Source organism: Salvelinus namaycush, chromosome 31 (genome assembly GCF_016432855.1).
Source record: "Salvelinus namaycush isolate Seneca chromosome 31, SaNama_1.0, whole genome shotgun sequence".
In the NCBI taxonomy this organism is placed as follows: domain Eukaryota; kingdom Metazoa; phylum Chordata; class Actinopteri; order Salmoniformes; family Salmonidae; genus Salvelinus; species Salvelinus namaycush.
This window is the reverse complement of record NC_052337.1, coordinates 864516-991386: the sequence shown is the minus strand read 5'-3', so window position 1 is coordinate 991386 and position 126871 is coordinate 864516. Positions and strand designations below refer to the sequence as shown.

The 126871-nt window shown below is 43.2% G+C and overlaps 3 protein-coding genes across 8 annotated transcripts; 1 reads left to right on the top strand and 2 right to left on the bottom strand.

Moving 5' to 3' along the window:
- Positions 1 to 11123: 11123 nt before the first annotated feature.
- Positions 11124 to 57478, top strand: LOC120026436 (one cut domain family member 2-like). Of its 3 annotated transcripts, XM_038971295.1 has the most exons (3): positions 11124 to 12428; positions 16470 to 16556; positions 57189 to 57478. In XM_038971295.1, the coding sequence occupies exons 1-3, from the start codon at positions 11312 to 11314 to the stop codon at positions 57473 to 57475; spliced, it is 1491 nt and encodes a 496-aa protein (XP_038827223.1). In that variant the 5' UTR covers positions 11124 to 11311; the 3' UTR covers positions 57476 to 57478. The 3 variants fall into 3 exon arrangements, with proteins under 3 accessions (XP_038827223.1, XP_038827224.1, XP_038827225.1); XM_038971296.1 differs by lacking the exon at positions 16470 to 16556; XM_038971297.1 differs by lacking the exon at positions 16470 to 16556 and having other exon boundaries at positions 11124 to 12438; positions 57189 to 57389.
- A 23710-nt stretch (positions 57479 to 81188) lies between these two features.
- Positions 81189 to 109895, bottom strand: fech (ferrochelatase). 4 transcript variants are annotated; one of them, XM_038971299.1, is made up of 12 exons: positions 109662 to 109893; positions 108639 to 108765; positions 107789 to 107908; positions 106724 to 106872; positions 103739 to 103873; positions 100945 to 101051; positions 98286 to 98384; positions 97741 to 97848; positions 88074 to 88238; positions 87116 to 87175; positions 84414 to 84590; positions 81189 to 84249 (listed from the first exon to the last, which is right to left on the bottom strand). In XM_038971299.1, exons 1-11 carry the CDS (start codon positions 109699 to 109701, stop codon positions 84459 to 84461), a joined length of 1242 nt encoding a protein of 413 aa, XP_038827227.1. In that variant the 5' UTR covers positions 109702 to 109893; the 3' UTR covers positions 81189 to 84249; positions 84414 to 84458. The 4 variants fall into 4 exon arrangements, with proteins under 4 accessions (XP_038827227.1, XP_038827226.1, XP_038827229.1 ...); XM_038971298.1 differs by having other exon boundaries at positions 81189 to 84590; positions 109662 to 109892; XM_038971301.1 differs by lacking the exons at positions 97741 to 97848; positions 98286 to 98384 and having other exon boundaries at positions 81189 to 84590.
- A 1979-nt stretch (positions 109896 to 111874) lies between these two features.
- Positions 111875 to 125530, bottom strand: LOC120025835 (asparagine--tRNA ligase, cytoplasmic-like). The gene is made up of 13 exons (XM_038970529.1): positions 125360 to 125530; positions 123023 to 123105; positions 122144 to 122233; positions 121888 to 121966; positions 117924 to 117994; positions 117696 to 117782; positions 117280 to 117501; positions 116173 to 116372; positions 115807 to 115942; positions 114015 to 114128; positions 113524 to 113655; positions 113125 to 113256; positions 111875 to 112329 (listed from the first exon to the last, which is right to left on the bottom strand). The coding sequence occupies exons 1-13, from the start codon at positions 125400 to 125402 to the stop codon at positions 112198 to 112200; spliced, it is 1521 nt and encodes a 506-aa protein (XP_038826457.1). The 5' UTR covers positions 125403 to 125530; the 3' UTR covers positions 111875 to 112197.
- Positions 125531 to 126871: the final 1341 nt, after the last annotated feature.

The window sequence follows — 126871 nt, the reverse complement described above, 5'->3', positions numbered from 1 at the left end:
ATTTAACCCATACTGAACGACTTTGAACCCATACTGAAGGGCATTGAACCCATACTGAAGAACATTGAACCCAAACTGGATAACATTGAACCCATACTGAAGACATTGAACCCATACTGAATGACTTTGAACCCATACTGAATAACATTGAACCCATACTGAAGGACATTTAACCCATACTGAACGACTTTGAACCCATACTGAAGGGCATTGAACCCATACTGAAGGACTTTGAACCCATACTGAAGGACATTGAACCCATACTGAAGACATTGAACCCATACTGAAGGACTTTGAACCCATACTGAAGGACTTTGAACCCATACTGAAGGGCATTGAACCCATACTGAATGACTTTGAACCCATACTGAAGGACTTTGAACCCATACTGAAGGACATTGAACCCATACTGAAGGACTTTGAACCCACACTGAAGGACATTGAACCCATACTTAAGGACATTGAACCCATACTGAAGGACTTTGAACCCATACTGAAGGGCTTTGAACCCATACTGAAGGGCATTGAACCCATACTGAAGGGCATTGAACCCATACTGAAGGACTTTGAACCCATACTGAAGGGCATTGAACCCATACTGAAGGACTTTGAACCCATACTGAAGGACAGTGAACCCATACTGAAGGGCATTGAACCCATACTGAAGGACTTTGAACCCATACTGAAGGACTTTGAACCCATACTGAAGGACAGTGAACCCATACTGAAGGACAGTGAACCCATACTGAAGGGCATTGAACCCACACTGAAGGACTTTGAACCCATACTGAAGGACATTGAACCCATACTGAAGGGCATTGAACCCATACTGAAGGACTTTGAACCCATACTGAAGGGCATTGAACCCATACTGAAGGACTTTGAACCCATACTGAAGGGCATTGAACCCATACTGAAGGACTTTGAACCCATACTGAAGGACTTTGAACCCATACTGAAGGACTTTGAACCCATACTGAAGGACATTGAACCCATACTGAAGACATTGGACCCATACTGAAGGACATTGAACCCATACTGAAGGACTTTGAACCCATACTGAAGGGCATTGAACCCATACTGAAGGACTTTGAACCCATACTGAAGGACTTTGAACCCATACTGAAGGACATTGAACCCATACTGAAGGACTTTGAGCCCACACTGAAGGACATTGAACCCATACTGAAGGACATTGAACCCATACTGAAGGACTTTGAACCCATACTGAAGGGCTTTGAACCCATACTGAAGGGCATTGAACCCATACTGAAGGGCATTGAACCCATACTGAAGGACTTTGAACCCATACTGAAGGACTTTGAACCCATACTGAAGGACTTTGAACCCATACTGAAGGACTTTGAACCCATACTGAAGGACATTGAACCCATACTGAAGGATATTGAACCCATACTGAAGGACTTTGAACCCATACTGAAGGACATTGAACCCATACTGAAGGACATTGAACCCATACTGAAGGACTTTGAACCCATACTGAATGACATTGAACTCACACTGTATGATAAAATTAGCACACACACTTATTTTAATTTCAAGCCTGAAGATTTGACATTATTTCTGGTTCATATACCAATTCTAAGAGGATCTGGTTTCAAAATGAACATGATATCTGTAGGCTATTTGTAAAACATATGATATTGTCTATAATTCATTCTGTAATTGTCGTCAATGAGAAGTCCACTAAGAGTAAATTAGTAAAATACTGATAATGATATCTTACTGAATAATAATATGACTACAATAACAATCCCCATTTATATAGGTAGGTTTAATACATATAAATGGTATGTAGTTTAATAAACATAACTGTTGATGTGGATGTACTATGTCTTCTATGTTCTATGTTTTGTATGTGTTCTATGTTGTAACGGTCGTCTTTCGGTGAGAGAGTGGACCAAGGCGCAGCGGGTGATGAATACATAATGATTTATTTGACAAGACGAACACTGACACGAAATACACTTGATAATTACAAAATAACAAACGCACGTAGACAGACCTGAACTAACGAACTTACATAAACACGAAGAACGCATGAACAGGAACAGACTACATAAAACGAACGAACAAACCGAAACAGTCCCGTGTGGTGCACGTACACAGACATGGAAGACAACCACCCACAACAAACAATGTGAAACAACCTACCTTAATATGGCTCTCAATCAGAGGAAACGCCAAACACCTGCCTCTAATTGAGAGCCATACCAGGCAACCCATTAACCCAACATAGAAAACACATAACATAGACTACCCACCCAAACTCACGCCCTGACCAATTAAACACATACCAAACAACAGAAAACAGGTCAGGAACGTGACATATGTCTTCTATGTTCTATGTTCTATGTCTTCTATGTTCTATGTTCTAATGTATTCTGTCTTCTGTGTTTCATGTTCTATGTCTTCTGTGTTCTATGTTCTATGAATGCTATGTGTTCTATGTTCTATGTATTCTGTCTTCTGTGTTTTACGTTCTATGTCTTCTGTGTTCTATGTTCTATGCATTCTATGTTCTATGTATTATATATGTTCTATGTTCTATGTCTTCTATGTTCTATGTGTTCTATGTTCTATGTTTTCTATGTTCTATATCTTCTATGTTCTATGTGTTCTATGTTCTCTATGTTCTATGTCTTCTATGTTCTACGTCTTCTATGTTCTATGTCTTCTATGTGTTCTATGTTCTATGTCTTCTACATTCTATGTATTGTATGTTCAATGCATTCTATGTGTTCTATGTTCTATGTTCTATGTATTCTATGTTCTATGTATTCTATGTTCTATGTCTTCTATGTTCTTTGTATTCTATGTTCTATGTCTTCTATGTTCTATGTATTCTATGTTCTATGTTCTATGTCTTCTATGTTCTATGTCTTCTATGCCTTCTATGTTCTATATTCTATGTTCTATGTCTTCTATGTTCTATGTCTTCTATGTCTTCTATGTTCTATATTCTATGTTCTATGTCTTCTATGTTCTATGTATTATATGTTCTATGTCTTCTATGTTCTATGTGTTACATAAGAGGCCTGAGTGGTCATCCTGTCCTGTTGTGTGGCTATGCCAGGTCAGGAGGCAACTTGGTGGTCTGTGTGATAGAGGGGGTTAAATATCAAAGGTCAGGAGTCACGAGGAGAGTGTTTATATTTGCCTGCTGAGACTAGGTGCAACAACCCTGGGAGAAGTTAGGTACAACACTGTGAACCTACAGAGTGAGAGGCCCTTTTGCACACAGCTAGTTTAAAACTTAAAAAGAAGGAAACATTGATGAATAGAGTAGTTGAATAAATAACAAAATTATAGATGTTTCTATACAAGGGAAGCTAAATCTATGTATAGCGTTGTAGAGGAAACACCACAGAATTAAACAGAACTTCAGTATTATACCGTATCGCAATGAAAACACGTCGATGGGGTGTTGAAAAGGCTAGATAACACAATTGTAAATATGTCTATGCAAGGCAAAACAATGTATACAAAATTGAGTGAGAGAGGATTGTCAGAATACACTGCATTCAGAAGAGACACATACATCCGGTGACAACTAGCAGTGGTAATAGTTTACCCAAACTTCTGGACAAAGGCTTCTCCACTCAAAATTGTTTGACTCAAAATTGTAGCTTTAAACTAATGTAGATAGATACACAGTTGTCTTTAAAGCTGTTGAATGGATAACATTTCTATCATATAATAATAATAATAAGGACAATATTTGTTTTACTTCCCAAAGTGTTTCTTGATTTCTGAAATAAAATAATAATTCATACATTCATGTAAATCATTTTTTAATTCCTAGTCTTTATAAAGTACCACAATAATTTGTTATTTGCTAGTTTATTTTTTATATTAAATCCAATAATGTATTATATTATTCTAGTAGAAATGTCGACTAGATCTAAATATTTACAATTAGAATATTAATTCACTTCGAATGTTTTGTTGCTATATATAAAAATTAACAAAAATCTTCCTTCGAAAAAGCGAGTCATCTCAACAGGATATAATATGCAAATGAGAGGGGTCAGATGGCTCGAGCTGAGGTCCTGACCTCTGATCTCTGATGACCGCTCATTCTTGTCTCCTAATGTCCCGTGCTTGTAAAGAGGCCCTTCAAAAGCATCATGCTGAAAACAACCGGTCATTGAGGATGGAAATTCTAAATGTTGAGGAGAAGATTTTGTAAAGCCAGCATTTTATATATATATATATATATATATATATAGGCTGTACTTTACTCGTGACCTGTTGGCGGTAAACTAGTATAACTAAGACGCATATATTTAGACGTTAACGTTATTAGTCAGACTTGTATGAAATATAATAGTTGATCATTACTGAAGTTGACTACAAAGAAGGTGCTGATAATAAAAAATAATAAAAAACGTATATATTTTTTCCTAAAGTTATTCTACTGGCGCAACTACTTATAGGCTATAGTGTTCTATTCGTTTTATATTAGTTGTCATTATAACCTAATTGTATAGGCGTCATGTTGCACACGTTTAGGACAGTCACATAACCTGAGTGTGAAGGTTAAATATATAATGGATAATATTACATGCATAATAAGCTCCAAAGGGAAGAAGTGTACATATGTTGTTCTAATTGTTGCTGTCTTACTACACGTGAATCAATAATTCAATCAAATGTTGTGATTAAAAGACCGCGCGCGCCTGAGGACATTAAATAATCATGGCGTTGAGATAGAAGACTCCTTCTTTCATCTCATATAAAACGACTCCTGTCCTACTGTGTGTATCTGTGTGTATCTGTGTGTATCTGTGTCTATCTGTGTCTATCTGTGTGTATCTGTGTATATCTGTGTATATCTGTGTCTATCTGTGTTTATCTGTGTTTTTCTGTTGCGTTTCAAGTGCCGGACTTTCCTGTATTAAATTATTCACAATCACCATACCGGGATGTTAATTAAAATCATCGTTTATATTACACGAAAGGGTCAACAACAAAATACCACAATTATGGACATTTCTGAATCGTTAATGTTTTCAATCTGACTGACTGTAAATTGACCAATGAAAGTATTTCTGCAACTAACAACTAATTACTCCGTATCCTATGTATTGCCTTTCCTGCCTTAGCAGTCACGTTCTACTTTTAAATATTGGAGTAAATTAATTTGTAATGTGTGTATTGTCAATAAATAAATATATGCAACATGTAAAGTTATTAAGACTACGTGTCACAGAAACAAGAGTGATAAACTATAATTCATTAACTATATACCATGTTCGAAAATAAAACGGTCAGAAAAATATCCGAGTGTAAGATAGTCTGAAACTCTGCTATATAGTATCTCCTCCTTGACAACAGGGATGTGAATGGAGATGGCATGTGGCCACGCTCTGCGGTCAAAAAACCTTGAGTTGTGTTCATCTCTCCTTATTGACGAGTAAAACATCTTCTATTGTGCCCTTATTAAAACAGCTTTCACGCATAACATAACACGAACAATGAGGCCGCGTGTCAAAGTTTGGACAGAGAGAAAGAGAAGAAGAATGGGGGGGGGGGGGGGGGGGGGGGGGGGGGGGGGTGCATTTCCTTTCAGTACCTAGAAACGAATAAAGTGTCGGAAAGTTGTTGTTAGTGTGTAACTATCTAAAATGGCAGATCTGTATGCCGACGTGTAGGCTACAATATATAAAAGATGGGTGAAGGATGAGGCCCACGTGTATTCTGTTGAAAATAGAGGTTATTTGCGTTTTTTTATTTTTTTTATTAGCAGTAATAAAGACAATTCAAGAATTTCACTAACCGGATGTAGGCCTATCAGATGTTAGGTGTTATTGGTAGCCTATGCATACCCTAACATGTCTGGTTGATTAACGCAATGTAAATCGTAGGCCTAATAATAATAATAATAATAGCAATAAATGCATAATAACAGGCATCGTAATGATAATATTATTATAATGAATTACAATTATAATGGTAATAATAACATTAAGACATAAATCAAATATTTATCATCTATTTTAGGACTTCAAGTAGAATAAATCATAAAGTAGTATTAATGCATATTAATTCATGGTTCAAGCTATGAATGGACACACACTTTAAGAGTAGCCTATTTGTGATTGAATGGACATAACTGTGGACTACTAAAGTTCAACCAAGCCATTCTAATGATTCTCTCATTTTCTTTGGGGTTCAATTTACCAAAGACTTTAAATTGAAACAAATATATTTTGAGTAACAACCTGGTTTCTTCACACACATTAGGATACGGCACATATTTCAGAGGGCTGAGTGTGTGTCTCCCGGCCAGTCAGTCAGCACCATCTGTAGAAAAAATCCCGGCCTACCTATCGCCCTCTCCCCTTCTCTCTCTCTCCCCCCCCCCTCTCTCTCTTCCCCCCCCCCCCCCCCCCCCCCCCCCCCCCCTCCTCTCTCTCTCCCGTCACTAGTCTAGTGAAGCTTTCCTTTTCTGAACCCTTTCTTTAAGAGCTGCTCATTAAATGTTTAGTCCACGAATCCAATGACAGCAACAATCATAAGCAACAACCCAGGCTGGTAACAAAGGAATGTGGGCCACTTACCTAACGCCTTCTGAAACAGGGAACAAGGCATGTTGGGCGCTGGGTTATGGACTCACATCGCGGCTAGCTATAGCAGCGTAGGGACAGATGAAAAGCGCCAACTGATTGCCAGTAACGGTATAGATTAGCATGTGCTCTGCAGCACAATGATTCTAATCAATACTAGCCTACTGCACTTGCTAAGCAGATGGCAGGAGAGACCAGGACGAACATAAAAGAAGAAAATAAATACAAAATGTCGCAATCTCAACCCGGAATTATTTATACTTTCTCTTTGCGTTTTGGTTAAGAAAATACCATACTTAGAGGGACTTTCACATTATGTTTTATTAGCTGTAGGCCACCGTGTCTTCCTGATTTGAGATGTTAACGTTCATTTGTGAGGGGGATTGGATTTTAATTTGTGGCCGACGATATTTGCACATATCTTGTTTTCTGACAGATTTTAGTGTGTCTCTGCATAAGGCATCTAATGTTAGCCTACTTTATAGGCTACTCGTAATCATTATTCGTGTGTTTGGAAACTTGTGACTTTACTACAGATTGCTAAAAAATGTAATCTTTCGCTTCTTAAATTGATATAGACTCAGACTACAAATTAGAAGAAAAAAGTTTTCACAGACAATGTTACAAGACATGTCAGTTAGTTCACTATTGTGATTTGTATATTAGCTATAAATTACTGTACAGAGTAGTCAACACACAACCTATTTTTTTGTCTCCATACATTGTATGGGGGAAATGTAGGCTACTCGGTCATATAAAATATACTTAATAAGGCCCATATATAGAATAGCTTAGAAATCATGTTGATTCGGTCTCATTTTAGAATAACCTACATTGATTTGTTGACTACTGTAAACAATTTCCAGCAGCAAGTATTTTGACGCATAGTCTAGGTTAGAGTCCCAACATGGAAAATTATACAAAACGCCTCTCAAAAGATGTGAAAGCAAAGCGAGCCTAAACGTTTGTTGATCATTCAATCATAATATCCGCGGAAGGTAATTGTGTCGGTGGAGTGCGCCACGCGCTGTCCAAACGACCAACAAAGGGGGAAAGGCCCCACAGGTACAATACTGTTGTTTCCCCCCAATTTGCGGTCTCGTCTGCTGCTAGCTGGAAGTTTTAGAATAGACCCGTGCTTGAAGGAACCCCCTGCGTCTCCTTTGACAGCTGATCAAAAGAAAAATAGGACACGCTTTTTCAGACTTCTGTCCTTCTTCCTTAATTACAGTGTCTTCAAACCAAAGCAACATCTGCGCGATTTCCAAACAAAATAGTCCGCTTCCCAAACCAAAGCAACCGTGGCTTCCGATAAATCTGTTACTTTTAAAGATGTTCTGTTCAAACCAAATGTGACCAATGCTGTTTCTCTGTGTCATCTCTCAGTGCTCTCAAAATACGTTTTTGTGTCACCCAATTATAATGGTGAATTTCGACATCATACTGAGTGTACAACTTGGCTGCCTGCCTTGAAAGACCAACGAGACAAAGATGTGGAGAATATATAAGGGTAATCTTGAATAGGGTAAGATGGAGAAGAGAGAACGTATAAAGGTGATATGGTAAACTATCACATGATAGGGTGTATGTGTTTCAAGTTTCAAGTTGTATTTGTGTGTGAGTGTGTATGTGCGTGTGTGTGTGTGTGCGTGTGTGCGTGTGTTTGTGTGAGAGTGGGGAAAAACAGAGAGAGAGAGAGAGAAAAAGAGAGTAATGTTTACTGTAAAAAAAAAAAAAATCACATATGTTTTTTATCTACTTCACTTGCTTTGGCAACATTAACATGACAATAAAGCCCTTCAATTGAGTTGAATTGAGAGAGTTTGTTCTAACTGATCTTGGAAATGTGATGAAAAGTAACCAGAAGGCTATCTGCACTTTGTTTTAGCCAGTGGTGTAAAGTACTTAAGTACAAATACATTTAAGTACTACTTAAGTAGTTTTTGAGGGTATCTGTACTTTACTTTACTATTTATATTTTTGACAACTTTTACTTTTACTCCACTACGTTCCGTAAGAAAATAATGTACTTTTTTACTACTTACATTTACCCTGACACCCAAAAGTACATTTAGAATGTAAAGACATTCTAAATACAAGACAGAATTATGGCACCTATCAGTGTAATGCTGATCTGGCCGACTCACTAAACACAACTACTATGTTTGTAAATTATGTCTAAGTGTTGGAGTGTGGCCCCTGTCTGTCTGTAATTACAATTCAAATGTTGGAGTGTGGCCCCTGTCTGTCTGTAATTACAATTAAAATGTTGGAGTGTGGCCCCTGTCTGTCTGTAATTACAATTAAAATGTTGGAGTGTGGCCCCTGTCTGTCTGTAATTACAATTAAAATGTTGGAGTGTGGCCCCTGTCTGTCTGTAATTACAATTAAAATGTTGGAGTGTGGCCCCTTTCTGTCTGTAATTACAATTAAAATGTTGGAGTGTGGCCCCTGTCTGTCTGTAATTACAATTAAAATGTTGGAGTGTGGCCCCTGTCTGTCTGTAATTACAATTAAAATGTTGGAGTGTGGCCCCTGTCTGTCTGTAATTACAATTAAAATACCAAAAAGTGCCGTCTAGTTTGCTTAAATATAAGGAATTTGATTTATAGCATTTACTTTTACTTTGTACTTTTACTTTGTATCACTATTTAGTACTTTTTCTACCACTGTACTTAAGTACACGTAAAACCAGATACTTTTAGACTTTAACTCAAGTAGTATTTTACAGGGTAACTTTAATTTGAGTTATTTTCTGTTAAGGTATCTTTACTTTTACTCAAGTATGACAATTTAGTACTTTTTCCCTCACTGGTCTTAGGATGCTACTCTTTATTACGTCATAACATGACCATTCCCATTACAGCTCATAATTCTACGTTGTATTTCTCTATATCTTTTGTCAAATGACCAAAGCAGTAGAAATGTGTACATTATGACCATAGCTCAATAAGGTTATGACTTTCTTAACATAACCTAAACTAAATCCCCGATGTAAGCTAGAACTGGTTTATTATTACAACATAAACCATAACATGAATAATGAAAGTGCGATTTATTAATCTAAATATGCACCCACTGGTCATCCTGAGTAGCCGATTCTAAATTATGTTTGTTATTGTAGGCCTATACGCAAAATTATTTCAAATATATCTATACACGGACCAATGTTGACCGTATGCCTATTTAACCAATGTTATCAATAAAGTCTCTCACTGTTCATGAGTGACACTAAGAGGAGTTTTTTATTTTATTTAACCTTTATTTAAATAGGCAAGTCAGTTTTCAATGACAGCCTAGGAACAGTGGGTTAACTGCCTTGTTCAGGGGCAGAACGACAGATTTTTACCTTGTCAGCTAAGGGATTCGATTTTGCAACCTTTCGGTTACTAGTCCAACGCTCTAACCACTAGGCTACCCTGCCGCCCCAGTTACAGAGTGGAGATACAGAGAGGAGGTACAGAGAGGAGTTACAGAGAGGAGTTACAGAGAGGAGATACAGAGAGGAGTTACAGAGAGGAGATACAGAGAGGAGTTACAGAGAGGAGTTACAGAGAGGAAGGGGTTACAGAGAGGAGTTACAGAGAGGAGTTACAGAGAAGAGTTACAGAGAGGAGTTACAGAGAGGAGTTACAGAGAGGAGATACAGAGAGGAGTTACAGAGAGGAGATACAGAGAGGAGTTACAGAGAGGAGATACAGAGAGGAGATACAGAGAGGAGTTACAGAGAGGAGATACAGAGAGGAGTTACAGAGAGGAGATACAGAGAGGAGTTACAGAGAGGAGTTACAGAGAGGAGTTACAGAGAGGAGATACAGAGAGGAGATACAGAGAGGAGATACAGAGAGGAGATACAGAGAGGAGTTACAGAGAGGAGATAAAGAGAGGAGATACAGAGAGGAGATACAGAGATGAGTTACAGAGAGGAAGGGGTTACAGAGAGGAGTTACAGAGAGGAGATACAGAGAGGAGATACAGAGAGGAGTTACAGAGAGGAGATACAGAGAGGAGTTACAGAGAGGAGTTACAGAGAGGAGGTACAGAGAGGAGTTACAGAGAGGAGGTACAGAGAGGAGGTACAGAGAGGAGATACAGAGAGGAGATACAGAGAGGAGATACAGAGAGGAGTTACAGAGAGGAGATACAGAGAGGAGTTACAGAGAGGAGTTACAGATAGGAGATACAGAGAGGAGATACAGAGAGGAGTTACAGAGAGGAGATACAGAGAGGAGTTACAGAGAGGAGTTGAGAAGACATTTAGACATTCTGACATTCTGACATTACACTCCAAATGCAAGAGATGCGTCTAAATCTCTAACAACCCTTATTTCTGACGGGCACTCTACCCAGTAAACATGGATATGAGAGAGGCAGCCAATGAAAAGCCTTTGTTTAAACCAAAGAGCGACTGCGGGTGGTCAGATCAGCCGTCCTTAACAAAGAACCCTCCCCCGCCAGCGTGTTAGGCTGTCCGTTCAGCAAGCCCATCCTGGACAGCTACAGTGTCCTAAACAGAATATGTAGGAGGAGGAGAGGGCTCGGACATGGATCTAGGAAGACTCAGCACTGGCCCGTCTGATAGAGATCGGTAATTTTTTTAAATTTATATTTAAAAATAAAAAAAACCGAGAGGCCTTAGAGAAAAGAAACCGAAGGAATTAGCAAAACCCATCCCGGCACAAAATATTAAATAGATCAATGGACTGAATGAGGGCTGAATGAAGACTGCCTATAACGCCTATCGATGCCTGTCCAAGGATCTGGATGCCTACGCCATGAACCCAGAGATGACAATGGACAGCATTGGCAATCTGCATGGCGGACTGAGCCATGACCAGGACTTGATGAACAGCCACAGCCCCCATCACACCCGGAACCCGGGGGCTTCTTTGCGGTTACATCAGGATCTGGCTGCTGCATCGTCGCGGTCCGCCATGGTGTCCAGCATGGCAACGATTCTGGACGGAGCCGGAGAGTACCGACCAGAATTGTCTCTCCCGCTCCATCACGCTATGAGCATGCAGTGTGATACATCCCCACCGGGGATGGGGATGAACGGCACATACACCACGTTAACTCCACTTCAACCTTTACCCCCAATTTCAACCGTTTCGGACAAATTCCACCATCCGCATCACCATCACCACCACCACCAGCGTCTCTCTGGGAACGTAAGCGGGAGTTTCACGCTGATGCGGGACGAGAGATGTTTACCAGCAGTGAACAACCTCTACAGTCCCTATCATAAGGACATGACCGGGATGGGTCAGAGTTTATCCCCCCTGGCCAGCAGCCCTCTTGGCAATGGCTTGGGTTCTCTTCATAACACACAGCAAAACCTCCATAACTATGGCACTCATGGGCACGACAAGATGCTAAGCTCAAACTTCGATGCCCACACTGCCATGCTGGCCAGGGGGGACCAACACCTCTCACGAGGCCTCGGTGGCCCCACGGCAGGTATGATGCCGCATTTGAACGGGATGCACCACACCGGGCACCCGGGCCACCCTCAATCCCACGGGCCTGTGTTGGCTTCCAACCGGGACAGACCGCCCTCCTCCTCGGGACAACAAGGTAACAACTCGGGGCAGCTTGAAGAGATCAACACGAAAGAAGTGGCACAAAGGATCACAGCCGAACTGAAGCGGTATAGCATCCCCCAGGCTATATTCGCTCAGAGGGTGCTGTGTCGCTCGCAAGGCACCCTTTCAGACCTCTTAAGGAACCCCAAACCTTGGAGTAAACTTAAATCTGGAAGGGAGACCTTTCGAAGGATGTGGAAGTGGCTGCAGGAACCCGAGTTTCAGAGGATGTCAGCCCTACGGCTTGCAGGTAAGACAAGGTATCCTCAAATAAAACATAAAACCGTCTCTGCTGCTGTTTGTTGCCTGTCCGCCTGCCTGCCTTTCTGCTAGTAGTCAGGCTATAGCCCTGCACTAAAATACAGCTCAGTATCTATCTATCTATCTATCTACCTCACTGCTGACAAGCCTAGATGAATGAATTTCGTCCAAATTACAGTAGTAGTATTGTTATCATTGATTCATAATAACAATCGATATCAATGACAAGGTCAATTTATTTATCTGTCTATAATTATTTCTCTATTTAATAATGAGCTATTTATGGTATTAATATTCTGTGTTTAGTGTAGCCTGACCCTTTTTGGGGGGGAATTCTATTTTTAGTGACGAGCAAGTTCTTCTGATGAAATATCACTTGTGGTAACAATTTAATTTTGATATTATTATAGATAGATACCAGCGCTTTTCAACATGTGCAACGCTGAGAACAGCACCAGTCCCTTCATTTGAAATACCCCTGAAAATTGTATTTTGATGTTTGATTTTAATGGGGGAGGCATATTATTATTATTTTTAAATGTTATTGTATTTTTTATTTTATTAAATAGACATATTTACACCTGGAGTAAGCAGCTTAAGGAATATTGTGTAAATGTATTGCTTGGACTTTTTCTGTGGGTGTTCCGTCAAGGAGAGGGAGAGAAAGAGAGAGAAAAGAGACAGGGGACCGTTTCAGACAGAGAATGCCAAAATGCTGTTGAGTGTGATGAGCTTTTTTTTCTCCAATCAAAGCCAGAGATGCGTTGAAAACAGGACAAATATATCTAAGGCTGGTCTATAGTAAGGCTGGTGCCCCCTCTAGCGAGAACGCGTAGAACGACTTAGACCGGTTTTCTTTTGTTCGGGCAATGCGAAAAAAACGAACCGTTGGTTTCCTTTCAGAATTGATTGTGGATTGTATTTACTAAGGTTTCTCGTTTTATTTTAGTTCACTGTTCTCACGATCCTCAAAAAAAATATTGTTTAAATATGTAGTAGACTATATTGACGCAAACAAACATTTGCTATTATTTCAGTAAATGCTATATATTTATTCTTCACTGATTAATAACTCGATATAGCTACGTAATCCTAAATGTACACTATTACAGGCGTATAGGCTGTATATTGATGTTTACAAGTATAGTGTGGAAAGTTGACTGTTTTGACTAAAACCGAAGGGGATACCGTCTAATTGAGATGAGATTTAGAGAGGAAGACAGACCAGCGGCGAATAGTGGATCAATATTTCAAAAATTGTGCGCATTTTCTAACAAGACATTATCAACAACAAAAAATGCAGCCTGCTATACTGTAAGACCAAAACAACCACAACATTAGAATTAATTTATATATACATTCTTAATGTATTGGTGATAATGACATTTGACGAAGCTATAGTGCAATAACAGAGCACATTTGAGTCATTTAAGAGATGCTCTTATCCAGAGCGAATTACACTACTAAGTATATATATTTTCATTCGTGCTTGTCCCCGATGGGAATCGAACCCAAAAGCCTGGCGTCCTAAAAGCCATGCTCTACCGTCTGAGCCACACGGGAAAACATACTGTTTAGATGGAAAGATATTAGGTTGCTCCATATGCTATCTGTCCTATATATATATGTGTCCTTTCTATGAGCAGTAAAATGCCTGGACCGGAATCCGGTGAACATTGAATCAGGCCTTTTAAAAAAATATATATATATATCCGTATTAGTTATGGAACGATTGTAAAATAATTGGCACCATTAAATTATCACCAAATATAACCTATCTCACTGGTAGCCTATTTGACGGAGGAAATGCCTTCCCTTCTTCCCCGCAGCAGAATACTATAGTTTACAGATGGCCGTAACTCTGCGGCCATGCAGCTCAGGGCTTTGGGGGAAGGTATTATGTGATCGGCTCGCGAGGCAGCAGCCAGGGAATTGAATAGAAGAACAGAAGCTGCAGCACGCGGGGCTCAATGAATTATTGATAGAAATCTCTGCGTGACCAACAGCTTGAGCACAAAAAAAAACGTTAGCTTGTCGCGGGTTAACCAGCTAGGCAAAATGTGGAGACAGGGCGCCCAGGCTTTTTGTTCGTTGTTCGTTGTGCTGCAGGTGTAATGACGTAAATAAATATCACGGATTGAAAATGCTGAATCATAGAATTATGTGAAAGTTGTGGTTGTAAATGCAATTGGAAATGTGGCATGTTTTTACTGTCCAATTAATCACCTTATATAAAATAAATGTATATAGTATGCGTACAGGCGTATCAATAGGCATATAAGCATTAACAACCATTACAGTAGCTGTTGGTCGTATACTAATTATTTGATACCACAGTTTCTACTGACTAAATATAAAATCTCCAGGTGTCCTTTTCACTGCAGGGTCTCAGCCCAGGGAAAATGGACTCGTCGCGGCTTTATTAGTCTGGTCAAATCAAACGTGACACTCGACTCAAGCTTATTCCACGCGCACTCACATTGCCGCATGCAATCAGACTGTCCTGGTCCTGCCGGACACCTCGAGGTGCCTGCCACGGACCCGACAACATTCCCTGTTACAGCTAGCCTAGCCTACATCATTGACATGCAACTCACAAGTCCAGCTGAACTAACTTTACCAAATAAAGAATCACACGGGATAGGCGTCATGATATAATTATGGACGGTTGAGATCGACCAGGTGGGCCTTATAGCCTACTTAAGAATTAAGGAACGATTGGATATATATAGGCACAATAAACAAATTAATAGGCCTATAGAGACATAAGAAAACCAACGTTTTATAATAATGCACCTATAAACTATCGAACATTTCAATGTTTACATTTATATGGCTAGGCTAAGGCTTTTATTTAGGTGTTTAAATAAAATGTCAGATTTATGGAGATTTAGTGAACATTAGCTATGTTATAACACTAGAACAATTCTTACAATAGAAAGATGATCAGCAGGTTAATACCTTACCAAACGTCGTGAAATCAAAAGCGCCAGTAGGCTACGTTTCATAATGTTTCACAATATTCCTCTGGCGTCATTGTGAAATTAGACACAAACTAAAAATAGTTTTTCAAAATCACATGTAACATTAATTTACATAGTTACATCTTTACTGAAGGAAAATGATGTTAATGTTATATAATATATATGGACGCAGAAAACAAAATGGAAACATGATTAACGAACAAAAACACAAGACCAAGCTCAGAATTAAGACAACACACATTTCTGTTTATTGTCACTCATGTCTTTCAGTTAAATCATGCGGTTATGTCACTTTTTCAAACAAATCTGTTAGGCAGTGGATCAATGGCGATAATCCCCACAAGATTAAAAGGGCATTAATGCTGACAACAATAACATAAACGTGTGGACCCAGATCGCATTGATCTACAGAACCTGATCCGGAGCCGTTCCAGTAATGCTGACGAATCAGGCGGGGTGATACCCTCTTCCCATCACTGGAGCTATCTCTGCAGCGTCTCCTCTCATCACACCCACATCAACCTATTCTCAGACCAAAGACTTGTCTTGTTGGATTGACAGTGCACTTTGAGAAAGACTGCATTTTAAACGTGTGTGTAAAGACTATTATTGCAGCCTAAAATGACATGTTTTAAATGTGATTTTCCTTGTATTTGATGCATACATTCAGAGTGAGAGTGTGTGGGGTTTCCAGCTCGGGCCTGTCAGTTAGGCTTGATGTTTGCATATTTGCATATATTCGTATAAGGTGCTCTCATCCATAAATGGGGACATTATTAATCAATTAATATTCAACATGATCTCTTACTTTATTGATTTAAAAAAATATATTTTAAAATCTACATTGAAGAGTGAAGTACAGTATATATGTGTCGTTTCTATCTCATGTACACGGAAGCGGGAAATCCGTAATAATGGCATTTCAAATGCAGTGTAATAATAAATTAGTGTGTATTTATCCAAATGTTGTAGTCGGCTAAACATACAGCGGCTAGAGAACAGATCACCACACCAAGCCTTTTCCCTGTGTGCCTCCTCCCTTACAGGTACCAGTAGAGAGCACGCCATGATTGGGTCAAATGGGATGCTCTGTCAGACACTGACAACATTGTGCACAGGGACTCAAAACTATGGTATGTCAAAAAACAATAAAGTAAATATGTAGTAATGCTCAACAGATACACATATACCTACTATTATATACCTAGTATTATATACCTCGTATTATGTGTAGATGGTAGATTGTGTATTTAGAATGAAATCCCACTTGAATTGATTGAATAGGATTATTGGATTCATATTAAAAAGAATATATCTGGTATTGGAATAAATGCTGGATTGGAAAGATCCAATTGTGGATCATAGTCTTTAATCTGTGGTTTAAGGCCCTTTTAAGGTAAAGTAGGTCTACTTAGGGTCGTAGTTAGTTACATTGTGATGAAAACACAACCATTAACTCAGACATTTATCAGTTTAAAAATGATGAGGGGGTTGTTTAGAAAAGTAAAGAAATTATTTCGGTTTTTTTTTGTCAGTAGGTAATGTGTGCATGGGTTCTTTGACAGTGCTACATTATCCAGTGAGTTGATGACTTCACAGCTGCTTTGAGATGAGCCAATTTTATAAACTACAATATAAAGATCTGTTTCACTGAGCAACATGTGTCCCACTATCACAGATCAGTTTCCCTGAGCAACATGTGTCCCACTATCACAGATCAGTTTCCCTGAGCAACATGTGTCCCACTATCACAGATCAGTTTCACTGAACAACATGTGTCCCACTATCACAGATCAGTTTCCCTGAGCAACATGTGTCCCACTATCACAGATCAGTTTTACTGAGCAACATGTGTCCCACTATCACAGATCAGTTTCACTGAGCAACATGTGTCCCACTATCACAGATCAGTTTCCCTGAGCAACATGTGTCCCACTATCACAGATCAGTTCCCCTGAGCAACATGTGTCCCACTATCACAGATCAGTTTCACTGAGGAACATGTGTCCAACTATCACAGATCAGTTTCCCTGAGCAACATGTGTCCCACTATCACAGATCTGTTTCACTGAACAACATGTGTCCCACTATCACAGATCAGTTTCACAGAGGAACATGTGTCCCACTATCACAGATCTGTTTCACTGAGCAACATGTGTCCCACTATCACAGATCAGTTTCACTGAACAACATGTGTCCCACTATCACAGATCAGTTTCCCTGAGCAACATGTGTCCCACTATCACAGATCAGTTTCACTGAACAACATGTGTCCAACTATCACAGATCAGTTTCACTGAGCAACATGTGTCCCACTATCACAGATCAGTTTCCCTGAGCAACATGTGTCCCACTATCACAGATCAGTTTTACTGAGCAACATGTGTCCCACTATCACAGATCAGTTTCCCTGAGCAACATGTGTCCCACTATCACAGATCAGTTTCACTGAGCAACATGTGTCCCACTATCACAGATCTGTTTCACTGAACAACATGTGTCCCACTATCACAGATCAGTTTCACTGAGCAACATGTGTCCCACTATCACAGATCAGTTTTACTGAGCAACATGTGTCCCACTATCACAGATCAGTTTCACTGAGCAACATGTGTCCCACTATCACAGATCAGTTTCACGGAGGAACATGTGTCCCACTATCACAGATCAGTTTCACTGAGCAACATGTGTCCCACTATCACAGTGTGTTTCACTGAACAACATGTGTCCCACTATCACAGATCAGTTTCACTCAGCAACATGTGTCCCACTATCACAGATCAGTTTCACAGAGGAACATGTGTCCCACTATCACAGATCAGTTCCCCTGAGCAACATGTGTCCCACTATCACAGATCAGTTTCCCTGAGCAACATGTGTCCCACTATCACAGATCAGTTTCACGGAGGAACATGTGTCCCACTATCACAGATCAGTTTCACTGAGCAACATGTGTCCCACTATCACAGATCAGTTTCACGGAGGAACATGTGTCCCACTATCACAGATCAGTTTCACTGAGCAACATGTGTCCCACTATCACAGTGTGTTTCACTGAACAACATGTGTCCCACTATCACAGATCAGTTTCACTCAGCAACATGTGTCCCACTATCACAGATCAGTTTCACAGAGGAACATGTGTCCCACTATCACAGATCAGTTCCCCTGAGCAACATGTGTCCCACTATCACAGATCAGTTTCCCTGAGCAACATGTGTCCCACTATCACAGATCAGTTTCACGGAGGAACATGTGTCCCACTATCACAGATCAGTTTCCCTGAGCAACATGTGTCCCACTATCACAGATCAGTTTCACTGAGCAACATGTGTCCCACTATCACAGATCTGTTTCACTGAACAACATGTGTCCCACTATCACAGATCAGTTTCCCTGAGCAACATGTGTCCCACTATCACAGATCAGTTTCACTGAGCAACATGTGTCCCACTATCACAGATCAGTTTTACTGAGCAACATGTGTCCCACTATCACAGATCAGTTTCACTGAGAAACATGTGTCCCACTATCACAGATCAGTTTCCCTGAGCAACATGTGTCCCACTATCACAGATCAGTTTCACTGAGCAACATGTGTCCCACTATCACAGATCTGTTTCACTGAACAACATGTGTCCCACTATCACAGATCAGTTTCACTGAGCAACATGTGTCCCACTATCACAGATCAGTTTCACTGAGCAACATGTGTCCCACTATCACAGATCAGTTTCCCTGAGCAACATGTGTCCCACTATCACAGATCAGTTTCCCTGAGCAACATAAGTCCCACTATCACAGATCAATTTCACTGAACAACATGTGTCCCACTATCACAGATCAGTTTCACTGGGCAACATGTGTCCCACTATCACAGATCAGTTTCCCTGAGCAACATGTGTCCCACTATCACAGATCAGTTTCACGGAGGAACATGTGTCCCACTATCACAGATCAGTTTCCCTGAGCAACATGTGTCCCACTATCACAGATCAGTTTCACTGAGCAACATGTGTCCCACTATCACAGATCAGTTTCACGGAGGAACATGTGTCCCACTATCACAGATCAGTTTCACTGAGCAACATGTGTCCCACTATCACAGTGTGTTTCACTGAACAACATGTGTCCCACTATCACAGATCAGTTTCACTGAGCAACATGTGTCCCACTATCACAGATCAGTTTCACAGAGGAACATGTGTCCCACTATCACAGATCAGTTCCCCTGAGCAACATGTGTCCCACTATCACAGATCAGTTTCCCTGAGCAACATGTGTCCCACTATCACAGATCAGTTTCACGGAGGAACATGTGTCCCATTATCACAGATCAGTTTCACTGAGCAACATGTGTCCCACTATCACAGATCAGTTTTACTGAGCAACATGTGTCCCACTATCACAGATCAGTTTCACTGAGCAACATGTGTCCCACTATCACAGATCTGTTTCACTGAACAACATGTGTCCCACTATCACAGATCAGTTTCCCTGAGCAACATGTGTCCCACTATCACAGATCAGTTTCACTGAGCAACATGTGTCCCACTATCACAGATCAGTTTTACTGAGCAACATGTGTCCCACTATCACAGATCAGTTTCACTGAGAAACATGTGTCCCACTATCACAGATCAGTTTCCCTGAGCAACATGTGTCCCACTATCACAGATCAGTTTCACTGAGCAACATGTGTCCCACTATCACAGATCTGTTTCACTGAACAACATGTGTCCCACTATCACAGATCAGTTTCACTGAGCAACATGTGTCCCACTATCACAGATCAGTTTCACTGAGCAACATGTGTCCCACTATCACAGATCAGTTTCCCTGAGCAACATGTGTCCCACTATCACAGATCAGTTTCCCTGAGCAACATAAGTCCCACTATCACAGATCAATTTCACTGAACAACATGTGTCCCACTATCACAGATCAGTTTCACTGAGCAACATGTGTCCCACTATCACAGATCAGTTTCCCTGAGCAACATGTGTCCCACTATCACAGATCAGTTTCACTGAGCAACATGTGTCCCACTATCACAGATCAGTTTCACGGAGGAACATGTGTCCCACTATCACAGATCAGTTTCACTGAGCAACATGTGTCCCACTATCACAGTGTGTTTCACTGAACAACATGTGTCCCACTATCACAGATCAGTTTCACTGAGCAACATGTGTCCCACTATCACAGATCAGTTTCACAGAGGAACATGTGTCCCACTATCACAGATCAGTTCCCCTGAGCAACATGTGTCCCACTATCACAGATCAGTTTCCCTGAGCAACATGTGTCCCACTATCACAGATCTGTTTCACTGAACAACATGTGTCCCACTATCACAGTGTGTTTCACTGAGCAACATGTGTCCCACTATCACAGATCAGTTTCACGGAGGAACATGTGTCCCACTATCACAGATCAGTTTCCCTGAGCAACATGTGTCCCACTATCACAGATCAGTTTCACTGAGCAACATGTGTCCCACTATCACAGATCAGTTTCACTGAGCAACATGTGTCCCACTATCACAGATCAGTTTTACTGAGCAACATGTGTCCCACTATCACAGATCAGTTTCACTGAGCAACATGTGTCCCACTATCACAGATCAGTTTCACGGAGGAACATGTGTCCCACTATCACAGATCAGTTTCCCTGAGCAACATGTGTCCCACTATCACAGATCAGTTTCACTGAGCAACATGTGTCCCACTATCACAGATCTGTTTCACTGAACAACATGTGTCCCACTATCACAGATCAGTTTCCCTGAGCAACATGTGTCCCACTATCACAGATCAGTTTCACTGAGCAACATGTGTCCCACTATCACAGATCAGTTTTACTGAGCAACATGTGTCCCACTATCACAGATCAGTTTCACTGAGAAACATGTGTCCCACTATCACAGATCAGTTTCCCTGAGCAACATGTGTCCCACTATCACAGATCAGTTTCACTGAGCAACATGTGTCCCACTATCACAGATCTGTTTCACTGAACAACATGTGTCCCACTATCACAGATCAGTTTCACTGAGCAACATGTGTCCCACTATCACAGATCAGTTTCACTGAGCAACATGTGTCCCACTATCACAGATCAGTTTCCCTGAGCAACATGTGTCCCACTATCACAGATCAGTTTCCCTGAGCAACATAAGTCCCACTATCACAGATCAATTTCACTGAACAACATGTGTCCCACTATCACAGATCAGTTTCACTGAGCAACATGTGTCCCACTATCACAGATCAGTTTCCCTGAGCAACATGTGTCCCACTATCACAGATCTGTTTCACTGAACAACATGTGTCCCACTATCACAGATCCGTTTCCCTGAGCAACATGTGTCCCACTATCACAGATCAGTTTTACTGAGCAACATGTGTCCCACTATCACAGATCAGTTTCACGGAGGAACATGTGTCCCACTATCACAGATCAGTTTCCCTGAGCAACATAAGTCCCACTATCACAGATCAGTTTTACTGAGCAACATGTGTCCCACTATCACAGATCAGTTTCACAGAGGAACATGTGTCCCACTATCACAGATCAGTTCCCCTGAGCAACATGTGTCCCACTATCACAGATCAGTTTCCCTGAGCAACATGTGTCCCACTATCACAGATCAGTTTCACTGAGGAACATGTGTCCCATTATCACAGTGTGTTTCCCTGAACAACATGTGTCCCACTATCACAGATCAGTTTCACTGAGGAACATGTGTACCACTATCACAGATCAGTTTCACGGAGGAACATGTGTCCCACTATCACAGTGTGTTTCACTGAGCAACATGTGTCCCACTATCACAGATCAGTTTCACTGAGCAACATGTGTCCCACTATCACAGATCAGTTTCACTGAGCAACATGTGTCCCACTATCACAGATCAGTTTCACTGAGGAACATGTGTCCAACTATCACAGATCAGTTTCCCTGAGCAACATGTGTCCCACTATCACAGATCTGTTTCACTGAACAACATGTGTCCCACTATCACAGATCAGTTTCACAGAGGAACATGTGTCCCACTATCACAGATCAGTTTCACTGAGCAACATGTGTCCCACTATCACAGATCAGTTTCCCTGAGCAACATGTGTCCCACTATCACAGATCAGTTTCACTGAGCAACATGTGTCCCACTATCACAGATCAGTTTCACGGAGGAACATGTGTCCCACTATCACAGATCAGTTTCCCTGAGCAACATGTGTCCCACTATCACAGATCAATTTCACTGAACAACATGTGTCCCACTATCACAGATCAGTTTCACTGGGCAACATGTGTCCCACTATCACAGATCAGTTTCCCTGAGCAACATGTGTCCCACTATCACAGATCAGTTTCACGGAGGAACATGTGTCCCACTATCACAGATCAGTTTCCCTGAGCAACATGTGTCCCACTATCACAGATCAGTTTCACTGAGCAACATGTGTCCCACTATCACAGATCAGTTTCACGGAGGAACATGTGTCCCACTATCACAGATCAGTTTCACTGAGCAACATGTGTCCCACTATCACAGTGTGTTTCACTGAACAACATGTGTCCCACTATCACAGATCAGTTTCACTGAGCAACATGTGTCCCACTATCACAGATCAGTTTCACAGAGGAACATGTGTCCCACTATCACAGATCAGTTCCCCTGAGCAACATGTGTCCCACTATCACAGATCAGTTTCCCTGAGCAACATGTGTCCCACTATCACAGATCAGTTTCACGGAGGAACATGTGTCCCATTATCACAGATCAGTTTCACTGAGCAACATGTGTCCCACTATCACAGATCAGTTTTACTGAGCAACATGTGTCCCACTATCACAGATCAGTTTCACTGAGCAACATGTGTCCCACTATCACAGATCTGTTTCACTGAACAACATGTGTCCCACTATCACAGATCAGTTTCCCTGAGCAACATGTGTCCCACTATCACAGATCAGTTTCACTGAGCAACATGTGTCCCACTATCACAGATCAGTTTTACTGAGCAACATGTGTCCCACTATCACAGATCAGTTTCACTGAGAAACATGTGTCCCACTATCACAGATCAGTTTCCCTGAGCAACATGTGTCCCACTATCACAGATCAGTTTCACTGAGCAACATGTGTCCCACTATCACAGATCTGTTTCACTGAACAACATGTGTCCCACTATCACAGATCAGTTTCACTGAGCAACATGTGTCCCACTATCACAGATCAGTTTCACTGAGCAACATGTGTCCCACTATCACAGATCAGTTTCCCTGAGCAACATGTGTCCCACTATCACAGATCAGTTTCCCTGAGCAACATAAGTCCCACTATCACAGATCAATTTCACTGAACAACATGTGTCCCACTATCACAGATCAGTTTCACTGAGCAACATGTGTCCCACTATCACAGATCAGTTTCCCTGAGCAACATGTGTCCCACTATCACAGATCAGTTTCACTGAGCAACATGTGTCCCACTATCACAGATCAGTTTCACGGAGGAACATGTGTCCCACTATCACAGATCAGTTTCACTGAGCAACATGTGTCCCACTATCACAGTGTGTTTCACTGAACAACATGTGTCCCACTATCACAGATCAGTTTCACTGAGCAACATGTGTCCCACTATCACAGATCAGTTTCACAGAGGAACATGTGTCCCACTATCACAGATCAGTTCCCCTGAGCAACATGTGTCCCACTATCACAGATCAGTTTCCCTGAGCAACATGTGTCCCACTATCACAGATCTGTTTCACTGAACAACATGTGTCCCACTATCACAGTGTGTTTCACTGAGCAACATGTGTCCCACTATCACAGATCAGTTTCACGGAGGAACATGTGTCCCACTATCACAGATCAGTTTCCCTGAGCAACATGTGTCCCACTATCACAGATCAGTTTCACTGAGCAACATGTGTCCCACTATCACAGATCAGTTTCACTGAGCAACATGTGTCCCACTATCACAGATCAGTTTTACTGAGCAACATGTGTCCCACTATCACAGATCAGTTTCACTGAGCAACATGTGTCCCACTATCACAGATCAGTTTCACGGAGGAACATGTGTCCCACTATCACAGATCAGTTTCCCTGAGCAACATGTGTCCCACTATCACAGATCAGTTTCACTGAGCAACATGTGTCCCACTATCACAGATCTGTTTCACTGAACAACATGTGTCCCACTATCACAGATCAGTTTCCCTGAGCAACATGTGTCCCACTATCACAGATCAGTTTCACTGAGCAACATGTGTCCCACTATCACAGATCAGTTTTACTGAGCAACATGTGTCCCACTATCACAGATCAGTTTCACTGAGAAACATGTGTCCCACTATCACAGATCAGTTTCCCTGAGCAACATGTGTCCCACTATCACAGATCAGTTTCACTGAGCAACATGTGTCCCACTATCACAGATCTGTTTCACTGAACAACATGTGTCCCACTATCACAGATCAGTTTCACTGAGCAACATGTGTCCCACTATCACAGATCAGTTTCACTGAGCAACATGTGTCCCACTATCACAGATCAGTTTCCCTGAGCAACATGTGTCCCACTATCACAGATCAGTTTCCCTGAGCAACATAAGTCCCACTATCACAGATCAATTTCACTGAACAACATGTGTCCCACTATCACAGATCAGTTTCACTGAGCAACATGTGTCCCACTATCACAGATCAGTTTCCCTGAGCAACATGTGTCCCACTATCACAGATCTGTTTCACTGAACAACATGTGTCCCACTATCACAGATCCGTTTCCCTGAGCAACATGTGTCCCACTATCACAGATCAGTTTTACTGAGCAACATGTGTCCCACTATCACAGATCAGTTTCACGGAGGAACATGTGTCCCACTATCACAGATCAGTTTCCCTGAGCAACATAAGTCCCACTATCACAGATCAGTTTTACTGAGCAACATGTGTCCCACTATCACAGATCAGTTTCACAGAGGAACATGTGTCCCACTATCACAGATCAGTTCCCCTGAGCAACATGTGTCCCACTATCACAGATCAGTTTCCCTGAGCAACATGTGTCCCACTATCACAGATCAGTTTCACTGAGGAACATGTGTCCCATTATCACAGTGTGTTTCCCTGAACAACATGTGTCCCACTATCACAGATCAGTTTCACTGAGGAACATGTGTACCACTATCACAGATCAGTTTCACGGAGGAACATGTGTCCCACTATCACAGTGTGTTTCACTGAGCAACATGTGTCCCACTATCACAGATCAGTTTCACTGAGCAACATGTGTCCCACTATCACAGATCAGTTTCACTGAGCAACATGTGTCCCACTATCACAGATCAGTTTCACTGAGGAACATGTGTCCAACTATCACAGATCAGTTTCCCTGAGCAACATGTGTCCCACTATCACAGATCTGTTTCACTGAACAACATGTGTCCCACTATCACAGATCAGTTTCACAGAGGAACATGTGTCCCACTATCACAGATCAGTTTCACTGAGCAACATGTGTCCCACTATCACAGATCAGTTTCCCTGAGCAACATGTGTCCCACTATCACAGATCAGTTTCACTGAGCAACATGTGTCCCACTATCACAGATCAGTTTCACGGAGGAACATGTGTCCCACTATCACAGATCAGTTTCCCTGAGCAACATGTGTCCCACTATCACAGATCAGTTTCACTGAGCAACATGTGTCCCACTATCACAGATCTGTTTCACTGAACAACATGTGTCCCACTATCACAGATCAGTTTCCCTGAGCAACATGTGTCCCACTATCACAGATCAGTTTCACTGAGCAACATGTGTCCCACTATCACAGATCAGTTTACTGAGCAACATGTGTCCCACTATCACAGATCAGTTTCACAGAGGAACATGTGTCCCACTATCACAGATCAGTTTCCCTGAGCAACATGTGTCCCACTATCACAGATCAGTTTCACTGAGAAACATGTGTCCCACTATCACAGATCAGTTTCCCTGAGCAACATGTGTCCCACTATCACAGATCAGTTTCCCTGAGCAACATGTGTCCCACTATCACAGATCAGTTTCCCTGAGCAACATGTGTCCCACTATCACAGTGTGTTTCACTGAGCAACATGTGTCCCACTATCACAGATCAGTTTCACTGAGAAACATGTGTCCCACTATCACAGATCAGTTTCCCTGAGCAACATGTGTCCCACTATCACAGTGTGTTTCACTGAGCAACATGTGTCCCACTATCACAGATCAGTTTCACTGAGAAACATGTGTCCCACTATCACAGATCAGTTTCCCTGAGCAACATGTGTCCCACTATCACAGATCAGTTTCACTGAGCAACATGTGTCCCACTATCACAGATCTGTTTCACTGAACAACATGTGTCCCACTATCACAGATCAGTTTCACTGAGCAACATGTGTCCCACTATCACAGATCAGTTTCACTGAGCAACATGTGTCCCACTATCACAGATCAGTTTCCCTGAGCAACATGTGTCCCACTATCACAGATCAGTTTCCCTGAGCAACATAAGTCCCACTATCACAGATCAATTTCACTGAACAACATGTGTCCCACTATCACAGATCAGTTTCACTGAGCAACATGTGTCCCACTATCACAGATCAGTTTCACTGAGCAACATGTGTCCAACTATCACAGATCAGTTTCACTGAGCAACATGTGTCCCACTATCACAGATCAGTTTCACGGAGGAACATGTGTCCCACTATCACAGATCAGTTTCCCTGAGCAACATGTGTCCCACTATCACAGATCAGTTTCACTGAGCAACATGTGTCCCACTATCACAGATCAGTTTCACTGAGCAACATGTGTCCCACTATCACAGATCAGTTTCACGGAGGAACATGTGTCCCACTATCACAGATCAGTTTCCCTGAGCAACATGTGTCCCACTATCACAGATCAGTTTCACTGAGCAACATGTGTCCCACTATCACAGATCAGTTTCACTGAGCAACATGTGTCCCACTATCACAGATCTGTTTCACTGAACAACATGTGTCCCACTATCACAGATCAGTTTCACTGAGCAACATGTGTCCCACTATCACAGATCAGTTTCCCTGAGCAACATGTGTCCCACTATCACAGATCTGTTTCACTGAACAACATGTGTCCCACTATCACAGATCAATTTCACTGAGCAACATGTGTCCCACTATCACAGATCAGTTTTACTGAGCAACATGTGTCCCACTATCACAGATCAGTTTCACAGAGGAACATGTGTCCCACTATCACAGATCAGTTCCCCTGAGCAACATGTGTTCCACTATCACAGATCAGTTTCCCTGAGCAACATGTGTCCCACTATCACAGATCAGTTTCACTGAGGAACATGTGTCCCATTATCACAGTGTGTTTCCCTGAACAACATGTGTCCCACTATCACAGATCAGTTTCACTGAGCAACATGTGTCCCACTATCACAATGTGTTTTCCAACCCCAGTCTAGATAACAGCAGGCTGAGTGGCAGTATTTCTCCTCTCCAGTTAAAGCATTAGCTATTAGATAATCTGCTAGCCTGGTCTGACTGACCACACAGTCCAACAGTGACTCTCTGTATCACCTTGTCATCTTCCTGCTGTCAACACACAGCTTGTGTAAAAGGGCAAAGTTGATCCCCCCCCCCTCCCTGCTATCTTCTAAAACCAAAAGTGCACTGACTCACTCACTCCTGGTCACATGCAACCCCTGTCTGCCTATAGACAAAAGCACTGAACCAAAACCATGCTTGGATATGTGAATTATGTAGTAATCAAACAAATTATACTTTTCAGAATCTTACTGGTTTTGTGATTTTTATTAGGATATATTTGTCGGTCGTGTTCGACTTTGAAGCAACCGAAATGCTGGACACTAATATATGGTTGATACAGGGCTATAATGTGTCTGAAATTGTATTATAATTAGTATTATAAGGTGTGTTATAAGGAGTAGTATAATTAGTATTATAAGGAGTGTTATGAGGAGTGTTATAAGGAGTAGTATAATTAGTATTATGAGGAGTGTTATGAGGAGTATTATAAGGAGTGTTATGAGGAGTAATATAATTCGTTTTATAAGGAGTGTTATAAGGAGTGTTATAAGGAGTATTATAATTAGTGTTATAAGGAGTGTTATGAGGAGTATTATAATTAGTGTTATAAGGAGTGTTATAAGGAGTGTTATAAGGAGTGTTATAAGGAGTGTTATAAGGAGTAGTATAAGGAGTGTTATAAGGAGTATTATAATTAGTGTTATAAGGAGTGTTATAAGGAGTGTTATAAGGAGTAGTATAATTAGTATTATGAGGATTATTTGTCATAGAAAAGCACAAAACACTGTTGCATCTTCTGGGTCTGAGTTTATCCTGATGTGTGTGTGTGTGTGTGTGTGTGTGTGTGTGTGTGTGTGTGTGTGTGTGTGTGTGTGTGTGTGTGTGTGTGTGTGTGTGTGTGTGTGTGTGTGTGTGTGTGTGTGTGTGTGTGTGTGTGTGTGTGTGTGTGTGTGTGTGTGTGTGTGTGTGTGTGCGTGCGCGTGTGTGTGTGTGTGCGTGTGTGTGTGTGTGTGTGTGTGTGCGTGTGTGTGTGTGTATAAACCCTGACGGTAGATAAGGGGAACAGGATTTTATTCCCCCAAATCCCTCTGAGACTATTTCCTTATCAGTACAGTGACATCACTAAAAGTCAATGAGAGGGAGCTGTGATTGGTTGTTTCACAGAGCTAATAAATAAGTCTGGTTACGAACCTTTGGACTGCTGGCTGTGTGGACACTGTGATTCCTAGATAGGCTGCCGGGCTCCAACCAGCATCCTGTTGATTAGAGAAAGAGGAGACACTGTGTGTGTGTGTGTGTGTGTGTGTGTGTGTGTGTGTCCATCCTTTGTGCAGTCTTTGATATGGTTGAATGCAGTGAAATGATGTCAGTTAGACTCTCAATGCAAATGTAAAAACTGAGTATGAAGTGTCTGCCTGTCTGTTGTTAGCAGGAAGTGTCTGCCTGTCTGTTGTTAGCAGGAAGTGTTTGCCTGTCTGTTGTTAGCAGGAAGTGTCTGCCTGTCTGTTGTTAGCAGGAAGTGTCTGCCTGTCTGTTGTTAGCAGGAAGTGTCTGCCTGTCTGTTGTTAGCAGGAAGTGTCTGCCTATCTGTTGTTAGCAGGAAGTGTCTGCCTATCTGTTGTTAGCAGGAAGTGTCTGTCTGTCTGTTGTTAGCAGGAAGTGGCTGCCTGTCTGTTGTTAGCAGGAAGTGTCTGCCTGTCTGTTGTTAGCAGGAAGTGTCTGCCTGTCTGTTGTTAGCAGGAAGTGTTTGCCTGTCTGTTGTTAGCAGGAAGTGTCTGCCTATCTGTTGTTAGCAGGAAGTGTCTGCCTGTCTGTTGTTAGCAGGAAGTGTCTGCCTATCTGTTGTTAGCAGGAAGTGTTTGCCTGTCTGTTGTTAGCAGGAAGTGTCTGCCTGTCTGTTGTTAGCAGGAAGTGTCTGCCTGTCTGTTGTTAGCAGGAAGTGTTTGCCTGTCTGTTGTTAGCAGGAAGTGTCTGCCTGTCTGTTGTTAGCAGGAAGTGTCTGCCTGTCTGTTGTTAGCAGGAAGTGTCTGCCTGTCTGTTGTTAGCAGGAAGTGTTTGCCTGTCTGTTGTTAGCAGGAAGTGTCTGCCTATCTGTTGTTAGCAGGAAGTGTCTGCCTGTCTGTTGTTAGCAGGAAGTGTCTGCCTATCTGTTGTTAGCAGGAAGTGTTTGCCTGTCTGTTGTTAGCAGGAAGTGTCTGCCTGTCTGTTGTTAGCAGGAAGTGTCTGCCTATCTGTTGTTAGCAGGAAGTGTTTGCCTGTCTGTTGTTAGCAGGAAGTGTCTGCCTGTCTGTTTTTAGCAGGAAGTGTCTGCCTATCTGTTGTTAGCAGGAAGTGTCTGCCTGTCTGTTGTTAGCAGGAAGTGTCTGCCTGTCTGTTGTTAGCAGGAAGTGTCTGCCTGTCTGTTGTTAGCAGGAAGTGTCTGCCTGTCTGTTGTTAGCAGGAAGTGTCTGCCTATCTGTTGTTAGCAGGAAGTGTTTGCCTGTCTGTTGTTAGCAGGAAGTGTTTGCCTGTCTGTTGTTTGCAGGAAGTGTCTGCCTGTCTGTTGTTAGCAGGAAGTGCCTGCCTGTCTGTTGTTAGCAGGAAGTGTCTGTCTGTCTGTTGTTAGCAGGAAGTGTCTGTCTGTCTGTTGTTAGCAGGAAGTGTTTGCCTGTCTGTTGTTAGCAGGAAGTGTCTGCCGGTCTGTTGTTAGCAGGAAGTGTCTGCTTGTCTGTTAGCAGGAAGTGTCTGCCTGTCTGTTGTTAGCAGGAAGTGTCTGCCTGTCTGTTGTTAGCAGGAAGTGTCTGCCTGTCTGTTGTTAGCAGGAAGTGTCTGCCTATCTGTTGTTAGCAGGAAGTGTCTGTCTGTCTGTTGTTAGCAGGAAGTGGCTGCCTGTCTGTTGTTAGCAGGAAGTGTCTGCCTGTCTGTTGTTAGCAGGAAGTGTCTGCCTGTCTGTTGTTAGCAGGAAGTGTTTGCCTGTCTGTTGTTAGCAGGAAGTGTCTGCCTGTCTGTTGTTAGCAGGAAGTGTCTGCCTATCTGTTGTTAGCAGGAAGTGTCTGCCTGTCTGTTGTTAGCAGGAAGTGTCTGCCTGTCTGTTGTTAGCAGGAAGTGTCTGCCTGTCTGTTGTTAGCAGGAAGTGTCTGCCTGTCTGTTAGCAGGAAGTGTCGGCCTGTCTGTTGTTAGCAGGAAGTGTCTGCCTGTCTGTTGTTAGCAGGAAGTGTCTGTCTGTCTGTTGTTAGCAGGAAGTGTCTGCCTGTCTGTTGTTAGCAGGAAGTGTCTGCCTGTCTGTTGTTAGCAGGAAGTGTCTGCCTGTCTGTTGTTAGCAGGAAGTGTCTGCCTGTTCCATAAGGTGTTTATTGATCTGTTTTTTAAATCAAATTTTACTGATTGCGTCAGTTACTTGATGTGGAATAGAGTTCCATGTAGTCATGGCTCTATGTAGTACTGTGTGCCTCCCATAGTTTGTTCTGGACTTGGGGACTGTGAAGAGACCTCTTGTGGCATGTCTTGTGGGGTAGTCATGGGTGTCTGAGCTGTGTGCCAGTAGTTTAGACAGACAGCTCAATGCATTCAACTTGTCAATACCTCTCATAAATAAAAATAGTGACTTTCAGCCAGGAGAGATTGACATGCATATTATTAATTTTAGCTCTCTATGTACATCCAAGGGCAAGCTGTGCTGCCCTGTTCTGAGCCAATTGCAATTTTCCTAAGTCCTTTTTGTGGCACCTGACCACACGACTGAACAGTAGTCCAGGTGTGACTAAACTAGGGCCTGTAGGACCTGCCTTGTTGATAGTGTTGTTAAGAAGGCAGAGCATCGCTTTATTATAGACAGACTTCTCCCCATCTTAGCTACTACTGTATAAATATATTTTGACCATGACAGTTTACAGTCTAGGGTTACTCCAAGCAGTTTAGTCATCTCAACTTGCTCAATTTCCACATTATTTATTACAAGATTTAGTTGAGGTTTAGGGTTTAGTGAATGTTTTGTTCCAAATACAATGCTTTTAGTTTTAGAAATATCTCGGGCTAACTTATTCCTTGCCATCAACTCTGAAACTAAGTGCAGCTCTTTGTTGAGTGTTGCAGTCATTTCAGTCGCTGTAGTAGCTGACGTGTATAGTGTTGAGTCATCCGCATACACAGAAACTCTGGCTTTAGTCAAAGTCAGTGGCATGTCGTTAGTAAAAAATTTAAAAAGCAAGGGGCCTAAACAGCTACCATGGGGAATTCCTGATTCTATCTGGATTATGTTGGAGAGGCTTCCATTAAAGAACACCCTCTGTGTTCTGTTAGACAGGTAACTCTTTATCCACATTATAGCAGGGGGTGTAAAGCCATAACACATACGTTTCTCCAGCAGCAGACTATGATCGATAATGTCAAAAGCGGCACTGAAGTCTAACAAGACAGCCCCCACAATCATTTGATCATCACTTTCTCCTCAGCCAATCATCAGTCATTTTTATAAGTGCTATGATTGTTGAGTATTCTTTCAACCAAATGTATTTCTGGTATTTACAGTACAGTAAACAGCCTTTATACAGTATACAGAAGTTTATTTTTTATAGATAGGCTATGTATTGTATTCTTAAAGCTTTCCTGATGCTTGTATAAACGCTGGTAAACGTGACCCTGCTGTGTTGTGTAACTACGCCTGGTCGGTTTGTGTCTCTCTGTGTGTCTGTGAACAAGAGCAGACATAATTACTGCTTACGTTTCGTGGTAGAATATTGATCCATCTCCAGGACACCCTCCATCCTCTATGTCACTACTCTAGCTATACTCTCCTTATGAACTTATTGATTGTGTCCTCTAATGGCACCCTATTCCCTATTTTAGTACACTTATTTTGACCAGGGCCAATAGGGCTTAGGGGCTTTGGTCAAAATTAGTGCACCGTATAGACCTAGGTAAAAAGATGCCACTTGGGAAATGACCCATACAGCTGATCTCAGACCTATTAGCTGATTTTACATTGCTGGATCTTAATTGGAATGTAGTGTGAAGTAAACTCTGACACACTGTACCGATAAAAACAATAGTTTTATTATTCTCTTCATCTTACTGAATATGGTTTTAAGGGTCAATGTTGGATTATGTTAATTTTGGGGAGTAATTCTGAAAATACAGTGTCCTGTTGATGATCTGAGAACAATAGAGGGATTCTCTCTCTTTTTTTGTGGCTCGGTAGTAAGATAGCCCTTATGATAGGATAGCATATAATCACTTTGCTGACCAGGGCAATGTTAATGCTGGGGGAAAATTCAACCATTTAATGTGGTGAGCCCAACAAACAGTCCTTTCTGTTCTCGTTTGTACATAAACACTCTTAACATATAATAATATGTACTGTCAGGCTCTAAAACACGTGGTTTACACTACAGTATGTAATGTCAGGCTCTAAAACACTTGGTTTACACTACAGTATGTAATATCAGGCTCTAAAACATGTGGTTTACACTACAGTATGTAATGTCAGGCTCTAAAACATGTGGTTTACACTACAGTATGTAATGTCAGGCTCTAAAACATGTGGTTTACACTACAGTATGTAATGTCAGGCTCTAAAACACTTGGTTTACACTACAGTATGTAATGTCAGGCTCTAAAACATGTGGTTTACACTACAGTATGTAATGTCAGGCTCTAAAACATGTGGTTTACACTACAGTATGTAATGTCAGGCTCTAAAACATGTGGTTTACACTACAGTATGTAATGTCAGGCTGTAAAACACGTGGTTTACACTACAGTATGTAATGTCAGGCTCTAAGACATGTGGTTTACACTACAGTATGTAATGTCAGGCTCTAAAACATGTGGTTTACACTACAGTATGTAATATCAGGCTCTAAAACATGTGGTTTACACTACAGTATGTAATGTCAGGCTGTAAAACATGTGGTTTACACTACAGTATGTAATGTCAGGCTCTAAAACATGTGGTTTACACTACAGTATGTAATGTCAGGCTCTAAAACACTTGGTTTACACTACAGTATGTAATGTCAGGCTCTAAAACATGTGGTTTACACTACAGTATGTAATGTCAGGCTCTAAAACATGTAGTTTACACTACAGTATGTAATATCAGGCTCTAAAACATGTGGTTTACACTTTTACACTACAGTATGTAATATCAGGCTCTAAAACACTTGGTTTACACTACAGTATGTAATGTCAGGCTCTAAAACACTTGGTTTACACTACAGTATGTAATATCAGGCTCTAAAACACTTGGTTTACACTACAGTATGTAATGTCAGGCTCTAAAACACTTGGTTTACACTACAGTATGTAATGTCAGGCTCTAAAACACTTGGTTTACACTACAGTATGTAATGTCAGGCTCTAAAACACTTGGTTTACACTACAGTATGTAAAGGTAGGCACTAAGACACGTGGTTTACACTACAGTATGTAATATCAGGCTCTAAAACACTTGGTTTACACTACAGTATGTAAAGGTAGGCACTAAGACACGTGGTTTACACTACAGTATGTAAAGGTAGGCACTAAAACACGTGGTTTACACTACAGTATGTAAAGGTAGGCACTAAGACACGTGGTTTACACTACAGTATGTAAAGGTAGGCACTAAGACACGTGGTTTACACTACAGTATGTAAAGGTAGGCACTAAGACACGTGGTTTACACTACAGTATGTAATGTCAGGCTCTAAAACACTTGGTTTACACTACAGTATGTAAAGGTAGGCACTAAGACACTTGGTTTACACTACAGTATGTAAAGGTAGGCACTAAAACACGTGGTTTACACTACAGTATGTAAAGGTAGGCACTAAGACACTTGGTTTACACTACAGTATGTAATGTCAGGCTCTAAAACACTTGGTTTACACTACAGTATGTAATGTCAGGCTCTAAAACACTTGGTTTACACTACAGTATGTAATGTCAGGCTCTAAAACACTTGGTTTACACTACAGTATGTAAAGGTAGGCACTAAGACACGTGGTTTACACTACAGTATGTAATATCAGGCTCTAAAACACTTGGTTTACACTACAGTATGTAAAGGTAGGCACTAAGACACGTGGTTTACACTACAGTATGTAAAGGTAGGCACTAAAACACGTGGTTTACACTACAGTATGTAAAGGTAGGCACTAAGACACGTGGTTTACACTACAGTATGTAAAGGTAGGCACTAAGACACGTGGTTTACACTACAGTATGTAAAGGTAGGCACTAAAACACGTGGTTTACACTACAGTATGTAAAGGTAGGCACTAAGACACGTGGTTTACACTACAGTAAAGTATGTAATGTCAGGCTCTAAAACATGTCTGGACCAGACCAAAAACCAATGTCCGTGGACATGGAAATCAAGGATGGTTCGGACAAGACCAAAAACCAATGTCCGTGGGGCATGGAAATCAAGGATAGTTCGGACAAGACCAAAAACCAATGTCCATGGGACATGGAAATCAAGGATGGTTCAGATAAGACCAAAAACCAATGTCCGTGGACATGGAAATCAAGGATGGTTCGGACAAGACCAAAAACCAATGTCCGTGGGGCATGGAAATCAAGGATGGTTCGGACAAGACCAAAAACCAATGTCCATGGGACATGGAAATCAAGGATGGTTCAGATAAGACCAAAAACCAATGTCCGTGGGGCATGGAAATCAAGGATGGTTCGGACAAGACCAAAAACCAATGTCCGTGGACATGGAAATCAAGGATGGTTCGGACAAGACCAAAAACCAATGTCCATGGACATGGAAATCAAGGATGGTTCGGACAAGACCAAAAACCAATGTCCGTGGGGCATGGAAATCAAGGATGGTTCGGACAAGACCAAAAACCAATGTCCGTGGGGCATGGAAATCAAGGATGGTTCGGACAAGACCAAAAACCAATGTCCGTGGACATGGAAATCAAGGATGGTTCGGACAAGACCAAAAACCAATGTCCGTGGACATGGAAATCAAGGATGGTTCGGACAAGACCAAAAACCAATGTCCGTGGGGCTTGGAAATCAAGGATGGTTCGGACAAGACCAAAAACCAATGTCCGTGGACATGGAAATCAAGGATGGTTCGGACAAGACCAAAAACCAATGTCCGTGGACATGGAAATCAAGGATGGTTCGGACAAGACCAAAAACCAATGTCCGTGGGGCATGGAAATCAAGGATGGTTCGGACAAGACCAAAAACCAATGTCCATGGGACATGGAAATCAAGGATGGTTCAGACAAGACCAAAAACCAATGTCCGTGGGGCATGGAAATCAAGGATGGTTCGGACAAGACCAAAAACCAATGTCCATGGGACATGGAAATCAAGGATGGTTCAGACAAGACCAAAAACCAATGTCCGTGGGGCATGGAAATCAAGGATGGTTCGGACAAGACCAAAAACCAATGTCCGTGGACATGGAAATCAAGGATGGTTCGGACAAGACCAAAAACCAATGTCCGTGGACATGGAAATCAAGGATGGTTCGGACAAGACCAAAAACCAATGTCCGTGGACATGGAAATCAAGGATGGTTCGGACAAGACCAAAAACCAATGTCCGTGGGACATGGAAATCAAGGATGGTTCGGACAAGACCAAAAACCAATGTCCGTGGACATGGAAATCAAGGATGGTTCGGACAAGACCAAAAACCAATGTCCGTGGACATGGAAATCAAGGATGGTTCAGACAAGACCAAAAAAAGACGTCCAAAAGGTGTAGGCGTTGGTCCGTGCTTACTGAGGTGTAGCCTACAGTGTTGCCTAACATTTAATTGTAGAAATGCCCGTCTACGTGGTAGGCCTAGTGTTTGTTAAACAGGCCGTTGTATTGACTTTATTAGTCCCGATTCCTGTGACTAATCATTTTGTCTATTTAAGCTCTGAATAGCAGCTAACCGAACTTTATCAGCAGGTATCGTGAGCCTATTTGCAATGTGTTTACACAGCGGGAAAGGTAGAAGTTGTGGTGGCATATTTCCAAATGAGGAGAGTTCCAAACTACACACCAGTCAGAATTATACTTTAAACTACATCTTTAATAATAACATTAGCATTTGCAATTAAAAGATTAATAAAAAAATTAGCAATAGCATTTGACTTTCAACAATTCACTATTTCTAATGAACCGTTGAGAAGTGACTACAGAAAAATACAAAAGCTCTTTTATAGCCATGATACACCCCTCTCCACTTACACTGACGAACCACAGATCTTAGGAACTGTTCACAAAGAAATACTTTTTCTTGAGAAAGGAGTATCCCTTAGCCAGATAACATTCGCTATAAATTATCGTTCAGTTTGGTCCCTCAGACGAGGTTCTAATCTCGTTCCTGGTACTTCATAGTACAAAAATACCAACTCATCCAATGGCATATATCAATTATCAACTCTAGATACTCCCATCTCAAGTAAACCCCCTCTTGACCCCACTCCTGGACAAGCTCACTGAGGGGAGTGAGCCTCTAGGTCATACACTATCCCAGGATAAGTGTAAGATCAGAGAGGACATACAATGTTTCCAGACACTGCCATACACCTCCCCCCAATGGGAAAAGGAGGGAGTGACTGGCGCACAGACATTGTGTAGACAAGTAATTGGTTCCCCATTAATCACGCCATCCCTTCACATGGTTTTAAGAATAGGTAAAGACACATTCACATATGAAGACAATGTTCCATTCTGTTCTCTTCCCTTTCTGATATGCTGCATAGCACCAGATACATGTAAAAGACAAGCCTGACCTCTCCCCTCTCTGGGCCCCAAGTGACTGAGCCCCAGCTGAGGGAAGAAGTGCAACTGCCAACACCAGAGTCCAAAGGGATACATCCTAATAACAAGTATATCACGTAAGCATATTATGCAGATAAAACATCTTAATTATCTATGTTACCCAACTAATTCTGATTCATCCGCCACAAAGTATTTTTTTTTGTTGCTATGATCAGCTTGTCAAAAAAATGTATGGATACAAACTTGAAACCACTGATCATAACAATTTAGCGCACGGGGTGAGTTTCCTGGACAACAGTTGTGAGTAGACTGATTGTCCATTCCATATCGTCCATTTTACTTTGACCTGTCCTGTTTTTAGGATATGTTGTTTGTTAACATAACAGCACATTTTTTTTTGCAGGCTTGACTATATTTGATTGGCCACCATTCAGATTAGGCTATTTGATTGGAGAAACCTGCATGATGTAAAAAAGAAAAGAAAAGTGTCAGTCTCATTACATTGTCATCCATTTTATCTCCAGCCTGAAGGCTACAGAAAAGGCCACATTCTCTTTCTACCATATCCTGTATCTGCTACATGATTTATGTCAGATGATATTATTTTGACGGAATGTTAGTGGAGCGCAGCAGCGATGCGTCCCTCCAACAGCACCCTGGAGAGGCATGCTGGGAATGGACAGGATACGTATTTCGTGTCCCTTTTTCCTTTGACAAAGTGGGCACTGCTTACCACAGGGCGCCATTAGTGCTCACCTAAAAAGCCCATATGGTTGACATAAATGATTATTTTGGGGCAGAATTATGTGAGGTTGTGTGTGTTTTTGGAGGTGTGTCTTGGTCAGTTTAGCTCAAAAAATGTCACCCTCGTCAATCTGCCTAATCCTGACTAATAATGCGTTCCAACTTCAACCGGTGGATCTCCCTTTGCGCTTGGCAGTGTGCCAGTAGAAATGCATCACATCCTGATATACACTGGGTGTACAAAACCTTAGGAACACCTGCTCTGTCCATGACACAGACAGACCAGGTGAATCCAGGTTAAAGCTATGATCCCTTAAGTGATGTCACATGTTAAATCTATGTAGGTGAAAGAGAGAAGACAGGTTAAAAGAAGGATCTTTAAGCCTTGAGACAATTGAGACATGGATTGTGTGTGTGTGCCATTCAGAGGGTGAATGGGAAAGACAATATATTTAAGTGCCGGGTTTGAGGGTGTCAAGAACTGCAACGCTGCTGGGTTTTTCAACCTCAACAGTTTCCCGTGTTTATCAAGAAAGGGGCCACTACCCAAAAAACATCCAGTCAACTTGACCACAACTGTGGGAAGAATTGGAGTCAACATGGGCCAGCATCCCTGTTGAACGCTTTCAACACCTTGTAGAGGTCATTGTAAATATGAATTTGTTCTTAAAGGTTAAATAAAACATAAATTAAATAAAAATAGAATCCAATGCCCGACGAATTGAGGCTGTTCTGAGGGCAAAGGGAGGGGTGGGGAGGGGGGGGATGCAACTCAATATTAGGAAGGTGTTCCTAACCATGAGTAAGAAGGGCCGTTATCCCTCTGATAAAAGAGAGGGGGAACGCTACCTTATCGATCATAGGCTATTGATTGGGGAACGCTACCTTATCGATCATAGGCTATTGATTGGGGAACGCTACCTTATCGATCATAGGCTATTGATTGGGGAACGCTACCTTATCGATCATAGGCTATTGATTGGGGAACGCTACCTTATCGATCATAGGCTATTGATTGGGGAACGCTACCTTATCGATCATAGGCTGTTGATTGGGGAACGCTACCTTATCGATCATAGGCTATTGATTGGGGAACGCTACCTTATCGATCATAGGCTATTGATTGAACCTTATAAAAGAAAAGTTAACGCTTCATTTCCCTCTCCTCTGGAAACGGTAAACCCTTCTCTCTGAATAAATATAATTACGTTTTTGATCCTACTGTAACCTGTCCTATGTGGAAAGACACCTTGATTGAATCACTGGAGCGTGGACTTTCATTGTCAGAGGAGATTTCTCCTTTTACACGTAGATGTCTAGGCAGTTTTGGTGCGTCCTGCGTTAGCAATTGCTCTGGGGGGGTGGGGGGGGGGGGGTGGTGGTGGTGGGTGGGGGGGGGTGGGTTCGGCGACTGTAGCCTAAGCATAATAGAATATTATGAGAGATAATTTCATCATCACACAAAGGGGTTGTGGTTATATCAGGAAGTCTTGTGGATGTTGTTTTGATCAGTAATCTGAAGGAAACCTAGACGATAGTAGCCTATTGTGACATCATCTACGGCCATGAAATGTAAATTGTGATTTGTTTGATGCGATAGTTAGAATAGCAATAACCAATGGGCTACGCTCCCATTTCTAGTATTTAAGATGAATTACAAAGATGAAAGGTTGCATCCACAGTGTGAATAGCCTTTGTAAAAAGGAATTGAAAGCCTTGACACTCGTGAGGCAGTTGCGTTCAAAAAAAAATTGCCCCAAGAAAAAAATGTAAATACATAAAATCATTTATCTTTCGAACTGTCTGTGTTTGATAATATTCCTTAAATTCGCAAGAGGCGGAATATATTTCACCGGAGAAAGCATCCGAGCGAGCGCAACAGCGCCCCCTCTGTCTCAGTATGTGTAGGCCATCTATCTGATGCTGTCTGGTCATAAAGAGTATGACATTGTTGCCAACAGTAGCATTGAAGGCAAGGAAAGCCAGCGAGCATCTGGACTCCCTTGACAAAAAAGTATAGAACATTTGCCAATCAGCGTTGAGCTAAGACTGTCCCTTTCCTGAATTAGCCATGGATGGAGATAGGGTTTTGGACTTGGGTTGTACTTAATTCTTCGTACAGCCCAATGATTATAACGGCAACTCTGATCCAACCATTAGTTCATACATTGTTATGCCCCTGGCCTGAGAGGATGGAAGTTCAATATGTAACTAGATGTAAAAGGCTAATGTTAACTAGCTAACGCTGCCCATGAATGGAAGTTAGGCTAACGATAAAGTATTTTAGCCAAGTAGCCTAGGACAACAACAAATAAAAGCATGTACTGTATGACAGAGGGATAAGACTGTTTCCTCAACATGAAAGAAAGGAGGATGGCGTTTGTCTATATTTAGGGTGAATCAACATGTTTTTTACTTGCCCGAACTTGCACGCGCACACACACACACACACAGAAATCAGAACCATGGATAGCCACATCATATTTAGCTTACGTTGATTGGACTAAATCGTTTTTGGTGTATTTTAATTGTCACTGTATTAGACTAAGCAGAGGTGAATTGATGATGTTGAAGTTGAAATGGTGCTGGAATAGTGGAGGCAGCTCCTGTATTCTTTGCGACTTGCGGTAACTCTCTGTGGTTCTAAATCAATAGTTGTTTAGTGGTCAGAAAAATGTCGGGAAACAGTAACTTGTTTGACCATGATGTAGGTCATGTTACTGACTGTTACTGTACATGCAATATGCTTTGTGGACTTCACTGGACAGGGGTTGCTATCAGGTTTTGTCATAAAACAAAGGTGTGGTTGAATTTATTCTGCCACTGTTTTCCTATTGTCTCGGCTTTTAGGCCTATATATATCACTGTCGAAAGGCATATGAATTAGTAGGTTAAAGAGCAAACCACGCAATTATCACAACACATACAGAATGCTAAGAGTGTGCAAAGCTGTCGTCAAGGCAAAGGGTGGATACTTTGAAGAATCTCAAATATAAAATATATTTTGATTTATTTAACACTTTTTTTGGTTACTACATGATTCCATATGTGTTATTTCATAGTTTTGATGTTTTCACTATTATTCTACAATGTAGAAAATAGTAAAAATAAAGAAAAACCCTGGAATGAGAAGGTGTTCTGGTACTGTAGACTGTAATATGTCTTGTTTTTTTATTTTTGGGGGGAGGGGGGGGGGGGGGGGGGGTACCCACGCACCGCTACTGTTGTCATGTTATGTGCCGCTTTATACAAATATATATAAACTAAACTGCAAGTCTGCACAAAAAGATATAGATTGAACACAACAATTAAAGACAACAATCACTGTAACAAGCTTAACACTGTAACAAGCTAAACACTGTAACAAGCTTAACACTGCAACAAGCTTAACACTGCCACAAGCTTAACACTGTAACAAGCTTAACACTGCCACAAGCTTAACACTGCAACAAGCTTAACACTGTAACAAGCTTAACACTGCCACAAGCTTAACACTGCCACAAGCTTAACACTGCCACAAGCTTAACACTGCCACAAGCTTAACACTGTAACAAGCTTAACACTGCCACAAGCTTAACACTGCCACAAGCTTAACACTGCCACAAGCTTAACACTGCAACAAGCTTAACACTGCAACAAGCTTAACACTGCAACAAGCTTAACACTGTAACAAGCTTAACACTGCCACAAGCTTAACACTGCAACAAGCTTAACACTGTAACAAGCTTAACACTGCAACAAGCTTAACACTGCAACAAGCTTAACACTGTAACAAGCTTAACACTGCCACAAGCTTAACACTGCAACAAGCTTAACACTGTAACAAGCTTAACACTGCAACAAGCTTAACACTGTAACAAGCTTAACACTGCAACAAGCTTAACACTGCCACAAGCTTAACACTGCAACAAGCTTAACACTGCAACAAGCTTAACACTGCAACAAGCTTAACACTGTAACAAGCTTAACACTGCCACAAGCTTAACACTGCAACAAGCTTAACACTGTAACAAGCTTAACACTGCAACAAGCTTAACACTGCAACAAGCTTAACACTGTAACAAGCTTAACACTGCCACAAGCTTAACACTGTAACAAGCTTAACACTGTAACAAGCTTAACACTGCAACAAGCTTAACACTGCAACAAGCTTAACACTGCAACAAGCTTAACACTGCAACAAGTTTAACACTGTAACAAGCTTAACACTGCAACAAGCTTAACACTGTAACAAGCTTAATTTTTATGCACTATTAAATATGTCAGTTTCTATATCCTAATAATATATATTGTCTGAACATTTTCTGTTATCAATTATTATTATTACCTTTCTTTTACCTAATAACTGGCCTAGGCTACCTACCCTAAATTGTGTTATTGTGAAACGTGAATGCTGTCTGTATCATATCCAGATGGGATGGGGCGTTGCTATTTTATCTGTTTTAATGAAGCCCTTTAGGTAGAAGACCCAGTTAGCAAGAAGACACTCACTATTGCCATTACAAGCATATCAGTGGTGTCAGTCTGAGAGAATATTGTCAGTGAATACTGCCACCTTCTGGTAGAATCTTGTAAGTTCAGTTTTTTTTCTTCACATTTCACAGCAAGAGTGATGGGAGAGCTCAGTGGTGACAGAGAGAGAGAGCCCAGTGGTGAAAGAGAGAGCCCGGTGGTGTCATAAAGAATCAACATACGAATGTGTTTTTCTATGAAACGTGTAATATGCTATCCTTTCTAAGTTAACTGATGTCACGTTGGTGTTTCTTCATCTTTAGTCACGCCTCCTATAGTAACCTAATGTTTACTGGCTGTATATTCAATAGGACTACATACTTTTGCCATCAGTAGTATATATATATATATATTTGCCATCAGCAGTATATACTAATGTCCAGAGCTAGGTATAGGCTAGGATTATATGTTCGAGGTTCAACTCAGAACTAAGATGTGTCGCACGTTAAGAACCTACAGTACAGAAAGAAGTCTGAATCCAATGGTCGCTCAATGGTTAGCCTTTTTTTCAGCACCATGGACAGAGCCCACAGCATTCTGAATGGGCCGTTATTACCCTAAAAACCTGATATAACCTGACACGTTTTCTATTAAAGAAAGACTCAGAAATATTAACATGCACAGATATGAGTGTAGTCTACATGATCATGTCACGGCAGTGAAGAGGCTGGTGGATAGTATATTATAGCAATGCCATGTTGTCAATGTCTTCTTTTTAGACTGTTTACTTGCGTTCATTCTTCAAAAATGTGAGAATTTAACAAGAGAAAGAGTTCGAAAAATGATCCTGTTTCTATTCTATAAGGATCTTGGGCAGTCCATGTCTCCCTGTGTGTTGGCGATAAGGATCTTGGGCAGTCCATGTCTCCCTGAGTGTTGGCGATAAGGATCTTGGGCAGTCCATGTCTCCCTGAGTGTTGGCGATAAGGATCTTGGGCAGTCCATGTCTCCCTGTGTGTTGGCGATAAGGATCTTGGGCAGTCCATGTCTCCCTGTGTGTTGGCGATAAGGATCTTGGGCAGTCCATGTCTCCCTGTGTGTTGGCGATAAGGATCTTGGGCAGTCCATGTCTCCCTGTGTGTTGGCGATAAGGATCTTGGGCAGTCCATGTCTCCCTGTGTGTTGGCGATAAGGATCTTGGGTAGTCCATGTCTCCCTGTGTGTTGGCGATAAGGATCTTGGGCAGTCCATGTCTCCCTGTGTGTTGGCGATAAGGATCTTGGGCAGTCCATGTCTCCCCGTGTGTTGGCGATAAGGATCTTGGGCAGTCCATGTCTCCCCGTGTGTTGGCGATAAGGATCTTGGGCAGTCCATGTCTCCCCGTGTGTTGGCGATAAGGATCTTGGGCAGTCCATGTCTCCCCGTGTGTTGGCGATAAGGATCTTGGGCAGTCCATGTCTCCCCGTGTGTTGGCGATAAGGATCTTGGGCAGTCCATGTCTCCCCGTGTGTTGGCGATAAGGATCTTGGGCAGTCCATGTCTCCCCGTGTGTTGGCGATAAGGATCTTGGGCAGTCCATGTCTCCCTGTGTGTTGGCGATAAGGATCTTGGGCAGTCCATGTCTCCCTGTGTGTTGGCGATAAGGATCTTGGGCAGTCCATGTCTCCCTGTGTGTTGGCGATAAGGATCTTGGGCAGTCCATGTCTCCCTGTGTGTTGGCGATAAGGATCTTGGGCAGTCCATGTCTCCCCGTGTGTTGGCGATAAGGATCTTGGGCAGCCCATGTCTCCCCGTGTGTTGGCGATAAGGATCTTGGGCAGTCCATGTCTCCCCGTGTGTTGGCGATAAGGATCTTGGGCAGTCCATGTCTCCCCGTGTGTTGGCGATAAGGATCTTGGGCAGTCCATGTCTCCCCGTGTGTTGGCGATAAGGATCTTGAGCAGTCCATGTCTCCCTGTGTGTTGGCGATAAGGATCTTGGGCAGTCCATGTCTCCCCGTGTGTTGGCGATAAGGATCTTGGGCAGTCCATGTCTCCCTGTGTGTTGGCGATAAGGATCTTGGGCAGTCCATGTCTCCCCGTGTGTTGGCGATAAGGATCTTGGGCAGTCCATGTCTCCCTGTGTGTTGGCGATAAGGATCGGAGGATAGGAGATGCCTGGATAGACCTTGTGTTTATTTACAACCAACACTCTTGGATACTTTACCCCCTTTGCAAAATAGTTTTGTACTCAATTGAGTTCTTAACCTGGTTCATATTGATCTCTCTGAGTCTCTATTGTGCATACTTAATTCAGAGAGGTAATCAACTCAACCCAGGCCGGCGGTGATGAGTGCCAGCGATACAGTGACAGGGATACAGTGACAGGGATACAGTGACAGCGATACAGTGCCAGGGACACAGTGACAGGGATACAGTGACAGGGATACAGTGACAGGGACACAGTACCAGGGATACAGTGCCAGCGATACAGTGCCAGGGACACAGTGACAGGGATACAGTACCAGGGACACAGTGACAGGGACACAGTGCCAGGGACACAGTGCCAGGGATACAGTGACAGCGATACAGTGCCAGGGACACAGTGACAGGGATACAGTGACAGGGATACAGTGACAGGGACACAGTACCAGGGATACAGTGCCAGCGATACAGTGCCAGGGACACAGTGACAGGGACACAGTGCCAGGGACACAGTGACAGGGACACAGTGACAGGGACACAGTGAAAGAGAAACAGTGCAGGGATACAGTGCAGGTATACAGTGAAAGAGATACAGTGAAGGGATACAGTGACAGGGACACAGTGACAGGGATACAGTGACAGGGATACAGTGAAAGAGATACAGTGCAGGGACACAGTGCCAGGGATACAGTGCAGGGATACAGTAACAGGGACACAGTGACAGCGATACAGTGCAGGGACACAGTGACAGGGATACAGTGACAGGGATACAGTGACAGGGATACAGTGCCAGGGATACAGTGCCAGGGATACAGTGACAGGGATACAGTACCAGGGACACAGTGACAGGGACACAGTGCCAGGGACACAGTGCCAGGGATACAGTACCAGGGATACAGTGACAGGGACACAGTGACAGGGACACAGTGAAAGAGATACAGTGCAGGGATACAGTGCAGGGATAGAGTGAAAGAGATACAGTGCAGGGATACAGTGACAGGGACACAGTGACAGGGATACAGTGACAGGGATACAGTGAAAGAGATACAGTGCAGGGACACAGTGCCAGGGATACAGTGCAGGGATACAGTAACAGGGACACAGTGACAGCGATACAGTGCAGGGACACAGTGACAGGGATACAGTGACAGGGATACAGTGCCAGGGATACAGTGCCAGGGATACAGTGACAGGGATACAGTACCAGGGACACAGTGACAGGGACGCAGTGACAGGGACACAGTGCCAGGGATACAGTACCAGGGATACCGTGACAGGGATACAGTGCCAGGGTTACAGTGACAGGGATACAGTGCCAGGGACACAGTGACAGGGATACAGTGACAGGGATACAGTGCCAGGGACACAGTGACAGGGATACAGTGACAGGGATACAGTGACAGGGACACAGTACCAGGGATACAGTGCCAGCGATACAGTGCCAGGGACACAGTGACAGGGATACAGTACCAGGGATACAGTACCAGGGACACAGTGACAGGGATACAGTGACAGGGATACAGTACCAGGGACACAGTGACAGGGACGCAGTGACAGGGACACAGTGCCAGGGATACAGTACCAGGGATACAGTGCCAGGGACACAGTGACAGGGATACAGTGACAGGGATACAGTGACAGGGACACAGTACCAGGGATACAGTGCCAGCGATACAGTGCCAGGGACACAGTGACAGGGATACAGTACCAGGGATACAGTACCAGGGACACAGTGACAGGGACACAGTGCCAGGGACACAGTGACAGGGAAGTGACAGGGACACAGTGAAAGAGAAACAGTGCAGGGATACAGTGCAGGTATACAGTGAAAGAGATACAGTGCAGGGATACAGTGACAGGGACACAGTGACAGGGATACAGTGACAGGGATACAGTGAAAGAGATACAGTGCAGGGACACAGTGCCAGGGATACAGTGCAGGGATACAGTAACAGGGACACAGTGACAGCGATACAGTGCAGGGACACAGTGACAGGGATACAGTGACAGGGATACAGTGCCAGGGATACAGTGCCAGGGATACAGTGACAGGGATACAGTACCAGGGACACAGTGACAGGGACACAGTGCCAGGGACACAGTGCCAGGGATACAGTACCAGGGATACAGTGACAGGGACACAGTGCCAGGGACACAGTGACAGGGACACAGTGACAGGGACACAGTGAAAGAGATACAGTGCAGGGATACAGTGCAGGGATACAGTGAAAGAGATACAGTGCAGGGATACAGTGACAGGGACACAGTGACAGGGATACAGTAACAGGGACACAGTGACAGCGATACAGTGCAGGGACACAGTGACAGGGATACAGTGACAGGGATACAGTGACAGGGATACAGTGCCAGGGATACAGTGCCAGGGATACAGTGACAGGGATACAGTACCAGGGACACAGTGACAGGGACGCAGTGACAGGGACACAGTGAAAGAGATACAGTGCAGGGATACAGTGCAGGGATACAGTGAAAGAGATACAGTGCAGGGATACAGTGACAGGGACACAGTGACAGGGATACAGTGACAGGGATACAGTGACGGGGATACAGTGACAGGGATACAGTGACAGGGATACAGTGACAGGGATAGAGTGACAGGGATACAGTGACAGGGATACAGTGATGGGGATACAGTGACAGGGATACAGTGTCAGGGATACAGTGTCAGGGACACAGTGACAGGGACACAGTGACAGCGATACAGTGACAGCGATACAGTGCCAGGGATACAGTGACAGGGACACAGTGACAGGGATACAGTGACAGGGACACAGTGACAGGGACACAGTGACAGGGATACAGTGACAGAGATACAGTGACAGGGATACAGTGACAGGGATACAGTGACAGGGATACAGTGCCAGGGACACAGTGCCAGGGATACAGTACCAGGGATACAGTGCCAGGGATACAGTGCCAGGGATACAGTGACAGGGACACAGTGACAGGGATACAGTGACAGGGATACAGTGCCAGGGTTACAGTGACAGAGATACAGTGCCAGGGACACAGTGACAGGGATACAGTGCCAGGGACACAGTGACAGAGATACAGTGCCAGGGACACAGAGACAGGGATACAGTGCCAGGGTTACAGTGACAGGGATACAGTGCCAGGGTTACAGTGACAGAGATACAGTGCCAGGGACACAGTGACAGGGATACAGTGGCAGGGACACAGTGACAGGGATACAGTGACAGGGACACAGTGACAGGGACACAGTGACAGGGATACAGTGACGGGGATACAGTGACAGGGATACAGTGACAGGGATACAGTGACAGGGATAGAGTGACAGGGATACAGTGACAGGGATACAGTGTCAGGGATACAGTGTCAGGGACACAGTGACAGGGACACAGTGACAGCGATACAGTGACAGCGATACAGTGACAGCGATACAGTGCCAGGGACACAGTGACAGGGACACAGTGACAGGGATACAGTGACAGGGATACAGTGACAGGGACACAGTGACAGGGACACAGTGACAGGGATACAGTGACAGAGATACAGTGACAGGGATACAGTGACAGAGATACAGTGACAGGGATACAGTGACAGGGATACAGTGCCAGGGACATAGTGCCAGGGATACAGTACCAAGGATACAGTGCCAGGGATACAGTGCCAGGGATACAGTGACAGGGACACAGTGACAGGGATACAGTGACAGGGATACAGTGCCAGGGTTACAGTGACAGAGATACAGTGCCAGGGACACAGTGACAGGGATACAGTGCCAGGGACACAGTGACAGAGATACAGTGCCAGGGACACAGAGACAGGGATACAGTGCCAGGGTTACAGTGACAGGGATACAGTGCCAGGGTTACAGTGACAGAGATACAGTGCCAGGGACACAGTGACAGGGATACAGTGCCAGGGACACAGTGACAGGGATACAGTGACAGGGACACAGTGACAGGGACACAGTGACAGGGACACAGTGACAGGGATACAGTGACAGGGATACAGTGACAGGGATACAGTGACAGGAATACAGTGACAGCGATACAGTGACAGGGACACAGTGACAGGGATACAGTGACAGGGATACAGTGACAGAGATACAGTGCCAGGGACACAGTGACAGGGACACAGTGACAGGGACACAGTGACAGGGACACAGTGACAGGGATACAGTGACAGAGATACAGTGACAGGGATACAGTGACAGGGATACAGTGACAGGGATACAGTGACAGGGATACAGTGACAGGGATACAGTGCCAGGGATACAGTACCAGGGATACAGTGCCAGGGATACAGTGACAGGGATACAGTGACAGGGACACAGTGACAGGGATACAGTGACAGGGATACAGTGCCAGGGTTACAGTGACAGAGATACAGTGCCAGGGACACAGTGACAGGGATACAGTGCCAGGGACACAGTGACAGAGATACAGTGCCAGGGACACAGAGACAGGGATACAGTGCCAGGGTTACAGTGACAGGGATACAGTGCCAGGGTTACAGTGACAGAGATACAGTGCCAGGGACACAGTGCCAGGGATACAGTGCCAGGGACACAGTGACAGGGATACAGTGACAGGGACACAGTGACAGGGACACAGTGACAGGGATACAGTGACGGGGATACAGTGACAGGGATACAGTGACAGGGATACAGTGACAGGGATAGAGTGACAGGGATACAGTGACAGGGATACAGTGACAGGGATACAGTGTCAGGGATACAGTGTCAGGGACACAGTGACAGGGACACAGTGACAGCGATACAGTGACAGCGATACAGTGACAGCGATACAGTGCCAGGGACACAGTGACAGGGACACAGTGACAGGGATACAGTGACAGGGATACAGTGACAGGGACACAGTGACAGGGACACAGTGACAGGGATACAGTGACAGAGATACAGTGACAGGGATACAGTGACAGAGATACAGTGACAGGGATACAGTGACAGGGATACAGTGCCAGGGACATAGTGCCAGGGATACAGTACCAGGGATACAGTGCCAGGGATACAGTGCCAGGGATACAGTGACAGGGACACAGTGACAGGGATACAGTGACAGGGATACAGTGCCAGGGTTACAGTGACAGAGATACAGTGCCAGGGACACAGTGACAGGGATACAGTGCCAGGGACACAGTGACAGAGATACAGTGCCTGGGACACAGAGACAGGGATACAGTGCCAGGGTTACAGTGACAGGGATACAGTGCCAGGGTTACAGTGACAGAGATACAGTGCCAGGGACACAGTGACAGGGATACAGTGCCAGGGACACAGTGACAGGGATACAGTGACAGGGACACAGTGACAGGGACACAGTGACAGGGACACAGTGACAGGGATACAGTGACAGGGATACAGTGACAGGGATACAGTGACAGCGATACAGTGACAGGGACACAGTGACAGGGATACAGTGACAGGGATACAGTGACAGAGATACAGTGCCAGGGACACAGTGACAGAGATACAGTGACAGGGATACAGTGACAGAGATACAGTGCCAGGGATACAGTGACAGGGATACAGTGACAGGGATACAGTGACAGAGATACAGTGACAGCGATACAGTGACAGGGACACAGTGACAGGGATACAGTGACAGGGATACAGTGACAGGGACACAGTGTAGGGATACAGTGACAGGGATACAGTGCCAGGGTTACAGTGACAGAGATACAGTGCCAGGGACACAGTGACAGGGATACAGTGCCAGGGACACAGTGACAGAGATACAGTGCCAGGGACACAGAGACAGGGATACAGTGCCAGGGTTACAGTGACAGGGATACAGTGCCAGGGTTACAGTGACAGAGATACAGTGCCAGGGACACAGTGACAGGGATACAGTGCCAGGGACACAGTGACAGGGATACAGTGACAGGGACACAGTGACAGAGATACAGTGCCAGGGACACAGTGACAGGGACACAGTGACAGCGATACAGTGACAGCGATACAGTGCCAGGGATACAGTGACAGAGATACAGTGACAGGGATACAGTGACAGGGATACAGTGACAGGGATACAGTGACAGAGATACAGTGACAGCGATACAGTGACAGGGACACAGTGACAGGGATACAGTGACAGGGACACAGTGACAGGGATACAGTGCCAGGGATACAGTGACAGGGATCCCTGTCACTGTGTCCCTGTCACTGTATCCCTGTCACTGTGTCCCTGTCACTGTATCGCTGTCACTGCGCCACCTCCCGGGTGGCGCAGTGGTCTAGGGCACTGCATCGTAGTGCTAGCTGCGCCACCAGAGTCTCTGGGTTCGCGCCCAGGCTCTGTCGCAGCCGGCCGCAACCGGGAGGTCCGTGGGGCGACGCAGAATTGGCATAGCGTCGTCCGGGTTAGGGAGGGTTTGGCCGGTAGGGATATCCTTGTCTCAGTATGTAAAATGTAATGTAAAATGTAAAATGTAAAATGTAAAAAAAACTGGGATTACTCAAATTGGACGAGGAGTTCTTCTTCAATGAGTCGGACGCGAGGGATATAATACAGACACCCGACCAGGCACAGATCCCCGTGATTCACTGGAAAAAGAGATCAGGATACCTTGTGAGGATCAGGCGACGAGTGGCTAATCTGCCCTTGCCTTCCGTTCTGCTAGCTAATGTTCAATCGCTGGAAAATAAATGGGACGAACTGAAAGCACATTTATCCTACCAACGGGACATTAAAAACTGTAATATCTTATGTTTCACCGAGTCGTGGCTGAACAACGATATTAAGAACATACAGCTGGTGGGTTATACACTCTATCGGCAGGACAGAACAGCAGCCTCTGGTAAGACACGGGGCGGGGCCTATGCATATTTGTAAACAATAGCTGATGCACGAAATCTATAGAGTATCTCATGATAAGCTGTAGACCACACTATCTACCTAGAGAGTTTTCATGTGTATTTTTTTGTAGTCTACACTCCACCACAGACCGAGGCTGGCACTAAAACCGCACTCAATGAGCTGTATTCCACCGTAAGCAAACAGGAAAATGCTCATCCAGAGGCGGCGCTCCTAGTGGCCGGTAACTTTAATGCAGGGAAACTTAAATCAGTTTTACCTCATTTCTGTCAGCATGTTAAATGTGCAACCAGAGGGAAAACAATTCTAGACCACCTTTACTCCACACACAGAGACACGTACAAAGCTCTCCCTCGCCCTCCATTTGGCAAATCTGACCATAATTCTATCCTCCTGATTCCTGGTTACAAGCAACAACAAAAAAGTGGTCAGATGAAGTAGAAGCTAAACTGCAGGACTGTTTTGCCATCACAGACTGGAACATGTTCCGAGATTATTCCAATGGCATTGAGGAGTACACCACATTAGTCACTGGCTTTATCAATAAGTGCATCGAGGACGTCGTCCCCACGGTGACTGTACGTACATACTCCAACCAGAAGCCATGGATTACAGGCAACATTGCACTGAGCTAAAGGGTAGAGCTGTAATAGTTTGCTGCAGCTTTCAAGGAGCTGGACTCTAACCCTTAAGCTTATAAGAAATCCCGCTATGCCCTCCGACGAACCATCAAACAGGCAAAGTGTCAATACAGGACTAAGATCGAATCGTACTACACCGGCTCCGATGCTCATCGGATGTGGCAGGGCAAGCAAACTATTACACACTACAAGGGGAAGCACCACTGAGAGCTGCCCAGTGACACGAGCCTACCAGACGAGCTAAATAACTTCTATGCTCGCTTCCAGGCAAGTAACACTGAAACATGCATGAGAGCATCAGCTGTTCTGGACGACTGTGTGATCACGCTCTCCGCAGCCGATGTGAGTAAGACCTTTAAACAGGCTGCGAGGCCAGACGGGTTACCAGGATGTGTGCTCCGGGCATGAGCTGAACAACTAGAAAGTGTCTTCACTGACATTTTCAACCTCTCCCTTTCTGAGTCTGTAATACCAACATGTTTCAAGCAGACCACCATAGTCCCTGTGCCCAAGAACACTAAGGTAACTTGCATAAATAACTACCAACCCATAGCACTCACATCTGTAGCCATGAAATGCTTTGAAAGGCTGGTCATGGCTCACATCAACACCATTATCCCAGAAACACTAGGCCCACTCCAGTCTCCATACCGCACCAACAGATCCACAGATGATGCAATCTCTATTTCACTCCACACTGCCCTTTCCCACCTGGACAAATGGAACACCTATGTGAGAATGCTGTTCATTGACTACAGCTCAGCGTTCAATACCATAGTGCCCTTAAAGCTCATCACTAAGGACCCTGGAACTAAACACCTCCCTCTGCAACTGGATCCTAGACTTCCTGACAGGCCGCCCCCAGGTGGTAAGGGTAGGTAACAACACATCCGCCAAGCTGATCCTCAACACAGGGGCCCCTCAGGGGTGAGTGCCCAGTCCCCTCCTGTATTCCCTGTTCACTCATGACTGCACGGCCAGGCACGACTCCCGCACCATCATTAAGTTTGCTGATGACACAACAGTGGTAGGCCTGATCACCGACAACGACGAGACAGCCTATAGGGAGAAGGTCAGAGACCTGGCCGTGTGGTGCCAGGACAACAACCTTTCCCTCAACGAGATCAAGACAAAGGAAATGATTGTGGACTACAGGAAAAAGACACATTGACACATTGACTCTGTACCGGTACCCCCTATAAATAGCCCCGTTACTGTTATTTACTGCTGCTATTTAATTATTTGTTATTCTTATCTTACATTTTTAAGGGATTTTCTTAAAACGGCATTGTTGGTTAAGGGCTTGTAAGTAAGCATTTCACTGTAAGGTCTACACTTGTTGTATTCAGCGCATGTGACAAATAAAATTGGATTTTGAACAAGGGTTATACACAGAATAATAATTTGGGAAACCAAGGATTGATTGAAGGGCTATAGGACAGATAAAGGATATGACTCATTCATGTCAGCAGGTATATTAATAAAAAATAGAAAATACTACATTTAAATGATTTATTCCATAGGAAGGGTTGTGATTTCAGGCATCCTATTTCATTGTATTTTGTTAACAGCACATTATGAGTAATGCCATGTGTGTTTTGTCTTGTGTCAGTCCATCGGCTTGTTTGCTAGTCTGTGTGTGTTCTTCTGAGTGGGAGGCATGGCAACCATCTTGCAACGGAATGTTGACATTTGATGACATACTTCTTCTGTCAACAAAGAGAAGCTATTTCTTTATCCTTTATCCTCCATCTCATTCCTAGCCCACAGACTGAAGACTACTGTATGGGTAGTGTTGGGTTGTAAGCCCACAGACTGAAGACTATTATATGGGTAGTGTTGGGTTGTAAGCCCACAGACTGAAGACTACTGTATGGGTAGTCTTGGGTTGTAATCCCACAGACTGAAGACTACTGTATGGGTAGTGTTGGGTTGTAAGCCCACAGACTGAAGACTATTATATGGGTAGTGTTGGGTTGTAAGCCCACAGACTGAAGACTACTGTATGGGTAGTCTTGGGTTGTAATCCCACAGACTGAAGACTACTGTATGGGTAGTGTTAGGTTGTAAGCCCACAGACTGAAGTCTTATTCTAAAATGGATTAAATTGTTTTTTTCCGTCATTAATCTTCACACAACACCCCATAATGACAAAGCAAAAACAGGTTTTTAGAAATGTTTGCAAATGTATTACAAATAAAAAACATTTACATAAGTATTCAGACCCTTTACTCAGTACTTTGTTGAAGCACCTTTGGCAGCGATTTCAGCCTTGAGTCTTCTTGGGTATGACGCTACAAGCTTGGTACACCTGTATTTGGGGAGTTTCTCCCATGCTTCTCTGCCGATCCTCTCAAGCTCTGTCAGGTTGGATGGGGAGCGTTGCGGCACAGCTATTTTGAGGTCGCCCCAGAGATGTTCGATCAGATTCAAGTCCGGGCTCTGGCTGGGCCACTCAAGGACATCCATAGACTTGTCCCGAAGCCACTCCTGCGTTGTCTTGGCTGTGTGCTTAGGGTCGTTGTCCTGTTGGAAGGTGAACCTTCACCCCCAGTCTGAGGTCCTGAGAGCTTTAGAGCAGGTTTTTATCAAGGACCTCTCTGTACTTTGCTCCGTAGATCTTTCCCTTGATCCTGACTAGTCTCCCAGTCCCTGCCGCTGAAAAACATCCCCACAGCATGATGCTGCCACCACCGTGCTTCACCGTAGGGATGGTGCCAGGTTTTCTCCAGGCGTGACGCTTGGCATTCAGGACAAAGAGTTCTTGTTTCTCATGATCTGAGAGTCCGTTAAGTCCCTTTTGGCAAATTCCAAGCGGGCTGTCATGTGCCTTTTACTGAGGAGTGGCTTCCATCTGGTCACTCTACCATAAAGGCCTGATTGGTGGAGTGCTGTAGAGATGGTTATCCTTCTCCACAGAGGAACTCTGGAGCTCTATCAGAGTGACAATCGGGTTCTTGGTCACCTCCCTGACCAAGGCCCTTCTCCCCAGATTGCTCAGTTTGGCCACTGTGTTCTTGGGGACCTTCAATGATGCAGAAATGTTTTGGTACCCTTCCTCAGATCTGTGCCTCGACACAATCCTGTCTCGGAGCTCTACGGACAATTCCTTTGACTTCATGGCTTGGTTTTTGCTCCGACATGCACTGTCAACTGTGGGACCTTATGTAGACAGGTGTATGCCTTTCCAAATCATGTCCAATCAATTGAATTTAGCACAGGTGGACTCCAATCAAGTTGTAAAAACATCTCAAGGATGATCAATGGAAACAGGATGCACCTGAGCTCAATTTGGAGTCTCATAGCAAAGGGTCTGAATACTTATGTAAATAAGGTGTTTCTGTTTTTTAAATAAATTAGCAAAAATTCTAAAAACCTGTTTTCATTCTGTCATTATGGGGTATTGTGACGTCATTATGGGGTATTGTGATGTCATTATGGGGTATTGTGATGTCATTGTGGGGTATTGTGTGTAGATTGATATGAAAAAAATGCATAAGGCTGTAACGTAACAAAATGTGGAAAAAGTCAAAGGGTCTGAATACTTTCCGAATGCATTGTAGAAATGCTTGACTTGCATGAAACAAATGATATAAACATGCAGAAAACCTTAACAAGACGCATGCACGCACGCACACACACACACACACACACACACACACACACACACACACACACACACACACACACACACTCACACTCACACTAGTCATATAGGGTCTGTTATAAGTTGATAAGTTGAGACTTACCTAAGACAGGTCTGTTCTACCTCACCAAAGATCACCTGCATCACATCTTCATCTCTCTCTCTCTGTAGGATCATTCCTACGTATGACTACTAACATATGCTCTCTCTTCTTCCTCACACCCTACCCTGTCTCTCTGTGTTTTGTCTTCCCTCCCTCCCTCCCTCCCTCCCTCTCCCTCCCTCCCTCTCCCTACCTCCCTCCCTCCCTCCCCCTCCCTCCCTCCCTCCCTCCCTCCCTCCCTCCCTCCCTCCCTCCCTCCCTCCCTCCCTCCCTCCCTCCCTCTCTCTCCCTCTCTCCCTCCCTCCTTCCCTGCCTCCCTCCCCTCCCTCTCTCTCTCCCTCCCCCCCTCCCTCCCTCCCTCCCTCCCTCCCTCCCTCCCTCCTTCCCTCCTTCCCTGCCTCCCTCCCCTCCCTCTCTCCCTCCCTCCCTCCCTCCCTCCCTCCCTCCCTCCCTCCCTCCCTCCCTCCCTCTCTCCCTCTCTCCCTCCCTCCTTCCCTGCCTCCCTCCCCTCCCTCTCTCCCTCCCCCCTCCCTCCCTCCCTCCCTCCCTCCCTCCCTCCCCCTCCCTCCCTCCCTCCCTCCCTCCCTCCCTCCCTCCCTCCCTCCCTCCCTCCCTCCCTCTCCCCCTCTCTCCCTCCCTCCTTCCCTGCCTCCCTCCCCTCCCTCTCTCCCTCCCTCCCTCCCTCCCTCCCTCCCTCCCTCCCTCCCTCCCTCCCTCTCCCTCCCTCCCTCCCTCCCTCCCTCCCTCCCTCCCTCTCTCTCTCTCCCTCTCTCCCTCCTTCCTTCCCTGCCTCCCTCCCCTCCCTCTCTCCCTCCCTCCCCCCCTCCCTCCCTCCCTCCCTCCCTCCCTCCCTTCCCTCCTAAAGCGTGCAAAAGAAAAGAACAAGACCCAAGCAAGGAAAGGAACAATACACCAAAGAAATCCCGTCTGGTTTTTACTGACCTGCAGCGTCGCACCCTGCTGGCCATCTTCAAGGAGAACAAGCGTCCGTCCAAAGAGATGCAGATGACCATCTCTCAGCAGCTGGGACTGGAACTCACCACCGTTAGCAACTTCTTCATGAACGCCCGCAGGCGCAGCCTGGACAAATGGATGGACGAGGGGAGTCCGGGAGGAGCCTCCACAGCATCCAGCTCTTGTACCAAAGTGTGATCGATGGGGGGGGGGGGGGGGGGGGGGGGGTGTTATGGTTGGGGTGGGGGGGACGGTTAGGTGAGGGTTGGGGTTGATGGGTGGGGTGAGGGGCTGAGAGGGGAGGGGGCGCTTCGCAGCACCACTGGAAAACCAAAACGTTTTACATTTTGCTTTTTGAGGATGAGTTAAAAAGGAAAGGGGCTGTTTACTGGCTGATTTAGCAAAAATAAATCAGATTCATTTATAAAACATTGATGAAGCACTATAGGGTAATACCACCCCTCTTTGCACACTGCCTGAATGATACCACCAGTCCAAGGCTATTCATGACTAATGTCTATCTATAGCTTTATTAGAATGAAACACAATTAATCTGCTCTATTCTAGTTTTTTATAATGTCACTAAAAACATTAGCCCAAAAACCAAAGACCAAGTATAATATGCTAACATATATATTATGTAAATTATCTATATGTAATATTGGATTGAAACCACAGGGTTAGCTAACCCACCAAAGACACAGAATGTCCTAGCAATCTCCCGGTAAAGGACTTCTTTGAGATCGTCATATAGAATATTTATATTAAGAAATAAAACATTTGGCTCCAAATACCTAGTATTATCTCCAATGACGGAGACAAGTTCTGATATGTTTCGGATGAATGTTGTTGACACAAGTCCAGGTCAAAGAAAATGCCAAAAGCAGAAAATACTGACTATATACAGGTATTGATCTTACCCCTTGTCAATGGAATAATATTTAGTTTTATATCCATGTTTAGCCAGCTTTACAATTTAGTTGTGCAATCCTTTCCCCGGGAACTGAGAACAGAGGGCAGAGAAATCCTGTATAGACGTGGTCTACCTCTAGTTAGCCCGCTATTTCCCTGTCCCCCCCCCCCCCCCCCCAGAAAACCCGGTTGGAAGTTCCCGGAATCAGGAGGGAATTAGCAGGAATTCCGGAACCCTCCACCCAAACCTGAGAATTTTGAGAAATGAACCGTATTTGGGGTTTCATAACTTGAGAACAGACCAATAGACGACAGGTAGAGAGAGGTATGATATTAGAGAGGATGGCTGAAACGTCATCAACATCATCTGAGAATTTTCTGAGGGGAGAGGGAGGTTTAGCACTTAGAGACCTTTCCACAGCCAGCTACTGGCAAGTATGCAAGCACAACACATGACCAACACACACACGACCTACACACACACACACACACACACCATTGACTCTTTACAGTGTAAAGAAAATACTACACGTAGCTCTCTCTCAACATATGTAGTGGTCTGTGAAGTATGTGAGCACAATCTTGAAGCACATTTTATTTTAAATAGAACTGGAGCTGCAGCTCAATGTAGAATGTTCTTCACATATTAGAAAACTCAGGATGCCATTTCTAAACAGAGGCTGAAGAACACTGACAACTACTACTACTATACTACAACTACTACTACTATACTACTACTACTAATACTACACCTACTACTAATACTACAACTACTACAACTACTACTAATACTACAACTACTACAACTACTACTAATACTACAACTATACTACTATCACTACTATACTACTACCACTAATACTACAACAACTACTACTAATACTACAACTACTACTAATACTACAACAACTACTACTAATACTACAACAACTACTACTAATACTACAACAACTACTACTAATACTACAACTACTACTATACTACCCACTCTTGCACACACACAGTATAGTACTATACTCTATATAGTATAATCACAACAAACCAAACATGTCCAAATAAACACCAAGTAGGACAGTAGGCCACAACCCCGAGGAGCCATTTCCCCTGTTTCCTAACTTTGTATTATAGAAGCTTTCTGGTAAGACTAAAGTTATTATTCTACCCTGGCATAACATGGTTTATCTTAACACAGTAACCATCAATTCTATTTTAATGACAATATCAATCAACTCCTCTAACCTCCACTAGTCTCCACTAGTCTCCACTAACCCCCACTAGTCTCCACTAACCTCCACTAGTCTCCACTAACCTCCACTAGTCTCCACTAGACTCCACTAGTCTCCACTAGACCACTAGTCTCCACTAGTCTCCACTAGTCTCCACTAACCTCCACTAGTCTCCACTAGTCTCCACTAACCTCCACTAGTCTCCACTAACCTCCACTAGTCTCCACTAGTCTCCACTAGACTCCACTAACCTCCACTAGTCTCCACTAGTCTCCACTAACCTCCACTAGTCTCCACTAACCTCCACTAGTCTCCACTAGACTCCACTAGTCTCCACTAGTCTCCACTAACCTCCACTAGTTTCCACTAGACTCCACTAGTCTCCACTAGTCTCCACTAGTCTCCACTAGACTCCACTAGTCTCCACTAGTCTCCACTAGTCTCCACTAGTCTCCACTAGACTCCACTAACCTCCACTAGTCTCCACTAGTCTCCACTAACCCCCACTAGTCTCCACTAACCTCCACTAGTCTCCACTAGACTCCACTAACCTCCACTAGACTCCACTAGTCTCCACTAACCTCCACTAGACTCCACTCGTCTCCTCTAACCTCCACTAACCTCCACTAGTCTCCACTAACCTCCACTAGTCTCCACTAACCTCCACCAGTCTCCACTAACATCCACTAACCTCCACTAGCCTCCACTAGTCTCCACAAGACTCCACTAGCCTATACTAACCTCCACTAGTCTCCACTAGTATCCACTAGCTTATACTAACCTCCACTAGTCCCAACTAGTCTCAACTTGTCTCCACTAGTCTCCACTAGCCTATATTAACCTCCACTAGTCTCCACTAACCTCCACTATTCTCCACTAGACTCCACTAACCTCCAGTAGCCTCTACTAACCTCCACTAGTCTCCACTAACCTCCACTAGCCTCTACTAGTCTCCACTAGTCTCCACTAACCTCCACTAAGCTCTACTAGTCTCCACTAACCTCCACTAGTCTCCACTAACCTCCACTAGTCTCCACTAACCTCCACTAGTCTCCACTAACCTCCACTAGCCTCTACTAGTCTCCACTAACCTCCACTAAGCTCTACTAGTCTCCACTGGACTCTACTAGTCTTGTAGAGGCAACACCCTGGGCGCCAGGCTAAGAAAGAAACAAACCAGGAAGAGTGTGTCTGTGCCCCAAATGGCACCCCCAAATGGCACCCTATTCCCCATATAGTGTATTACTTTTAGTGCACTATGTAGGGAATAGGGTGCGATTTCGGACGCAGTCCCCCAGACGTCTGTTTCTTAACTGCTGTGCTGATACTCCACCTGTCTGGTACACCAATGATTATTATATACACATGCGTGTGTTGAGGACTCCACTCAACACAGTAGCAATCATTCATTATATTACACATTCTGTAAATATATACAAACCTCCTACTTTTCAAGTCAACCCCATACATAAAGATCTTTAGAGTTCAATCATGTCAAACTCGTCTATCCTTCTATCAGCCATCGATCAAACAACCAAAGCAAAAAAGTCCAGTAAGCAGCCCCTTGTCCAGTAGAACACAGGCTTCTCGTGATACAGAAGTGAGCCAAAGGCTTGACGGACCACAAATGGACACTTGAGACTTTTTTTCTATTTATTGACAAATCAAAACCAAAGAAACTTTTTTCTGCACCTGTTCTACAACAAAACTGTTCTAAAGAGGAAGATAATTATAAATGTGAGCAGCGATGATGATGATGATGATGAAGATGAAGAGGAGGAGGACAGACATCAGGGGGAACGCAGAAGTAGCTTTGTTCTGTTCTGATTGGTCAGGACATTTTAAGGGGAAGCAGGATGTGACTGAAAGGGTTTAAAACACGTGTGTGGGGGGGAAACTGCGCCGCTGAGGCAGCTGTCTCCTAAGGCAGAATGACGTGTCTCTGGAAGTTGGAAGGTTGTCTTTAACGTGTGCCTATGCAGTTTTTCAAGAAAAATGGAAAAGAACAACGAAAACCTCATCAGCTACAAAACCAAAGATTCATAATTATTCCTACAGAAGTTTTCCTCCAAAAAGTTTATTTTCCTGACAATGTCGACCATACATACAGCCACATACGTATACATGCATGCATACTGTATAGCTAGCACTACCCAGTACATGTATGTATATTAGGACATGTATGTATGATTTTAAGGGTACGCTCCTTCTTCAACATGACACTGTGTGATTCAGTAGGTATGATACATCCTCTCCATCACTCCCTTTCACTGGACACTGACTACCTCGGGTTCTCCGTCTGTCCACTCCACTAGGGAACATCATGCCCGGAGGATTCAGGTGTATCTGTCACTGCAGTCTGTAGAGAAACATGATTCTGTGAAACTATGTGAAACTACAGTACACACCAAAGATAACTGGTGTACAGCACAACCATAATCCTTCCAGTTCCACTAACTGCCGTGCTGTTGTACTCAGACTCACATGGTGGTAGACTACACACATCTCTGTCTGTCGAGCTGTCTCTATCTTTCATCTATTCACCTCACTCTCCAGTCCACTGCTGAATCACAGCGTCCGTGTTAGTGAAGGAGGGTACAGTAGGGGACAGAGGGGTTGGGTGCTCATAGGCACATCCTGTATGACTTCAGTTCTTTTTGGGGAAAACAAACTACTACTCCACACGTTCACAATAAGCAAAACCAAAAATACAAAACAGACTAGTAGTTCAACCTTTTGAGAGAAACTGCTCAAATATCGGTCAAATAGCTTTATCCTTTTCTAGTTGTCTCTCTGTGAGGCTTCTAGTACAAAGATGCTCCGCCACGGCCCTAGCCCTCTTGGTCCTGGTCCTAGCCCTGGTCCTAGCCCTCTTGGTCCTGGTCCTAGCCCTGGTCTTGAGGCTCGGAGCCTGGTGGAGTCCACTTTCATACTCAGTCTGGTCTTGAGGAACATGTACCAACCATGGGTATGAAACTAAAATCCAAAGAGGTTTTCATTGCTTGTCTTTAGTGCTTACGTTTGTTTGCCAATGCCTAATGTACAATTATGTTGTCTTTCCTAGGTTTATGTAATATATGATTTTATTTATGTAATTTATAATTGTTTTAATTAATTGAGAATTCATTTAAATTGCCAAATCTCACTTGGAACCCTTTTACCCTGATACGTTTGCCAAAGTTTACATTGTTTGTCCTGTTTTTTTGTTGTTGATGATACTGTCGAACTATTTATGAGGTGTGTTAGTACACATGATAGTTTTTTACTTAATTATTTAATGTTATTTAATTAGATGTAATTTTTGGGGGGATGAATATTTATGGGTATTTAAGAGAGTTAGAGAATCAAAGATGCAGTGCTTATGTCCTACCCACGTTAATTTATTATATTAGTAAGTTTACTTTAAAAAGCAACAGAGGGTGTTCAATTGTTTTGTGAATAATGACAGAACAATGTTTTTAAAAATGTAGTAATGTCAGGGTAGTTGTAATAATGAATGTCGCCATTATATTATTATAAACACATTTAGTTAAATATTTTTCCCGAATATAGATTTCTTTTCATTAACTTCATTCTTCCTGATGAAAACAATCTGTTGATTTAAAAGATAATGAATGAGCACTGCATTGTATTTTTCCTTCTGTGATTTATTATTAATTCATTTATTTTGTTTTTCATTTGCGAGACCTTTGCATTCTTTTGTTTACCAGTGATGGACGAGCAATGAATTTCAGACTGATGTTTGTGCCACTGATAGGGGAGGGTCACACGTTGATTGAGACAAGTCAGACTCACCAAATATAACTGGAACACTTGAGAGGTTGGTCGTTGTTTCACTTGATAGAGAAGGAAAACAGAGGATTCCCTTAAACTAGCTGCTTCCAAGACTGACTTGTGTAAAAAAAAAAAAAAAACGATTTCTATTTCTATAGTGAGAACCAAAGAGGCTACCTCACTGACCTTTCCATTTGTCATTTTAATCGTGTTGATGAAACCAAAGATACCAAAGATTTGTTTTCTGTAGTACGGTCTGCGCTTGGCCCATGCTTTCATTTTGATATTATCTTTCTCTCTCTTTCTCCTTCCCTCTCCATTCTCCTTCCCTCTCCTTTCTCCTTCCCTCTCCATTCTCCTTCCCTCTCCTTTCTCCTTCCCTCTCCTTTCTCCTTCCCTCTCCTTTCTCCTTCCCTCTCCTTTCTCTTGCTCTCTCCAACACATGCCTTCTCCTCCCCTAAAATAATAGGGACGAAGGGGGAAGTGTTAGGGTTAGGGAAGGTGAGGGTGTGTGTTAGGGTTAGGGAAGGTGAGGGTGTGTGTTAGGGTTAGGGAAGGTGAGGGTGTGTGTTAGGGGTTTCAGAAAGCCCTTCACCAGATCACAGTACACATTGTGTCCAAACCACACATTGAGTTGTTGAGACAAACCCCCAAGTCAACGCCATCTTTACACTGAAGCATTGAGACAACCTAGAGGCTGGATAAAATACATCCACATACTTTATATAAAGAACATATATATATACTAATATAATTCCCAGACATCTAGGGATTAACTTTTCTCCTTGATTTATTATTATTATTTTTTTTTAAATGTAACGATCAAACAAGCAGTGCCGGGAAAAACAAACGTTTTTAGAAATCTACAAACACAGGAGAGTCAGAATGATTAGCCCCCCCCAAAAAAACACAGTGTCCATCTTATCAAACTGACATTATAGAATCTGTATTTTTACTAGTGCCTGTGCAAAGTAGGCTACAGTCCATACATTTGAAAATGCTTCCCTCAATCCCCCCCAAGTATCACTCCTTAACAATCAGACTTAATGGAAATAAAGCAATGGACAATATACTGTAAATGGACTTCAAAAACCACAATCCTCCTCCCTGCCTATTGGTCCAGTGCAACGTTGTGATTTAAACCAAACCAAACCAAAGAAACCTCAACACAAAGAAACCAAAAGGCACTGGTGAAAAGCCTCTCTGAAAGACACATAACCCTGATACATTCTGGTTCAAACAAAACAGAACAGCTGTAATCGTTATAATAGCAGTAGTGTACTCCTTGGGACTAATGCTGTGTTCGTAACCAAGTGGGAGGTGGGAATATGCCAGTTGTGAAGTCGTAAATACCAGTTGGATGTATTCACGTGCTTTGAACTCGTTGAGAAACGCAGATTGGTCAACAAGCTACTTAACCCATGAACTAAAAGTACAGCTATCATGCTCGTTAACAAATTATAGTGTTCACAAACCATATGAATAGATAGCTTTTTATAAATAATGTTTTGTTGTTGCATTTAACTGCTGGAAAATGCTGTTATAGAGGCCATTCTCTTAGTAGGGAGCCACTGGGGCTCCCGAGTGGCGCAGTGGTCTAAGGCACTGCATCTCAGTGCTAGAGGCATCACTACAGACACCCTGGTTCAAATCCAGGCTGTATCACAACCGACTGTGATTGAGGGTCCCATAGGGGCGGCGCACAATTGGCCCAGCGTCGTCCGGGTTTGCCCGGTGTAGGCCGTCATTGTAAATAAGAATTTGTTCTTAACTGACTTGCCTGGTTAAATAAAGGATAAATACATTTATATATACATTAAAATACATTAAAGGATAAATACATTTATACATTTATCCTAGGTGATGTCAAAGGTCAACATGTGGGAGAAGTGGGAGGGACGAGTTTCCCACTAGTAATTACCAGTTGGAGGGGCCTTCAATGGGATTTTTCCCAGTTACATGTGAGAAATTCCTACTTCCCACTTGGTTACGAACACATCATTATACTCATCTAGCTCCTGTTTGGAAAGGTAATATGGAGTTGAAATGAGAGAGAGAGAGAGAGAGAGAAATAATGTTGGATCTAGTGGGAACTTGGGACTTGGGTCATTTATGAAAGTACGGGAGTTCATCACGTGTTGCCACGTTCATCTATGTGTAGCCTATACAAATTAGCATATAATACATTATACAAATATACTTAAGATATGGGAGTGGCAACAGTTGATGTGAGACTCCTGGAACCATAGGACAATACTGACTCCAATGAATTCTCTCTCTAGAGCTGATATGATAGGCTTTTAGGCCTATAATACTAATAGGGTTAGAGGCCTATATTACTAATAGGGTTAAAGGCCTATATTACTAATAGGGTTAAAGGCCTATATTACTAATAGGGTTAAAGGCCTATATTACTAATAGGGTTAGAGTCCTATATTACTAATAGGGTTAAAGGCCTATATTACTAATAGGGTTAGAGGCCTATATTACTAATAGGGTTAAAGGCCTATATTACTAATAGGGTTAAAGGCCTATAATACTAATAGGGTTAAAGGCCTATATTACTAATAGGGTTAAAGGCCTATATTACTAATAGGGTTAGAGTCCTATATTACTAATAGGGTTAGAGGCCTATATTACTAATAGGGTTAGAGGCCTATATTACTAATAGGGTTAAAGGCCTATATTACTAATAGGGTTAAAGGCCTATATTACTAATAGGGTTAAAGGCCTATATTATTAATAGGGTTAAAGGCCTATATTACTAATAGGGTTAAAGGCCTATATTACTAATAGGGTTAAAGGCCTATATTACTAATAGGGTTAGAGGCCTATATTACTAATAGGGTTAGAGGCCTATATTACTAATAGGGTTAAAGGCCTATATTACTAATAGGGTTAAAGGCCTATATTACTAATAGGGTTAAAGGCCTATATTACTAATAGGGTTAAAGGCCTATATTATTAATAGGGTTAAAGGCCTATATTACTAATAGGGTTAAAGGCCTATATTACTAATAGGGTTAGAGGCCTATAATACTAATAGGGTTAAAGGCCTATATTACTAATAGGGTTAAAGGCCTATATTACTAATAGGGTTAGAGGCCTATATTACTAATAGGGTTAGAGGCCTATATTACTAATAGGGTTAGAGGCCTATATTACTAATAGGGTTAGAGGCCTATATTACTAATAGGGTTAGAGGCCTATATTACTAATAGGGTTAAAGGCCTATATTACTAATAGGGTTATATGCCTATATTACTAATAGGGTTAAAGGCCTATATTACTAATAGGGTTATATGCCTATATTACTAATAGGGTTAAAGGCCTATATTACTAATAGGGTTAAAGGCCTATATTACTAATAGGGTTAAAGGCCTATATTACTAATAGGGTTAAAGGCCTATATTACTAATAGGGTTAAAGGCCTATATTACTAATAGGGTTAAAGGCCTATATTACTAATAGGGTTAAAGGCCTATATTACTAATAGGGTTAAAGGCCTATATTACTAATAGGGTTAAAGGCCTATATTACTAATAGGGTTAGAGGCCTATATTACTAATAGGGTTAGAGGCCTATATTACTAATAGGGTTAAAGGCCTATATTACTAATAGGGTTATATGCCTATATTACTAATAGGGTTAGAGGCCTATATTACTAATAGGGTTAGAGTCCTATATTACTAATAGGGTTAAAGGCCTATATTATTAATAGGGTTAAAGGCCTATATTACTAATAGGGTTAAAGGCCTATATTACTAATAGGGTTAGAGGCCTATATTACTAATAGGGTTATATGCCTTTAATTACTAATAGGGTTAAAGGCCTATATTACTAATAGGGTTAAAGGCCTATATTACTAATAGGGTTAGAGGCCTATATTACTAATAGGGTTATATGCCTATATTACTAATAGGGTTAGAGTCCTATATTACTAATAGGGTTAGAGGCCTATATTACTAATAGGGTTATATGCCTATATTACTAATAGGGTTAGAGGCCTATATTACTAATAGGGTTAGAGGCCTATATTACTAATAGGGTTAGAGGCCTATATTACTAATAGGGTTAAAGGCCTATATTACTAATAGGGTTATATGCCTATATTACTAATAGGGTTAAAGGCCTATATTACTAATAGGGTTAAAGGCCTATATTACTAATAGGGTTATATGCCTATATTACTAATAGGGTTAGAGGCCTATATTACTAATAGGGTTATATGCCTATATTACTAATAGGGTTAAAGGCCTATATTACTAATAGGGTTAGAGGCCTATATTACTAATAGGGTTAAAGGCCTATATTACTAATAGGGTTAAAGGCCTATATTACTAATAGGGTTATATGCCTATATTACTAATAGGGTTAAAGGCCTATATTACTAATAGGGTTAGAGGCCTATATTACTAATAGGGTTAAAGGCCTATATTACTAATAGGGTTAAAGGCCTATATTATTAATAGGGTTAAAGTCATATATTACTAATAGGGTTAAAGGCCTATATTACTAATAGGGTTAAAGGCCTATATTACTAATAGGGTTAGAGGCCTATATTACTAATAGGGTTAAAGGCCTATATTACTAATAGGGTTAAAGGCCTATATTACTAATAGGGTTATATGCCTATATTACTAATAGGGTTAGAGGCCTATATTACTAATAGGGTTAAAGGCCTATATTACTAATAGGGTTAAAGGCCTATATTACTAATAGGGTTAGAGGCCTATATTACTAATAGGGTTAGAGTCCTATATTACTAATAGGGTTAGAGTCCTATATTACTAATAGGGTTAAAGGCCTATATTACTAATAGGGTTAGAGTCCTATATTACTAATAGGGTTAAAGGCCTATATTACTAATAGGGTTAGAGTCCTATATTACTAATAGGGTTAGAGGCCTATATTACTAATAGGGTTAAAGGCCGATATTACTAATAGGGTTAAAGGCCTATATTACTAATAGGGTTAAAGGCCTATATTACTAATAGGGTTAAAGGCCTATATTACTAATAGGGTTAAAGGCCTATATTACTAATAGGGTTAAAGGCCTATATTACTAATAGGGTTAAAGGCCTATATTACTAATAGGGTTAAAGGCCTATATTACTAATAGGGTTAAAGGCCTATATTACTAATAGGGTTAAAGGCCTATATTACTAATAGGGTTAAAGGCCGATATTACTAATAGGGTTAAAGGCCTATATTACTAATAGGGTTAAAGGCCTATATTACTAATAGGGTTAGAGGCCTATATTACTAATAGGGTTAAAGGCCTATATTACTAATAGGGTTAAAGGCCTATATTACTAATAGGGTTAAAGGCCTATATTACTAATAGGGTTAGAGGCCTATATTACTAATAGGGTTAAAGGCCTATGTTACTAATAGGGTTAAAGGCCTATATTACTAATAGGGTTAAAGGCCTATATTACTAATAGGGTTAGAGGCCTATATTACTAATAGGGTTAAAGGCCTATATTACTAATAGGGTTAGAGTCCTATATTACTAATAGGGTTAAAGGCCTATATTCAGCCAGCTATATTACTTTTCCACTGGGGCTGCTTTAACAAAGACGTAAACAGCGCTTTTGTTGCAAAGTATGAGATAACCATGGGACGAGTGCCTTGCTTGAACCAAAGAAAAGTGTAGACCTCTCTGTACTTACCTCAGCTTCTAGCCGGCCGTCACGTTGTTGACTAGTGGACAATGTATTAGTCTGGCTCTGTGGTGCTTTGCAATGCAATCACTAAGCAAACAACTAAGAGAAATGATACCAAAGGCTTTCCAAATATATCTGTTTCCTCTCCTCTTCTTATTCTACCAAATGGTTGCAAAGCTTTACATTTAATTTTTTTTAAATTAAAAATGAAAAAGTTGTGGCATGTTAACAGCGCAGACCGTGCTCTCTTTAATGTTCTCAGATATACCTCAGAGATACTAGTGTTTAGGGTAATGTTATTCTAGCGTATGTAATAAATTATTATTTTGGTAACTGTGACTTTACGAGACAAACCAAAAAAAAAAACTTTATACATTTTAAGTTGTGATTTCTGTAATAGTTGAAGAGGTGCGCTTACCAAAAACAAATGCTTGTCTTTTTGTGGTTTGAGTTTTTAATTGTTTCTGTTTTTATTTTTTGTTGTTGGAGTGGCTCCGGTTATTCACTCAGCTTTCTGGAATGAGGATAGTTGCAGATTAAGCCTACAGTTTACATGTTACAATGTAAAAAAAAAAGACAAAAAAAAGAGACAAAAAACCCCCCCTTGTTCTTCTGTTCTAGTTTCTGACCACCATTTTGTAAATGTTTCCTTCTTTGTCTTATGACCTAGTTTCTGACCACCATTTTGTAAATGTTTCCTTCTTTGTCTTATGACCTAGTTTCTGACCACCATTTTGTAAATGTTTCCTTCTTTGTCTTATGACCTAGTTTCTGACCACCATTTTGTAAATGTTTCCTTCTTTGTCTTATGACCTATTCTTCTGTGTTGAAGTGTAGCATTATGTTTAGCAACTGCCAAACAACAGTGCTATAGCCCAGATTTTATGCATGAGTATATTTACAATTAGCTAGCAGTGTAATGCATTGTGACTTCATTACTTTTTAAGTTCAGAATCCGTACCACTCTATGAGCTGCATGTGGTTGCTGAGAGTGTGGCTCAGTTGTGTATATATTGGCCCTCCACTGTCATAGTGCACCCTCTGGGTAATAAGTGAATTAGCTGAAGGGTCCGTATTCCCGAGTAGAAGGTTATGAACACAAGGCTAACTGTTAACATACTGCACAAGGCTAGCACAAGGCTAGCACAAGGCTAACTGTTAACATACTGCACAAGAGTGACAGATGAGATATAAATAGAATGAGTAAAAATAAAATAAAACTGTTCTGAGGCCTATTTGAGACAGTAGTCCACAACTTTGACATAGCCTTCGTATAGTAACTTACACAGCGCAGAATTTGACATCGATGGACAAACCATGTAGTATTTAATCAACCACAATAGACCTGAAAACACAGTACAATAAATAATCTTTCAAAGAATATTAGTGAAAAAGCCTCAACTTAATGTCACAGAAGGTACTGTGCCTGACAATCTATGCCTCTCTTATACCTTCCACTTAGCTAACAAATTAAACCCTATAATTAGACAGCAGCACCCAATCAGTGTCTGATGAAAATACAACAAATGAGGTTAGGATGAAGTGATTGTACAGTACTCTGGTCCTCACTGGGTTAATCATTTATATATATTTTTTAAACACACATAAAGAGATCTACAGCAACGCCACTAGCCTGTGAAGGGTCAGACGGTCTGACGACCACAGGGGGTTAGAGGTCAGAGGTCAGTGTGACGATAACCAAATTAAACTCGATGAATCAAATCACTCATTCATTTAGTAGAAGATGAGAATATTGAACAATATTTTACTCTCCACAGTTGGATTCTCTTTATGTATCTATGCTTGACGGAACATAACATACTGTACATTGGCTCAGTAAGGGTCTTATATAAGCCCTGTCACACAACTGAGCCGAGCCAAACTGAACCGAGCTGTACTGACCTGGTTTGTTCAGGTCGGCATGATAGTGTGAAAAGGCTACTTAGAGAGGAGTGTGTTTAAACCAAAATGCAAGGGGTGGTGTTACAATCTGATGATATCAGTAAATTACACCTGGAAAGGATGACCTCACAGGAAGTGGTTGAGAAGCCTGGTTCCAGATCTGTTTGTGACAACCACCATAGGCGTTAGATATACAGCACAAACAGATCTGGGATCAGGCTAGACTGTGTGGTAGTGGTTGAATATTCTAAGCAAAAGCTTCATTCCAAAGATGAAAACAAAGCCAATATGCTGTCTATCCCAAAGAACAATTATACATTTACCATTTTCTGTAGATTTTTTACTGATTTGTTTCTGTTGATGTTTTTGTTTTTGTAAAAGAAAAACATGATTTTTTTCTTTTCTTTCTTTTCATTAGTTGGAACACAAATGGGAGCTGGTATTAAAAGTGTGGTGTTGTAATGGAATCGTATGGATAACCTATTGATAAGCAATTCAATTATGATCAAAATGAAGGAAATATTCAGAGTTAATGTTGTTTCGCTTACCCTGTCTGTGTAAAGACAAAATAAACCCTGTCTGTGTAAAGACAAAATACATTTGTCCTCATGACTTGAAAACCAAAAAAAATGTATTTTTCAGATGAAAACGATTGTATAAATGTTTTTGTTCCATGTCTCAAATAGACTGAAATGTTGTAGTTCTGCAATGTATTTCTTAAAACAAGGAGGGAAAATAAGACCATTTAAAATAATTCATTAGTTTTCTTTCTTTCCTTTGAATTGAATCCTTTTGAACAAAGGGATAGTAACAACGTATCGGGCCTGAACCGCTGGGCCACCGTAGAACAATGAAACTGCTTTAAAACACACATCATTCACTTCACCTGTGTCAATGAGACCACAGCATTTATAATAATCTGGTGCCGTGACACTGACAGATTGCTGGGTAGTGAGTGTCCTACTACTGCCTAATATTGCTAGAAGTGATGTCTGTAGTGGGAACTAAAGACTGGAGTCAGTGATCTCAAATCCATGCCCCTTTGAAACAGTATGTCCTAATGTAAAGCAACAACTAATGTGTAGCATTAATGTGCATTGACGGGGTAATATTTTGTTATATACATAAATCTTTATTTTACCAGGTAAGACTGAGATGAGTTGATGTGATGAATACCAATACCAACAACAACAAAAAATAGGTACAAATCTGTCGTTCTGCCCCTGAATAAGGCAGTTAACCCACTGTTCCCCTTAGCAAGGCAGTTAACCCACTGTTCCCCGGTAGGCCGTCATTGAAAATAAGAATTTGTTCTTAACTGACTTGCCTAGTTAAATAAAGGTAAAAAATTTAAATAAAAAAAAATCATATGGAACCAGTCTGGAAGGTAACAGTACAGATACACATTAACCTACAGATACACATTATTAACCTACAGATACACATTAACCTACAGATACACATTATTAACCTACAGATACTCATTAACCTGCAGATACACTTTATTAACCTACAGATACTCATTAACCTACAGATACACATTATTAACCTACAGATACTCATTATTAACCTACAGATACACATTATTAACCTACAGATACTCATTATTAACCTACAGATACACATTAACCTACAGATACACATTATTAACCTACAGATACACATTAACCTACAGATACACATTATTAACCTACAGATACACATTATTAACCTACAGATACTCATTAACCTACAGATACACATTATTAACCTACAGATACTCATTATTAACCTACAGATACACATTATTAACCTACAGATACACATTAACCTACAGATACACATTAACCTACAGATACACATTATTAACCTACAGATACACATTATTAACCTACAGATACACATTATTAACCTACAGATACACATTATTAACCTACAGATACTCATTAACCTACAGATACACATTATTAACCTACAGATACTCATTATTAACCTACAGATACACATTATTAACCTACAGATACACATTAACCTACAGATACACATTAACCTATAGATACACATTATTAACCTACAGATACACATTATTAACCTACAGATACACATTATTAACCTAGAGATACACATTATTAACCTACAGATACACATTAACCTACAGATACACATTATTAACCTACAGATACACATTAACCTACAGATACACATTAACCTACAGATACTCATTAACCTACAGATACACATTATTAACCTACAGATACACATTATTAACCTACAGGAGGGTTTCTCTCCAGGAACAGGGTTGGAGTGTAAACCTACAGGAGGGTATCTCTCCAGGAACAGGGTTGGAGTTAAAACCTACAGGAGGGTATCTCTCCAGGAACAGGGTTGGAGTTAAAACCTACAGGAGGGTAGCTCTCCGGGAACAGGGTTGGAGTTAAAACCTACAGGAGGGTATCTCTCCAGGAACAGGGTTGGAGTTAAAACCTACAGGAGGGTATCTCTCTAGGAACAGGGTTGGAGTTAAAACCTACAGGAGGGTTTCTCTACAGGAACAGGGTTGGAGTTAAAACCTACAGGAGGGTCTCTCTCCAGGAACAGGGTTGGAGTTAAAACCTACAGGAGGGTTTCTCTCCAGGAACAGGGTTGGAGTTAAAACCTACAGGAGGGTATCACTCCAGGAACAGGGTTGGAGTTAAAACCTACAGGAGGGTATCTCTCCAGGAACAGGGTTGGAGTGAAAACCTACAGGAGGGTTTCTCTCCAGGAACAGGGTTGGAGTTAAAACCTACAGGAGGGTATCACTCCAGGAACAGGGTTGGAGTTAAAACCTACAGGAGGGTATCTCTCCAGGAACAGGGTTGGAGTTTAAACCTACAGGAGGGTTTCTCTCCAGGAACAGGGTTGGAGTTAAAACCTACAGGAGGGTTTCTCTCCAGGAACAGGGTTGGAGTTAAAACCTCCAGGAGGGTATCTCTCCAGGAACAGGGTTGGAGTTAAAACCTACAGGAGGGTATCACTCCAGCAACATTGTTGGAGTTTAAACCTACAGGAGGGTCTCTCTCTAGGAACAGGGTTGGAGTTAAAACCTACAGGAGGGTATCTCTCCAGGAACAGGGTTGGAGTTAAAACCTACAGGAGGGTCTCTCTCCAGGAACAGGGTTGGAGTTAAAACCTACAGGAGGGTATCTCTCCAGGAACAGGGTTGGAGTTAAAACCTACAGGAGGGTATCTCTCCAGGAACAGCATCTCTCCAGGAATGGGGTTGGCGTTAAAAGTGACTTACAGTCGTGTGCATAGATTTTATATATGGGTAGTCCTGCGAATCAAACCTTTTCCCTATATCTCTCTCTCTCTGTCTCTCTCGCTCTCACCCCTCTCTCTACCGCACCTGCTGTCTCGACCTCTGAATACTCAACTATGAAAAGCCAACTGACATTTCCTCCTGAGGTACTGGACCCGTTGCACCGTCTACAACCACTGATTATTATTTGACCCTGTTGGTCATCTACGAACATTTGAACTTCTTGAAGAACGATCTGGCCTTAAATGGCCATGTAATTCTTATAATCTCCACCCGGCACAGCCAGAAAAGGACTGGCCACCCCCCAGAGCCTGGTTCCTCTTTAGGTTTCTTCCTAGGTTCCTGCTTTTCAAGGGAGTTTTTCCTAGCCACCGTGCTTCTACACCTGCATTGCTTGCGGTTACAGGCTGGGTTTCTGTATAAGCACTTTGTGTCATCTGTTGATGTAATATAATAATATATTCTATTTTGCAGACGCTTTTATGAGCATAGATTGTATATATGGGTAGTCCTGGGAATCAAATCCACTGTCATGGTGTTGTAAACACCATGCTCGACCAACAGACGACTACGTAAAAAGGGATTTATAAATACATTTGACTGATTGATCTGCATTGAACCATGCTATTTTATTTGTCTCTACGCACACACACACACACACACACACACACACACACACACACACACACACACACACACACACACACACACACACACACACACACACACACACACACACACACACACACACACACACACACACACACTCACTCACACTCACACAACATGCAAACACCCACACATTCATACTGACTCTATACCCACTTCTATACAATCATCATATACGCTGCTGCTACTCTGTTGTCCTGATGTCTAGTCACCTTACCCCTATACATATCTACCTCTTTTACTCCAGTATCCCTGTCCCCTATACATATCTACCTCTTTTACTCCAGTATCCCTGTCCCCTATACATATCTACCTCCATCACTCCAGTATCCCTGTCCCCTTACCTCTATACATATCTACCTCCATCACTCCAGTATCCCTGTCCCCTTACCCCTATACATATCTACCTCCATCACTCCAGTAACCCTGTCCCCTATACATATCTACCTCTTTTACTCCAGTATCCCTGTCCCCTATACATATCTACCTCCATCACTCCAGTAACCCTGTCCCCTATACATATCTACCTCTTTTACTCCAGTATCCCTGTCCCCTTCCCCCTATACATATCTACCTCTTTTACTCCAGTATCCCTGTCCCCTTCCCCCTATACATATCTACCTATTTTACTCCAGTATCCCTGTCCCCTATACATATCTACCTCCATCACTCCAGTAACCCTGTCCCCTATACATATCTACCTCTTTTACTCCAGTATCCCTGTCCCCTATACATATCTACCTCCATCACTCCAGTATCCCTGTCACCTATACATATCTACCTCCATCACTCCAGTATTCCTGTCTCCTATACATATCTACCTCCATCACTCCAGTATTCCTGTCCCCTATACATATCTACCTCCATCACTCCAGTATCCCTGTCCCCTATACATATCTACCTCTTTTACTCCAGTATCCCTGTCTCCTTCCCCCTATACATGTCTACCTCCATCACTCCAGTATCCCTGTCCCCTATACATATCTACCTCCATCACTCCAGTATCCCTGTCCCCTATACATATCTACCTCTTTTACTCCAGTATCCCTGTCCCCTATACATATCTACCTCTTTTACTCCAGTATCCCTGTCCCCTATACATATCTACCTCTTTTACTCCAGTATCCCTGTACATTGTTAATATGGTACTGACCCTGTATATAGTCACCTGACCCCTATACATATCTACCTCTTTTACTCCAGTATCCCTGTCCCCTATACATATCTACCTATTTTACTCCAGTATCCCTGTCCCCTATACATATCTACCTCCATCACTCCAGTATCCCTGTCCCCTATACATATCTACCTCTTTTACTCCAGTATCCCTGTCCCCTATACATATCTACCTCCATCACTCCAGTATCCCTGTCCCCTATACATATCTACCTCCATCACTCCAGTATCCCTGTCCCCTATACATATCTACCTCCACCACTCCAGTATCCCTGTCCCCTATACATATCTACCTCTTTTACTCCAGTATCCCTGTCCCCTATACATATCTACCTCCATCACTCCAGTATCCCTGTCCCCTATACATATCTACCTCTTTTACTCCAGTATCCCTGTCCCCTATACATATCTACCTCCATCACTCCAGTATCCCTGTCCCCTATACATATCTACCTCTTTTACTCCAGTATCCCTGTCCCCTATACATATCTACCTCTTTTACTCCAGTATCCCTGTCCCCTATACATATCTACCTCTTTTACTCCAGTATCCCTGTACATTGTTAATATGGTACTGACCCTGTATATAGTCACCTGACCCCTATACATATCTACCTCCATCACTCCAGTATCCCTGTCCCCTATACATATCTACCTCTTTTACTCCAGTATCCCTGTCCCCTATACATATCTACCTCCATCACTCCAGTATCCCTGTCCCCTATACATATCTACCTCCATCACTCCAGCATCCCTGTCCCCTATACATATCTACCTCCATCACTCCAGTATCCCTGTCCCCTATACATATCTACCTCCATCACTCCAGTATCCCTGTCCCCTATACATATCTACCTCCACCACTCCAGTATCCCTGTCCCCTATACATATCTACCTCCATCACTCCAGTATCCCTGTCCCCTATACATATCTACCTCCATCACTCCAGTATCCCTGTCCCCTATACATATCTACCTCCATCACTCCAGTATCCCTGTCCCCTATACATATCTACCTCTTTTACTCCAGTATCCCTGTCCCCTTCCCCCTATACATATCTACCTCTTTTACTCCAGTATCCCTGTCCCCTATACATATCTACCTCTTTTACTCCAGTATCCCTGTCCCCTATACATATCTACCTCCATCACTCCAGTATCCCTGTCACCTATACATATCTACCTCCATCACTCCAGTATCCCTGTCTCCTATACATATCTACCTCCATCACTCCAGTATTCCTGTCCCCTATACATATCTACCTCTTTTACTCCAGTATCCCTGTCTCCTTCCCCCTATACATGTCTACCTCCATCACTCCAGTATCCCTGTCCCCTATACATATCTACCTCCATCACTCCAGTATCCCTGTCCCCTATACATATCTACCTCTTTTACTCCAGTATCCCTGTCCCCTATACATATCTACCTATTTTACTCCAGTATCCCTGTCCCCTATACATATCTACCTCCATCACTCCAGTATCCCTGTCCCCTATACATATCTACCTCTTTTACTCCAGTATCCCTGTCCCCTATACATATCTACCTCCATCACTCCAGTATCCCTGTCCCCTATACATATCTACCTCCATCACTCCAGTATCCCTGTCCCCTATACATATCTACCTCCACCACTCCAGTATCCCTGTCCCCTATACATATCTACCTCTTTTACTCCAGTATCCCTGTCCCCTATACATATCTACCTCCATCACTCCAGTATCCCTGTCCCCTATACATATCTACCTCTTTTACTCCAGTATCCCTGTCCCCTATACATATCTACCTCCATCACTCCAGTATCCCTGTCCCCTATACATATCTACCTCTTTTACTCCAGTATCCCTGTCCCCTATACATATCTACCTCTTTTACTCCAGTATCCCTGTCCCCTATACATATCTACCTCTTTTACTCCAGTATCCTTGTACATTGTTAATATGGTACTGACCCTGTATATAGTCACCTGACCCCTATACATATCTACCTCTTTTACTCCAGTATCCCTGTCCCCTATACATATCTACCTCCATCACTCCAGTATCCCTGTCCCCTATACATATCTACCTCTTTTACTCCAGTATCCCTGTCCCCTATACATATCTACCTCCATCACTCCAGTATCCCTGTCCCCTATACATATCTACCTCTTTTACTCCAGTATCCCTGTCTCCTATACATATCTACCTCCATCACTCCAGTATTCCTGTCCCCTATACATATCTACCTCTTTTACTCCAGTATCCCTGTCTCCTTCCCCCTATACATGTCTACCTCCATCACTCCAGTATCCCTGTCCCCTATACATATCTACCTCCATCACTCCAGTATCCCTGTCCCCTATACATATCTACCTCTTTTACTCCAGTATCCCTGTCCCCTATACATATCTACCTATTTTACTCCAGTATCCCTGTCCCCTATACATATCTACCTCCATCACTCCAGTATCCCTGTCCCCTATACATATCTACCTCCATCACTCCAGTATCCCTGTCCCCTATACATATCTACCTCCACCACTCCAGTATCCCTGTCCCCTATACATATCTACCTCCATCACTCCAGTATCCCTGTCCCCTATACATATCTACCTCCATCACTCCAGTATCCCTGTCCCCTATACATATCTACCTCCATCACTCCAGTATCCCTGTCCCCTATACATATCTACCTCCATCACTCCAGTATCCCTGTCCCCTATACATATCTAACTCTTTTACTCCAGTATCCCTGTCCCCTATACATATCTACCTCTTTTACTCCAGTATCACTGCACATTGTTAATATGGTACTGACCCTGTATATAGTCACCTTACCCCTATACATATCTACCTCTTTGACTCCAGTATCCCTGCACATTGTTAATATGGTACTGACCCTGTATATAGTATGACTACGCCTATACATATCTACCGCCATCACTCCAGTATCCCTGTCCCCTTACCCATATCTACCTCCATCACTCCAGTATCCCTGTCCCCTATACATATCTAACTCTTTTACTCCAGTATCCCTGTCCCCTATACATATCTACCTCTTTTACTCCAGTATCACTGCACATTGTTAATATGGTACTGACCCTGTATATAGTCACCTTACCCCTATACATATCTACCTCTTTGACTCCAGTATCCCTGCACATTGTTAATATGGTACTGACCCTGTATATAGTATGACTACGCCTATACATATCTACCGCCATCACTCCAGTATCCCTGTCCCCTTACCCATATCTACCTCCATCACTCCAGTATCCCTGTCCCCTATACATATCTACCTCTACCACTCCAGTATCCCTGTACATTGTTAATATGGTACTGGAAATGACCCTGTATATAGTCACCTTACCCCTATACATATCTACCTCTACCACTCCAGTATCCCTGTACATTGTTAATATGGTACTGGAAATGACCCTGTATATAGTATGACTACCCCTATACATATCTACCTCTTTCACTCCAGTATCCCTGTACATTGTTAATATGGGACTGACCCTGTATATAGTCACCTTACCCCTATACATATCTACCTCCATCACTCCAGTATCCCTGTCCCCTTACCCATATCTACCTCCATCACTCCAGTATCCCTGCACATAGTTAATATGGTACTGGAAATGACCCTGTATATAGCTTACCTACTTTCTCGTGTTCTTCTGAATTCAATGTATTGTGTTGTTCTACTTGACTTTGCTCTTTCCCAACAATGCAGTAATCAATAACAATCAAGAAAGGCATTACACTATACTAGCGCACGTGACAAAAACTTGAGAAACATTTGACAAATGCATCCAACATTTATTTTCAAATAACATAGATAACATATTAAATGAAATGTCTACATATGTACCGATACATCCATCACAGTAACTGAACAAAATGTTAGCCCTGCCTACTTCCTCCACGTTGGCGCAGTCAAAGAAGGATCCAACAGTCTCCAATCAAGAGGCTCCACACTAGCAACATCCCTTCTCCGCTATTCACCGTCACAAAAAAAAAAGAAACTCCCAAGAGAACGTTGTAACAATTAGAGAAGCCAGTTCTCTGTTCACAGTTTGGGAGGCAGTTCCATTGTTAAGTCTTTATATGGACCAATCCCTTACGGTTTCCAAGGCTACACAAGCTCCTAAATCTGGACGGTCAACAGAGATACTAGCATCTGTTGAAGACTATGGAAGTCCTATTGAATACTGGTACAATATACATACACCAATTGGACGCTTGTGTCTCAGCGTCAAGAGTGATGGTGAGTCCAGTGATGATGAACCCACTTCAAATAGTACAGAGGATAGGTTCTTAACTCTGGTACAGGTGGTTTATGTGCAGCTCTGCATCAGAAAGCCACAAATAAAAAAGGGGGTTGAAATGTACAGCTCTGCATCAGAAAGCCACAAATAAAAAAGGGGGTTGAAATGTACAGCTCTGCATCAGAAAGCCACAACTAAAAAGGGGGTTGAAATGGGCAGCTCTGCATCAGAAAGCCACAACTAAAAAGGGGGTTGAAATGGGCAGCTCTGCATCAGAAAGCCACAACTAAAAAGGGGGTTGAAATGTACAGCTCTGCATCAGAAAGCCACAACTAAAAAGGGGGTTGAAATGTGCAGCTCTGCATCAGAAAGCCACAACTAAAAAGGGGGTTGAAATGGGCAGCTCTGCATCAGAAAGCTCTGGACCAGAGCTAGACCCTTGTTGCATAAAAAGGTGTCGGATGTTATTACATACATTCAATCTGTCACGAAGAATCAAAAAACACATATTATGGGTGAAACGGAGAACCATGAAATGCATGTCTGGCACATCTTCTCCCTGTTATAACTCCTTAAAATCTCATCTCTCCCTCTCCTCCCCTACTCGGCCGGGCCCACCAACCCGTTTTCTCCAATCCCACCTTCAGTCAATTCACTCTGGCCTGGACACTCATTCTCTCATTTCATTCCTCCTCACCTCTCAGTACCCTGCTGCTGAACACACTTCCTCCTCATCCACCTGTCGCCCCCCCGCCAGCCAAACTGTACACCCTCCTCTCTTCACCCCCCTCCCTCAAGAAATCAATGGGAGGGCTCTCAATTAGAGGTCACACGGTGGAGAGCGCCAGCCGAGTTCCAGCCAAGCGCCAGCTTTTCAATTACCAGGAGGCTCCTGCTGCTGCTGTGCCAACCCCCCCTCCCTCTCCTCTAATAGCCCCGCCCTCTCCTCTAATAGCCCCGCCCTCTCCTCTAATAGCCCCGCCCTCTCCTCTAATAGCCCCAACCCCCCAGATGTAGGACTGGGTTGTTGAAGATCTGAAGATCTGATGAAATGATGCAAAATGTTTTTAATGTTGTCCATTTTATTAGATGTAGTGGAAGACTTGTTGTTAATGTTGTATTCCAGTAAAAAATAGATAACACATTTTGAACAGCAGAGCAGGTGGTGTTTTATGACAGACAGAAATAAATAAACCTTTAAAAAAAATCACAACGATGTAACATGAAGCGGCATCTCTTCACTATATATACACACACACACAAATCATATATGTAAGGGATAATCAATGAGGGCTGTGTGTTCTATGGAAAATAATTAACGACGTGTTCCCACGACGTGCTAGCAGAGTGGACTTAATGCAACTGCGTGGGAGGTTATTTTCCAGAAAACGCATATAGCCCCGAGTTGATTATCCCTTTGATAACATGGTTGTAATTGAACACATTTGCTGGTAGAAATTGTGTTCAACGTCCACTGAAGAAGCTAGCAAGTTGACGAGATAGCTACAGTAGTTACCGTGGTAACCAAACAGACAGACTTTGCTAGTTTAGCTAACCAAACTATCAGTCCTAGTTTGCTATGATGAAAATTGAGTTCAACACGGCCAATACTGTTCTCAATTTGACCTTTGATTTCAAAAGCATCTTAAACAAAAACATGTAAGAGTGAACGAAAGTCATTGAATTCAACCGTGCTGATATACCATGCGTTATAGTGAAGTAATGTACGCTCTAAAATGCTCTTCAAACCCAATCAGAAACGACTATTCAACAATAAGATGGTATAATGTCTTATTAAACTATGGTATCCACACATCTATAAACAAACCTCAATTTGTATACATCAAAGTTTCTTCAACATGATTTACAGATGACTTCTTAAATACATTAGAAAATCGGGATTGTGTTCAGCAGGCACATAACAGAAGAAAACGGCTGAAAACAGAGAGGTACTCCTCCAACTTGTCCAATAAGAAACGCTCGTGTACTTTTTTGGGGGTTGCAAAATGATTTAAAAACGTTTAGTTACGGTGTGCCCTGATGAACACGACCCTGGTAAATTATCACATTTGAGTAAATTACATATCAAAAGCACAGAGTTGAATCAATGTTCAAAGAGCAAGTGTAAAAAGGCACGTTATGTCATGTTACTCTGAGTTGCTGGACCGACAACGGAGAGCATGTCAACGCTGCTAGTCGCTAAGAATATGTCTGTCTGTCTAAACAGCAGCAGCTATAACACAGCTCAGGTTAGATGGATGAGGCCATGGAGCCCATAGTTAGACCGGCAGCAGGTTCGGAGCTGAGGGAGGTGAGAGGCCAGCCAGGGAGAGACAGGGATGGGGGACACTGCAGCACTGCAGCAGGGAGATGAGAGGTTGACCGGGGAGAGACAGGGATGGGGGACACTGCAGCAGGGAGGTGAGAGGCCAGCTGGGGGGAGACAGGGATGGGGGACACTGCAGCAGGGAGGTGAGAGGCCAGCTGGGGAGAGACAGGGATGGGGGACACTGCAGCAGGGAGGTGAGAGGCCAGCTGGGGAGAGACAGGGATGGGGGACACTGCAGCAGGGAGATGAGAGGTTGACCGGGGAGAGACAGGGATAGGGGACACTGCAGCAGGGAGGTGAGAGGCCAGCCGGGGAGAGACAGGGATGGGGGACACTGCAGCAGGGAGGTGAGAGGCCAGCTGGGGAGAGACAGGGATGGGGGACACTGCAGCAGGGAGGTGAGAGGCCAGCCGGGGAGAGACAGGGATGGGGGACACTGCAGCAGGGAGGTGAGAGGCCAGCCGGGGAGAGACAGGGATGGGGGACACTGCAGCAGGGAGATGAGAGGTTGACCGGGGAGAGACAGGGATGGGGGACACTGCAGCAGGGAGGTGAGAGGCCAGCTGGGGAGAGACAGGGATGGGGGACACTGCAGCAGGGAGGTGAGAGGCCAGCTGGGGGGAGACAGGGATGGGGGACACTGCAGCAGGGAGGTGAGAGGCCAGCTGGGGAGAGACAGGGATGGGGGACACTGCAGCAGGGAGATGAGAGGTTGACCGGGGAGAGACAGGGATGGGGGACACTGCAGCAGGGAGGTGAGAGGCCAGCTGGGGAGAGACAGGGATGGGGGACACTGCAGCAGGGAGGTGAGAGGCCAGCTGGGGAGAGACAGGGATGGGGGACACTGCAGCAGGGAGGTGAGAGGCCAGCTGGGGAGAGACAGGGATGGGGGACACTGCAGCAGGGAGGTGAGAGGCCAGCTGGGGAGAGACAGGGATGGGGGACACTGCAGCAGGGAGGTGAGAGGCCAGCTGGGGAGAGACAGGGATGGGGGACACTGCAGCAGGGAGGTGAGAGGCCAGCTGGGGAGAGACAGGGATGGGGGACACTGCAGCAGGGAGGTAAGAGGCCAGCTGGGGAGAGACAGGGATGGGGGACACTGCAGCAGGGAGGTAAGAGGCCAGCTGGGGAGAGACAGGGATGGGGGACACTGCAGCAGGGAGATGAGCGGTTGACCGGGGAGAGACAGGGACTCATGCAGGGGCAAGATGTGCAGCAGCACTTTGTGGAAGTGGAACCAGGGATTATGGTTCCCTATAAGAGATTAGAGGTCAGAGGAGATTACTGGGTGGGAAAGGTAAGAGCGTCGACTCTGGATGAGTCGTGCCTCTACAAGGATGGAAGCAGGGATCCTCTGGAGGACCAGAGGAGATAGAGGTCTCAAAGCAGGGGACAGTCCACCAGACTTCAGAGAGGGTCTCAAAGCAGGGGACAGTCCACCAGACTTCAGAGAGGGTCTCAAAGAGACACTGTGGATGACATACCAGAATGGGGTGGGGGACACGCTTTGCCACTGTCCCTGAGCATGGCGTACAAACCAACTGGACCAGGTGAGAAAGGATTACAGTCCAGTTTATCTTCCTCTTTGGAAAAAGATGGGAGGGATGAAATGGACATCGTTGAATCCCTGGAAAACTGATGGAATGTGAGCGAGCGGCAAGGGGGACAAAATAAGTGCAACTCTACTTGTCTTATAGCTTTAATGAGAGGCGGACTGACAGCTTCTTCCCTAGTTTGTCTGCTTCTTCTTCTGGTAGTTACTTAGAAACGTGTGCTCTGTCCTGTAGTAACAGATGGGTAGAGGGCAGGTGACTCTCAGAATTCCCAGCTTTTCTAGAAATCCCGGTTGGAAGAATCCAGGAATCAGGAAGAAATAAGTAGGAAATCCAGAATCCTTCAAATAGGATTTCAGGGAAACCAGGACATTTTTTGGGGGGATAGTTACCTGCAGTTTGCAACACTAGAAAATGGTTGAGGAGGAGGAGGAGGGTCATTTCTGATTAGCGAAGAAGGCCTTGGTTTTTCCGCAGGTGGGGTTGGTACACAGTGGGCAGCGCAGGGTGAGCTGACGGGAACAGGACTCGTTTGACTTCAGGTGGGTTTGGACCAGGTCTGCCAGAGCCTGAGAGAGGAGGGTCAAGGGTCAAAGTTCGGTTGATTTGTCATATACATTTACCTATAAGCGACCTCGCCATAAACAAAATGAACACCTCCAAAAATAAACACATAGTACGCAGAATAACCGAGTGAGAGGGGGAGTGAGACAAAGAGAGAGACGGCCTTGTAGGAGGGCTGAGCGTGGCCGGAGGGAGGGAGGGAGGGATAGGCCAATCCCTTTGCTGGCCAGCCGTTCCCCAGGGCTTTCTTCCCAGCTAGTTAGCTGGGGTCTGCTCGGTCTGAGTAGCACTACCCACAATGCCTCTCTCCCTCCCTCTCTTAAATGAACCCCTCACACAGTTAGAAGTAAGAGGTCATGGAGGGGCTGCCACTTCAAAACGTCTCTCTGAACATCTTTGATTCCTCCAGCACTACTGATGAAGTCTCACCATCTCTCGGAGTCAGAGCGAGAAGCAGTATGTGCCCAGTATTTGCTTGGAACTTACACTGGGGATATTGAATGATCAACAGTGACGGAGTGCTTTATTCAACGCTCGGGCTGTCTACACATACATGTAACACACATTGCTACAGTCATTTTGATGTCAGAAAGAAAATGTATGGACATTTTGGCTGATTTATGAGACACATAGAAATGTATTAAACATGATTATTATTGTAGAGGAATGCATGTAAACTTTATTATGTTAAATATGTAAATTAGAAGCCTTTAATTGATGCTACTGTGACACCTGGTGTTTTCTTTATGGAATGGTCTGACTAGCCATGTGAGAGACTCAAACCTCCATCTTTATGGAATGGTCTGACTAGCCATGTGAGAGACTCAAACCTCCATCTTTATGGAATGGTCTGACTAGCCATGTGAGAGACTCAAACCTCCATCTTTATGGAATGGTCTGGCTAGCCATGTGAGAGACTCAAATCTCCATCTTTATGGAATGGTCTGACTAGCCATGTGAGACTCAAACCTCCATCTTTATGGAGTGGTCTGGCTAGCCATGTGAGAGACTCAAACCTCCATCTTTATGGAATGGTCTGACTAGCCATGTGAGACTCAAACCTCCATCTTTATGGAATGGTCTGGCTAGCCATGTGAGAGACTCAAACCTCCATCTTTATGGAATGGTCTGGCTAGCCATGTGAGAGACACAAACCTCCATCTTTATGGAATGGTCTGGCTAGCCATGTGAGAGACTCAAACATCCATCTTTATGGAATGGTCTGACTAGCCATGTGAGAGACTCAAACCTCCATCTTTATGGAATGGTCTGACTAGCCATGTGAGAGACTCAAACCTCCATCTTTATGGAGTGGTCTGACTAGCCATGTGAGAGATACAAACCTCCATCTTTATGGAATGGTCTGACTAGCCATGTGAGAGACTCAAACCTCCATCTTTATGGAATGGTCTGGCTAGCCATGTGAGAGACTCAAACCTCCATCTTTATGGAATGGTCTGACTAGCCATGTGAGAGATGCAAACCTCCATCTTTATGGAATGGTCTGGCTAGCCAATGGTCCATGCCGGCACCTAGGCTGGGTGCGTCACTTGATTGAGTCACAGACGTGATCTTTTTGTCCGGTTTTAAGCCCCTTCGGGCTCGTGTGGTTTGGGGAGATCTTCGTGGGCTATACTCAGCCTTGTCTCAGGGTAGTAACTTGGTGGTTGAAGACATCCCTCTAGTGGTGTGGGGGCTGTGCTTTGGCAAAGTGGGTGTGGTTATATCCTGCCTGGTTGGCCCTGTCCGGGGATATCGTCGGACGAGGCCAGTGTTCCCATCCACCCCTGCCTCAGTCTCCAGCATCTATGCTGTAATAGTTTGTGTGTCAGGGGGCTAGGGTCAGTCTGTTATATCTGATGTAATTATCCTGTCTTATCCAGTGTCCAGTGTTAATTTAAGTGTGTTCCCTCTAATTCTCTTACTCTCCCTCCCCTCCCAGAGGACCATGCCTCAAGACTACCTAGCCTGATGACTCCTGGCTGTCACCAGAAGTGCTACCTTGTCCCAGACCTGCTGTTTTCCTCTCTCTCTCTACCGCACCTGCTGTCTCGACGTCTGAATAGGCTATGAAAAGCCAACTGACATTTACTCCTGTTACACCCTCTACAACCACTGTGATTATTATTATCTCACCCTGCTGGTCATGTTTGAACATCTTGGCCATCCTAGCACAGCCAGAAGAGGTCACCCCTCATAGCCTGGTTCCTCTCTAGGTTTCTTCCTAGGTTTTGGCCTTTCTAGGGAGTTTTTCCTAGCCACCATGCTTCTACACCTGCATTGCTCGCTGTTTGGGGTTTTAGGCTGGGTTTCTGTACAGCACTTTGTGACATTAGCTGATGTACGAAGGGATATATAAATACATTTGATTTGATTAAACACTTGGAATAGTCTCCACAGAACAAGATTTACGTGTGTAAAACAAGGCAAGTTCACAAAATATGTCAGGTGGCGCTTTTGCTAAGGATGACATAGGACCCCGTATGTACTGTGAAGAAAGCAGTGAAAACATGTCCGTTGCCTCTCCTACCTGGAAAAATATTGGGTTTCCATTCAGAGATTCAGCCCTTCTGATGTTTTCTACGCCACACTGTGAGAGAACATAGGACTTGGTTAACTCAGCACCACAACAAGCAGGAAGGTATAACAACAATAAGACATTTAATTCTCCTGTACGATCAGTAATATTCTCGAGACGTTAGACTGGTGGACGGGACTGTGTACTTTAAAACTTCAATAGTGGTAGACTAAAGGGTCCACAGACAAACAACATCAACCTACAGAAACCATGTCCTCCTTTAATAACTCGGGAGAGTACACAGTCTCCCGTAATATCAGTGACAGGTCAGGGATCAGTCTACGGGGAGTGACGGGGAGTGAGAGAGAGTGAGAGACAGAGAGAGAGAGAGAAAGACGGGGAGCGAGAGAGCGACAAAGAGAGAGAGAAAGACGGGGAGCGAGAGAGACGGGGAGCGAGAGAGCGACGGGGAGCGAGAGAGCGAGAGAGAGACGGTGAGAGGGAGAGAGAGACCATATAACTGATCTGTGATTAGTATGGTGGCTATAGTCCTCCTGTCTCTCACACGCTCTACTATTCTACTTCTCCGACAGAATCTTTTGATGGAAGGACACTCTTTTCTATACAACATCTGTCATGTATAATCTTCACTCCACAGTTTTCCACATCATAAGAAGTTATGACATTGTCTTGTTAGGTAAGTAGTTACATAAGAAACACTCACTGACCTCTCCCATCGAGAGTACTCAATGTCTAGCTCACACAGACACATACCTCTTCTGCCATCAAGAGTAATCAATGTCTAGCTCACACAGACACGTACCTCCTCTGCCATCAAGAGTACTCAATGTCTAGCTCACACAGACACGTACCTCCTCTCCCATCAAGAGTACTCGATGTCTAGCTCACACAGACACGTACCTCCTCTCCCATCAAGAGTACTCAATGTCTAGCTCACACAGACACGTACCTCCTCTCCCAGCACCTGAGAGTACTCAATGTCCAGTTCATGCAGCGTTTCGATGTGGTCGCTGGTGAAGGCGATGGGGACCAGCAGCAGGTTCTTCTTGCCCCGTTCACACAGACCCTTGATGACATCATCTGTCTGAGGGCCCAGCCACGGCATAGGACCAACCTAGAGAGGACAGAGACACAATTATCTGTCTGAGGGCCCAGCCACGGCATAGGACCAACCTAGAGAGGACAGAGACATAATTATCTGTCTGAGGGCCCAGCCACGGCATAGGACCAACCTAGAGAGGACAGAAACACAATTATCTGTCTGAGGGCCCAGCCACGGCATAGGACCAACCTCGAGAGGACAGAGACACAATTATCTGTCCGAGGGCCCAGCCACGGCATAGGACCAACCTAGAGAGGACAGAGACACAATTATCTGTCTGAGGGCCCAGCCACGGCATAGGACCAACCTCGAGAGGACAGAGACACAATTATCTGTCTGAGGGCCCAGCCACGGCCCCCATAGGACCGACCTAGAGAGGACAGAGACACAATTATCTGTCTGAGGGCTCAGCCACGGCATAGAACCCGACCTCGAGAGGACAATCAAGTCTGATTTATTTTTGAAAAGCTGCTGCACCAAGAATGTCTCTGAATTTCATATGTGGAAGTTAGGTGAATTGCAACAGCACTAGACTGCATTCAAAACAAAATCTCCCCTTCATCCCATTTATCCGCCACTCGGGCTCCGGGGCAGCGGTCTAAGGGCACTGCATCTCAGTGCTAAGAGGCGTCACTACAGACACCCTGTTTCAAATCCAGGTCCGTATCACAACCGGTCGTGATTGGGAGTCCCATAAGGGCGGCGCACAATTGGCCCAGCGTCGTCCGGGTTTGGCCGGTGTAGGCCGTCATTGTAAATAAGAATTTGTTCTTAACTGACTTGCCTAGTTTAAATAAAAGGTTAAATAAAAGGTTAAAAAAAAATGATTTTTTTTAAAAACATGGGAGACTGATGCTTTAGCCTTTGACTTCTGGTTTCGGCTCCCTAGCTGGAAAAAATATATTTTTTGTTATCAAAAAGATATTTCACAGCGATTTAGATGGTACAATGATTCCCTATACTATTCAGAGTTTGTTTTCTCACATAAACTAAAATTGAGAGACGTAAAACCAATTTTGCAACCAGGAAATGACAGAGCGATTTCTACATTGGCCACTTGACTCGATTTCCACTAGATAAAACACAGCCACAAAGTTGAACCAGCTTTCCCAATTTCGAGAAACAGATGCCGCTCCGGCAGGAGAAATCAATAGGCGAATATCACAGCCAATCACAACACTGGCAGGTTAGTAATACTGTGAAACACCGTCGTTCCACTATAACTACAGATATATTATGGACATTTTCTGAAATGGCAAGGCAAAAAATACAACTTTAAGTTAATTTCACGAGTCATAATAGACTCGACATCATTAAAAAGCAATTCAGGCTTTTCAAATTAAGACAGAGCATTAGATATGTGAATACATTAAGAGTTCTAACCAAATTGATAATATAGTATTGTATTTAGAAGATCCACGGGTGTTAAACTGCAGTCCCTGGTTCGAATACAGGCTGCATCACATCCGGGCCGTGATTGGGAGTCCCATAGGGCGGCGCAGCGTCGTCCGGGTTTGGCCGGTGTAGGCCGTCATTGTAAATTAACTGACTTGCCTAGTTAAATAAAGGTTAAATAAAAAAATACTAATTTTCAATGCTGTGGCTGAACTAATTATTATGTGATGTGTCAGTTACAAAACCTGGTGAGGCCAGGGGTCAAGGGTCAGGGCCACCACATATAGACTGGCATTACATACCGATCACCACAGGGTTGGTCAACATGTATCATATCAGATGCTTTCTGTCTGCTCCCAGTCTCAGCCCTGTGTTTCTACCTCAATAAGACCAATGATCTCAGCCCTGTGTTTCTACCTCAATAACACCAATGATCTCAGCCCTGTGTTTCTACCTCAATAAGACCAATGATCTCAGCCCTGTGTTTCTACCCCAATAAGACCAATGATCTCAGCCCTGTGTTTCTACCCCAATAAGACCAATGATCTCAGCCCTGTGTTTCTACCCCAATAAGACCAATGATCTCAGCCCTGTGTTTCTACCTCAATAAGACCAATGATCTCAGCCCTGTGTTTCTACCCCAATAAGACCAATGATCTCAGCCCTGTGTTTCTACCCCAATAAGACCAATGATCTCAGCCCTGTGTTTCTACCTCAATAAGACCAATGATCTCAGCCCTGTGTTTCTACCCCAATAAGACCAATGATCTCAGCCCTGTGTTTCTACCTCAATAAGACCAATGGTCTCAGCCCTGTGACCACAGTGTCCAATTAAAAATGCATATTTTGACCAATGGGTAAAATATGTTAGTTGTGCAGATAATCCTATAAGAAAACCAATTGTCCAAACCGCATGTCTCTATCATAAGCCGTTCAGAGGTTATTTAACATTTACACCCTTGTAGAGTGGCCCAGTTTACACCCTTGTAGAGTGGCCCAGTTTACACCCTTGTAGAGTGGCCCAGTTTACACCCTTGTAGAGTGGCCCAGTTTACACCCTTGTAGAGTGGCCCAGTTTACACCCTTGTAGAGTGGCCAGAACTAGGGTGAATAATTAAAATGGAGGCCAGAGGATTAAAGTAGTCAATCTAGATTTTATTTTTGTTGTGTCAGCTAGGCTGGATGCAGTCTTACGGCTACTGAATACCTGACAGGCTCACTTTCCCGTTGAACTAGTCATCCTTCTTAAATCCGCAGGACATAAAACAATATAGGAGGTCAGATGGATATGTAGTCATTCATTTTGTTTTCGCCCCTTTTTCGTGATTGACGTGTTGCTGTGCGTTTTGTTGCTGTGCGTTTTGCTGCCAACTTTACTTTGCTAGCTGACAACTTTACGTTTTGTTTTGTTTTTGTTTTTAATTACCGTTTATATTTTTAGTTTTTCCATCGCAACTTTTTTCCCTCATTCAACTTTTTCGCTCCGGACGCTTTATCTGGACATGGTTCGTCAACACCTTCAACAGCCGAAGCTAAGTAGTAACATTAACATGATGTCTTCTAATTGCGGTCGCTGTACTCATAATATACAGGAGAACGATCGCCTTACGGCGAGAATAGCTGTGCTACAAGCCCAGCTTCAGACGCAATCGTTAGGCAAGGGTATTTTCAGTGTAGGAAAGGAAGAAACAGCGTCTGTGCCACCAGTAAGTACATATAGTAACGTTAGTATAAACCCTCCCGCACAGTCCCCGCAGCCGGACAACTTTCTCATGGCTTCTGGAGGGAAATGCTGTAGGAATGCTCAACTGGTGTCGCTCATTCAGCCGACAGAAACTTTCAACCGGTTCTCCCCATTATGTAGCGAGTCTGAGTCTTCTCTTGTCTCTACTCCTCCCGTTACGGGGTCTGAGACGCCGAAGGCTCCCACCATTAGCTCTGACAAATTGAAAACCCTAGTCATTGGCGACTCCATTACCCGCAGTATTAGACTTAAAACGAATCACCCAGCGATCATACACTGTTTACCAGGGGGCAGGGCTACCGACGTTAAGGCTAATCTAAAGATGGTGCTGGCTAAAGCTAAATCTGGCGAGTGTAGAGAGTATAGAGATATTGTTATCCACGTCGGCACCAACGATGTTAGGATGAAACAGTCAGAGGTCACCAAGTGCAACATAGCTTCAGCGTGTAAATCAGCTAGAAAGATGTGTCGGCATCGAGTAATTGTCTCTGGCCCCCTCCCAGTTAGGGGGAGTGACGAGCTCTACAGCAGAGTCTCAGCACTCAATCGCTGGTTGAAAACTGTTTTCTGCCCCTCCCAAAAGATAGAATTTGTAGATAATTGGCCCTCTTTCTGGGACTCACTGTAAGAAATTGTAATAGAGACTGGAAACTAGTAATAACAACATTTCAACATAAGCCATGTTTTATACAAAATACACATACTCCTCATTTCTCTTGGACATATGCTGGACTTATTAAGACACCAACTACAGACACACAATTCCCCTCCCCCATGATAACCATAGACACACAACACAAGGTTGGAGCTCAAGACAGTTCTTTGTCTCAGGAACCAATGGAACGTTGACACCAGGCCTGTTAAGGACTACCCAAGACCCAGATCGACCAATCGGAAGGCCAGACTTCCAGATCAACCTACTTTGCTTGTTGTCTATATAAAACTGTACAACTGCTTAAACTACCTCTTTCCGGACGATTTCATACGAATCAGACAGAAAGAGCCGTGCCGCACGCTTTGACTAATATCTTTACACTTGAATAAATCTGCCTTATTATAAAATTATACACCTCGTCCTATGTCTCTTCTTGTTCTCCTGTCTCCAGTAAAACGTTTTATCAACATCACCCACAAACAGGACCAAGCCTGACCTGCTGAGGAGTGACGGACTCCATCCTAGCTGGAGGGGTGCTCTCATCTTATCTACCAACATAGATAGGGCTCTAACTCCTCTAGCCCCACAATGAAATAGGGTGCAGGCCAGGCAGCAGGCTGTTAGCCAACCTGCCAGCTTAGTGGAGTCTGCCAATAGCACAGTCAGTGTAGTCAGCTCAGCCATACCCATTGAGACTGTGTCTGTGCCTCGACCTAGGTTGGGCAAAACTAAACATGGCGGTGTTCGCCTTAGCAATCTTATTAGGATAAAGACCTCCTCCATTCCTGCCATTATTGAAAGAGATCGTGATACCTCACATCTCAAAATAGGGTTACTTAATGTTAGATCCCTCACTTCAAAGGCAGTCATAGTCAATGAACTAATCACTGATCATAATCTTGATGTGATTGGCCTGACTGAAACATGGCTTAAGCCTGATGAATTTACTGTGTTAAATGAGGCCTCACCTCCTGGTTACACTAGTGACCATATCCCCCGTGCATCCCGCAAAGGCGGAGGTGTTGCTAACATTTACGATAGCAAATTTCAATTTACAAAAAAAAAAATGACGTTTTCGTCTTTTGAGCTTCTAGTCATGAAATCTATGCAGCCTACTCAATCACTTTTTATAGCTACTGTTTACCGGCCTCCTGGGCCATATACAGCGTTCCTCTCTGAGTTCCCTGAATTCCTATCAGACCTTGTAGTCATAGCAGATCATATTCTAATTTTTGGTGATTTTAATATTCATATGGAGAAGTCCACAGACCCACTCCAAAAGTCTTTCGGAGCCATCATCGACTCAGTGGGTTTTGTCCAACATGTCTCTGGACCTACTCACTGCCACAGTCATACTCTGGACCTAGTTTTGTCCCATGGAATAAATGTTGTAGATCTTAATGTTTTTCCACATAATCCTGGACTATCGGACCACCATTTTATTACGTTTGCAATCGCAACAAATAATCTGCTCAGACCCCAACCAAGGAGCATCAAAAGTCGTGCTATAAATTCTCAGACAACACAAAAATTCCTTGATGCCCTTCCAGACTCCTTCTGCCTACCCAAGGACGTCAGAGGACAAAAATCAGTTAACCACTTAACTGAGGAACTCAATTTAACCTTGCGCAATACCCTAGATGCAGTTGCACCCCTAAAAACGAAAAACATTTGTCATAAGAAACTAGCTCCCTGGTATACAGAAAATACCCGAGCTTTGAAGCAAGCTTCCAGGAAATTGGAACGGAAATGGCGCCACACCAAACTGGAAGTCTTCCGACTAGCTTGGAAAGACAGTACCGTGCAGTACCGAAGAGCCCTCTGCTGCTCGATCATCCTACTTTTCCAACTTAATCGAGGAAAATAAGAACAATCCAAAATTTCTTTTTGATACTGTTGCAAAGCTAACTAAAAAGCAGCATTCCCCAAGAGAGGATGGCTTTCACTTCAGCAGTAATAAATTCATGAACTTCTTTGAGGAAAAGATCATGACCATTAGAAAGCAAATTACGGACTCCTCTTTGAATCTGCGTATTCCTCCAGGGCTTAGCTGTCCTGGATCTGCACAGCTCTGCCAGGGCCTGGGATCGGGAGAGACACTTAAGTGTTTTAGTACTATATCTCTTGACACAATGATGAAAATGATCATGGCCTCTAAACCTTCAAGCTGCATACTGGATCCTATTCCTACTAAACTGCTGAAGGAGCTGCTTCCTGTGCTTGGCCCTCCTATGTTGAACATAATAAACAGCTCTCTATCCACCGGATGTGTACCAAACTCACTAAAAGTGGCAGTGATAAAGCCTCTCTTGAAAAAGCCAAACCTTGACCCGGAAAATATAAAAAACTATCGGCCTATATCGAATCTTCCATTCCTCTCAAAAATTTTAGAAAAAGCTGTTGCGCAGCAACTCACTGCCTTTCTGAAGACAAACAATGTATACGAAATGCTTCAGTCTGGTTTTAGACCCCATCATAGCACTGAGACTGCACTTGTGAAGGTGGTAAATGACCTTTTAATGGCGTCAGACCGAGGCTCTGCATCTGTTCTCGTGCTACTAGACCTTAGTGCTGCCTTTGACACCATCGATCACCACATTCTTTTGGAGAGACTGGAAACCCAAATTGGTCTACACGGACAAGTTCTGGCCTGGTTTAGATCTTACCTGTCGGAAAGATATCAGTTTGTCTCTGTGAATGGTCTGTCCTCTGACAAATCAACTGTACATTTCGGTGTTCCTCAAGGTTCCGTTTTAGGACCACTATTGTTTTCACTATATATTTTGCCTCTTGGGGATGTTATTCGAAAACATAATGTTAACTTTCACTGCTATGCGGATGACACACAGCTGTACATTTCAATGAAACATGGTGAAGCCCCAAAATTGCCCTCGCTAGAAGCCTGTGTTTCAGACATAAGGAAGTGGATGGCTGAAAACTTTCTACTTTTAAACTCGGACAAAACAGAGATGCTTGTTCTAGGTCCCAAGAAACAAAGAGATCTTCTGTTAAATCTGACAATTCATCTTGATGGTTGTAAAATCGTCTCAAATAAAACTGTGAAGGACCTCGGCGTTACTCTTGACCCTGATCTCTCTTTTGACGAACATATCAAGACTGTTTCAAGGACAGCTTTTTTCCATCTACGTAACATTGCAAAATTCAGAAATTTTCTGTCCAAAAACGATGCAGAAAAATTAATCCATGCATTTGTTACTTCTAGGTTAGACTACTGCAATGCTCTACTTTCCGGCTACCCGGATAAAGCACTAAATAAACTTCAGTTAGTGCTAAATACGGCTGCTAGAATCCTGACTAGAACCAAGAAATTTGATCATATTACTCCAGTGCTAGCTTCCCTACACTGGCTTCCTGTTAAGGCAAGGGCTGATTTCAAGGTTTTACTGTTAACCTATAAAGCGTTACATGGGCTTGCTCCTACCTATCTTTCCGAGTTGGTCCTGCCGTACATACCAATACGTACGCTACGGTCACAAGACGCAGGCCTCCTAATTGTCCCTAGAATTTCTAAGCAAACAGCGGGAGGCAGGGCTTTCTCCTATAGATCTCCATTTTTATGGAACAGTCTGCCTACCCATGTGAGAGACGCAGACTCGGTCTCAACCTTTAAGTCTTTACTGAAGACTTATCTCTTCAGTAGGTCATATGATTGAGTGTAGTCTGGCCCAGGAGTGTGAAGGTGAACGGAAAGGCTCTGGAGCAACGAACCGCCCTTGCTGTCTCTGCCAGGCCGGTTCCCCTCTCTCCACTGGGATTCTCTGCCTCTAACCCTATTACAGGGGCTGAGTCACTGGCTTACTGGTGCTCTTTCATGCCGTCCCTAGGAGGGGTGCGTCACTTGAGTGGGTTGAGTTACTGACGTGATCTTCCTGTCTGGGTTGGCGCCCCCCCTTGGTTTGTGCTGTGGTGGAGACCTTTGTGGGCTATACTCGGCCTTGTCTCAGGATTGTAAGTTGGTGGTTGAAGATATCCCTCTAGTGGTGCGGGGGCTGTGCTTTGGCAAAGTGGGTGGGGTTATATCCTTCCTGTTTGGCCCTGTCCGGGGGTTTCTTCGGATGGGGCCACAGTGTCTCCTGACCGCTCCTGTCTCAGCCTCCAGTATTTATGCTGCAGTAGTTTATGTGTCGGGGGGCTGGGGTCAGTTGGTTATACCTGGAGTACTTCTCCTGTCTTATCCAGTGTCCTGTGTGAATTTAAGTATGCTCTCTCTAATTCTCTCGTTCTCTCTTTCTCTCTGAGAACCTGAGCCCTAGGACCATACGTCAGGACTACCGGGCATGATGACTCCTTGCTGTCCCCAGTCCGCCTGGCCTTGCTGCTATTCCAGTTTCAGCTGTTCTGCCTGCGGTTATGGAACCGCCACCTGTCCCAGACCTGTTGTTTTTCAACTCTTAATGATCGGCTATGAAAAGCCAACTGAAAATTATTCATGATTATTATTTGACCATGCTTGTCACTTATGAACATTTTTGAACATCTTAGCATAGTTCTGTTATAATCTCCACCCGGCACAGCCAGAAGAGGACTGGCCACCCCTCATAGCCTGGTTCCTCTCTAGGTTTCTTCCTAGGTTTTGGCCTTTCTAGGGAGTTTTTCCTAGCCACCGTGCTTCTACACCTGCATTACTAGCTGTTTGGGGTTTTAGGCTGGGTTTCTGTACAGCACTTCGAGATATTAGCTGATGTACGAAGGGCTATATAAAATAAAATTGATTGATTGATTGATTGACATCCAATTGGTAGTTACAGAATTGTCCCATCGCTGCAACTCCCGTACGGACTCGGGAGAGGCGAAGGTCGAGAGCCATACGTCCTCTGAAACACGACCCTGCCAAGCCGCACTGCTTCTTGATACACCGCTCGCTTAACCCGGAAGCCAGCCGCACCAATGTGTCAAAGGAAACACCGTACAGCTGGCGACCGAAGTCAGCTTGCAGCCGCCCGGCCTGCCACAAGGAGTCGCTAGAGCGCAATGGGACAAGGAAATCCCGGCCGGCTAAACCCTCCCCTAACCTGGACGACGCTGGGCCAATTGTGCGCCGCCTCATGGATCTCCCGATTACGGCCGGCTGTGGCACAGCCTGGGATCGAACCCGGGGCTGTAGTGACGCCTCAAGCACTGCAGCGTCTTATGGATACTGATTTTGAGACGACATGTAGCATCTTTCGTATTTGATTTTCATACAAATTCAAAACTCCTGATCTTTCTTTACGATGATTTCACACATAAAAAACAAGCGTATCTATGTCAACGGAACACTGAGGGTATTTTAAGCTTTTATTTTCAAAGCCTTTTACATTTAATTCAGCTCGTGGCATGCTAATTTAGCCTTTTTGCGACCCGCCGAAAAACAACTTTATAGACTACGACCACAAAATGTAACATTTTTCTTGGTAAAATGTATTTTATAACAAAAGGAAGTGCGATTTCATCACCGAAGCGCTTTCACACTCATTCTGGGTAGAGTGGACCGCCTTCACCGTATTGCATCAGCCCTGATGGAGAAACCCTTTCACCACAAGACCACTACAGAACAACAACACAGTCCTGAAAAAGACTATCTAGCCAGTGGCTCTGTGCGTTTAGCCTGAACTAGAAACGTCGAGGAGGTAACCACGAGTGTAGAAGTCATCTACGTTTTGAGGCTGTAATTCTCTCTGCACCACAGATGAAAGACAGTGTGTGTGTGTGGTCGTTACCCTGGACTGCCAGACCAGGCGGTAAGGATTACAGTGCTGTAGTCTCTCCATGACTCTCTGCACAGTGGCTCCAACCTCTTGAGGGTACGGATCTCCCCTGTTCACCACCTAGAGAGAGACAAGACTGACACTGAAAACTTGCCTGGTTACCCATCTTGACAGACAACACTTAACCCCCTTCTTTCTCATTGAACTTTTCAAAGCAAAATGTATCAATCAAATATATTTATTTATATAGCCCTTCTTACGTCAACATAAAGTGCTTTAGTTATCAATGTTTATTTTTTGGGTAAAACTTGTATCACGAGTCTTCAATGAAATCCTCAATTAGTAACGTCCCGATAACGTCTTAGAGGAATATGTATTCTATGAATGGTCAGCACTGTACTCACAGAGCCATAGAGTACAACAACACTGAACCGTCACACATCCCTACTAGAAAAAAGTAGCCATGTTTAATTTCCACTGATAATGTCTGATAATGTCTGGCATGCCGATGTCATGACGATTAAAATGTGTGTCCTTAGCAACAGTCCTGTACTCACAGACAAGGGTAGTGAGTGAGCTGAGAACAGGATAACCACATCATCCCTCTTCTCTGGGGGAAACTTCTGCAGCTCGTTGAGGACATGCTGAGAGAAACACTACAGAGACAATACAGATATATTATTAGGACACATGTCATAATCAATAAAAGGTGCAGCGTGTTCCATTTGGCTGCTGGGGGGGGGGGTAAGGAGACCCCCCAGCTCTCTGCAAAACCATTGACAACTACATTTGAAGTCGCAAGTTAACATACACCTTAGCCAAATACACCTAAACTCAGGTTCTGAAAATTCCGTTTTAGGGTCTGTCAGGATCACCACTTCATTTTAAGAACGTGAAATGTCAGAATAATAGTAGAGAGAAGGATTTATTTAAGCTTTTATTTCTTTCATCACACTCCCAGTGGGTCAGAAGTTTACATACACTCAATTAGTATTTGGTAGCATTGCCTTTAAATTGTTTAACTTGGGTCAAACGTTTCTGGGAGCCTTCCACAAGCTTCCCAGGCCAGTGACAAGAAATCTCAATTGAATCTGTTTTAAATTCAGGCTGTAACACAATAGAAAAGCCCTGTAGCTAGCTTCATCAGACATGACCCTTTTGGAAAGAGCTTGACATGGCCAAGTCCTCGTCCTGGTAAAGTTGTCAGTTGGACTACTGTCACCGCCACTATAGATGGAAAGCAAATCAAACACTATATTTGGATATAGCCGTGTAGTTTGTCCCCTGAAAGTTAGCTTGTTAACTAGCCATATTGACGTGATCCGTTACCTAGCTAGCCAATTTGATGTGATCCATCAATCAATGTAGCCTATCATGTTTCTCAGCAGCAATCAGGATTAAAAACTCTTAAAAACAAATGTTGAAAAAGGGATAATGTTAGCTAACTTCGCTAGGTAGTCTTACGTTGGTTGGAGAAAAAAGTACATTATGTCTACCTATCACTATACGTTTAGCCAACTGTACAACGTTTCTACCAGTAGCTAGCAAAGTTAACATTACCAGCTAACTGTACAACGTTTCTACCAGTAGCTAGCAAAGTTAACATTACTAGCTAACTGAAGTTTCTACCAGTAGCTAGCAAAGTTAACATTACCAGCTAACTGTACAAAGTTTCTACCAGTAGCTAGCAAAGTTAACATTACTAGCTAACTGAAGTTTCTACCAGTAGCTAGCAAAGTTAACATTACCAGCTAACTGTACAAAGTTTCTACCAGTAGCTAGCAAAGTAAACATTACCAGCTAACTGTACAAAGTTTCTACCAGTAGCTAGCAGATTAAACATTACTAGCTAACTGTATAAAGATCCTACCAGTAGCTAGCAAATTTAACATTACCAGCTAACTGTACATGCGCCCTTCTGCTGCTTGACAGGCAGAGCCCACAAAGGATGGGAAATTAACCTAAACCACTCTTACTTGTCAGGTATAGCTCACATTTATTTTATAATCACTCAAATATCCAATTAATGGTGGCATATTGAGAGATATTGTGAGGCTACTGTCACATTATCTGAAATGACAAGGTCAACTGAGGTTTCCTGATCATGAAAAGCATGCAGGTCCTTGCTGTAGTGTAGCCTATAACTCTGTTGATGATAGAACCGTCACTCCAAACCTAGCGGACCAATGGAGACTCGTTGTCCACGCTTCCCTCTAAATCCCGCCCTTCACGGAAAAATAACTATAACTCTGTTGATGATAGAGATAAATGTGGGCAATTCCATTGCATGGATTTAATCAGGAAATGTGTAGTTGTGACTCTGCTCTTCAATAGGTGATGATATAACAACCAAATAGTTCTAACCTTTATTGAACAATCCCTTGAAAACGGCACGTAGTTTTCAATGGTTTTAGCGGAGCTGCGGGTCTAATCCATGTCTAATCGCGCACTAGCAACTCCTGTGGCGGGCCGGGCGCAGTGCGCGCTGACCCGGTCGCCAGGTGTACGGTGTTTCCTCCGACACATTGGTGCGGATGACTTCCGGGTTGGATGGGCATTGTGTCAAGAAGCAGTGCGGCTTGGTTGGGTCGTGTTTCGGAGGACGCGCGGCTCTCGACCTTCGCCTCTCCCGAGTCCGTACGGGAGTTGCAGCGATAAGACAGTAACTACTAACAATTGGATACCACGAAATTGGGGAGAAAAAAGGGGGTAACCCCAAAAAAAGTTATAAATAAAAAAATTCCACTTGAACAGAAATGGAGTCAGTCAAAAGTAGTGCACTCCTTTTTGACTTAGGGCTTCTTTTCACACAGCTAATTACAAGGCAGGAAGGGAATCCCATTACAGCCCAGATATATCCCTGACATCATGTTCTGTTGTTGCCTTAAAATGCTTCTTTAACTATGACTAAAGTTCTATTTAACCTAGTTCTACAGTTCTATTTAACCTAGAGTAACATCCCTGACTTCAGTGCTGCCTCTTTAAAATGAGGACCATGGGTGACTCCAGAAATAGCAATGGGTCTTCCCTTTAGGGGTTAACCCTGACTAAAGATAGTTATTGTCCTTTCTTAACCTCAACAGACTATAACAATCTGATAATGTGAGTGGATTTGCCATCCAGGTAAAATGTCATAAAACATTTTGAGGTTATCAGAGGGAATTGAGACCCCCATGTGCGGAATCATTTTGACTGTAGACAGTTAGGGAGTCTCACCTCGACCAACAGGGGGTGTGTGGGCCAGCGGTCGATGACACTCCACCTCATCTTAGGCCTGTCTGCTCTGCTGCTGTAGTATCGATAGATAGCGTTCAGACTGCTGCCTGTTTTCAACAACAAAACAAACCATTACAACACACACCAAGTTATTTGTTTCTGGCCATTTTGAGTCTGTAATCGAACCCACAAAAATGCTGATGCTCCCAGATACTCAACTAGTCTAAAGAAGGACAGTTTTATTGCTTCTTTAATCAGAACAACAGTTTTCAGCTGTGCTAACATAATTGCAAAAGGGTTTTCTAATGATCAATTAGCCTTTTAAATTGATAAACTTGGATTAGCTAACACAATGTGCCATTGGAACACAGGAGTGATGGTTGCTGATAATGGGCCTCAGTAGATATTCCATTAAAAAAAAAATATATATAAAAAAAAATCAGCATTAACAATGTCTACACTGTATTTCTGATCAATTTGATGTTATTTTAAAAATGGACAAACTTTTTATTTTGCTTTTTTTTCCAAAAATAAGGACATTTCTAAGTGACCCCCAAACTTTTGAACGGTAATGTGTTTATATAGCCCTTCAAAACAGTTTTACACAGTGCTTTACAAAAGTACTACTAAGTGGGTGTGGCGTATTCAGTCTTCCTGTGTCTTCTTGTGTTGATAAGAACAAGATCAAGTCCACTTATCAGTAACTCCCAGGCCAAGACTAACTTTTTGAAAAAGACAAGATGTATGAGTGGGTGACAGGTCCAGAACAGGGACAGTAGTGGATGAGGTGAGTTACAATGTAAAGCACTATGAGGACATTGGAAAATGTAAATCAAACTTATATTAGGGAAGATGGGAAAGGAAAGGGGGATACCTAAGATTTTTTACCTTTGTCAGCTCGGCCCCAGTTCTACCTGTTGTAGAACAGCTGTACTGTAGCGGGGGCTGGGTCTACCTGTTGTAGAACAGCTGTATTGTGGGTACTGGGCCTACCTGTTGTAGAACAGCTGTACTGTGGGTACTGGGTCTACCTGTTGTAGAACAGCTGTATTGTGGGTACTGGGTCTACCTGTTGTCGAACAGCTGTATTGTGGGTACTGGGTCTACCTGTTGTAGAACAGCTGTATTGTGGGTACTGGGTCTACCTGTTGTAGAACAGCTGTATTGAGGGTACTGGGTCTACCTGTTGTAGAACAGCTGTACTGTAGCGGGGGCTGGGTCTACCTGTTGTAGAACAGCTGTATTGTGGGTACTGGGTCTACCTGTTGTCGAACAGCTGTATTGTGGGTACTGGGTCTACCTGTTGTAGAACAGCTGTATTGTGGGTACTGGGTCTACCTGTTGTCGAACAGCTGTATTGTGGCTACTGGGCCTACCTGTTGTAGAACAGCTGTATTGTGGGTACTGGGTCTACCTGTTGTAGAACAGCTGTATTGAGGGTACTGGGTCTACCTGTTGTAGAACAGCTGTACTGTAGCGGGGGCTGGGTCTACCTGTTGTCGAACAGCTGTATTGTGGCTACTGGGCCTACCTGTTGTAGAACAGCTGTATTGAGGGTACTGGGTCTACCTGTTGTAGAACAGCTGTACTGTAGCGGGGGCTGGGTCTACCTGTTGTCGAACAGCTGTATTGTGGCTACTGGGCCTACCTGTTGTAGAACAGCTGTATTGAGGGTACTGGGTCTACCTGTTGTAGAACAGCTGTATTGTGGGTACTGGGTCTACCTGTTGTAGAACAGCTGTATTGTGGGTACTGGGTCTACCTGTTGTAGAACAGCTGTATTGTGGGTACTGGGTCTACCTGTTGTAGAACAGCTGTATTGTGGGTACTGGGTCTACCTGTTGTAGAACAGCTGTATTGTGGGTACTGGGTCTACCTGTTGTAGAACAGCTGTACTGTAGCGGGGGCTGGGTCTACCTGTTGTAGAACAGCTGTATTGTGGGTACTGGGTCTACCTGTTGTAGAACAGCTGTACTGTAGCGGGGGCTGGGTCTACCTGTTGTAGAACAGCTGTATTGTGGGTACTGGGCCTACCTGTTGTAGAACAGCTGTATTGAGGGTACTGGGTCTACCTGTTGTCGAACAGCTGTATTGTGGCTACTGGGTCTACCTGTTGTAGAACAGCTGTATTGTGGGTACTGGGTCTACCTGTTGTAGAACAGCTGTATTGTGGGTACTGGGTCTACCTGTTGTAGAACAGCTGTATTGTGGGTACTGGGTCTACCTGTTGTAGAACAGCTGTATTGTGGGTACTGGGTCTACCTGTTGTAGAACAGCTGTACTGTGGGTACTGGGCCTACCTGTTGTAGAACAGCTGTATTGTGGGTACTGGGTCTACCTGTTGTAGAACAGCTGTATTGTGGGTACTGGGTCTACCTGTTGTAGAACAGCTGTATTGTGGGTACTGGGTCTACCTGTTGTAGAACAGCTGTATTGTGGGTACTGGGTCTACCTGTTGTAGAACAGCTGTATTGTGGGTACTGGGCCTACCTGTTGTAGAACAGCTGTATTGTGGGTACTGGGCCTACCTGTTGTAGAACAGCTGTATTGTGGGTACTGGGTCTACCTGTTGTAGAACAGCTGTACTGTGGGTACTGGGTCTACCTGTTGTAGAACAGCTGTATTGTGGGTACTGGGTCTACCTGTTGTAGAACAGCTGTATTGTGGGTACTGGGTCTACCTGTTGTAGAACAGCTGTATTGTGGGTACTGGGTCTACCTGTTGTAGAACAGCTATATTGTGGGTACTGGGTCTACCTGTTGTAGAACAGCTGTATTGTGGCTACTGGGCCTACCTGTTGTAGAACAGCTGTATTGTGGGTACTGGGTGAAAGCCACTGCTCTCTCTACTCCATCCTTCTCCATCTCCTCAATAGCCTCCTCCGTCAGAGGATGCACGTAGCGAAACCCTATGTAGAATTTATGAGGAGCTGTAGACATAAAAACAAACATGAATGTGAGAACTGTAAAGCTGATTATAAAAATGGCATTTCCTCATTTCACATCTATCTAAGCATTAGTAAAATGGATAATAAAAAAAAGTATACTTAGGGAATATAATTGAATTACAAGCTCTCCAAATTAGGCCAAACACAGAGTGGTCTTACGTAAGACGTGCCCACGTAAAGCTAAAACATTTCCCCGTTATCAGTAAAGTGTGGTGTAAAGGGGTGTGGAATAACACTCCTCAACTATCTCCCCCGCCACACCCAGCCAGTGTCAACGACAGTTAAAACACTACAGCGATGAAACAGTGAGACGGTGTGTTTTGGGGACTGTGTGGCCCAGTGTTAGTGCTAGTGCCTGAAAGCATATAGAGGCTAGGAAGCAGTGTGTGAGTGTGACACACTCTCCTTCCACTCACAACTATCTGCAGGCACATTATGGAACAGGTCATGTCATCATCAATTATGAAAATATATACATTTGTTTAATTATACAAACATATATTTTTTTTAAAGGGTGTGACCAATCAGCCTTGGTATGCTCTGCCAAGCATTTTTTATTTATTTATTTCCATCAATGTTCTTTTTAAATTAGGCATATTCTGTTGTATTTATTTAGCCTAGCAAACCACTAAAGAGCTGAGATGTTGATATGAGTCAACCAAGAAATAAGGTCTTAGGTCTCTCTTTATGTAGTATTGTCTCTTGTCGTGATGTGTGTTTTGTCCTATATTTTTAATCCCAGCCCCCCCATCCTGGCAGGAGGCCTGTTCCTAGGCCCGTCACTGTAAATAAGAATTTGTTCTTAACTGACTTGCCTAGTAAAATAAAGGTTAAATAAAATATAAAAAAAATAGGTGATAGCTTGTTTGATTCATAGCAAGACAACCAATAAACCCATGCAGCAGCAACAGAGACATTTTGTTTTTTTATAAAGGCTATTGTTAAAACAAAGAGGAGTCCAAGTATTGTAACAATGCTAATGTTGTCGATCAACTGTAAAATGTGATTGCAACAGAGCCAGTTACAACCGAAGTATCTGGTCATCAATAGATTAGAGAGAAGGGGGGAAAAATGCTTTTAGCAGCATATTATCAGGCAGGTCCTTGTTCCCCCAACTGCCATCCCACAGGGGGATTTATTTGGCCAAGTTCTGAGCAATTTTTATTTTATTTTAATTAAATTATATTTTATATTTCTTTATTTTCTTTTATTGTTGGATATAAGAGTGTAAAAACACCAGGAAATCAGCTCCAGGTGATTTTAATTTTGTAAATCTGTTCCAAAGTATTCTCACACGTAATAGAGCAATATGTGATCATATACAAAATGTAAACAAGGTATGAAACTAAAACGTAATCTTTTTCAAATGTTATATCTATTTGTGCTTCTTGCGGTCAATTTGCAGTCTACAAATTATATGTAAATATGTTCCGGCCCTACGACCATCCCCTCAAGAAAAGGAAATTGGCCCGTGACTGAATCTAGTTGCTGATCCCTGACCTTTGACATTGGTTGGTTTAATGTTAAAGCCTCGTACGATAGCCCACTTAAAAAAAAAACGGTACATAGTCACTAAAGTAAAATGGGGTGTTTATTAAATTATAAGTAAGGTAAGTTACTAGCACCATCAGTGGAAAAAGTTAGTGCAGAACCCTGGTAATGTTTGGGCTATTAAGTGGTATGTCAAATCAAACTTTATTTGTTACCAAATAAAACAGGTGTAGACCTCACCGTTAAATGCTTACTTTACAAGCCCTTAACCAACAATGCAGCTAAGAAAATATTTACTAAATAAACTAAAACAAAATGTTTAAGTAACAATAAAATAACGAGGTAATTTGTACATGTAGGTAGGGGTTAAGTGACTTTGCATAGATAATAAACAGTGAGTAGCTGCAGTGTAAAAACAAATGGGGGAGGGGGGGGGGGGCGTAGAAGCTATTAAGGAGCCTTTTGGTCCTAGACTTGGCGCGCCGGTACCACTTGCCATGCGGTCGCAGAGAGAGAACAGTCTATGACTTGGGTGACTGGAGTCTGACAATTTCTTGGGCCTTCCTCTGACACCGCCTGGTATAGAGGTCCTGGATGGCAGGAAGCTTGGCCCCAATGATGTACTAGGCTGTACGTACTACCCTCTGTAACGCCTTACGGCCGGATGCCAAGCAGTTGTCATACCAGGCGGTGATGCAACCGGTCAGGATACTCTCGATGGTGCAGCTGTAGAACTTTGAGGATCTGGGGACCCATGCCAATTGTTTTCAGTCTCCTGAGTGGGAATAGGCGTTGTCGTGCCCTCTTCACTACTGTCTTGGTGTGTTTGAACCATGATAGTTTGTTGGTGATGTGGACACCAAGGAACTTGAAACTCTCGACCCGCTCCACTACAGCCCCGTCAATGTGAATGGGGGGCATGTAGTCCACGATCAGCTTCTTTGTCTTGCTCAGATTGAGGGAAGAGGTTGTTGTCCTGGCACCACCCAGGCCAGGTCTCTGACCTCCTCCCCCTATAGGCTGTCTCATCGTTGTCAGTGATCAGGCCTACCACTGTTGTGTCGTCGGGCAAACTAAATGATGGTGTTGGAGTTGTGCTTGGCCACACAGTTGTGGGTGAACAGGGAGTACAGGAGGGGACTGAGTACGCACCCCTGAGGAGCCCCCTTACCCTTACCACATGTGGGCGGCCTGTCAGGAAGTCCAGGATCCAGTTGCAGAGGGAGGTGTTTAGTCCCAGAGTCCTTAGCGGTGAGCTTTGTGGGCACTATGGTGTTGAACGCTGAGCTATGTATGGGCTATGAAGTGTTATGTATGGGCTATGAAGTGTTACGGTCTGACCTGTTTCCGGACACATCTCATCCAGCAGTTTGACCATGCCCTCTCCCTGCATGGTGGTCCAGGCCTTGATAGGGGAGCCTCCTCCGATCCGGCTGTACTGCTCCTGGATCTTAGGGGTGCGCCGCTTCGCTATGAACGGCCCAAGTCGACTGAGGAGGAAGAGAGATTCACATCGTCATAAATCATGTCAACTTCTGGAGTAATAAATGTAACTTGGTCCCAAGATCATTCAGGAAAGTATTCAGACGCCATGACTTTTTCCACATTTCCTTACGTTGCAGCCTTATTCTAAAAAGGGATTAAATTATTTTCCCTCTTCATCAATCTACACATAATACCAAAGCAAAAACAGTCCCTCAATAATCAAGTAATGAATTTAAGGGCACCTATTCGTAGATGTTTTTATTTTATTTTAAACACAACAGATCCTGAATATCCCTTTGAGCGTGGTAAAGTTATTTAAAATCAGGCTTTGGATGGTGTATCAATTCACCCAGTCACTGCAAAGATACAGGCGTCCTTCCTAACTCAGTTGCCGGAGAGGAAGGAAACTGTTCCGGGATTTCACCACGAGGCCACTGGTGACTTTAAAACAGAGTTTAATGTCCGGGAAATGAAAAAAAAGACAGGGATGTAAACGAATTTGTCCACTTAATTTGAGAGAAATAAGCTTTTTTGTGTGTATGGAACATTTCTGGGATCTTTTATTTCAGCTCATGAAACATGGGACCACAACTTTACATGTTGTGTTTATATTGCTGATCAGTGTAATCTATCTATGGCAAGATGGCACAAATAGATCTTGGGCCTGGCAAACATAAATTTACCTTGTCCTTGTGTGTGTGTTGTAACAGTTTTGACTTGAGGTTATTGTTTGTAAGGGGTGCCAGGTAGGTTGAAAATATTGATGTGTTCTTTTATTGTTTGGGAGGGAATGAGTCCCATCTGGTCAGTCATACAAGGGACTCATGTAAAAGTCAGTATGGAAATACTCTTTTTATAAACCCTTAAAACATTGGAAATAACTTCAGGTCCATCACAGTGTGTATGTACGAGTACACTTACTTCTGAACAGGAAGCTTCATCAGATCGGTGTCGGAGAAAAGGCGCAGCAGGAAATCGTGAACATCGTCCAGTTTCTCAGGTCCTCCCATGTTCATCATTAGGATCCCCGTTTTGGGCTTTCTGCAAAGGATATGTACAGTACTACATTAATACTGTATCATTATTTACAATTGTAACTCAAGACGTCTAAGCAAGTATCCATGTATTTATGTTTCTGTGTGGACATGTACAGTAGTACTGTGCTATTCAGAACTGAAACAACCAAGCAGATATCCCTAGTATAAATCTGATATCTAGGCATGTATCCAGAAAGAGGTGCCATTGAAACGCATGGAGCAAGGCTGTACGAGGTCTCTACCACCTACATAACTAACTGGCACGCATACGTCTCTCCCCCCCCCCCCCAATTAGGCCTATACTACTGTACTATACTGTGGACAGTAAGTATTTATCCAGGCCCTGTATTGAAGGAAGTGATGCCACACACAAAACTATAGTTTGTTCTTGCTCAGTCTTACATTTAATGAACCCATTGAAGCTCAGCGTGCTCCTATATTTTGGCTGCTGCCTTTTTAGAGATCCCATCTCTGTATTGAACTTCAGTCTGCAATTTTTTTGGTGTAAGCAACACAGCTCACACAGCTTTATGTATCTGCATTTGTTTAACTTGGTGTAGGACTCCTGACGTCAATTTAGTCCTTTCATCAACATAGAAGAATAGGGTAGTGTCTAGGCTAGTGTCTACATGCAGTTTCTCACTCAACACGTTTCAGTATGAATGATGACAGGGTAAAAGAGTACTTGAATCAAAGGGATATTTATTCCCTCTCTCTAGTCTATTGTACTGGACCTGTTTTCTACAGCTTCTGGGGTGGCTGTGGAGGCTGGCTGGACGAAGGCTGCAGCGGTTGCACTACTAGACTGTCTTCTGAGAGATGTCGTAACACACAGGTTTATGGCGTTACTGCACTTGGCAACTGAAGGGGAGAGAGGTGACAAGAATGAAAGTCAAAATCAGACATTTAAATTGATTTACTTCCTTCTAAGCCTATGCCTAAAACAGATAAGAAAAACATTACATTTTATAATCATAATGAAAGCAAAACTTCTATAATTATTTTAAGGCATTACCAACATGTATTATCTGTCAAGCTTGGGAGCAGCAACTTTAGTATTTGTTATTTAAGAATAGCTCAGTAGACTAGTAGTGTCTAACTGGCTGCAGCAACAATCAGTGAACGCTAAGCGGCGCAGGGTTATGCAAGTTGAAAAAAAATGTCAGTTGTGTAACTTTGAATTGCATTAGCTAAATAAACGTTACATTGCCTCAATTTTAGCCGACGTAGCTATTTTTCACAGTTAATTTAACTCCTGGAAGAGCTCAATAATATGACAAAGCAGTTTGTCCAAGGTTTAGTAAACATTAGTTAGTGTGTGGCTAGTCCTCAAACAAACCAGCTAGAAGCAATACTTGCTAGCTAGCTTTTGACTTGGCATATTATTGCGATTTAATTAAAAATGAAATATTTACGAAAAAAATAGTGCTAGTATAATGCTGTCTTGAGGCATCAGTGAAGTTCGGTCTCTCACGAAATACCTCATTCACAACCTGAAGGTTAAAAAGCAATGTTAGTTAGCTGACTAGCTAGCGACTGTGGTAAAGGGCATGGTAGTGGGCAATATAAGCTAGCATTTCGCTGTTAGCTAGCTAGCCAACCAGCAAATGCATGTCAAAGACACTGGTAACTTTTGTCTGTGTTCATGTTCTCGTGCTGCTGCTAACTTGCTAGCTAACCAACTTCAGCATTACCAGCTATCTGTATAGCTAGCTCGCTAACATTAGCAAAAAGTAAGCTAGCTACCATCAACTTACATTGAATGAGCCGACTCGCTCTTCCCAATACAGACATCATGTTTCCTTAGCGTCCCTTTCACACGATTAAATGATGGATTCCTGTACTTCTAGGAGTGATTTGATCCAGTCAGCGGGTCCTTTTTGTCCATATAACAAATTGCGTGGTCGCTAGCTAAATTCCTTCCAGCCTCTACACCCGAGGACTGACACTGACAGAAAGCACACTAACAGCACTTGTCATGTGTGTTTACAAGCCATGCCTGTGCTCTGACGTAGGAGGCTGTGCACTCCCCTAGCCTTGTCGTCCAGTAAGTAGCCCATGGTGTTCTCCTAACTTTTGGTGCTGTCCTGTTCCATAAACCACATAGTGAGTTTTGGATACATATTCCATTTTCTTTGGTGTACAAGGAAATGTATCTGTACAAAAACACAAGGAAGTCTGGAGAAGGAAGTTACTCAAGAAAATATCTGCCAAATTCTAACCCTTGTATTTCACTTTGTTTAACAGGTTTATTGCAACGGTAGTGGAGCAGTAACTTGTCGCAATATACAAGACATGTAACAGAATGCGTGTCCCTACAGAACATTCCAGATAGATATTGTAGCTTATGCAGTATACATTTATTGGCAGACAAATAGCATTAGCTGGACAGCATGAATTTCATGTTTGAAAACACTTTTCAAATCTTACATTTGCAGGGATTTGTTACTGTAATTAAGTGATCTTGTCTTAGTTCTCCAGCCTTGTATGTTGGCTTTTGCAGTGCAGTAGGATGATGGGGCTTCTTCCCAAATGGCACTCTTTTCTATATAGTGCACTACTATTGGTCCTGGTCAAAATTAGCACTATTAACAAGAATAGGTTGCCATTTGGGATGCTCTGATAAAAAAGAAATAGCACTATATAGGGCTGTTTAACAACCGTCCGTGATTGGGAGTCCCATAAGGGCGACACACAATTGGCCCACCGTCGTCCGGGTTTGGCCGGAGTAGCCCGTCATTGTAAATAAGAATGTTATTTTTACTGACTTGCCTAGTTAAAAGGATCTGACCCTTTTCTTCCCCCTAAAATTACATACCCAAATCTAACTGCCTGTAGCTCAGGACCTGAAGCAAAGATATGCATATTCTTGATACCATTTCAAAGGAAACACTTTGACGTTTGTGGAAATGTGAAATTAATGTAGGAGAATATTACACATTAGATCTGGATAATTCCATCTTTGAAATGCAAGAGAAAGGCCATAATGTATTATTGCAGTTCAGGTGCAATTTAGAGTTTGGCCACTAGAAGGCAGCAGTGTGTGCAAAGTTTCAGATTGATCCAGTGAACCATTTTCAATACTGGACAATATTATGTATCTGCCCAAATGTGCCAAATTGGTCAATTGATACATTTTCAAGTACATAACTATAGAGAACATACAAAAATTATATGGTTAAACAAAATTTTTAAGTTTACACACTCCCAGGAATGTCATACATGATGGATCATTAGCTTGTACACATCTAGATGGCCGGGCGGGGTGGGTGGGTGTGGAGCCAGAGACAGCAGGAGTTGAAACTGTAGAACCCAGTTCCTACATTTGAATGTAAAAATAGATTTTAATCAAACAAAAATATGCTACATTGTATCTCTGGGACCTTCAGGATGACAAATCAGAGCAAGATTACTGAATTTAAGTACATTATTTACCTTCAGAGGTGAATGTATCAAACCAGTTGCCGTGATAAAAGTGTTTTGTTGTTGTGCACTATCCTCAAAAAAATAGCATTGTCTTTTTTCACTGTAATAGCTACTGTAAATTGGACAGTGCAGTTAGATTAACAAGAATTGAAGCTTTCTGCCCATATAAGAGATATCTATGACTGGGGAAATGTTCTTGTTACTTACAATGTCATGATAATCACGTTAGCGCACATTAGCTCTCTTTATTTTTTCTTTAAAAATAAAATAAGGGAAAAGGTTGCTATTGGGATGCTCTGGTAAAAAAATAGCACTATATAGGGAATAGGTTGCCATTTAGAACGCATTCAAATTACCTCGATTGTACCCCCACACATTGACTCAGTACCGTAACACCCTGTATATAGCCTCCACACTGACTCTGTACCGTAACACCCTGTATATAGCCTCCACATTGACTCTGTACCGTAACACCCTGTATATAGCCTCCACATTGACTCTGTACCGGTACCCCCTGTATATAGCCTCGTTATTGTTATGTACATTTCTTGTGTTACCTTGCGATTGATTTGATTTTTTTAACTTTAGTTTATTTAGTAAATATTTTCTTAAATCTATTTATTGAACTGCATTGTTGGTTAAGCGCTTGAAAAGCATTTCACGCTAATTCGGCGCATGTGACAAAATACAATTAGATTTGATTCTTGGTCTCTTGAAGCGCAGTAGAAAAAAATAAAGGGCCCTATACAGGGATAGTGCTCTGGTAAAAAATATCACTATATAGGGAATAGGTTGCCATTTGGGATGTACATCTTGGTCTCTTGAAGCGCAGTGTGATCCATCTCCAGAGATAGGGTAGTTGGTAGTTCAGGGTCGGCAGCGCTGGATGAAGCGGGGGTAGAGACACACGTCTCTAATGTGGTGTCTGTTCAGCAGCCAGGTTAGGAACCTCTCCAGGCCCAGCCCGTAGCCACCATGGGGACAGGTACCATACTTCCTCTAGAAGACACAATGTGGACATTATTAAGGAAACACAACATCAAAAATGTCTAACAGATTCTCTATTTCTTTTCATGAAAGTTAGTTCTGGAAACACTAGGGTGTCTAACCTATGACCCCAGCAGCCATACTAAAATCGCAATGAAGCACACCCCCTTGTGTATTATTGCTGAAATTAATAAGATTTACAGGTCTGATTTTCTCTTCCTGGATGAGTTCATACCTGGTCAGTGTACCAGTATTAGAGGGTTGGGTAGATGTACATACCTGGTCAGTGTACCAGTATTAGAGGGTTGGGTAGATGTACATACCTGGTCAGTGTACCAGTATTAGAGGGTTGGGTAGATGTACATACCTGGTCAGTGTACCAGTATTAGAGGGTTGGGTAGATGTACATACCTGGTCAGTGTACCAGTATTAGAGGGTTGGGTAGACGTACATACCTGGTCAGTGTACCAGTATTAGAGGGTTGGGTACACGTACATACCTGGTCAGTGTACCAGTATTAGAGGGTTGGGTAGATGTACATACCTGGTCAGTGTACCAGTATTAGAGGGTTGGGTAGATGTACATACCTGTTCAGTGTACCAATATTAGAGGGTTGGGTAGATGTACATACCTGGTCAGTGTACCAGTATTAGAGGGTTGGGTAGATGTACATACCTGGTCAGTGTACCAATATTAGGGGGTTGGGTAGATGTACATACCTGGTCAGTGTACCAGTATTAGAGGGTTGGGTAGATGTACATACCTGGTCAGTGTACCAGTATTAGAGGGTTGGGTAGATGTACATACCTGGTCAGTGTACCAGTAGTAAGGGGTTGGGTCAATGCCTTCACTCTTGTATCCCTCCAGCAGTTCCTCAACATCCCAGATCCTCATAGACCCTCCAACTACCTCTCCAACGTTAGGCATCAGCACATCCACCTGGGGAGAGGAGCAGCAGGAACAACAATGAGGATGTCTTTCAGGGCCCATTTTCTCCTCTCAGAGAAGGAGTCCTGATCTAGAGTCAGCTCCCCCCTGTCCATATTCTTATTCATTATTATCTAACAGGACAAAACTGATCTTAGATCAGAACCCAGAGACATTTTGGAATCAGGCCCTGGGTAAGGTTCATGATGGCTTCTCTGAGGTGTGGTTGTTCAGGTCATGGTTTCCGTGATGTAAGCTCTCTGCTGGTCAGGGACTCACCGTCTCAGTGAGGCGTCGGTCCTCAGGACAGTGCTTCATGTAGAAGGACTTGATCTCAGCCGGGTAGCGGCACAACAGGATGATCTCACCGATGGCATCAGTCATCAGCCTCTCTGGGACCACTGGGATGTCCTGAAACCAAGGAGGGAGAGGGTTTTATAACATCACAGTAACAGGAGCTGGACGAAGAGTAGCTAAACACTGAGCGTACATTCCGTTTTTCTCTCTACATCAGTTTCCTGGACACAGACTAAGTTATGGACTCAAACAGGTTCAACAGAGATTCTCCATTGAAAGTAATATGTAGTCCAGGACTAGGCTCAATCTGTCCTGGAAACCGGTCCTAAAAATGTCCTAAATGTCTTCAAACAACCACAGATCGACACTGTCCAAATATTATTTCTGAGGGAGATGGAGTGATTATAATTGACTGTGGTATATGCTGACCATAAACCATTTATCAAATATCATTTATTCATAGTCAAATGTACCTCTCCAAACTCATAGTAGGTCCCATCATCCTTTTTGATGTCATGCTCCTTCAGCCAGATGATGGCATCAGAGTAGTTCATCCTCTTGAAGGGCCTCTTAGGGGGCTTGAAGTCCTGGGGAGGATGGAGAGGAAAAAGACAGGCCACATTAGTACTGTGCTATCCTCATGTTTAGCCTTTCACCACCACACAATATACTAAAAGGTCAAGGAAACTTGAATCTAAAAAAGGAAACATTCTTTCAAGATAAACCTTTAAAACCTGTTATGGACAGGGGGCAGTGTTTCCACTTTGAACGAATTGCGTACCCAAACGGAATTTCCTACTCTGCCCCAGAAGGTAATACATGCATATTATTATTAATATTGTATAGAAAACACTCTGAAATTTCTAAAACTGTTTGAATTATGTCTGTAAGTAGAACAGAACTCATTTGGCAGACAAAAACCTGAGAAAACTTCCAAACAGGAAGTGAGAACTCGATTTTCAAAACAGTGCCAAATGATACCCCATATAGTTATGGATAATCAAACACTTCATAGGGCTTCCAATAGATGTCACCGTCTTTAGATTTTGGTTATATGATTCTACTATAAAGGAGGGGCTCATAGGAGCTATTTTACTGAGTGGTCTTCAGAAATTCTCAGTCTCATTTTGCGCGCGAGTGAGAGAGAGTGCTCTCGTTCCAATGCTCTTTCTTCAGACAATGAAATTCTCCGGTTGGATCCTTATTGATGATTAATGTTAAACACATCCTAAATATGGATTGCATACATCATTTGACTTGTTTCTACGACCTGTAACGGAACTTTTTGAGTTTTTGTCTGGAGGGATTGCTCGTGCGTCATGAAAATGGATTCGTGGGCTGAACATGCTAACAACAAGTGGCTAAATGATGGGCTTTATGGAACTTTTCAGTCATTTATTGTCGAACTGGGAATCCTGGGAGTGCCTTCTGATGAAGTTATTCGAAGGTAAGTGCATATTTATAGTGTTTTTGTAGCTTCTGTTGACGGCAAAATGGCGACTATTTCTTTGGCTGGATTGTGCTGAGCACCGTTCTCAGATTATTATTTTTCCGTAAAGTTTATTTTGAAATCTGACACAGCGGTTGCAGAGAGGATAAGTTTATCTTTAATTTTGTGAATAACACTTGCATCTTTTATCAATGTTTATTATGAGTATTCCTGCAAAATCACCGGATGTTTTGGAATCAAAACATTTCTGCACGTAACGCGCCAATGTAAACTGAGATTTTTTAAATATATATATATATGCACATTATCGAACAAAACATAAATGTATTGTGTAACATGATGTCATATGACTCATCTGATGAAGATGTTCAAAGGTTAGTGATTAATTTTATCTCTATTTGTGGGTTTTGTGAAAGCTATATTTGCTGTGAAAAAATGTCTGTGCTTTTTTGGATTTGGTGGTGAGCTAACATAAATATATGTTGTGTTTTCGCTGTAAAACATTTTAAAAATCGGACACGTTGGCTGGATTCACAAGATGTTTATCTTTCATTTGCTGTATTGGACTTGTTAATGTGTGAAAGTTAAATATTTCAACAAAAAAAAATTGAATTTCGCGCGCTGCCTTTTCAGCGGAATGTTGTGGGTGTTCCGCTAGCGGAACCCCTGGGCGAGAAAGGTTAAGAATATATCCACCTCAGTGAACAAGACTACGAGAAAGAGATAAAAACATACAGCTAGAGACGGACAGACATACAGAGAGAAAAAGAGGGGAGAGAGAAAACTAATAGCTGCCAATGAAACATCAGACGTACAGGGTTGACTTGGTAGAGTAGAGAAGCAGCAGGAGACTTCAGGACTCTGTCCACCACATCACACACCAGATCCTCCAGCCTGCTCAGTAGGTCCTCATAGGTGATGAAGGGGCACTCTGCCTCTATGTGAGTGTACCTACAGAGGGAGGGTACACAGGGGATGAGAAGCAGAGGCAGAGTGCCCTATAGTATGTGGTTATACTTTGTTAAACACTAGAACGTGTCTGTTGAAGAATAGGTTGTCAGTGAAACTAACCTGTATAAATAAAAGGTAAATACAAATAGAGGGTGTCCTAAGGTCATGTTTTGCTGTCAGAATGACTCCAATTTGAAACAGCAAAGGAAAACAACAATTCCAGTACTCACTCAGACAGGTGCCTGCGGGTGATGTACTGCACTGCGCGGTAGGACTGTGCGATACAGAAGGTGTCTCCCAGAGCAGGGATGCAGGTCTCCAGGCTGAGCTGAGAGGACTGGGTCAGGAATGCCTCCTCCCCAAAGTAGTTCAGGTTGAACAGGGTGGAACCTCCCTCCACCTGGGTCTGCACCAGAGTGGGTGGGGTGATCTTTGGGGGAACAAATACAAAATCACAGATTGAAGCTGAAAATATACAATTCAAGATTCATAGCTTCCCACTAACCACGTTTCCATCCACTTTGTGAATAAAGTCACATCACATTAAACAACAAATCACAACAGCTGTGATGGAAGCAGGTCGTTTCAGTATAATTTCATAAATCCATCAGATCATTTGTTAGTTCGACACGGTGGGATCTTTTTGTGTCTGTAAAATGAATTATGTGAGAAATTGAAATGGAAACACAATTATTTTTCAACTTATTTTAGAAGAAACTGAATTATTCAAAGGTGAGAATATATTTGACTGCATCTGTATATTACTATGTTCTATTTACGTGTTCAATGTATTTGGGTGGTTTCATGCTTCAAAGAGCTCAAACAGAAGGACGTTTGTACAGTCTTACCTAGTCACTCTTACCTACTGACTCTATTGTCCCCATGGGGAAGTTTTGATGCAGTGTCATGTTCACATTTAAAGTGCTGTTTAAATACAAAACAAAATTGACTATACAACTTTCATAACAGTTACATACCAATAAAAAGAGACTAGAAAAAATATAATAAAAAAAAATAATAATAAAAAAAATATATATATATATATTAAAAAAAAGACTAGCTTGCTGGCCTTACGGAGCCAATAGGAACATTAGCCCGAGCCATTTAGGAGGGATATCACACCTGGCACAAATGATTGTCTAGTTGTGTTTTTCCTGCTGAGGGGTGCCCTATACCTGCGCCCAGAGGAGAGTAGTTCAAAGTCCAGGTAAAGGGGGTGGCTTGGGTCTAAAATGATTTTATGAGCCTTACGGAGGGCCCTGACCTTAAAGATCTCATCTGTTTGACTCCAAGTACCTTGCTTGCTGTGGTAATAATCCTTCTCAACATATTTTTACCTCATTGTATCCGCGGGTGAAGAAGTGATCCCTGAAGCACTGTGTGACAGTGGAGCGGATCCGGAGTATCTTGGACACGTTCTCCCCACGGATCATCATGTGTCTGTTGTTGAGCTGAACGTCAACATCAGACTCCTCATTCAGCAGGTTGTCAGCTCCTCCAGCCGGCGCCAGACCCACCAGCTCCCAGAAGTCACAGTGCAGCTCATGACCACCAGGGGCCTGGAGAAGGAGGAGAGGACAGAGGACATCCTAGTCAGTCATAGCTCTAATAATAAAATAACAAACCATCTAATACATGAATTACAGTCAGAGTGAAAAGGGACAGTTAACCCAGAACCAGATTGGGCCTAGTCCTGGTCTAAAAAAAGGTTTGAGTTTAATCTGGGTAATTAAAGTAAGTGAAGAATCTGTACCTGCTTCCCCTCAGGTACTTGCTTCACTGTCCCATACAGAGCCACTGTGCTTTCAGTGGACAGCACCAGGGCATTATAGCACTGACACTATAATGGAGACAAAAACAAAACTAGTTTTACAAATAAGAGGGGAAAAAAGGAAGGACCATAAATACAACATATTATTCAATTTTGTAATAAAGAAAAATATCTATAAATGAGCTTTAAAAGTTGTAAAAAATAAAGTACCAATTTATCATTGAGAACACACTGCAGGAAACCAGTTCCATCTCTCAGCACAATGAACAGCAGGTTCTTTCCTAGCAAGAGAATGAAAATGTGTTCTCGGTCAAATGGGTGTAGTTAATCCGACACCTCTCTGCGTAGTCATCGCCATTTTACCTGCTGTTAGCTGATTAGCTGCTGTTGTCTCACCTGTTGTCTTAGCTAGCTCTCCCAATCAATACCTGCGATTACCTTATGCCTCGCTGTATGTCTGATAGCCTTTAGCCACACCCTAAACCCAGGCCCTGCATGTCCCCAGGCACCCTCATTTGTTGACTTCTGTGATCGAAAAAGCCTTGGTTTCATGCATGTCAACATCAGAAGCCTCCTCCCTAAGTTTGTTTTACTCACTGCTTTAGCACACTCTGCCAACCCTGACGTCCTTGCCGTGTCTGAATCCTGGCTTAGGAAGGCCACCAAAAATTCAGAGATTTCCATACCCAACTATAACATTTTCCGGCAAGATAGAACTGCCAAAGGGGGCGGAGTTGCAATCTACTGCAGAGATAGCCTGCAAAGTAATGTCATACTTTCCAGGTCCATTCCCAAACAGTTCGAACTTCTAATTTTAAAAATTAATCTCTCCAGAAATAAGTCTCTCACTGTTGCCACCTGCTACCGACCCCCCCCAGCTCCCAGCTGTGCCCTGGACACCATTTGTGAATTGATCGCCCCCCATCTAGCTTCAGAGTTTGTTCTGCTAGGTGACTTAAACTGGGATATGCTCAATACCCCGGCAGTCCTACAATCTAACCTAGATGCCCCCAATCTCACACAAATCATCAAGGAACCTACCAGGTACAACCCTAAATCCGTAAACATGGGCACCCTCATAGACATTATCCTGACCAACTTGCCCTCCAAATACACCTCTGCTGTCTTCAATCAAGATCTCAGCGATCACTGCCTCATTGCCTGTATCCGCTACGGGTCCGCGGTCAAACGACCACCCCTCATCACTGTCAAACGCTCCCTAAAACACTTCTGCGAGCAGGCCTTTCTAATTGACCTGGCCCGGGTATCCTGGAAGGATATTGACCTCATTCCGTCAGTTGAGGATGCCTGGTCATTCTTTAAAAGTAACTTCCTCACCATCTTAGATAAGCATACCCCGTTCAAAAAACGCAGAACTAAGAACAGATATAGCCCTTGGTTCACTCCAGACCTGACTGCCCTCGACCAGCACAAAAACATCCTGTGGCGGACTGCAATAGCATCGAATAGTCCCCGCGATATGCAACTGTTCAGGGAAGTCAGGAAAGCAAAGTCAATACACGCAGTCAGTCAGGAAAGCAAAGGCTAGCTTTTTCAAGCAGAAATTTGCATCCTGTAGCTCTAACTCCAAAAAGTTCTGGGACACTGTAAAGTCCATGGAGAACAAGAGCACCTCCTCCCAGCTGCCCACTGCACTGAGGCTAGGTAACACGGTCACCACCGATAAATCCATGATAATCGAAAACTTCAACAAGCATTTCTCAACGGCTGGCCATGCCTTCCACCTGGCTACTCCAACCTCGGCCAACAGCTCCGCCCCCCCCCCCCCCCCCCCCCCGCAGCTACTCACCCAAGCGTCCCCAGCTTCTCCTTTACCCAAATCCTGATAGCAGATGTCCTGAAAGAGCTGCAAAACCTGGACCCATACAAATCAGCCGGGCTTGACAATCTAGACCTTCTGTTTCTGAAACTATCCGCCGCCATTGTCGCAACCCCTATTACCAGCCTGTTCAACTTGTCTTTCATATCGTCTGAGATCCCCAAGGATTGGAAAGCTGCCGCGGTCATCCCCCTCTTCAAAGGGGGAGACACCCTGGATCCAAACTGTTACAGACCTATATCCATCCTGCCCTGCCTATCTAAGGTCTTCGAAAGCCAAGTTAATAAACAGATCACTGACCATCTCGAATCCTACCGTACCTTCTCCGCTGTGCAATCCGGTTTCCGAGCCGGTCACGGGTGCACCTCAGCCACGCTCAAGGTACTAAACGATATCATAATCGCCATTGATAAAAGACAGTACTGTGCAGCCGTCTTCATCGACCTGGCCAAGGCTTTCGACTCTGTCAATCACCATATTCTTATCGGCAGACTCAGTAGCCTCGGTTTTTCTGATGACTGCCTTGCCTGGTTCACCAACTACTTTGCAGACAGAGTTCAGTGTGTCAAATCGGAGGGCATGTTGTCCGGTCCTCTGGCAGTCTCTATGGGGGTACCACAGGGTTCAATTCTCGGGCCGACTCTTTTCTCTGTATATATCAATGATGTTGCTCTTGCTGCGGGCGATTCCCTGATCCACCTCTACGCAGACGACACCATTCTGTATACTTCTGGCCCTTCCTTGGACACTGTGCTATCTAACCTCCAAACGAGCTTCAATGCCATACAACACTCCTTCCGTGGCCTCCAACTGCTCTTAAACGCTAGTAAAACCAAATGCATGCTTTTCAACCGTTCGCTGCCTGCACCCGCCCGCCCGACTAGCATCACCACCCTGGACGGTTCCGACCTAGAATATGTGGACATCTATAAATACCTAGGTGTCTGGCTAGACTGTAAACTCTCCTTCCAGACTCATATTAAACATCTCCAATCCAAAATCAAATCAAGAATCGGCTTTCTATTTCGCAACAAAGCCTCCTTCACTCACGCCGCCAAACTCACCCTAGTAAAACTGACTATCCTACCGATCCTCGACTTCGGCGATGTCATCTACAAAATAGCTTCCAATACTCTACTCAGCAAACTAGATGCAGTTTATCATAGTGCCATCCGTTTTGTTACTAAAACACCTTATACCAACCACCACTGCGACCTGTATGCTCTAGTCGGCTGGCCTTCGCTACATATTCGTCGCCACACCCACTGGCTCCAGGTCATCTATAAGTCCATGCTAGGTAAAGCTCCGCCTTATCTCAGTTCACAATAACAACACCCACCCGTAGCACGCGCTCCAGCAGGGAGCTGATCACTGATCATCCCAAAAGCCAACACCTCATTTGGCCGCCTTTCCTTCCAGTTCTCTGCTGCCAATGACTGGAACGAATTGCAAAAATTGCTGAAGTTGGAGACTTTTATTTCCCTCACCAACTTTAAACATCTGAGCAGCTAACCGATCGCTGCAGCTGTACATAGTCCATCTGTAAACAGCCCACCCAATTTACCTACCTCATCCCCTTACTGTTTTTATTTATTTACTTTTCTGCTCTTTTGCACACCAGTATCTCTACTTGCTCATGATCATCTGATGATTTATCACTCCAGTGTTCATCTGCTAAATTGTAATTATTCGCTCCTATGGCCTATTTATTGCCTACCTTATGCCTTTTGCACACAATGTATATAGACTCATTTTGTTTTTTTCCTACTGTGTTATTGACTTGTTTATTGTTTACTCCATGTGTAACTCTGTGTTGTTGTCTGTTCACACTGCTATGCTTTATCTTGGCCAGGTCGCAGTTGTAAATGAGAACTTGTTCTCAACTAGCCTACCTGGTTAAATAAAGGTGAAATAAAAAATAAAAAATGTCATTTCATTGTTGGACATAGGACTGTACACAACACCAGGAAATCAGCTCCAAGTGATTAATTGTGTAAATCTGTTCAAGTATTTGCACGCATAAGAGAGACACGTGATTGTTTACAAATGGAAGCAAGGTTTGAAATATTTTGTCAAATATTATATCTGTTTTGGGATTCTTGCGTTCAATTTGCAGTCTACAAATGATTTTTAATAATGTTCCGGCCCCCTGGTGGCTGAATCTAGTTGATGATCCCTGCTGTAGTAAATAGGAAACCCAGAGGGTGTTGTTGACTGTATCCTGAGCGTATACTGTTAATAAACAACCTGCACATTATGGGCTAGTTACAGTGCTGTGGCATGCTGACAACTGCTGGGTTAGACACACATTAACCAACGTTCTACAACCCTCACCTTGTTTTCTCATTCGGTGCACCCAGCCAAACACCTTCACTCTCTCCCCTCGGAGAGGCTCCAGCTGAAAGATTTTCACCTGTTGGGAAAAGCTTGATTACATTTCTATATTTCAACACAATGGAAGATAAAGATGTGATTCTTATTTCCAAACCTGTATTTGTATTTCATTTTTTAAAATAATTTTTAAACAATACAAAACATACAAAGATGAGTTTGACAGGATGCTGACGAAAGAGAATATAGTAGATCTGACCGTTTTAGGCTCTGGAAGGCTCGAGTCATTCTCAATGGTGATTTTCTTCGCTTCTTCCAGGTTCTTCTCTCGTCTCTCAGAATCCTCTGCCTTTAAATCAAAGTTGAAAATAACTTACATAAATATAATTATAATGGTAATTTATATATTTTTTTTATCTATTTAACTCAGCAAGTCAGGCCTCCCGAGTGGCGCAGCGGTCTAAGGCACTGCAGTGCCACGAGAGATTCTGGGTTCGAGTCCAGGCTCTGTCGCACCCGGCCGCGACCGGGAGACCCATGGGGCGGCGCACAATTGGCCCAGCGTCGTCCGGGTTAGGAAGAGGGTTTGGCCGACAGGGATGTCCTTGTCCCATCGCGCACTAGCGACTCCTGTGACGGGCCGGGTGCAATGCAAGCTGACACGGTCGCCAGGTGTACGGTGTTTCCTCCGACACATCGGTGCGGCTGGCTTCCAGGTTAAGTGGGCTTTGTGTCAAGAAGCAGTGCGGCTTGGTTGGGTTTCGGAGGATTCACGGCTCTCGACCTTCGCCTCTCCCGATTCTGTACAGGAGTTGCAGCGATGAGACAAGACTATAACTACAAATTGGATTCCACGAAATTGGGGAGAAAAAGTGGTAAAAAAATAAAAACACTTTGCAAGTCAGTTTAGAACAAATTCTTATTTACAACGATGGAAACCAAAAGGCCTCCTGCAGGACAGGGTCTGGGATAAAAAAAAAACATGATATAAATATTGGACAAAACACACATCATGACAAGAGAGACAACACTACATAAGGAGAGACCTAAGACAACAACATAGCATGGCAGCAACACAACATGACAACAACATGGTAGCAGCACAAAACATGGTGTACACAACACTGATTCCTCTTACCCTCAATGAGGTCTTGAAAAGCTTCGGCTCTGTTCCATCACCGTCCTGGTCATTTCCTTCTTTGTCAGACACATACATCTCACCTGGAAGAAGTGGAAACACTCAACACTTGATGCTGAATGTGTTACTTCAGCTAACTAAACCTAGTTTGACATGTTCATTCATGATGAAAACTCCCGTATTCGACACCCCACTATGCTGCCTGTTTCACCCACCCAAAGGTTGGAGATCTGATGAAGCATGACAGTGATTAAACTAGCTAGGCAAGATGCTCGTTGGCTAGATAACAGGAGCGTGACACGGACATGTTACCACATGCTTGGGTTCAGGGACGACAGAAATGGAGAGAAAAAGCTCAAATAAAAGCAGAGCTCACACCGAAGCGTAGTAATTTAACTAGCTGGTTTTAGCTAACTAGACAGTCAAGATAAGCTTGAGCTATGCAATTATGTATTATTTAAATCATGACATAGGTGCTATGAAAGCTAGCTAGCTAGCAACACCGGTCTGATGCAACACATCGCATGCTTTCAACATTGCTACAATGGCTGTGGTGTAAAGTACTTAAGTAAAAATCATTTTAAGTACTACTAAAATAGTTTTGGGGTATTTTACTTTTACTTCACTACATTACTAAAGAAAATAATGTACTTTTTACTCCTTACATTTTCCCTGACAACCAAAGTACTCGTTACATTTTGAATGTTTAGCAGGACAGGAAAATGGTCCAAATCACTCACAATTCACTCAGAACATCCCGGGTCATCCCTACTGCCTCTGATCTGGAGGACTCACTAAACAGAGAACATCCCTGGTCATCCCTACTGCCTCTGATCTGGAGGACTCACTAAACAGAGAACATCCCTGGTCATCCCTACTGCCTCTGATCTGGAGGACTCACTAAACAGAGAACATCCCGGGTCATCCCTACTGCCTCTGATCTGGAGGACTCACTAAACAGAGAACATCCCTGGTCGTCCCTACTGCCTCTGATCTGGAGGACTCACTAAACAGAGAACATCCCTGGTCATCCCTACTGCCTGCCTCTGATCTGGAGGTCTCACTAAACAGAGAACATCCCTGGTCATCTCTACTGCCTCTGATCTGGAGGACTCACTAAACAGAGAACATCCCTGGTCATCCCTACTGCCTCTGATCTGGAGGACTCAATAAACAGAGAACATCCCTGGTCATCCCTACTGCCTCTGATCTGGTGGACTCACTAAACAGAGAACATCCCTGGTCATCCCTACTGCCTCTGATCTGGAGGACTCACTAAACAGAGAACATCCCTGGTCGTCCCTACTGCCTCTGATCTGGCTGACTCACTAAACAGAGAACATCCCTGGTCATCCCTACTGCCTCTGATCTGGAGGACTCACTAAACAGAGAACATCCCTGGTCATCTCTACTGCCTCTGATCTGGAGGACTCACTAAACAGAGAACATCCCTGGTCATCCCTACTGCCTCTGATCTGGAGGACTCACTAAACAGAGAACATCCCTGGTCATCCTTACTGCCTCTAATCTGGCAGTCTCATGTCGTGGAAATATTTGGACAATCATATTTCACAAATACCGGAGCATGTGAGTTCAAATAGACTTCTTATTACTTCATAATAAAAGCCGAGCTGCATCATGAATACAACTGCCTTCCAGTCTTGACACACATTTTATAAACTTGTCCTCCTAACTTCATACTCATAGTGACTCCTCTTAATGGCTCATCACCTCTGGCATTTAGCCACCGTTATAATATTGCCTTCATATTAGGATATGCAACCTGTAGTGTCTCACATATGTAGTTTCATGCATGTAGGACCATAGCAACAGACCTTGGCACTCTACAGGAATAACCAATAGATGTTATCCTGCTGACTCCACTGAAAGGGGAACAAAAACATAGTTGGCCATAACAGTTACAAGAATAACTGCGTGCATGTCTAATGGTGTCCAATGACCCAGAGCACATACACGTACACTAGTTTTGCTGGCTCCTTCTGAAATAAATAATTGCCACATATGTATTGAAAAATTCACAATACTCACTAAACACAAATGCTTCGTTTGTCAATTATGTCTGAGTGTTGAACTGAGCCACAGGCTACAGTATCCGTAAATACATAAAAAAAAAACAAGAATATCGTGTCGTCTGGTTACTTTGATACTTAAGTACATTTAAAACCAGATACTTTTAGACTTTTACTGAAGTAGTATTTTACTGGGTGACTTTTACCCGAGTCATTTTCTTTTAAGGTATCTTTACTTTTACTCAAGTTTGAACATTGGGTAAATTAGCTAAATTAGCTAAACTAATAACCACAGCTATCTACTTACCCACTGAGAGTCCGCCTGTGGTTTTCGTTACCTCCTCTGCCATACCCACGTAGAAATTGTATCAAATGTGTATATTTAATAGATTACTAGCGAGCTAATAATAATACTAAAATGAATCTGCCCTCCTGTCCGTCAGTCGCTGGTGTTTGTACTCGTGTGATGGATTATCTGTGAATACAACTTCTGCATAGTTCGTGAATGGTGATTGGTTGCAGTAACTTCCTGCCATTCATTGTAGTTCCACCCTGGAATGATGAAAGGACCATTATGGTGTGGTTTATGGAGAGACCTGGCTAGATATGATTCATGCTTATTTCATTATTAATTCAACCCATTGCATCATGTAAAGAAGCTCGCAAGTTAAGCATTTCACTGTACTGTTTTACACCTACTGTACCCTGTGCATGTGACAATTACAAAAGAAAAGACAAAAATATTGCTTCCATTTTTCATCAATATTATATATATTTTTTAATAATGCTTGAAATATTATAGAACCAATCTTCCAATGGAAAAATGCCTCTGTGGCTGTGAATAATAAATGAATCTCATAATTCATCCGGACTGGATGAATACAACAGCACTGGATCACTTTGAGAAGTTCACATTTTTAGATTGGGTCTCGTTCATTTCCAAGTCTTCAGTCGTGTGATCAGTGGTTCAACTTTACCCCTGTGCAGCTTCAAAACATTTTTTTTTTTTAAATTTAATTTATTTTTAATATTATTAAACAAATATCTTTTAAATATTATTAAACAAATATCAACAAACAAAAGAGAAATAGTCACATGCAAACAAGCTTACATACAAACTATTTACATTACCAGGAATCCTAAACAAACAAATCATATTCATTATTAATACAACTGTAACACCCTGATCTGTCTCGCCTGTCCTTGTGATTGTCTCCACCCCCTCCAGGTGTCGCTTATTTTCCCCAGTGTATTTATCCCTGTGTTTCCTGTCTCTCTGTGACAGTTCATCTTGTTTTCCCCAGTGTATTTATCACTGTGTTTCCTGTCTCTCTTTACTAGTTCGTCTTGTATGTCGAAGCCTACCAGTGTTTTTTCCCGTTTTCCTGCTTGGCCTTTTCTAGTCCTTCCGGTTTTGCCCCTTGCCCGTTCTGGACTCTGTGCCTGCCTGCCACTCTGTACCGGTTATGACCTCTTGCCTGTTCCCTTTGGATTTATTAAACATCTTAAACTCCAACCGTCTGCCTCCTGTGTCTGCATTTGGGTCTTGCCTAGGGTCATGATAACAATTTATTAGCATTTTTGTTTTTAATTTTAGTTAAATTAGTGCCATATTGTTTCAATTCATTAATAAAGTGAAAAAAAGTTAGATTTTGTATAAGACCATTTGCACTTGTGAATATGAAATGTAGCTAATATTATATTATAATTATTAATATTATATTATTATTATTAAATATATTTTATCAATGTCATAATTTCTGAAATAAATCATATCAGAACCATTAAATTGTACAACCTGTCCTGTTTTATTTAAACA

Excerpts from the sequence above, each read along its gene's own strand:
- LOC120026436 (XM_038971295.1), top strand. The coding sequence starts at position 11,312 with ATGAAGACTGCCTATAACGCCTATCGATGCCTGTCCAAGGATCTGGAT. Across the intron at positions 12,429-16,469 it reads GTCAGCCCTACGGCTTGCAG|GTACCAGTAGAGAGCACGCC; the intron begins GTAAGACAAGGT and ends CCTCCCTTACAG. Across the intron at positions 16,557-57,188 it reads CACAGGGACTCAAAACTATG|CGTGCAAAAGAAAAGAACAA; the intron begins GTATGTCAAAAA and ends TCCCTCCTAAAG.
- fech (XM_038971299.1), bottom strand. The coding sequence starts at position 109,701 with ATGATGTCTGTATTGGGAAGAGCGAGTCGGCTCATTCAAT. Across the intron at positions 106,873-107,788 it reads ATGAAGCTTCCTGTTCAGAA|TCGACTTGGGCCGTTCATAG; the intron begins GTAAGTGTACTC and ends CTTCCTCCTCAG. Across the intron at positions 84,591-87,115 it reads GAAACCCAATATTTTTCCAG|GCTCTGGCAGACCTGGTCCA; the intron begins GTAGGAGAGGCA and ends CTCCTCTCTCAG.
- LOC120025835 (XM_038970529.1), bottom strand. The coding sequence starts at position 125,402 with ATGGCAGAGGAGGTAACGAAAACCACAGGCGGACTCTCAGTGG. Across the intron at positions 121,967-122,143 it reads GCCTTCCAGAGCCTAAAACG|GTGAAAATCTTTCAGCTGGA; the intron begins GTCAGATCTACT and ends TTTTCCCAACAG. Across the intron at positions 113,257-113,523 it reads ACCGACGCCTCACTGAGACG|GTGGATGTGCTGATGCCTAA; the intron begins GTGAGTCCCTGA and ends TCCTCTCCCCAG.